The sequence below is a fragment of the Phocoena phocoena genome, chromosome 12 (assembly GCF_963924675.1).
Source record: "Phocoena phocoena chromosome 12, mPhoPho1.1, whole genome shotgun sequence".
Classification (NCBI taxonomy): Eukaryota; Metazoa; Chordata; class Mammalia; order Artiodactyla; family Phocoenidae; genus Phocoena; species Phocoena phocoena.
Window position 1 is genome coordinate 29,340,556 of NC_089230.1, and position 144,179 is coordinate 29,484,734.

The 144,179-nt window shown below is 37.4% G+C and overlaps 1 protein-coding gene, 1 non-coding gene and 1 pseudogene across 3 annotated transcripts; 1 reads left to right on the plus strand and 2 right to left on the minus strand.

Annotated features, from left to right (window-relative positions):
- Positions 1 to 16,103: 16,103 nt before the first annotated feature.
- On the minus strand, positions 16,104 to 75,469 carry EYA4 (EYA transcriptional coactivator and phosphatase 4). 2 transcript variants are annotated; one of them, XM_065888851.1, is made up of 15 exons: positions 75,397 to 75,469; positions 70,938 to 71,004; positions 69,567 to 69,709; positions 69,275 to 69,397; positions 67,479 to 67,558; positions 63,380 to 63,563; positions 55,371 to 55,504; positions 53,843 to 53,926; positions 34,979 to 35,068; positions 29,141 to 29,199; positions 28,873 to 29,033; positions 25,883 to 25,997; positions 21,663 to 21,784; positions 19,528 to 19,628; positions 16,104 to 16,184 (listed from the first exon to the last, which is right to left on the minus strand). In XM_065888851.1, exons 3-15 carry the CDS (start codon positions 69,667 to 69,669, stop codon positions 16,104 to 16,106), a joined length of 1,437 nt encoding a protein of 478 aa, XP_065744923.1. In that variant the 5' UTR covers positions 69,670 to 69,709; positions 70,938 to 71,004; positions 75,397 to 75,469. The 2 variants fall into 2 exon arrangements, with proteins under 2 accessions (XP_065744923.1, XP_065744922.1); XM_065888850.1 differs by having other exon boundaries at positions 69,567 to 69,733.
- LOC136132296 (10 kDa heat shock protein, mitochondrial pseudogene) lies at positions 29,330 to 31,191 on the plus strand (annotated as a pseudogene).
- A 65,828-nt stretch (positions 75,470 to 141,297) lies between the features above and the next one.
- LOC136132389 (U8 small nucleolar RNA) lies at positions 141,298 to 141,436 on the minus strand. The gene has a single exon (XR_010656466.1). It is a non-coding gene; the product is annotated as a U8 small nucleolar RNA (small nucleolar RNA).
- Between the last annotated feature and the right edge of the window lie 2,743 nt (positions 141,437 to 144,179).

A 144,179-nucleotide genomic window follows, 5' to 3' on the forward strand; every position in this document is an offset into this window, starting at 1 on the left:
TAGGGCTAGGGCCAGAGGCGTGAGGTGAGGACAGAGATTTAAAGAACATTTCAGAAATAGTATTGCTAAGCCTGGAGAGGGAAGAAAGAAGGAAGGGTCATTACTAAGTCCAAGGCTTACAGTTTGGAGAACGAGGTGGACAATTATGGCATAAAAAAAAGATAGGGAGTCCAAACTGTGTGTTGGACAGATTAAGGGCAGAATTTGTAAGTAAAGATAAACTTATAAAAGGCAGACAGATTTTACGTAGGGGTATGGGTCTGTACTTAGTATAGAATGTTTCCTAAATAAAGTATTTTAACATCATGGGTCATCTTGTAGAAAAACAAGTCTACGCAAAGTGTCAAGTAAAGTTAGAGTCATTTTATAATTTCAAATAATGTGTATATAGCGTCAAAAAAGGAAGAGATCAACACATTGGATCCCCAAAATACAAAGTTGAATTTATTGCTTGCTGAAGTAGGAAGAACTCGGCTAGTCACACTGAGCAAAGAGAGATCTTACAAAGGGTTTGGGGAAGAACTTGTTTTGGGTGGTGTTGGTTACAGAGGCAAGACGAGGTTGCCACAGTCTTGGAAGCAGGGTTTTGTGTTGGTGAGGGGCGAGGGTAGTCTGATTTCAGCCTTAAAGCATGTTCACTAGAGTGTGTGCTGCCCAATTGCTGTCTTTGAAAACGTAAGGCTGTCATTGATTGGTTGGTTTTCAGGGTTGCTTCATTGCAGCGAGTCCTCATTGATTGATTAGGTAAGTTTAAAATCAGCTCCGGTGTTTGCTTGTTACCACCACCCTTTAACTGAAATTTATTGATTAAACAGGTTTAAAAGAATTTCTAGGCTTTACTGATTAGCAAAGCTTTAGAATTTTCAGGCTTTCCTGGGAGCATGGGGGGAACTTTTGTTTTTCTTTAATTATTCTCAATAGATATGAGACTGATGCAGTAACGACCTAATAGTCCATTTTGCTGCATTACTACTCTGAAAGTCTAAAAATAAAAAGCTCCTTCATGTTCGAAACTTCTCATAAAAATAGCAGACTATCATGCAATCAAAGACTTCCAATATTGCCAAGTGTTTTAGATTTGTGGAATTTTACCTATTATTTATTAATTAATTAATAAGGAATGCATGAATTATTAATTGATCTTCCATTATTTGGCTAGCACCTAACATGTCTTTTCATTTGGCTTATATTCATGGTGTTATGCATTGTCTCATTCAATGGAGAAGATTCTAAATTCAGTACTGGAGTGAGACAGTTGAAATTCAGACTGTTCCTTACTGAACTTAGGGGCTACGTACATCTGTGTGCTGTAGGTTTCCTTTATAAATCATTGGTTGTGCCTGTCAAGCTGTTTAGATACTTTGAATTCTAAGGTAATTTTTGAGAAGACACCATTTGGTTCCCTTACAGCTGATGTCTGGGGCTATATGTGTTTCAGCTGGGGTGCTGGTCCTGACAGGCTGACAGAATGCTTGCTAAGTGGACGTCTAAACAGATGTCTCTGCGCACATATGCCATCTCTGCAGCAGATCAACAGAAGGCCTGCATTTTTTATATTGTGATGGAAGATGAGGAAGCCATTTTAGTTGGACACGGATGAAAAGTGGTTCCACTTCAAAAACTATTAAATTGGAAATTGTATTCAATTCCAAATACCATCCCATACAGCTCTCATTATAGCACTTATCCCAGGCATTGTAGTTGTCTGTGCTTCTAACTGTATCCCTCTCCGAACTCCAAACACCTCTTGGGGACAAGGCCTCCTTCCTTTGCTATTTTGGCCCAGTGCCTAATAGAGGGCTTGACACATAATAGGTGCTTAATAAGTTTTTGTTGAGTAAATGAGTAAGTTTTTATTGTCAGATGCCAAAATATTTCTTAAATGTAAACAGAAGTCACATACTCCTTTTATTGATATTATGTTCATTTCCAATTTTCAATCAACGATAAATGCTCAAATCCCCAAATAGGAAAGAATATTGGAAACAATAATTTCCATTCCCCTTATTTTACTTTATAAGTGTTCCTGAAAAACAGAGGGGAAAAGAAAAGAATTTTTTTGATGAACCTTGAGGGCACTATGCTAAGTGAAACAAGTCAGACAGAAAAAGACAAATACTGTATGATCTCATTTATATGTGAAATCTAAAGACAAAACAAACCCCCCCAAACTTATCGATGTAGAGAACAGATTAGTGGTTGTCAGAGGTGGGTGGGGTGGGGATGAGCACAATGGGTGAAGGTGTCAAAAGGTACAGACTTCCAGTTATAAAATAATTAAGTCCTGGAGGTGTAATATACAACATGGTTAATACAGCTATAGTTAATACTATATTGTATATTTGAAAGTCTCTAAGAGAGTAGATCTTAAAAGTTCTCATCACAAAAAAAAGTTTGTAACTGTGAGGTGATGGATGTTAACTAGTTGTACTGTGGTGATCATCTCACAATATACACAAATAACAAATTATTATGTTATACACCTGAAACTAATATTATATGTCAATTACATCTCAATTAAGGAAAAACAACCCTAAAAGTAAGATCAAGAAATAGGTTTTTTGCTTCTTAATCCTGTGCTTTTCCCATCATCCCAAATTGGTCTTTCTACACATTAAAAAATTTTTCCTATCAGTCCAAAACAGTTTCTAAGCATCATTTTTGTATCAACTTTATTGGACTATTTAAACTTAGAGTCCATATTTTCATTAAAATCAGATTCAGAGACCAGAGTTCTTGTGATGGGTTCTTTGCCACACTAAACCACTAAAACATCTCCTCAATGATTGTCTCTGCATACTTCAAGCTACTACTCTTAGCTTCTTCCTTTGTAGTCATCATGTTACCAAAAGTGGAGTCTGGCTGCTCGCCATTCTAAAGCCAATAAAGAGGCAAAGTTGGTGGAAAGGAAAGTTTGCTTTATTTCAGAGGCTGGCAACCAGAGGGAAGGGCAGAATCCTGTCCCAAGGCTGATTCCTCCCGACTGACAATCAGTGGGCAAGAGCTTTTTTGTATAGAAGGAGGGAGGGGCTGCGTGCAGAAACAGCACAGTTGGCTCTGACAGTCATCTTGAAATCGGTCATGAGGTGGTCTGATGAGCTTCATCTTGATTGTTTCAAGTACAATCAGTCTTCAGTGCCAGGGTCGATTTGTTCCCATTTCTCTGAGGCCAGTTCTCGGAATTGTGGAAGCTTATGTCATGGCTATAATCTGGTCATCATGTAGTTAAGTTCTTCCACCTGGTGGGGGTTTCGGTATCTACAAAACAGCTCAGAGGATACGGCTCAGAATATTATCTACAGCCCTTGAAGAGGAACTAAAGGTCCTTGACTTTGCTTAATGACCAAACTATTATTAGTTTGTCCTGTTTGACTGCTTTCCTTGGCTTCTCTATTTTCTCACTTCTCTGATTAAACTTATTCTTTGACTAAAGTTTTTCTACAGACAAAAGGCAGGTGGAAGATGGGGAGGAGTGTGAGGGGGAAGGAACACAGGATCATGTTCTGTTTCAGTCACATAAAATATATCTCTAAAGAAAGGAATTCTAATGGCAAAGAGAAGAAGGGGACAAATGATAAATCATATAATTTAAAGCAGATTTCAAGCTTGATTCAACATCAAAACATCTTGTAAACCCATAGTCAGATACGCTGAAGAGGCAATCTCTTGGTTTTCCTTGACTAGGTTTCAATCTGGCCTGTTCAAATCATTCATTCCTTCTTTCCTCAGGCATGAGCAAATATTACAATGCTTGACCTTAGAGACACTCTTGTTGACAGGCAAAAAGGGGAGCGTGACTTTAGTAAGAAGGAAGTAAGCTAGAATATTTTGGCATATACGGCTTTTCCAAGTTGTTCGTGAACTGAATCACACTTTATAGAAATTGAAGAGCATCTGCTGCTAAAGAATCTTGGGATAAATCTTTTGTAAGTGAAAAAAAACACAGTGAAAGTACACATATTAAAATGTCCTTAATGCCGCTCTGAGCTGCTGACATTTGGCTCCTGATATAAAACCAAGTAATAGGCTCATGGCCTCCCTTTTTGCCTTGAAGTGGAACACCCACTTGACTTGGAAAGATCTAGGGACATCCTTATTCCATTGCCCTAAGCAATACAAATAATGCAAAATTGGCAGTGGTAATTACTTGTAGACAGTAGAAGAAACCAACATGACTTTCAATTTTGCAGCTAAATTTTGGGGTAATTTGTTACACAGAAATGGCTAACTAATACATGGGGTAGACAAGTAAGTCTTTCTCCATCAGCTTTTCTGATATAGCTGGGTAGAGGAAACTAAGTCTCCAAAATCATACCATTTAACCTATTGTCTGCCTCAGCTCACATGAGGATGGATAAAGACTTCATCTCAGGCTAGAGCACTAGTGTCCAAACTTGCTTCTACTATATCAAATATGAAGAGAAAAGAGACTGATAACTCTCTTTTCCACAATTTAGCAATTGTGGTGCAAACATTCCCTCTCAAGCCCTTTACTCTTCTTAAGCCTCTGAGGAGTGGTTACTTGTAGACGATTCTAAGTTATTACTGAATAACATCCCTACAGGCAGTTTGCACAGTATTTACTGAGCAGCTTTTAATGATGAATAGAGTGAGAAATACCAGGCCAAGAATATGGTAATAACAGTACATAAATTTTATTTTCATTTAGCATGAAAACACCTGATTTCCTTCAACACTGTAAACATGTCACATTATTAGGCAGTGAAAGTCTGATGAATTTAAACATTTATTTAGACATTGTTTTGAATGGAAAAGGTACTTTAATTCGACTTGCCTCCACTACTCCAGATCATTTTATTTTTATTTGTTTTATTTCACTTTGGTTGGGTTTAATTAAGAACAAATATCCCAAGGAGAGAAAGCAACTGGAAATTTTTCTCAGGATGGGATTGGTTATTTTAAAGATATTTCTCTCCTTATTCTCTTAGAACAGAGAGAGAAACTCAAGATAGCATACTTTATGGTCAGATTTTGGCAAATAGCTCATGTTTTGTAGTTACTAAATATGATTCAAGCGAAGTGTTTAGAAGGAAACTCTACTAGACCACTTTCTTAAACAAAACATAAAAAATGCACTAATTAATTATGTACAATTTGGTTATTAGTTAAAGAAGGGAACTTCAGGCTAGGAAGGTGACTTATTCCTAGACATAATGCTAAAGAAATAAGTACCTACAAGGTTAAATTACTGCCCTGTAAAAAGACCAACAGACAACAGCCTCACAACTGTCAAGGTCATGAGTTGTTTCATTACTATGATGTGTTCTCCAGCATTAAGTTTCTGTCAGTTGTTGTAATAGATACTCTTACTTTTAGGGTTTAGCATTCAGCTGTTAAAAAAAAAGGTTCTGGTTGATCTAAAAACAAAGTAAATAAGCTCTCGCCTGTATGAGTGTTTTGGGTTACATGAAAATAGGGGAAAAGAGAAAACCTGTACAAGTCCTATCATGTTAGTTCTGATCAAACAGAATGTTGGGGACTTGCTGTGACTTGGCAGTTCCCTTTTTGCTGAACACATTGTGTGCCTATCAGAGGGACTGTCATGAGTCAGGGTGATAGGCTAAACATTTTTCCAAAGAAAGAAAAAGTAAAGAGTGGTCAGAGGATTTGGCATCCAGTTGACTAAGTTTGTTCTAAACTGCTTTTCACAGATGATAGGTGATGTGGTCACTGGATTTAGGGCAGGGAGGATGAGGGAAGCAGATGGAGCTCTGAGATTCCAGGCCTACATATCTGTGTTCTCAGGACGTACGGCCAATTTATAGGGTGACATAAAGTGAGGTGCCCGGATTGATCAAGGGCACTGTAATTTAGAGGGGGGAATATTTGAAAGTAACAATTTAAAACTATTCTAAGATATTTTAGGTCCCTTTTTTTTTTTTTAATTTATTTTTGGCTGCGTTGGGTCTTCATTGCTGTGCGCAGGCTTTCTCTAGTTGCAGCGAGCAGGGGCTACTTTTTGTTGCGGTGCACGGGCTTCTCATTGTGGTGGCTTCTCTTGTTATGGAGCACAGGCTCTAGGCACGCAGGCTTCCGTAGTTGCAGCACGTGGGCTCAGTAGCTGTGGCCCACAGGCTCTAGAGCTCAGGCTCAGTAGTTGTGGCACAAGGGCTTAGTTGCTCCGCAGCATGTGGGATCTTCCCGAACCAGGGCTCGAACCCCTGTCCCCTGCACTGGCAGGCGGATTCTTAATCACTCCATGAGGGGAGTCTTAGGTCCCTTTCTTTAAGATAAACAGTTCCCTCCCTTTTATTTTCCTGCCGATCCCATGTCTCTTGGCCGCAGTGTAACTGGAAAGAGCAGACCCAGAGAATCAGGAGTCCCAAACCACTTAACATACTTTGACCAATTCTAACCTCCTTTATTCTCTCAGATGTTGATTGGAGGGCATCCTTTGGGCTGTTTGCTCCAGGAATCACCATTTCCCATTGTTTATTAGTGCACACTTTCTTGACGACAAGGAAGGACGACAAAAGGAAATAAAAGGAAAGGAAAGGGAAGAAAAGGAAAGAAGCGCTCTTGGCTTACGAAACTAAAAAAATCCAGGCATGGTTGTTGAGTAGAAGTTCTGGCTCCTGACATGCTGAAACTAAATTCTCCAGTAATATCACCAGGCTCCATCTCTCAGCTCATGTACTGGCTTCATATTCAGGTTCTCTCTCAGCATGGTGGGAAGAACAGTCCTGGTGTTTTAGGCTGAAAAAGCCACCAGAGCTTATTATCCCAGAAGGACAGTGCATCTCCCACAACAGATTTGGAGAAAAGTCTTGGGGTGGGCTTCCATAAGCCAAGTTTTGGTCCTATACCTATCTTTGGGCAAATAGGATGGAATATGCGGATTGGCTAAGGCTGAGCCCAGAGGCATGGTCGTTCCCTAAAAAGGGAGATATTGAGTACACAAGAAAGCTCATGTTTACTATGGAAAAGGCAACCCATGGAACAGCAGAAAATATTTGCAAATCATATATCTGACAAGAAGTTAATATCCAGCCTATATAAAGAATTCCTACAATTCAACAACAACAGAAAACAACCCAATTTAAAAATAAGCAAAGGACTGAACAGACATTTCTCCAAACAAGGTATATAAATGGACAATAAGCACATAAAAAGATGTTCAACATCATGAATCATTCAGGAAATGCAAATCAAAACCACAATGAAATATCACCTCACTCAGGTTAGAATGGCTACAATCAAAAAACATAAAAGTTAACGATGATGTGGAGAAATTGGAACCCATGTGCATTAGTAATGAGAATGTAAAGTGGTGTAGTTACTATGGAAAAGTGTGGTGGTTCCTCAAAAATTTAAAACTGGAATTAGCATATGATCCAGCAATTTCCCTTCTGGGTATATACCCAACACATAAAGCAGGGACTCCGAGGGGTATTTGTACACCCATGTTGACAGCACCATTACTTGCAATAGCTCAAAGCTGGAAGCAACTCTAATGTTCATCACTGGAGGAGTGGATAAACAAAATGTGGTATATGTATACAATGACATATCATTCAGCCTTCAAAAGAAAGGAATTCTGACACACACTGGGACATGGATGAACCTTGAGGACACTACGCTAAGTGAAATAAGCCAGTCACCAAAGGATAAATACTGTACGACTATGTTTATATGAGGTACGTAGAGTAGTCAAATTCCAGGGGCTTGAGAGAGCGGAAAGGGTTTTATTTTTCAATGGGTGCAGAGTTTCAGTTTTGCAAGACATAGCGTTCTGTGGATGGATGGTTGGTGATGGTAACATAACAATGTGAATGTACTTCAAATCACTGACTGTACACTTAAAAATTGTAAAGATGGTGAATTTCATGTATATTTTACAACTTAAAAAAAAACCCATGTCCACTATAGAATTTTTAAAAAGATATGAAGTTGGCCAATCTGTTTCTAAAAAAATTTTCTCCATGTACCCTTTAGGGACTTTCTTCTGAACATCTTCCTTCTAGACACTGCTGAAATCATGCTGATTCTTCAGTGCTCCACCTTGGTTTGTTTCCCCTCATACCAGGTGGCTCTTGAAACTTCCTAATTCCCCACTCTGGTCAGACATCTGTTCAGAGCCCTCCGTAAGGTCAGGAAGCCTGTAAGTCAGTTGTGCTAAAAGCTGTTGATGTATGTGTTAATTCAAGAAAGGCATTTTGAAAAGGGGACATTGGAAAATGTGTTTTTAACTAAATGTCAATCAACTCAGCAGCTTTCATTGGATAGTTACCTCTTGGGTTTCCATATAGAACTGGATATAACTGTGATCACTAAGTCAAATCATCAGCTAAGGGTCCTTTTACCATTTATCTGCAAAAGTAACATTTTTATAGCACAAGAGCCATTTGTCACATAGGCAACATAGGATGTTACTTGGATGGCATTTATACCCATGTGGGGAGATAAGAGTTACAGTTAACTCCATTGCTTGCAATCTCACATGCTTTTTAAAAAACATTTATTTTATTGACGTATAGTTGATTTACAATGTTATGTTAATTTCTGCTGTACAGCAAAGTGATTCAGTATACATATATGTGTGTGTATGTGTATATATATATATATATATATACACACATATATATTCTTTTTCATATTCTTTTCCCTTATGGTTAATCACAGGATATTGAATACAGTTCCCTGTGCTATAAGTAGGACCTTGTTGTTATCCGTCCTATATATAATAGTTTGCATCTGCTAACTGCAAACTCCCAATCCATCCTTCGCCTCACCTGCTCTTGATTGCACTTTTCCTCAGGTCGTAATTCTACAAGTTCTGAGCAACTCAACTACAATAGTTGGACAGCCAGATACAGTGCAAGGAGCATAACTCTGCAGCCCAGATGGTCCACCTGATAGACCTACCTTCCAGTTCTATTTGTGCCACCCACCAGTCATGTGACCTCCAGAAGTCACTTAAACTATACAATAGGACTAATAATACCAGCTCTCAGGGATGTGATCATTAAATGAGGTCACATAGGGTAAGCTCCTGGCTCATTATATGTCTGCAAATGTTACTTTCCTTCCTCTTCCTCCTCTGGCATGCTCTCTCCCTTTAGAGCTGACTCCAAAGCTACCAATTAAATCAAAGCAAGACTGCAAGACATTCCCATTGCTCACCACACTTCAGTGGTACCCACTGTCTCCACCCAGCTGACACTGCTGAGGTCAGACGAGTGAAACTACGACAATAGAGGCTTCACACAGAGAGAAGGCGCATGAATGAATATTCACACTCTGCACAGACAGAAAGAAAATGTTCCCCTGTCTATTCTTAGAAACCGATTCTTGAGCCAAGCCTTGTAACAATGCATATTGCCGAAAGGGGTAATAGTATGTGGTAGTAGATTTTATTGAGAAGAGGGGTGGGTCCTCAAAACTTGGAAAATGCACTTGTCATTTGTAAAACTCTAAATGCAAATTTAAAAAATGATGTGTTAGACCACTTTTTTTTTCAGAGCCCTTTCTAGTGTCTCCCCTACCTCCACCCCCTGCTGTTCCCATAACTGATGTAATTTCATGAGCCAAATAGCATAGCTTTGCAGGTGTGTGTTTGGCATTAATTTTAATTTCTGTTCACATACATGTTATTACTGCCCACTCTCATGAAATAGCTTATTCAACCAAAACGTATATTCTAATGAAAGCCATATTTTGGGGGAATACATGAATCCATCTAAGAATAAGTGATTAAATCATCTGTCATTTACTGACGAAAACTTCACAGAGGCATTTGAATTTCTCCAGGGCTGTAAACCAGGGTTTATCTTTACTGGAAACTGGGGTAAGGCAGGATATGGGGAGCAGCATGTTAAATCAATTGGTCACCCCCAATAATCTTCCCTGTTGTGCACTGTGCCTACACATTCTACATTACCGCCATCTTTCCCAACTTTCACTTGTGCTGTCTCAAGTTTGCACCATGCTAAATGTTTCTTAAATGACTAACTGATACGATCAGATGAAATTATTTAGATTTTTGGACTGCTTTCACAGTAACTCAGTTATGATGCAGTAGGGTGTTTAAGAAACAGCCGGGAAGTTGCTGCAAATTCAGCTTTACACAGAACAATTCTTCCAAATGAACACTTTCAAACACTGGACTCAGTATCTTCCTTCAATAACAAGCACCACCACCAGCAATAAAAACAACAACCAGAAGCTTTTTTCCTTCTTTTGGGTTTCTGATCTCTGTGGACTGCACTGCATCTTCCAAATCTCCCAAACCAGAAACACAGAAGGCAGGCTGGATTTACCTGAGAAGCAGTAATGATTGCTAAGTCCTCATTCTTCTTAGCATCTTAATCTTTTTGAGTCTGTGTACGTCCATCTTCACGGCCATCCCCTAATTCAGGAATAGATCAATAACTCTCTGGGATCCTCTTAGATCCCTTACCTCGAATGGATTGCCAGAGAAACTGTTACAAGCATAAATCCAGACGCATAAATCCTTTGTTTATAAACGGTCATTGAATACTACTTATCCCAGGATAAAATCAAAATTGATTCACGGTGTATTGGAAAACTTCGTGATCTGGCCCTTGTTTATTTTCCAGCCTCATTTCTTACTATTTCCTATCTTTACTCTGTGCCTCAGAAACAGGAATTATTTGCAGCTCCTTGACCACATCATTCTACTTTTCTCTCTCTTACCTAGAGTCTCACATATATATTTTCCACTTTATCTGGGTGTTTCCCATCCCCTTTTCCCTGGCCTTCTCCATTTCGCCAGTGGAGTTCCAGCTTGGAAATCATCTTTTCAGGAATTCTCCCTTTGTGGGCTGGTCAGGTGCATGTGCAAGTTACTGGCCACGTACCATGTGTTTACCCATCGTGGCGCCTCTCACACACCGTCTTCACACCTTCCGCCACCGAACCGAGGGTCAGGAGTGCGCTGAGTTCACGGTCAGCCCTACCAGCTGTGGTAGGAGACTGACTTGATGGCTCTTCCACCGCCTCCGATATATGCTCTCATTCAAATCTTTGTATATCCTGGAAGGCTCCCCAGAGAACTAGATTGACATCATCATCGCAGCTCCCAGGCACAAAACTCCAAGACTTCATGACTACAAAGGACAATACAGTGCCCTTTAGCTGTAGAGACAGTGTCCGCGCAAGCCCCAATCAAAAAGTATTTCATGGGGAGGGAAAATGAGCATCTGGCTTGTATATATCTGCTTTGTCAGAGATTTCTTAGCACATTATGTCTCCACATTTTTCAAACTCTGTGCTAACACAATCCTGGAAGATCCTCTGGAGGAGAGTCAGGCATTTAAAGTCAGAGCTTGGAATTATTTTTGCTGTGTGCAAACATCTTTCTTGGCCAGAGTACATCCCCAGAATCGACTTTGGCCTGGTTAGATTTGAGAGGGCTTTGAGAAGTGACCAGTGAATGAGAATATATGTATCACTACATCCAATAACTGATTTTTTTATAAATAAATGCAAACCATGCACAGATATTAAACAATGGTTACCTTTTGCTACCTAAGGAAAATCATACACTTCTCTTTCTTTCATTTTTTTGTTTCTGGGATTCAGAATCATGAACCACAGAGTCTGCATAGATCTGATTTTTTACATAATATTTTGTGGCTTTAAGTAATTTAAATCAACTAAATCTACTGATGTTGCATATTATTTTTTTAAAGAAAAGAGTAAAAGGAAGAGGAAGAAATCATTGATTCATTATGAACTTATTTTTTTTCCTCATGTATAACTTTCCAGCTCATGTATAACTTTTTTCCAAATACACCTATGCTTATGGCTCTTTATTTTCATGAATTATTAGGTCAGTAAACACTCCAGCTAAGTTGTAAAAATTTACATTGGTCCCATCTAAACGTACCTGTATGTTTTCTTTTTCTTCTTTTTTAAAAAATCTAACTCTACCGTTTTAAATTTAAAACCATGATCATATAGATGTTTTCCTATGGTTTATGCATTCACTCAACAAATGTTTTTTGAGTACCTATTATATGCCAGACACTTTCTTAGACGCTGGTTATACAGAAGTTAAGAAAACAAAACAAAACAAATCCCTGCCTTCACAGAACATACATTCTATTAGGTGAGTCATCTAATACAAAAGATAAATAAAATATGTGTCATGTTGGATAACTATAAGTATAAGGACTAAGTATTATTTAACAGTAAAGCAGGGAAATGACAGAAGTGTTGGATGAACATGTGCAGTTTTAGAGCTAAGGACCTACTCATCAATTTGGAGGGTGATGTCTTAAAAAGTTGTGAAAGAGCTTGGTCTGAAATTTCCCTTTGGTTTGCATTTGAACAACAGACTTGCAAGTAAATCAATACTATACACAAGATAATAAAGGAGCTGTTATATCTGTTTCAGAAAAACATTCCTTTATCCCTCTTGGAAGCTACTTATAAACCATGTCCCATATTCATCTAAAGGGAACTTGCTTTAAATATTCCAAATGGTATTATTTTATCACTAATGATACATCCATCACTAATGTAGTCACTGTCACTAGTGACCGCATTATGCATTCTACTTTAATGTAACTACCTGTATGTAAAAAACTAGGTACTCACATCTTTTTCAGCACATCAGCCCACTTTTAGTCTTAATTAGTGACATTTTACTGTGTTGCAGCTCAGCTTGCCTTAACTGCAAACTTTGCAATTTAGGCACAAACAGGGGAAGGTAAGAAGACAGCAAGAAGCCTAAATACAAAGTTCACGTCATTTAGAATCAAGCTTAATACACACAACAGAAACTCTACGACACGGAGGGTGAAGAAAACGAAATCATTTCCAAAGGTATTTATTGAGAAATAGTAAAGATATACATATTTTTACAAGCTTTTAATATTAATTTACATTTCTTTAAATTATGTAGGCCCCAATAATCTATACTTTACTAATACGTAACAGAAACCCTTGACTTTGTTAGATTTCCATAATGCTACCATAGTTGGGAGTCGAAAATGCAACTTTGGCTCAAGACGCTTGTTTGTTTTCAAAAGAAATACTAAATGCCATATTCACTGAGAATGCAGGCTTGTCATAAACAAATGTGCATTAAAAAAAAAAAAACCCCAAAAACCTTCATACTGAGCATGCTGTTGACACTATTTTGAATCTTAGCTCACCAGAGACTAAGGGAAAAAACATTTTTAGAGTGTTATTATCCACTTTTTGTGCACAGATTGCATGATCCTAAAATATTTTTCTGCCTCTGAATTTGATTTACAAATCTTTGCAGGGTGTAATGACTTCATCTTGTCTGTGACACTATTGTAGCTGGGCCACCTGTTTTGCTATTCTTCAGGTGCAACACGAGGTGGTGACCTGTCCCGGCGATATCACAAGTTTGTACATATAGGAACCAAAAACCCATGTCTGTGACAAAACATTTTCAAATTGGTTTATAATAAGGCACGATATCCTATATGTCAACACAACATGGAAACTTCCAAAGGGGCTTTTTTGTTTGTTGGTTTATCTTTTGTTTTTAAGATCAGAGAGGAATAGGATCTTGGGTTCCTAAGCGGGGGAAGAGAAGCGTTCTAGCCTGAGCATGCTCAAAGTCACAGGACAAACTGTGATGTGGGCTCACTGGCCTGCACCACGGTGGTGCCAGACGAGCTGTTCTCCAACAACCTAGCATTTAGGTTTTAGGTTGGCAGCCTCTTCTGAACACATCATCATCGGAGAAGAGGTCTGTGGGAAATAGCACTGCTGATGTAATCAGTGACTCTTCTCTTTGCCCTGTAAAGGGGTGTTCCTTTCTGTACCTGCAGGTTTAGCAGCATAAGAAGCCTTGCCTGTTTGATATGAAAAAAAGAGTGAAAGATTTCGATGTAATGCCAAAATTCTATCATTTAAAGAACCTGGCTCTACAGTAAAGATAATTTTGTTTTGTTCACAGTAATAAATATTTAAGGTTTTAGTGCACAAAATAGAATTATGTACTGATAATCAATGCAGCTCTTTAATTTTTTAAAACTACTATTTTCAAGCTAAAGGCCAATAGAAATGTAAGATTTATTATTATTATTATTAAGTATTCCAACCTTAATCTATCTGCAAGAATACTTGGTGCAGAGGTAGCCAAAAGCTACAAAATTTAAAGATTAAGATTAAGGTCTACGTGTGATGAAACCACAATCTTAAAATCTGCAAAATAGGGTCTCAATCTCTTTCTGCCCAATGTAAACATGGCCTTAGCGTACAGTAAAGAAATACAGGTTTATAGCTTGGAAAATAAAATCACATTTCCATAGCAAATGTCGTGATCAGTGTACAAAGCACCAATCTTTTGGGAGCCACCGAAGCCTCAGATGATGGATTATCGTGGACCAGCCTCTGGTTAGGAGCACTGCTTAGTAGCTGGATGGCAAGTTCCGCATTGTGACATTTTAAACACAGAACTGCAGGTGTAGACACCATTAAAACACTCCTAGATCTTGAAGTCTTAAATTTCCACAAGGGAAATCATGTCATACGAAATGACAGGAGAACCTGTATCGTGTTCCTAACATGGGCTACACACCAAGAAAAAAAAAACATGCAAACACAATGATGACAGGCTCTCCTTGCAATGAATGAAGTCCATTGTGCAGTAAGTGGTACAGCCAGAAACTAAGGTACGCAGGTCTGTAATGGAGAGAAACTGGATGGATGTGTTAAGACAGAGAACCAGATACTATTTCACTGTTGTAACTTCAGTAACGCTGCCGAGATCTGGCTCACTTGTTCATTTATTTTATGATGATAGTCTAGGTAAAATTTTCATTGATTCACTTCTTTCCTTAGAAACCGTCTGGGGCATTCACCTTCCACTACTGATGACACTTCATTTTTGCAATGGCATTGGGAATAAATGCACTTAGCTTTATTTTAAGCCCTGTTCACCCAATGTGAATTTTAAGCCATGTTCATGCATATTCTAAGAAAGTTTGGGTGATATTTGCTTATGATTTTCATCAGAATATTTTCCTCTATACAACTTAGACGTATCAACGAGTCAGACTCCAAACAGTATAGGTCATCATGAATATGGCTCTTAGTTTTCTCCAGTAAAACTGTAGAAAGGATACTCGAGGTTTCAACATACACTTCACTTTCTAAGTAAAGGTCCCACAGTCTTTCCCAAACCTTCTGCTTCTGGTTGGATGCACCAATAGTTGCCTCATACAATTATTGGAATTATTAAGAACCCAAATAAAACACAAGCTTTCCTTTATTATTATTGTTTTCTTATTGCAACAAATACTCAGTTTCTTGCTGATGCATTATGAAGCTTTGATAGCTTGAATTTTAAATTTGGTCATCTTAAGAATGATCACAAAGGTTTTTGTTTTTCATTATCTACAGAGATTTTAACCAAAGTTACATTGTAACACACAAATGCTGTCTTGTCTTTAAGGCACAACACATCAGTATGAACATTCTGTTTGCCAAACTTAAAAAAGAGACATGATTAGATTCCCATTTCCCCTCCCACTACCCTCCCCGACAAATGAAAGAAAAATTGCATCCACTTTCAAAGTCAGCTGCTAATAAAGTCACAGTAAATTACTTTCATCAATAATTTACACAAATTACAGGTCTAGATAGGACTGTCCTTACACAGTCTGAGTGCATTCCAATTCAGATTTTCTGGTCTAGGTAGGCTAAAGTCAGATTCAAACCTCAGGGCTGAGAAGATCTCCCATTTTGAGGAATGTTGTTGAACCTTGTCAGACGGAGCCTGTGTTGGTGCTTTGCCAGGGTGAGAGCTCTTTGCTAAAGCTGTTACTTCCAGTTAGGACTCATTCGGTGTGTACCAGCAACCTCCACAGATTTTTTTTTAAAACCATTAATGTGTTGTAAATATAAGACCATAGAGCTTCCTTTCTGTAGCACTAAAGTTTAATTCCATTCAGCAATCTGAATTCTTCATTCTGGAATTCTCATTCCAAATATGATTTCATCCTTTAAGACAATTTATATGTGTAAAGCCAGAGGCATTGAATCACACATAAAAATTCAGTGTACTTGAAATATAAAAAAAAAACAAAAAACAAAAAACAAAAAAAAAACGGATCTCCAGCTAGAGAACACAGTTACAAATACTCTAATTCCAGTGCTTGATGTAGAGCCAAGAGGTCTGAATGACTTGATATCCTCCAAAAGGGCATATTGTGCTGTGTGGTTAAGAGAGGGAGGGATGGGAGAGAGAAGGGGAAGGGATGGAGAGAGAGCATAACTATTATCTCAGTGAAGCAGCGGTCCGCACAAGGAAGTGTAGTTCACCCAAGTTCAAGGGAGGGAGTTTAAGGGAGGGACGATCATATTTGAAGGTTTGGTAGCATCAATGTGGTATTGTCAAAATAATAGAGAAATAGATCTGAACTGGATTTTAATGATAATAAAAGAAAGTAATGAGATTTCTTAAGTAGCTTAATATTTATTTTGGAAAGTATCATTACTAATCTCAGCATCCGGGAAAGCAAGCTGAGCGTCAAAATCCTACGTGGCTGGAGGAAAACAAATTTTACTTACTACGTCACTCCTTAAGGTCCATCTCTCAGAAAAAATGATAAACTTCCTAAATCCAAGGCTTTTTGTCGATTTGAGAGGAAGAGGGTGCATTCCTTTCTACATTAAAATATAATTTGAAGCTGGACTATATAAGGTAGAAGAAAATGTGGGGATGATCAAGTTTCTTACTTGTCTGGGGGAAGTAATAATTTAAGCCAGCAGAGTTGACCTGATTTATTTCCTTGGGGTGGGATTGAGGGAAAGCACTCCAGCATGCATGCTCAAGGGGGAGATATCACCCCCTTAAGGGGACAAAAATGAGTTTTTGTGGGGAAAAGATTCTTAGATATTACAATGGTTTGTGGCTCTCCAAAGCTATACCAGTAATGGTACATGCGTGGTATTAAAATTTCATGAAGGGTTGTAATTAGGAAAAAAAATGTCTAAAAATACTTCATTGTGGACAATAATGAAAAAAAGGAAATAATGCACTGTAGCAATGAACAAAACCAAAGCTTTACGTGTAAGTTTGGGCTGATCACATCTCGTAGAATATATATTTGCATGTAAAATGGAAATATATGTATATTATACGTAACATGGAAAAGACACTTTATTATAAAAATGAATAATTAAAATAATAATCTCTATTGTTATATAGTTTTTTACTGCCCAATATGGGAGCCACTAGCCCAATATGGTTATTGAGCTCTCAAAATGTGGCAAGTCCAGTTCAAAATACACACTGAATTTCGAAGACTTAGAATTGTTTTAAAAATGTAAATATCACATGAATAGTTTTTATACTTATTAGGTGTTTAGACAATAATATTTTGAGTATATTGGTATATCATTAGAACTAATTCTACCTGTCTCTCTTTTTAATTTTTTTTAAACACAGCTTCCAAAAAATTTTAAATTACAAATATGGCTCACATCATATATTTCTATAGGAGAGTTCAGTTGTAAACTTTGAAATTTCTTCTTAGATTTACAAAACAAACCATGCTTTTGGGTCAAATTAAAGCACAAAATTCACCTAGAAGTAACTTTTTAAAAATTCAGCTCAGATCTATTTGTAATAGCAAAATAGTACTTTATATTTTTGCACATGCGATTACAGCTACATCCAAAGAAGAGCATGCATTCCGGATACTAGAGAAACCAACCACCTGTGTTTCAAAATAGAATTATAAGCCTTCACCATCACCAACACTGTACCTACATAAACAACCATTTGGAAATAGCATTCTAACCAAGGTTCTTATCCACTTGGAGTCATGCCTTTTTCTCCTGAAGTTTGGGTTTAAAGCCGAAGGTGTTAACAACTGGTATACCAAGTCTAGTTTTCACACCACGCATAAATGGGGTTGACTTTATAAATTTTAATTTTCAAAGGCATATACCATTTCTGGTTTGGAAAAGCGAATTTTATTAGTCCTGACCTAGATGTGTGTGAATTTCACATAGTCTAAAAGACATGTAAAATGCTTGCTATGGTGGCTGCACTGACTGCTCTTCGTTGCGTGTAATTATGGTGCCAATATGAAAAACTGAAACAACAAGGACTCAGGACACTGACAAACTCCAGAAGATATTTCAACTGTGTGCAACCGGAAGGATTTCAAGTGGTCGTCAGCTTGGGTCACTGACACTGCTAATTAAGACGGAGGGGCACTGTGGGAGGATGAGTCTGAAACAACTCTCTTAATGTTATGGAAAAGCATGGAATATTTCAAGTAAGGCTTCCAACGCGTCACCAAACCTTCTAAAGTGGAAGCTCCTTCTTTTTCTCCATTTTGCTTGATTTGAATTGACCACAAACATAAATCATATCTTTTACCTTTCTAGTATCACTATAAACTTTCCTAGGAAACTGTTTACGTTGTTTTTTTTCCGGGGGAGGGCGAGGGGGGACAGAAATCAGATAAACACTCCAGCACATGCAAGTGTTTAGTGAAGGCTTTATCAGATGATTATTTGAAATCTCCTCAGGATAATAAAGACAATATTCTTTCTTTGTAAAACAATATATGCTGACATGTCATTATTCAACAATACTTATTCATCATTTTGCTTTGTTTTATAAATTATATCACTTTAATCCTGGCTAGATGATATTTTGCTATCAATCAGTGAAGGAAGCAGTAGATCTCAGTGTTGTGTTGATCGATAGTCTGGTATCTGGGGCCAATCTTGATATCATTCTCCTTTTGATGCTGGACCAACCAGTTAATGGTTTTTTAATTGCCTTGATTTTTTCAGAAATATGGGCCAGATGAAAAGGCTGATTTAAATACCTAGGGCCTATGAGATCTTCTGAATATATTCAAAGCCAGCTGCTTGGCTTCAATCAAGTACCAATGACTCACCAAAACAAATAACACTCTTCTAGAAGATGTAAGGGACATTGCCTCTAAGTCTCTATAACAAGTTAGCACAAAAGGATTTGAATAATATACCCCACTCCAATAGTATTTATTAACTTCTCTAGTAAGTTTTCTTCTTCATCTATTAAAGCTACCCTCAGATTTATCCTCATGGGGCACAATTACTACTAGGCACTCGCAAGGACCATAAGGCATAGAGGATGGATGGGAAAAGGGTAAGAACTGAGCCACTCACACGGCTTTCTATGGAGCTCGTTAAGTGTCTTTAATCTTGTTGAACTTCATGTGCTCAAAAACGTTTTTTTCCCCCCATCTTTCTTATATCTGTGTGTATTACACACACACACACACACACACACACACAAACACACATAAGCACACACACACAAATAAATGTAACTAAATGTTCCTATATTTCCTATGAAGTTTCAGGCAAAAAAAATGCTAGACTCCAAATGGTTTATTTGAATGTAAGTACTGACCTTCTCATGCTCTTACTGCTTTGCATCTATAAATTTAAATCATTTGTCAAGCTGCCATTGGGCCAAACTACAGGAATGCAAACAAAAAAGCTTGCATTAGAAGTGTCACACCAACATTGTTTGAAACAGGTTACCTTTTTTGCTGCCTGTTCTTCTTCTACACCATCCCCAATTACAACATATACTACTTTTCTGCCAAACCTTTGCATTATTCGTTCAAAGCAACTTTCTTTTCCTGGAAGATAAACAAGATAAAAGTTCAGAGTGAAGTTACCTGGTTAGCGGCATGCTCCTCATCTCGGCCATCTCCAATCACAACATAAGTTATGTTAGTGCCAAATCTGGACACTATACGCTCAAAACAGCTTTCCTTGCCTGAAAAACAATGCACTGCTTATTCTTCCAGCCATTGCATTCATTAACCTAAAGATTCATAAAGTGTTAAGTTACTTTCTCTTGAACATCAATCACTTAAACTTGCTTGCAAACTCTGGGTTTATGAAATCAACAAATATGGTTGAATACTCTAAGTCTTTACTTAAGACAGATTATTAAATGAATGTATTTCACATTCCGAAAAAAGTCAGTAGGGCTAAGTATCTAATCGGAAAAAAGATTTATATCTCTTTTATATCTTTCAGTCCATCAAAAGGCTATAGGAACAACTTTACAAGCAACTATCAGTTTTTACATTTATTTGTGTAATTCTACATTTTATCTAGTTTGTTTTCATTAGTATAGACAAGTCAGCTAAAATTATTACTGTGAAAAACTGAAGGTCCACCTAGAACGAAAGAAGAAATACTAAGATATGGATTTATCTTGATAAACATTTCCTTTCTTCAAGTGGCTGGGAGCTAGTCTGCTCAGATTAATTGTACTAAGGGTGCTGTTTGCTTGGGCCACAGCACTGGTGACACTAGTATCCTCTGATCGCACTATGGGAATAACACCACAGAACTTTTACATGTTCTTTGTTTTTACAACATTGGCATTATTCTCTGAATTTCATTCCCAGCATGTTCATTCAGTCATGGCTTCTTTTTCACTTTTTCTTGCTCTGATAGTTCAGAACTCCAAAAAATACTAGCTTAAAGGGAAAAATAAAAATGATTTTTTTTTCAGATTAAAGATAAGGAACAATTTGGCCAATAAGAAAGAATGTTGTCCTTACTAGAGGAAATGTTTATGCTTGTGTAAAACTACTTGATTTGTCAAAAAGCAAAATCGGGTTCGATGTATTAATCCTGCTAGCATAAATATACTTACATAAAAAATGAATGGGATTGGTACCAGGGCTCTGAATGGCAGTGCTTAGGACAATGAGGAATTTACTTTATGAAAGCTTTTCTCTCTTTAACTATCCTCCCCAAACAGCTGTAGCTGGGGGCTCTTTTTGCCTGTGCCAATATCAGAACTCCGCAAGGCCCAGGGCAGGTTATTTCTGGTAGGGGATTTTAGGATTCTGAACTCTTGTCAAGCTGCCAGAGCCTGTTTGTTGACCTTCAGGGCACATTGTACAACCCATCTATTTCCCCAGGCATCTCCTTGACAGACAACAGAATACATGAGTTGTTTTCTTTTAACTCTTTCAAGATGGCGGAAGTTGATGAGCTTCGGTTTTTGAAAGTTTATTAGAAGTCTTAGAGCCTGCGAAAGGCACTTAAAGTCAAAGATGGCTTCACAGATAGCTATGATCTAAATAAACAAGGCTGTAGTTCTTTGATTGCTACTGAACGTTTCTGGAAATGTGGATTTCCAGCCATTCATATGTTATGAACGCTCCAATTATGTTTTCTGATTCATGAATTTGTTTTCCCCTGGAATTAAGGTTCAATCCATCTGACACTCCCTTATAATGCCAAAACAGTATTTTTATCTTAGATCTAGATTATTGCATATGCAAGGATGTAATACCATATACCATGTTAGGTAAAATATTAAATACTATGGCTAAAGGTACTGTATGTTATTTAGGTAACATGTGCCATAATGAAATATAGATATAATATAAATGTATATGTATATATAAAGAGTCAGAGCTACCCAGATACCGAGTTCAGAATTTCATAGGCAACAGTTTTCATAAAGTTTGCACACGCTCAAAGAGTTGCAGGGGACTTTGTTATTTGAGCTCTGTTCAAATTTGCTTGATAGTCTTACAGCAAAATTGATGAAAGAGGGAATCACGTGGAGACACACGTTAAGAAAATCCCCCAAAACACAGATACGAACGTATTTCACACGGAGTTAGAAATAATTTTCTTACCTATTTTAGTTGCACTGTAAATATTCTCAATGGGAAAAGCACCTCCTAAACTATAGAGTAGAACCTTCGCAAGTGCTGGGATCAGCTGGGTTGTTGTTACCAAGACATTTACGCAGTTACTCCTAAGACGAGGAGGAAACAGGCATTTTTGTTTTCTAATACTAGATAACGTCTAACAGTACAAATCTTAAATTATTCTGCAGTCTTTCAATTCCATAATGAACAGTCCCCGATAATCTACCCTTTCAATACTCAACAGTTGTTTATGGTACCTATCACCTCGTAGGTGCAAGGCCAGATGCCAGAAATACATCCCAAAATGAAGGAAGTGAAGGAAAATAAGTTTGCCCTCCTACCCAGATCACAAGCTAGACAGGGAGAGAGACAAGTAGATAGACCCCTGCGAATAAGAAATGTGTTCTGTAACCAAGATCTCCTCAGGTCCCTGTGGAACCTCACAGGATACCTACCTCGGCCAGCGGCAATCATGGAAAGATTATTAAAGGGTGCATGGCTTACCTTTGAGTTTTACAAGTATGCACATCAGCAGTTTTCATAAAATTTGCACATATACAAAGAGTCACAAGGGGCTTTGTTATTTGAGGCAGGTAAGGTATTTTTTAGGGTGATAGGACTCCATGTCCCAGAGTTTTTAGAGCCTGGGAAAGTAGAGGACACAGGAAGGGAGGAGGTGATGGGATGTGTAAGAGGAGTTTTTAGATTTTGTGCAAGAAACAGCCCAGAAAGTCCCAATCAAGGTACTGACAAAATGTGCATCCTGAAGAAGTAAAAATAGAGAGGATCCTTATTTAGAACAGGAGGGGTTGAGTTCCTGAATCTCCTTCTAACAACCACGGGCAAACTGCATTTAACGGGCCTTGTTTTAATCCATCTACTAAGGCCTTACCCTTTGAGAGTGAGAATCTCCCACTCTGCAACTTACATCTGTTTCTTTCACAGTAGACAGGATGGGGGGTGAGGGTGCAGCCGGGAAGGTGAGATAAAGGAAACACCAAGAGAGGGGAGACTGTTAGCCTGAGTCAGGGAAAAGAAGGGACTGTGGCCCTTCCTTCTGGATTACAGGGAAATTGAGCTGTCCCACCTGGAGGGGCTCAAACCACACAACTGAAACTGGGAATCAGAAGGCATATAGCTATGCACCTTTCTCTACTAGATATTTTGTATCATGAGCCTTTAATACATATTTGTAAGGGCTGATACAATATTCTCTAGAATTCTGCAGACTGATTTTCAGAAAACTGGTCTCAAGGGCAACTTAGAAGGACAAGTTGAGTGCTAAACTCTCGTAGGTATGTATATGCTTAGCCCCCAGTACTCTTCATATTATGCTTTCTATTCTTTAGATATATCATGTGTAAAGAAGACTACAATTTATTTAAAAACAATTATAAAACCTTTATAATGATAGCCTTTTAAAACATTTTCATTTCTAAATTATCTCCATAGACCAAATGATGAGGTTATCAATTTATATGGGACAAAGAAACAAAGACTTCTAGAGGCAGAAGTTTAATAAGTATCATGAATACAATATTAAATTTTACTAATAAAAAAATTAAAAGCTAGAAAGTGACTTGCCTTTGATCAGACAAAACTTCCCCAAATAATGGCAGACTACTAAGAATAATACACAAACACATTACTGTATTGTGACACAAGGTTCTACATCGTATTTCATCCAAATAAGATGTTATTCAATGTCATATATAGATGAGTGTTACAGAATGAAAACACGGTGGAATAAAAGCACAGGCTTTTAAAATTTATAGATGTGGTTTTGAAATCAAATAAATTACAAACATTGCATACATTTATAAATTGCATATATAGACTTGTAAAATGCAGACGAATATAAAGAAGAAAATGAAAAGCACCAATTATTTAACCATCCGGAGATGATAACTGCTGTCCCCATTTTGTGCATTTATTTTCAGATTTTCAGTTTGCATGTAGGTTGTTTTCCCATTAGGATCATACTGTATGTGTAATCTTACATCTTACTTTTTTCATTTGTTTTTATCATGAGCCTATTTATATATGTCATATTGTCCATCACTCTCCCCCTCCAACAAAACATAATGTATGCAAACTACTCTATCTTGTGGCCGCACCACCATTTTTTTTTTTTTTTTTTTTTTTTTTTTTTTTTGCGGTACGCGGGCCTCTCACCAATGTGGCCTCTCCCGCCGCGGAGCACAGGCTCCAGATGCGCAGGCTCAGCGGCCATGGCTCACGGGCCCAGCCGCTCCGCGGCATGTGGGATCTTCCCGGACCGGGGCACGAACCCGTGTCCCCTGCATCGGCAGGCGGACTCTCAACCACTGCGCCACCAGGGAAGCCCACCACCATTTTTTAAAGTTAAGCTTAATCACTTAGATGGTTTTGATTTCTCAGTATCATAAACAATGCTACCTTACATATAAATTTTTCCTATTCATATGATTATGTCCTTTGACTACATTCCTAGAAGAGGAATTAGAGTCACAGGGTACACACTTTGCTACAGGCTCTGATATATAATTCAGATGTTTGGTGTAAACATCTGCTTTTCTGACAGAGTTTGTGAAATTTACCAATAAGGTAATAGATGTGGATAACTTGGCAACTTTCATGGTACTTAAAACTTCAATGTGTAATGACTTATTTTTCCCCTTAATTTCCTTGTCATACATTTATTTATTTAGTTAGTTAGTTGTATCACATACCTGTGTGTTTAATAATAATCTATATATAATATACAATGGCTACACATAGATAATGTAATAATGTAACACAGACAATGTAATGTAATACCCTTTGGTGTTTAACTATCTAGGAGACCTCTTTAAAAATAATGAAAGCACCTTCTACATTTTACACACGATTTTAGGGGCTGTTGTCCTCACATCCAGCTTCCTTGCCCTTTGGTCTCCATGTCTCTGTGACTGCACAGAGCTCACAAGGCAGCAAGTCCCATTTTAAAACAGCTTTAATTGTTAGACAATTCTTCCCACATGGAGCCAGAACCTCCCTTCCCCAGCTTCCCACTCATTGGGACCAACTCTCTCCTTCATAGATGCAGAGAGAAATGTAATTTATTTCCAGCCCAGCATCTCAAGTAGTTGAAATTGGTAACCTTGTTCCATACACGGCTCTTCTTCAGATTAAACTCCTTGGTTCCTCCCTCTGACTGTTCCTTTTCTGTAGTTTCCACAGCCTAAACTCTTTTGGCCACTTTGCTGGACACAAGATGCTACAAATATGTCACAGCCCCTGCTGGAATGAGGTGCCCAGAACTGAGCAAAGTACTCCGTTCTGCTTCCCCAGCCTGACCCGGGAATCTACTGCCCCCTCCCCTCTCCATTTAGAGACTCTGCTATAAATGCAGTGGCTTGTCATGCCACATGGTTAAAAGCCATGTGAGGGATTTGGGACACACTCGTTTACTTCCATGTTCTGATTAGACTCTCCTTTTACCCTGCTAAGGTTTCTCTGTATCTTGATTCAGTCAGTCCAAATATTAGCTCTTCTCTGAATTTTGTGTTACCCACACATTTGCTAAAGCATGATTTTATTTATTCATCCAACACAGAAATAAAACTAAGGAATAGGATAGAACAAAGATTCATTCCCACCCTACTAGCTATCACGTTCCGGATTTATATTATTAATTAGCATTTATGGCACATGGTACACAACTAGTTATGTCAATTCAGTTCTATTATCTACACTAACAAGTCAGCATTTCACTGTCTGAACTAAACAACACAGAGGTTACAAGTTTTTCAGGAACTTTCTCTTGATGTGCTCAAATTACGTATATTCTCTATAATGGCACAAAAGACTTAAAAACACGCACTAATTGTATAAACAGTATTGTGTTTTTTGCCATCATCTTCTGTACTTTGTCACCAACAGAGTGCTTTTTTTAAATCTGAAAGTCAAATGACATTCCCATGGGGTTTATCAGGGGTCATGAGGAAAGAACAGTAAAGAGATGGATCTCCCAGTTATTCTGAGAAGCAGCAACCCCCATCTTCCATCCCAAAACACACACACACACACACACACACACACACACACACACACACACACGGTGAATTTTAGGTCCCTTCAAACTCTAAAACAAATCTGGGAATTAAAACATTTTGATATAAGCTATGCTATTAGAACTACATCTTCAATACAATAAATATAGAAACTGCAACAATACCACTTACCTAGTACTAATAATTGATAAAGATTTAAGTGCATTTGTTAGCCAGGAGTCCGTCAGACCTTCAATCTCAGCCCTCAACTGCAGCCACGCATCTCTCTTGGCAGGGCCAAGAAGTCCTGCAACACAGAAAAGTAGGGCAGTGTCAAGAGCTGAACATTTTTCTGGGATGCCTAGTTTGGTCTTCCTTCTGTCTACTCCAGATGATTTTTATTCCCACCTATATCAAAAAGAGAGAGATTGATATCAACCCTGATCTTCCATTTCAGAATGGATTATCCATTGATTCATTCATTCCACAAACATTTATTGAACAACTTCTGCACATCACATTCTGGGCTAAAAATTAGGGATATAACAGTGAAAGTGTGGGTCCCAGTCTCTGCCCTCACTGATCCTAGAATCTGGCATGGTGAACGCCAATCACCTGAGGAGCTTTGACAACTACTCCAGAAGACTGACAGGATAGGTCTGGAGAAGAAGTAGGGGTCTACCAGCCTAGGGATACAAACCTCAAATATTTTGGTTGTCTGAAAATGTTTAGTTTCTTAATAATCACAACCATTACCACTTGGAAACAGTAATAATGACATTATCACATACAGCTATAGAGTTTTCTAGAATTTGTTTCTAATACTAGTGCTAAAGCTGTCAGAAATACGTTGTTTTGTACAAAGGAATTAAGAATTTTGTTTAAAATCCTGAAGCCTATGATACAGCTATAGACGATGGCTGAAAACTACATCCATGTTAGGATAAGTAAAGAAGTAGGCATACTAATTTTATTGAAAAAGCTGTTGCTTTCATGAGGAAACAAGATCATGTAAATCTATTAAAAAATAAAGTTCCTTAGTTAAATCATATTTCAGAATATTAAGAGTTCATTTATATGTGGATAACTTTTTTAAAAAAATTAATTAATTAATTTTTGGCTCTGTTGGGTCTTCGTTGCTGTGCACGGGCTTTTCTCTAGTTGTGGCGAGTGGGGGCTACTGTTTATTGTGGTGAACGGGCTTCTCATTGCGGTGGCTTCTCTTGCTGTGGAGCATGGGATCTAGGAGCGAGGGCTTCAGTAGTTGTGGCACGCGGGCTTCAGCAGTTGTGGCATGCGAGCTTCAGTAGTTGTGACTTGCGGGCTCTAGAGTGTAGGCTCAGTAGTTGTGGCGCAGGGGCTTAGTTGCTCCACGGCATGTGGGATCTTCCCAGACCAGGGCTCGAAACCATGTCCCCTACATTGGCAGGCGGATTCTTAACCACTGAGCCACCAGGGGAGTCCTTGGTGGATAAATTTTTAAACCAAAATTTATAGTTTCTACTGAGCCTCATTTGTCATTATTTCAATAAAGAGATATTAACATATCACAAAAAATGGATTAATATCTCATTGTTTAAACTTTTTAAGCTATACGATTATTTACTAGTAATCTTGTTAATTTTAAAATAATTTTAATAATACCCTTTAAGAGGGAAATAATAACATGCCTGAATGATGAAAGTTAATTCAGACTTCCCAAAGGGATATTTGTCTTAAAGTTAAAGTTATTACCCTCAATTGCTTTTAAATAGAATACCTATTTATTTGATTTTACAGAAATGTCTTGTATAGAGTGTTAGAGTGAATTACAAAACCTAAGTTGCCTGCCTAAACGCATGGGCAGGTTAGTAGCCTGCAGGAGACTATTTCTCATTTGGAAATGAAGATCTTCCATATCTAAGCTCCGGTTTGGTTCTAACATTATTACTGTCTATGGTTCTACTACATGTTCTGGTTCTCTTGTAGTTACTGAACATCTATTGAGCATCTATTATGTGCTTCAAGCTAGCTGGATACAAGGCCAATAGACACACAGCCAACCTTAAGACGTGTATGGTGTAGTATATACCTTATAGATGAAAACTTTATTTACTATATTGTATTCTATGACATATATGTAAATATACACATGTATAGCATGCACAAATATATATTTAGCTGTCTTATTTCAATTTTAGATTCTGGTTTATACTCCTCAACCATCCCTCTTTTCTTTAAAAAGAGAAACAAACAAAAAGCCCTGAGAGAAGAATCTTAAGTGACCTCATAACTAATCCTACGATCTTGTTGCCCTAAAATTGATCCTAATAATAAAGACGATCAAGGTTTATTATACCAAGAAGCACATCCAAGATCTAAGTTTTGATGTCACAGGTTTTGATATCACCTGTAATATATGAATGAGTACAAAATGGTTTAGATACTACCTACAGAGTATTTGAATTTATAAAAACTATGATATAGTTAACACTATACATGGCAAAGATATACTGTCAGATAATATGCAGTTTTTGACAGGATAAAGTTAACTTGCTGAAGTCTTCAAAATGACATAAAGCACAGTTTGCATTTATTTTTGATAGCATTCCAGAAAGGTAATGATTGCTAACAATTCTGCTTCACTGACTAGGGCTCTTGTGTTTAGACAGATCTTCTTTCCACAGCCTGTATCAGTTCCTTTGTCTGGTTTTCACTGAGACCGTCCCATTTGAGGAAGGGCAAAATAAATGTCCTGCTATTAATCTTTTTTAAAAAATTTAATTCAATTTATTTTTTTATACAGCAGGTTCTTATTAGTCATCCATTTTATACACATCAGTGCATACATGTCAATCCCAATCTCCCAGTTCATCCCGCCCCCCCCCTTTCCCCCCTTGGTATCCATACGTTTGTTCTCTACATCTGTGTCTCTATTTCTGCCCTGCAATTAATCTTGACCAAACATCTGGGCACAAAGAATTCCCAATTCCTTTGACAGTGCTGCACGTTTTATTTTGCAGTTAGATTTTTCTTGCCCCACTAACTCTAAGAAATTAAAATTTCTGGCTCACTGTCGTCCAGCATGAGCTCTTGGTAATTTATCTTACAGAAGGATAGTCCCTAATATGAAACTTGAAACTACAGTTTAAATTGAACCTCTATCTGCAGTATCTTTATTAAATTGTGAAAGCCACACATACCTCCCACATTGTTCTTGTAGGTGTTGTATAATTCTTTTACTCTTCTGTAACGAAAAGCCAACTTCCTCATCCAGTCAACCCCTCCTCTTACACCTGTTGGCAAACAAAGGTTTGCACTACTTGCAGCTGCATGGAAGCCATCAGTTGCAAAACTGTAGGTACTGCAACACCCAAAATACATTAAAAAGAAATAAAAGAAATAATTACATGTGCAAAACTTCACAGCTGAATTTCTGTAGGAAAGAGCATACTGAAAGGCATGGCTTACCTTAAGTCTTGCCCATTATCATCAGAGGAAACATCATCTATGTGAACTTGATCACACTCCTGTTAAAAACATTGGAAGAGCCGTTTTTCAAATGATGCTTGTCACCATGTTTGAAGCTTTTTCCATCTTTCCACCTGATCAGCCCACGGCCAGAAGAGGGCAGCATTTGCCCACCCATCCCGCCCTCTCATGCTGGGAAATGGCACCGTTTCTACTCTGAAAGATCTAAATCCAGAAGAGGACCTTAAAAGGGGCCTGAAAACATACGGCATGTGAGTTTCTTTAGAGCAAATACAAAAATAATTTTAATCTTAAAATTATTGATAAGGAATTCTCTTGAATCTTTACAATAATCACTGGTGATCACTTTCCACCATTTCTGTTAAGCATACTTAAGTATGAAAGCAAAGCTAATCTGAAGATACTCAAAACTTGTTTGGGCTGAACACCTCAGTGGTTACTATTATTTATTATTTTTGGAGCAGCAACAGAGGGGCTTGATGATTATGGTGTTCTGTTAAATTTCTAGGACTTCCTTTTTGCTGGGCCAGTGACACCATGAAAAGAATTATGCTAATGTTGTTTTAAAAGTCCTGGTCTTTCAACCAGCAAAAAGCTAATAACTATAGAAGCTGACAATTTTTGTGGTTGTTTTAAGTCTTTCAACTGAAAAGAATACTGAAAGTAAAAGGGAGTAATGAAGATTTACCAACTCCAATGTGCTACAGATTCAAAGGAAAATAAACTTTAGGTACATACGCCCACATACTTGACCTAAGTTATAGTGTACTCAGAACAAATGGTAACTTTTCTGGAAAAGAATTCATTTCTTCTTTGCTGTTCTAAGAGTCCTCTTCTATCTTCAAATAATCTGCATAGTTCCAGTGAAATAGTACATGACGTGAAGGTGGAATTTCGGTAGGGCGTTTCAATAACTAGTTTACTAACCTCAGAGTAAGTATGGTTTAGCCTTTTGGGCCTCATTTTTTCCCCTCAGATAATTACAGTCAAACTCACAGAGTCTGATTATATATATATTAAGTGTTCATCATTCAAAATCAATTCTGAAAAATCATTAAGTTTGAAAATAAGATGCCATACTAAAGACTTTTCAGCTACTATTTATAATCATTATAGGACTTGGAAGTATCTGATGGTGAAATATTTAATATTTTATCTCTAGCTTTCCACACTGAGTATATTAGATCTTGTTGCAGTCTGAGGATGAATTAGTTGGCTCAGGTTTCTTTTAAAATATAAAACTTAGTGAGTAGCTCAGTCAATACAATTTTAGTACATAACTTGAAAATCCAGGTAAACTAATTTTAAAGGTTCATATTATGTACATAAATTATAGGTTTAGTAATTTTTGAATAAATATATTCATAAGTAAGGAAGATCCTCAAAAAGTTAATCTGACTGGAAGCTCCCTGAGGGGGGTGTTTGGGTCTCCCAGATATGCTATACCCACACTTAAGGCACTCTCTGGCAAGAAGTAACCACTCAACGCTTCTTTGTTTGAATGAATGGCAGAACTCTAAACAAATGTAGTTCATGACAGAATTACCACAATCATTTAAATTTTCTAACATAAAGTTAGGTGATAAAAATAATAATATTCTAGATGGTAAAGACTGTAAGAAGATATTTATATTAAGATTGGAGGGGAAGGCAAGAGAACAGAGTATGGGCTGAGGCTACAGGAGAGGCATTTAGAGAGGTTCTTCCCCATTTTGACTGTTTGTTGAAAGGAGCACAGCCCAAACTTTAACCAAAGAAGGTATTATGCTTCCAGAAAATTCTCAGGGAAAAGTATTGCAAGCAACCATAGTAGCTCTTGGATTGGGTTCTAAAGGAAAGGGTGAAGAGATTTAACTAGTTAGTATGAAAGTTGAAAATAAAAGTTCTTCCAGAACACTGAGGCAGCAAAGTAGTTCTCGATGACAAGGATTATTTCTTGAGTTGGTGACGTTCTTGGTAAGGATGAAGACCAAATTAAACCACTATTGAAACAGAACCATGCGAAGCTGCTGATTCCACTGAGGTTCTGAAATCTTTTATCATGTAAAACATTTCCATAATTTTATAATAAACTAATGATATTAAAAAAGGGGGATCTTATGAATTACAAGTAATTTCTGTATTTAATATCCTCCCATCTAATTTTTATAGAAATTCCTCTGACATTTCAAGTATTAACTCATATGATTAATTTGTACATTTTGCCCCCAAATTTACTTTTTACTCCTGAGGACATCAGTATATCAAACTTATTGGACCGTGAGTTCCATATTTGAAGCTATATTTGAGGCTTTTCCAAATGGAACTTCTCTTTAAATTTATGTCTAGTTAACTATGCTTGTTGACTCTGGACCATTGCCCAAGGATTACAGTCCAGTGAAAGAAACCTGAACTTCAATCACTTACATTTTTAGAAAAATCTAAATAATTGTTCTTCAATTAGTGTTCACTCAGAGGAACTTTATAAGAAACATTTTGACAAAACACAAAATAGTAAAAACAGTGTCATGCTTTGGCTTTAACAAACTTCAGTGAAAGAACTCAAACATTTGGAATAATTCTGACACTAATCTTAAATTCTTTAATTTTTGTCTTATAAGGTGACCGCAAAGTTGTCACTGATCTGTATCAGTTATAATCCATAGCAGTCTTCTTTCACTTTTGTTAGCCCAAACTCCCTGGTGCCTTCTCTTCTGGAAGTTACTTTAACTGAAATAAGCTTTTATTTAAACAGAGAGTATTCACTTCTTAGGGACAGCGGTGTGAGCATTTGCCTTCTCTGCAGTTGGACAGGATGTAGTGAAGTATCTATTAAGAGGATTTAAATTTGTATCTTTTAAGGAATTATGTGAGAGCAGCTGCTACTACATATGTTGCAGTATCTACTGAAGGATTTGAGTCTCAAATTAGATTTTTAGGTTAAGAAAAGAAACCCTGAGAGATTAAATACACAAGGGGAAATCACATAATAGGCTAACGAAGTTATTCTCTTGAGGAATTCTCTTTGTCAGTAGAAGCAGACATAGCTTAATACCAGTTATGAAGCTCATGACAATCTTTGCTTATAAGAGGTTTACTGAAATAAAAAACTGGGAGAAAGTAAAGTTTCAAAATCAGATACGGAAGTGTAGTGGATATGTATGTAACTGTACTGAATGATCTTGAAAGCTATTGCTTAGATTTTATTAGTTTTACTGTTTGTTTATCTCACCTAAGTTAGTATAAACCTCTGAGTTTCCTTGGGCACCTGGATGTGTGTGCACGTGGGTGTGTGCACATCTGAGAACTCAATCAATTTATATGCAGAGACTAAATCGTTTCATTGATCTAGTACATTATTGTTGGATACTAAATTTTAGTGTTTGAGTAAAATGGAATTTTTATCACATTCTAAGGCACAACTAAAAAGCTATAATCATAGACGAGAAAGTCAATACCAGTATTTTCTCAGTTACTATTTCTACCTGAGATCCTGTTGGGTATTTGAAAGATATATTTTATACAGTATCAAATCCAAAATAAAAATTCTTAAAGCACCATAGCTGACCACATGCTTCTGATATGCCAATATTCACATCAAACTTTCTAAAGGTATATTCAAATTCATCATCATCAATATAAAGTTATATTCAAATTCATCATATGTTCTCACTTTAGTGTTCTGTTAGAAGTTGGATGGTAAATTTATTCCATCTGGCTTCTAATGTGCCACTAAAACCTAGAGTCATTTATTTCATTTATTTCTAGTAAAAATAATAAATGAAATGAAATAAAACTGTAAAACTTGGATAAAACCATATCAAACTTCTTTTTTGTGTGTTTTACAGGCTTGAGAGGAGTAATAATCTTAGAATTCTTTTTAGAATGAGACTCGTCCATTTTACCCAACAGAAAAATCAACCTAAAAAATTATCACCATATATGTATAAAAAATTCAAGTTCTCAAAAGATTAAAGTGTGTTTCCTATTATTGTGTATATATAAAATCATTCTATACAGCAGACAGTAATAAGTAGTAAGATTAATTTAAATCAGGTTTTAGAGAGGTGATTATTACTTCTTATTATCTAAAACTGGAAGACTTGCCCAAGAATACTGATCTTTCATAGTGTCTCTTAAAGAAAAAAATAAAACCTCTTTAAACAGAATTTAAATTTTATTATCCAGTAAAAACAGTGACTCACTGCAGAGAGAACAAGAAAGAAAATGCTATTACACAGGTTTCCAACACATACGTTTATGGGATATACTGAACAACACATCTTTTACTCATGCCTCAGATGCAACTGAAACTGGGTTTAAGACCTCGTCAATTGAAAAAAAACTTATTCAAAGCACTAACTTGGCTTACTTTCCTTGCACATGTCTGTTAATTTCAGCATGGTATGGGGACAGGGTATGTGTTCTGGAGCCAGACAAACTCCAGAGTTTCAAATCCCAGTTCTATCACTTAGCAGGTAGCCTTAGACATGATTTTTATGCTGGTGAGCCCTACAGTTTCTTCTCTACAAAAATAATGTGATAAACATATTTATTCCAAAAGTTTGTTAATTAACTAATGGAAAGCCCAATATAAAATGTCAAACACAAGGAGCAGATTCAGTAATAATCATCCCCATCTTCACTCATAATGTGATTATAGATAAATACTTTAATTTCATTGTGAAATCATGGGATAAAAAAGCAATTTGAATGGGTCATTTAAAAAAAGAAAGAGAAATCTATTTCAGCATAGTTGTTCTTGACAGAGAAGAACTTCTGTCCAGTGCCCAAGTTACTCAGTTATTTCTGATTTTATCATCTGAATGCCTACTAACTCAGATCATTAGCACCCATATTATATACCTTATTACAGTACTTATTTAGCTATCCTGAGGCTATTTTTTCTTGGGTTCTTTTAGTTTGTTGTTTTTGCTTTTACTTTCTCTTCATTTGAGGTTGGAAATGGAAAGATGAATTAAGAAAATAAGTGCAATCAAACCAGTCAGAAGTGCTATGTAAATAGCTCTTGCATGGTTTTATCCAGAAGGGGAAGAAATAGGGAATGATAATGTCTAGAATTAGGTTTCAGATTATCTATAGTTACAAAACAGAAGTAGATTCACGGATGTAGAGAACAAACTTATGGTTACCAGAGGATAAGGGCGGGGAGGGATAAATTGGGAGATTGGGACTGACATATACACACTACTATGTATAAAATAGATAACTAATAAGGACCTGCTGTATAGCACAGGGAACTCTACTCAATGCTCTGTAATGACCTATATGGAAAAGAATCTAAAAAAGAGTGGCTATATGTATAAGTATAACTGACCACCTTGGTGTACACCTGAAACTAACACAACATTGTAAATCAACTATACTCCAATAAAAAATTTTTTTAATTACTGATCCACGCTAGAACCAGGAACAGTATCTGTGACTAAGTACTGTGCAGTGATTAACCTAAATTGCATCCTGGTTAGTAACCTGGAAAAGCTAATGCTGATACAAAGATGGAATGAATTGTGGCTGAGACACCAAAAGGACCAGGAGTAGTGGACAGGGGTGTATGGTATGAGACATCAAAGCAGACCTCCTTTTTGGAGACACTTTTTGTTCTAAATATGCACCAGTAAATATGTATCATTCATTAACACAATTTCACTTTTGTTTATATTTGCATATACAATGTCTCCCCTTGACAGGAACTTTACTGTTCTCTTGAGCTAAATTTCTACCTTTCTGGTTTTCTTGAGGTTATCTGCATATATAGAAACCATATAAGAGTTTTAATAGTTTGATACAACTATTCTTAGCTCTGTAAATTCTTACCTCTAAATCATTAAAAAATAAATGTGTATCAGCAAGATTAAAAATCATCTCCTCCATTCGGAGTCCAAGGGTTACAGCCATGGGGGGATCCTGAAAAGGAAATGCACATATAATGAAGTAAATTTTCAGTAACCACAGTTATTATTAAAATTATCTTAAGTGCATATGCCTGTAGGGGGTAAGGAGGTGGAGACTGTTTGGGTTTTTTTTTTTTTTTTTTTGCAGTACGCAGGCCTCTCACTGTTGTGGCCTCTCCCATTGTGGAGCACAGGCTCCGGACGCACAGGCTCTGTGGTCATGGCTCACGGGCCCAGCCGCTCCGCGGCATGCGGGATCTTCCCAGACCGGGGCACGAACCCGTGTCCCCTGCACCGGCAGGTGGACTCTCAACCACTGCATCACCAGGCAAGCCCTGTTTGGGTTTTTAACCTAAGATGCAAAAGATTTCCCAATTATCAGAAAAGGTGCCTTTCTAAAGGGTTATCTACAACATATTAAATATACTGCTACATCTGTGAATTTACAGGACTTTATATGCACAGAAAAATGACTTAGATACATTTTCACATAAAGCTATACATTCATGAGTGGAGGAGGAAGGAAGCAAGCTAGTTCACAGGACCCAGTTTACATATACTCCATGGAAAGTCCTTTGGAGAAAGGTACTTGGATGGGACACTGAAGAATGGAGCAGATCTGTTACCAAGAGAAAAGGACGTCCTTTTAAGAATGACAACAAATAAGTAGAAAAGAGAGAAAAGTAGGTCCATTGGATGTTTGTAGGACGAGAGCAGACGATATCGTCTGGAGGTGGGATAGAAAGAGCTGGCAGGGCAGCTCTAACTTCATTATTAATTGTATTTTGATCAACAGGCAATATTTATCTGAATATGTGTAGAGTCTGATCTAACCTGCATTTGATGGAGAGGGAAGGGTGGAGTATGGCTAAAGGAACATTAATTGAGTAAATATAATATAGAAATGTATAAAAATAAAATATATACATCTAGAAGTCTAATGAAAGTAAGGGGATTAGTAAAAAGTCAAAGTGACTTAATTTTTCTTTATAGAAACTAAGAGATTACACAGCAGCAAGGAGTTGAGAATGAAGACCAGAGTTGGTACTTTATCACAGTTAATTACAGTTGAAAGCCTGGAAGAGCGAGGTGTAAGACTTTATTTTTAAAAGTAAGACCTTTATTTTAGGGCTAGGGAAATAAGTCATGCACAAACCTTGTGTTTAAAATGATCAGAGTTGGAGTATCTCTAAAGGAGAACGGCTCTGGATGTGACTCTGGAGATGAGAAAAGAGGAAACCTGGAAGGGACAAATCCTCAGAATTTGAGACCAGAATGGGTGTTGGCAGGGAGGAGAAAATGGTTTCAAACAAGGCTGACAGATCTAGACGGATATTATTGGTTTTGGCTGAGAAGTTATTTTGGAAGACCTTAGAGGGTGATTTGGGTTGAGTGGCTGGGCCAGGAGCCAGACTGTAGGGATGTGAGGAGAGAGAACCAAACTTGTGTTTTCAATGTTCTAATAAATGGCATTTCAAGAAATGTATTTAAACTTGGGGAAATGTAATGCTGACGTTACTTCAATTTATGATAAGAATATGCAACCCAGGTCAGGTCAAGCAGTATTCATAAACACCCCCGAACTTCCTCGATTTTGCAAGAAGAAGACCCTCTTTATGCCACACCTATACGGCAACCACCAATTTTTTCCCTCTGTACTTCCATAATGCTTTGAGGGGGGAAACCTTAGAGTGTAACCATGTTTGAAGTGAATGTCAGCCTCATATTCTGTAGTGATGAAAACCTACAGAATAGGAACTGAGTGCTGAGAAGGAGAGAGAGGAGAAGGTCACAGAGATGTTGAGTGAGCAAAGCTAAGACTTGATGTGGGAGAAGATGAGAGGACAATCATAGTATGTTGGGTGTCAACATAATTTTCCAACTGTTTACGTCTCTTTCTTGGAGATTTCTGTGGATTTCATAGCTAGACATTCTCTCTTCTCAAAAACAGAGACTCATGGTTCACATATTTTTAAAATTTTTATTATTTATTTTTTTTTGCAGTATGCGGGCCTCTCACTGCTGTGGCCTCTCCCGCTGTGGAGCAGAGGCTCCGGATGCGCAGGCCCAGCGGCCATGACTCACGGGCCCAGCCACTCTGTGGCATGTGGGATCTTCCCGGACCGGGGCATGAACTCGTGTCCCCTGTATCGGCAGGCAGACTCTCAACCACTGTGCCACCAGGGAAGCCGTCGTTCACATATTTGATGGCATCTCGGTGTTACGTCCTCCGGTCAGTATGACTCTATGCTAGATTCATCTGTCTTCCAGTGACAGGATCATTTGGAGCAAGGCACCCAAAGATCAAATAAATTACATTTTATCCAACAAGTATTCATTCAAGAACGAAAACAAAAATATGAAGTGCCCATTTTGTGTCTCAAGGAGCTTCAAAACTCAGAGGGATCTCTTGTTCTGTTTTCTTCAAATATAAAATTCTTTTTTCTTATTTCTCTTTGTTGTTGTTTATGTTTTTGTTGCTGTTGCTGAAAGAAAATCTCTGGAGGTAAAAAAATTTAAAAATATACATGTGTCTTCTTCCTGTAAAAAATTCCTATTTCTAGACTCCCTCTCTCTTTGTTATGGGGGTGGGGGGTTTGAATAGGCTGAGGACACAGAAAACTTGTAAATATTCCATCTAGTCATGGAACCATGAACAAAAAGCCTACAGAAATATCAGGAAAAATCAAATGTAATTATAGCATGAAAACATATAATTCCATTAGTGATGCTCTATGCTTTTGAGGAATGTTCACTGATGCAAGACAATAAAACTGAGCTCCACAGGACTCTGTTATGTTTCTGATGATTACTGCCCTAAAGATATATATTTCAGATGGGGGTTCAGAAATGTCTTCTATAAAAGGTTTTCCTTCTTGAGACTAGATTGGTTAAAGTCTTATCATATGATATGCCAATTTTTCTTTTTCAAGTTTTAGATAAAATTCTTCAATTTCTTATGTTCATGCCTCACATTCTTTGCATTTACAGATCAGATTTACAGGGATGGGAGAAAACGTACTGTTTCTTTTTGATTGTTACTTTCACCGATGCCACGCTTCTGTAGCACGTAGCTCTCTATGCTACCTAAGCAGTGATAGGAAAAACCATGGAGAATGCATTTTGTGCATCTGAGAGGCACGCAAACAAACATAATTTTTAGAAAATCAACAAGAATTCTCTAACAAAGAAGCATAGCGTATGACATGATGAAAACTGTTTTTGAGCACCCCACTGGAATGCAACTCCACGGCAAAGGAAGGGGCAGTTATCTGTTTCTCGAGCTTGGCGATTCCACATCACACAGGCTCCTAGAGCCAGGACTTAGTAATTAATATAATTATTCCATTTTGGCAAAACTTCATTGGTTAACCGGGGACGTTTCAGTTTGAGGTTTGCCTGAGTGTGAACTGGCTGTATTTTGCTAAGGCCTGTTGAAAGGGAGGTGTTTTGTCACCTATGCCGAAGGCTTGACACAGACGGGCTAGGAAGAGCCATGCCACAAGCCAAGGAAAGCCGTGCTTGTAAGAGGTGCTGATCTTGTTTCTAAGAGAACATCAGGTGAGGGCTTACTTTCAAATATCTGGTTTTACTTTTTTTTTCTTTTTCCAGTTTACTAAGTCACTGGGATAGCTAATTCTAAGTAAGCAAGATTCCAGCACCCCATTTTCCAGCTAAAGAACCCCCAGATTTAAGAATCCAAGAAAGATGGGCAGGAAGTTGGTGGGTGTCGCTGTCATGTTGGACACCCTCTCCCTTGCAGAGCACCGGGCAGGAGCTGCCACAGCCTGCAATCCCACGGCTTTATCAGGCATTTGAGAATTAAACATACTTCTGGATTGAAGCCAACTTTTATACAGAGATGTTTGCTCGTTTTCATTAGATGTTTGTAGAATTATGGGCACCTTACGAATCAAGGGTTACTGCCTTTCCTCAGTTTAACTGTAGTGAGTGTTGAGTTTAGGGTCTGCAATGAAGTGACAGTGAAAACTTGGATAGAGGGGAGAAGTGGGATAATAAAGTGAGTAACAGGGTTTTGTGGTAGCTCTGATACATATTATACATGCATAACAGTTCCAATCGGTTCAAAGTGCCTACAGCAGAGTTTCATATGGGGCAAACTGAACCTCTGCCAATTTAAATTGACTCTGTGTAGCGTTCTATGAAAATACTGAAACTATTCCCAAGACATTTGTTGGGGAGAGAGAGAGACAGACAAGAGATACAGAGACAGAAACAGAGACAGAGGGGAGATGAAGAAAATGAGTAGCTCTTGGCCCTTAACTGTGTGCTTTTCAGCCGGATGTGATCAGTGTATAACCAAGTCAGGATCAAGGACAGCACTTCTCTATATCAAAATACTAATGCCTATTAGCCATGTAAGCGCAGAGCATAAATTGGAGCCAGACAGTCTGTCTATGGGCCTCTGCCCTGCACTGGGCCATCAGCTGGAATTCCTCCTCTAGGGACACACTGTAAAAATATTTCAGGAGAGGCAGCAATTATGTATTTTTAAAGAAATGGGGGACTTTTTTTTTAAGAACTCAAGCTCTTGGAACAGTTACTCCCTTGGGACCTGAATCATATTTGTGGACACGTGCACACAGAGGCAGAAGATGTGCAAATTCACTACAGGAAAAGAAAGACAAACTAGCTCCACGAACCAAGGTGGAAATAGCTAGTGGGTTTGTTAGAATACCTAAACTCTTTTAATCAGCGACAAGAAATGCCATGACATTCAGTCGTGAATCAGAAGGGAAATTTTACAATTGAGTTGTTTGTCTGTAATGGACAGGCAGTGGGCTTAAGCGCTCTCAGGGGGAATTGGAGAAGGGTTTTAGGAACTTTCATGTATTTATTGAGTGTCTACTATGTGTCAGACATGATCAAATTCTGGGCAGAGAGCAGAAAATTAAATAAGCAAACTCCCTGCCCTTGTGGGGTTTATACTATTACTGGATGAGCCCTCTGATGAATACATGGACAAAAAACAAAGAAATATGTAGTATTCTAGGTGGTGGGAAAAAAATCAGTCAGCAGACACAGAAGGCTATGGGGATGGGTGGTGATGGCTTATTGAAAGGAAGTGAAGGGAAAGCCTTATCTTAGGAGGTGACAGTGGAGGATAAGAGACCTGAGAAAAGGGAGGGGACTAGCCATGCACAGCCATGGCGATAGGGAACATACACAGAGGCGACAGTGAGAAAAATGTGTACGGGAGCGTGTGAGGCACAGTGACCCAGGTGAGAGACGTGAAATGGACCAAGGATTTTAAGAAAGAGGGAGTGATTAACTGGGTCAAATACAAGTGAGAGAGACCCCAGGAAGATAAACCATGAATTTGGCAAGAAGGTCATTTCTCAGACTTGAAGAGAGTTGTAGGACCGGCAAGTGAGAGAAGAGCAGAGAGAGAGAGCAGTGACTGGAAAACGGCTCAAGAGGCTTTTCTGGTGATGGGACTACCACGATATGTAAAAGAGTGATGGGAATAATCCGAAAAAGTGGGACACTGGGGATTCACGAATGAAAGCGGTCTTTTTGGGAGGAGATTCACTGGGTAAGTGAGAGGGCCTGGATCCAGGGCATGAATGGGGGTGCAGAGAGCAGGAAGAGAATACAGTTATGGTGCAAAGATAAAGTGATTCTTCCAGTTTGCTTTTTTTTTTCTTCTTTAAGTGATGGAGGAAGAGTTTTGTGCAGAATTGAGAGGGGGCTTTGAAGGGCTGAGGGGAGAGAAGGTTTGAAATAATCAGCTGGAAGAGTTAGCCCAGGTGTGCTGGGACCCACTTGAGATTTGTGGCCACGTTCAGCCGTTGAGGTACAGGTAGAGTGTTGGACAGGGTTTTTTTGATTTGTCTTGTTTTTTTCAAGGTGAGCCTGATGGAGAAAAAGAGGCATAAAGATGATGAGACTTTATGCAAAAGCGGGGTGACAGCGTCATCCAGGGTTGGGATGATGACGTCTGAGGCAGAGGCTCCTGAACTTGACCACATATGAGAAGCACCTGGGGAGCTTTGAAAAATCCTGCTGCCCAGGCCACACCCTGTACCAATTAAATCAGGTATTCTCTGAGGTGGGACTCATGCATCAGTAATTTCAAAGCTCTCCAGTGATTCTAATGTACACAAGACCGAGAATCAGTGATTAAGATCTTTCTACTCAAAGTGTGGCTCACAGACCAGCAGCACTGAGTTAGGAGCTTGTTAGAAAGGCAGATCACAGACCCTACCCCGGAGATCTACTGAAGCAGAAGATACAGTTTAACCAGATTGCCTGGTGACTCGTATGCATGTTAATATTTATAAAGCACTGGTCTAAGAGCTCTCCTGAAGGTCTGGGACGGTTAGGGAACACCAGAGCGGGCATGGCCTTCTGGTTTCCCAGGAGTTAAGCCTCTGAGACGCTTCCAAAAGACTCTTATGACCTGAATCAGTCTGATTACTGAGGAGCATGGTAACTCAGTATAATTTCTTGGGAATTAGGCTTCCCTGGAAATAGCTCACAGTTATGAGTAAGAGTGAATTGCCCCACCTTCACCTCCATAAAGATCATCTGTGGACTTAACTTCAAGGACCAGAGGACCCATGGTGCCTCTTTTCTTAGTCATGTAGCCAACGACCTTCTAGGGAGCAGGTAAAGGTGTAAAACTAGCTAATTTTTCCTCTGGATTAAAAGGATTTGTTCAAAATGCAAGTATTTGATGTATTTGCAACTGAACAGTAGTCAAATTAAGTAATCAGAAGTCATGAAGGGGACATCACACAGCTTACCTACCACTGCCAGCTTCTACTGTTTCGATCAGTATAGAATCCAATGAAATAATGCTCACCCACATTTATTAAACTAATAACAGATTAAATATACTTCAAGGGGAATTACAGCAATAGTAATATGCTACAACTGTAGTTGCTATGCTATACTACTGCTATCGTAGAGATTATGGATTGATGGAACTTGCTTCCAGCCCATAATATATCATAAATACTTTTAAAAATAAAAACTAGTAAAGTATCATATTTATATTATACAATATATAATAGTATAGCATAGCAAGCGGATGGAAAGGGAGAAGAAAAGAGAATGGTGAGAATGACCATGGAAGGATGAGCTAGAAAGCATAGGACTGAAAGAAAAGTGACAGAGATGGCAAATGAACCCACCCAATTGAGGCCTCAGGACTTGGAGAAAGGTGGGTGGTATATTAGAGGAAGACTGTAGAAAAGATAAGTGAGACATGAATTTCGAAAAAGACAAGTTAATGATGAGTTATGGAAATTTAAGGCAAGGTAATAATGTAATCTGCCTCCCTCCAACACCCAAGATGTGAGATGGAATGCTTTTTTAAAATTTATTTATTTTTTTGTTGTTGTTGAGGTATAGGTGTTTTACAATGTTGTGTTAGTTTCTACTGTACAGCAAAGTGAAGTAGAGTTCCCTGTGCTATACAGCAGGTTCTTATTAGTTATCTATTTTATGCACATCAGTGTATACATGTCAATCCCAATCGCCCAATTCATCCCACCACCACCACCACCCCCTACCACCCCTTGGTGTCCATACGTTTGTTCTCTAAATCTGTGTCTCTATTTCTGCCTTGCAAACTGGTTAATCTGTACCATTTTTCTAGATTCCACATGTATGTGGTAATATACGATATTTATTTTTCTCTTTCTGACTTACTAGAGACTGTCATACAGAGTGAGATTGAACGTTCATAAGTGAAGATCATAAATGGAGATTGAAACTTCAGGGAGGTTATAAAAGGTGCCTCCAGAAGTTTGTGCTTTTAAGAAATGAATAACCACTTATCTTTCTTGTACATTAATTTCAAGTTTCACTGTCTCTCAAACTCCCTATGAGAGTTTGAGAAGTGTCACTGTCTTTGATTTAGCTTTACTTTTACATACATATGTACAAGTGACCCTTGAACAACATAGGTTTGAACCTTGTTGGTCCATTTATATGCGGAATTTTTTTTCAATAAATATGCTGGAACATTTTTTGGAGATTTGCGATAATTTGAAAAAAACTCCCAGACCAACCACATAGCCTAGAAATATTGAAAAAAAAATTAAATTAGGTATATCATGAATGCATAAAATATATAGAGATACTAGTCTATTTTATCATTTAATACCATAAGATACACACAAATCTATTAAAAAGTTAAAACTGATCAAAACCTATGCACACACAGACTGTTCACGGCACTGTTCACAGTCAAGAGAAATGTATACAAACAGGATTAAATGCAGGATTAAATCATAACTGAAAAAATTAACTGTAGTCCATATTGTACTACTGTAGTAATTTCATAGCCACCTCCTGTTACTATTTCAGTGAGCTCAAGTGTTACAAGTATCCGCTTAAATGCCAAGTGAGGCTAATCAACTCCTCGTGAGCAGTTCATTTCTCCAGTTCATTACTGCACTTTGCAGTTCATTTCTCCAGTTCATTACTGCACTTTGCAGTAAAAAGTGATCTCTTGCAGCTCTCGCGCATTTTGCGTTGTTTACTGCAATACCATAAACCTGAAATAACACCAGGGGACCCATACGAGTGCCCCTAGTGATGCTAGAAGTGCTCCCAAGAAGCAGAGAAAATCCTGACATGACAAAAAAAAAAAAAGTTTAAGTACTTGATATGTACCATAGCTTAAGTTCTTCAGCTGTGGTTGCCCTCCATCTCAAGATAAGTAAATCCAGCGTAAAGACCATTGTAAAGAAGAAAAGGAGATTCATGAAGCCATCGCTGCAGTTACACCAGCAGCCTCGAAACCTTGCTCTTTTTCAGAAATACCTTTTTATCTCACGTGGAAAATCCAGCTTTGATGTGGGTTCAGGATTACTACAAGAAAGGCATACGTGTAGATTCTAATATGATTTGAGAAAAAGTGAAGTCATTAAATGACAACTTAAAGCAAAAGGAAGGTGAAGGAGCTAAAGCTGGAGAAATTAACGTCAGCAAAGATGGTCTGATAATTTAAGAAAGAGGTCTGGCTTAAAAAATGTCATGATAACAGGAGAAGCAGCTTCACACACCAAGAGGCAGCAGATGTGTTCCCAGACACCATTAAGAAAATCATTGGGGAGAAAGAATATCTGCTGAACAGGTTTTTACTGCAGACGAAACTGCCCTATTCTGGAAAAACAAATGTCACCAAGGAAGAGAAGCTAGCAGCAGGATTTAAGGCAGGAAGGGACAGTCTAATACTACCGTTTTGTGCAAATGCAGTCAGGTTTATGATCCGGATCGCCCTTATATATAAAGCTGCTAACCCCAAGCCTTGAAGGGAAAGGATAAACACCAGCTGCCAGTCTTCTGATTGTACAAAAAGAAGGCCTGACAATGAGAACACTTTTTCTGGATTGGTTCTACTGAGGCTTTGTCCCTGAAGTCAGGAAGTACCTTGTTAGTAAGGGAATGCCTTTTAAAGTCCTTCTGATATTGGACTACGACCCTGGCTACCCAGAACCCCATGAGTTCAACACTGAAGGCACTGTAAAGTGGTCTACTTGCCCCCAAACACAACATCTCTAATTCAGTCTCCAGAACGGGGAGCGGGGGGGTCATACGGCCCTTTAAGGCTCATAATATATGGTACTCTATGGAAAGGATTGTCAATGCTATGGAAGAGAACCTCAATAGAGAACATCATGAATGTCTGAAAGGATTATGCCATTGAAAATGCCATCACTGGTATAGAAAAAACCCTGAAAGCCATCAAGCCAGAAACAATAAATGCCTGCTGGGGAAACTTGTGTCCAGATGTTGTGCATGACGTCACAGGATTTACGACAGAGCCAATCAAGAAAATCATGAAAGAGATGGTGGATATGGCAAAGAGAGGTGAGGGCGAAGGGTTTCAAGATAGAGATCTTGGAGAAATTCAAGAGCTAACGGACACCACATCAGAAAGATTAACAGGGGACAAACTGATGGAGATGAGTGCATCTGAACCAGTGCCAGACAACGAGGAAGAAGACATAGAAGAAGCAGCGCCAGGAAACAAAATGACATTAGGCAGTCTGGCAGAAGGTTCTGATTATTCAAAACTGCTTTTGATCTCTTTTAAGACATGGACCCTTCTATGATATAGGCGCTGAAACTAAAGCAAACGATGGAAAGATTGGTACCATATAGAAACATTTTTAGAAAAACAAAAAAGCAAAAAAAGTCAGACAGAAATTGTGCTGTCTTTCCGTAACGTTACACTGAGTGTGCCTGCCTCTCCTGCTTCCCCTTCCACCTCCACCATCGCTTCCACCTCTGCCGCCTGGTGAGACAGCAAGACCAACCCCTCCTCTTCTCCCTCGTCCTCAGCCTACTCATTGTAAAGAGGCCGAGGATGAAGAATTTTATGACGATCCACTTCCACTAAATGAAGAGTAATCATCATGACAGACAGTTAATAACCTTAGCTGTTGTGTCTGTGTGTTGAATGTCTTCGTGTGAAAATCTAATAACTGTACGGCAAGAACTGTATGACACATTTCTGTCCCATAATCACCATCGCCTACGTTTTTGTCTTGTAGAACATCGTGTGCAAAGACTTGTATTGAAGTGAACAGCTTATCCTTACGTGTGCATAAGGTGAGCGATATATCATATAAAATTAACAATGTGTTAGTTTTCTTACTGTTTTATAACTTTGCTTTCAAAGAATTACATTACTGTACAGCACGCCCCTCTCTATTAACTGGAGAAACTGCATATCAGCCTATCATCACAGGTAAGTGTTTGTTTGTTTGTTTGTTTTAATGTGACTGTGTCTCCAATACTGTATTAAGAATATGACTGTAGTACTGTGTGTCATAAAAATTTTACAATGACTCATTCATCAGTGTATAGGTTAGGCTACTGTGAAGCAACCATATCGATGACACTTAGGCTACCATAAAGCAATCACATCGCTGCTTTGTTATCAGTGCATGAATCGTTATGTCTGTAAATAAATATGAATTTATTTTTCACATTATCTTTTCATTTTTGATGTCTAGTGTTAGTAACGTGTATCACATCTACAGTGTTTTATACCATGTACGACAATACTGACATAGGTACTGACAGACAATTCACCTTATAAACAGATGACAAACTTATGGTATTGATAAATACAGTACCGTACTGTAAATGTACTTCCTCTTACTTATGACTTTCATAATAACATTTTCTTTTCTCTAGCTTACTTTACTGTAAGAATACGGTATATAATACATCAACATGCAAAATTCGTGGTAACCATTTACGTTATCAGTAAGGCTCCCAGTCAACAGCAGCCTATTGGCAGTTAAGTTTTTAAGGTGTCAAAAGTTACTCAGATTTTTGACTTCATGGGGGGTCGGCACCCCTGACCCCCCGCACTGTTCAAGGGTCAACTATACTATGTTTACATGCACACGCATGTGTGCCCTTAAACACATATACTATGAGCAACCATGAAAAACACTAACATTTTTTTCACTTTATTTTTCTTTTCCATTATGGTTTATTACAGGATATTGAATATAGATCCCTGTGCTATACAGTAGGATCTTGTTGTTTAACCATACTATATATAATAGTTTGCATCTGCTAGTCCCAAACTCGAAATCCATCCCTCCCCGCCCCCTCTCCCCCTTGGCAACCACAAGTCTGTTCTCTATCACTAAAGTTTTTGAGACTTGTAAATTCCTCATTCATTCAATTTATATGTGCCATGATCCCTCTCTAGTCACGCTCTTCTCTACAACATTGAGCTGAGTATCTCACATTATGAGATGAAACAACACATACATTTTTGGATAAAACACCCAGTTTCCCCCCAATTCAGTTTCTCAACATTCAGATTTCCTTGGAACCAAATAAAACGGGTTACACTCATTGAATGTTTGCTCTGTGGTAGGTAATGTGCCGAGTTTTAATGCACTGACTCATTTAACCCTTCTAATCAAATTATGAAGTTATTATTCTCCCCATTTTATATAAAAGGTAACTGAGGCTCACAAAGACTAAATAAACTACCCCAGGTCACATGCATAGTAGGAAGTGGAGATAGAACTTAAGCTCAGGTCCCTTCTCCCTCCAAATTCAGAATGCTCTAGCCATTATGCCCAGAGGGGTGGTCACCTGCATGCTGCCATCAGAGTGGCCTCCAATCCATGGTTCCAACACTTGATTCATTCTAACCACATTCTAGCAAATCATGTTGCTTCTCCTTAGGTGACATACACATAAGTCAGTACTTATCTTCATGACAATCTCATCATTTAAAATATAGCTTGTGCTGTTTCAGAAGCCTGTGTATAGATTGTTTAATATAAAAGTAACCAGTGGATTTATCCTGATGAACATATCATTTCTCCAGTGCTCCTTTTATATAAGATGTTGTCTAAAATGAGCAAGTAGTTTTGGGAGCTTGGATTTCAGTTTCGCAATATAACTGTTCACTTTTCCTTCAGTCTTTTACCTGACTTGGGCTATTTCCTTTGCATCCTTCCTGTGGAATGACTTTTAGAGAATCATGGCCTCATAGCACATGACACATTAATGCTTCAAAATAAACCAGATCCCTAAAGCACAATTTATTTAGCTTCTTTCACTCCTCCTTCTAACAAAGAGGAATTACTGCAACTTATCAGGTAAAATACTATATACAATTAATCAGGGAATAGAGATAATCTTCATAAACTCTAACAGATGATGGATGATTCCTGGTCTGCGTCCTGCCAAATTTATAAACTCCTGCTTTAGAGCTGTGCAGTGCTGAAAGGTGTACATGCCAGCTGGTGCTCAGCTGCAAAGCCCGTCACCAGCTCCACAGGCAGCAGAACTCAAATACTGACATCCCTCATTTGCCATCACGGTAAATATCCAGGAATAGTTCTGCTTGGGAAAAGAACATGTTGTGTTGACAACTGAACAGGGTCCAAAGTGATCACATATTAGGAAGATCCTTGGAAAATTCATAATATTATTTATTTATAAACTGAAGCAGGATTTTTCTAAAGGTTTCTTTTAATTAAAACACAAAAGTTAGTTACGCAGAGCAATTTATGAGTAAAAATGGCATTCCTAAATTATTATGTTCCATGAATTTTATTTTGGTAGGTGGTGGGGAAAGACATGAGGCCAAAAGAGTGCAGAGATCCTGAGCAGGTGGAAGAGACGTGGGTTCCGGCTGGCCAAACCACTTGCGAGCTGTGTGACGTGGTACCAATCACATAGGGTGGTGGTGAAAGCAAAGGAGATAGTAATGCATTTAACAGGCCACTCAGAAAAGTGCCAGGCACATAGCAAGAGCTCAAAAATGGTACTTACTTACTTATTTGTTTGTTTGTTTGTTTTTACCAGGGTTGGAGGTGGGGAAGAGAGAGAAAAATAGGTAGATAGGTAGGTAGGTGTGGTCATGGCAGGTCATGATTTTACACCACTGGCGCTTATATTTCCAGTTCTCAGCTCACTATGTTTCAGGCCACTGCAGTACCACTTTGTGCAAACACTGACCTTCTGCATGTCTGGAAATTTCTGCCTTTGTCATTTCCCCTTTTGGGGGAAATAGTGCATTAAATTTCTCCGCTACAGGACATGGATGATAGTTTTCAGAGCTAAGTGCTACTTTTATATATATTTTTTTACATTATATCATTTAATCCATCCGGTAACTCCAGGAAGGAAATGGATTATAACCATGTTTAGATGTGAAAAGAGGCTCAGAGGTTAAATGAGTAGCTTAAGGTACATCTAGGCACAGGACTTCCTCCTAACCTCTAGTTTGGTGCTCCTTCAGCTGGATTACTGCCCTACAGAACGTGTTCTGAGCAACCCTCAGGACTCAGGAAACCTTTCTGGGGTGACTGAGAACCATGGGGGAAGGGATTGTCTACGTGAGGGAAATGGGATGTCTCCAGTCCCCCAACTTCTACATTTCACCTAGAGCAGATCTGCCCTTATATGTTTTATATAAAGATACTCAGCGTGATATACTACGAACACAAAAGATCCTCTGGTTAAAAGAACAGAAAAATCACTATGTTATACAAAACTTTTACACTCTGAAAGTGCACATGGTGGAAACAAGACTGATCCGAGAAATTAAAAGGACTGAAGACATTAAGAATTTCAAGATTAGATAAATTTTACGTAGTACAGGGGTCTTTTTTTTCCTCAGCAGAAATAATGGCCCTGGTCACTTTCGCTATTGGCAAAGTCCTTCTGAATTGTCAACTGATCACCAGAAAGACCTCATTTCAGTCGGTCCTCAAGGTCATTACTTAGACACTTGGGAATGGAGGAATTAAACATGGTTGCAAAGGATTCTTAACTGTAAAACATCTCAGGACCTTTAAGATGATAACATATACTGAATGGCCATAAAATTCAAGTATTCCTCAAATTTATTTGGCCACGGTTCTTTTTTTTTTTCCACAAAGACTATCAATTAACATACTTTGGAACTCGCTTTCCCAAGAAAAATGTTGGGGAAATGCTCTTTTCTAGCGGTTCCCAAAGCATGGTCCATCAGCTTTATTGAAAATTTATTCCAAAGGTGAAATCTCAGGCCCTGCCTCAGACCTACAGAATCAGAAACTCTGGGTTTTACAATCCCTGAGGGTCAGGGACTCACATTCAAGCTCAAGAAGCCTTTCTCCAGGCAGCAGTCTCCTAAACGGTCTTCTTCCTCTAAACTCCTTTCTCCACGCAGCAGCCGATCTTAAACCACCAGGTCCCAATTCAACCTAAACCCTACAACAACTTCCACTGCACCTAGAATAAATTCCAAATGCCTTACGGCAGACACTGGACCTGATGCGGCCCCCTGCCTGTCTCTCTGTTTTTACCTTGTGTTACCTTGCGTTACTCTCCTTTGTTTACAACCTTCCAGCCACACTGCTCCTTTATATTCCCGGAACACTGGACGATTGCTCCTGCCCAGAGCCCTTCTATGTCCTCTGCCTGGAACGGTCCCCTCCACACTCCTCTCCCCCCTAATCTGCACAGCTAGCTCCTTCTTGTAATTCAGGTGTCAGCATCAATGTCATCTCTCCCCAGTCACCCACCCAGTCACTCTGCGTCTGACCTAGTTTTATTGTCTTCAGAGCAGTTACCATAATCTGAAGTTACCTTGTTTGCCTGTAAGCTCCATGAGAGCAGGAAGCATGTGTACCTGTGCTAAGTAAATATCTGTTGGATGAACACAGTTGTCCTTGGAGCTCTAGTTTATTTATGGTGTGTGGTGAAGCTGCAACTACCCAATACCCTCTCTGTCCCCTTCAAATGACCCCTGAGCTACATGTGGTCCCCAGCTTCGCAAGATGGGCCTCATATAACAACATCCTTTATTTAGTCACTTCTTAACATGCCAAAATATTAATGTCTTACTAGCTAAAAGGCAACACCAATTTCCTTATTGACATTAAGAAAAAAGTCAATGATCAAATTACTTTAAAAAATAAATAATAATTCAATAAACATGGTCATCTAAATTGTTTTTCATGCAACTCAATAAAGGAATTTTCATTTTGATTAGAAAAAAATAGAGCTTAAAAACATTTTCCCTTTAATTTCTTTTAATTTCCTGGAGGAAACCATTATTCAACATGGTCAACTCCAGCAGGCCCCCTTCCGGTAGCAGAGAATAGTATTAAGGACAAAGCTTTGTTATGAGAATGACCTGGTTTCCAATACTCGTACCAGCATTTATCACTTTTCAACCTTGGTCAAGTTTCTTAAACTCCAATAACCCAGGTTTCCTCATCCACAGAACGTGGATCACAATACGTTACAGTAGAGTAATTATAAGAGTTAAGTTGGATAACATTTGTGAAAGTGACTAATCACAGTTACAATTTTTGTGAGCGTTAGTTCACACCAAGTGTTCTGCTAAGCTATTAAACATGGTAGTCTCTTTACTTCTCCTTCACTATAGATAGTATTATTCCCATGTTACAGAAATGGAGACGGAAGAATTAAGTAATTTGCCCAAGGTCAGAAGACTGTAAGCATCCGCACTGGGTTTTCAAAGTTAGGTTTCTCTGACTCAAAGGCTCTTGTCCTTCTCCCCCATCCCTACTGCTTGTGAAATGCCAAACACGGGTGCTACCACATGGTAGGTGTTCTAGAAATGTAGGCTTATCTTCCCCACACCCTGCCAACAGTGCCTCTGATCCTATTCCGATTCTGCACCACCATGAGGTACTGGTATCTGTCTACCACACTCTATTTCACTGAACATTTCTTAAGTTTTCCCTTTTGATGGAAAACTATCCCACTTGTCTACAAGAAGATACTTAGAATCATTCCAACTTAAAGGAGAACTCACACAACTGCCTTCACAGTACCTCAGTAATTGTCCTTATTCCTTTCAGGAAATGTCACTTGTATATTGTGTTCATGTTAGCTTAATCGTCTACGCCATGTGATGTTCTATAAGCAGAAACGACATGGGCTTTGAGGTCAAAGAGTCCAGGGCCCCAAGAGTCATCACTACCACTGACTAGCTGTGTGACTGCACACATCTTATTCCCTCTCTGAGCACGTTTCCTCACGTACAGATTGGGGAGAAGAACCCACCCCTTAAAATTGTTGTGATGCCTAATGCTGGCACATCGTGGGCATTAAATAAACATTAGTTTCCTTCTTCCCCTCACTTTTCCCACCGTTTCTGCAAGCTCAGCTGTGTTAAGCCTCTGTAGGCATAGAGAATGTCTCTCTTTTCTATGCGAACAAAGCTTTTTGACAGTACTTGAAAATAACGGAACTTGTTTGTGAGATGAATGCTGCATGACCAGGTGGCCATCCTGGGAGGTGATGGGTTATTTCAGTGATGCACCACTGCTGAGGGAAGTAGGAGACCTTTGCTTTTGGAATTGCTCTTAGAGCCAGTTTATCAGTCACTCAAGAAAAGCAGCTTCATTATTTGATGTTGTTTTTCGATGGTTTACCACCCCTCTGCTTCTTTACTGGTACCCCTTCATATCCCAAATAGAAGGCCGCGCTCAGTTCTGGGATGGTAGAAACTTTAAGATATTTTTGACGAAAAGGGAAAAAAAAATGTGTGTATATATATATATATATATATATATATATATATATATATATATATAGTGACATTTTGACCATGCTCTTTATTTATCGTCTCGGGTTCAAATCATCCTTTTACTTCTAAATATCCCAATTACCACAAAAGGATGAAGATTTGAAGTCAGGAAATATTTTAAAAATCTAAAGGTAATTCCGAAAGATGAGTCCCACCACTGATCTGGCATCATGGAAGCAACATGGATACTTAGGTATAGCCTCCAATGGTGACTATTTTGAAGGGAACTTTTATTTGGATTTGTGTGTTCAAGTTAGGCTGTTTATTTTAAACATTTATCTAATATGAAAATTTGCACAAAAATACTGTAATCAGTTCAATAGGATTACTGTGTATTCCACATAAGCCAAAATTATTTCAGAAGAAAATGCTTTAGATTATTATCTGGAAACTTTTTAGACTGTATGCTCTATCAGTAATAGAATTTTGAGTGTGTGCCACCAATTTATGTACAGTTAATTTATTTATAAATTACATACATATTCTTTAAGTTATAATCATTTACATGTACTGAAACAGATAAGGATAGAAATTGCAGGGTATAAACGTGTTATTTTCTCTCCTTATCTCAGTGAAGCACCTTGTGTATATCTGGCACATACGCATACATCCTGCTTTGGAGATCACTGTTTTAGATGATGATGATTGTGATAAAGGAGCTAAGACTCCTTTTTCTGAATGGTCACTAAATAAAATTGTTACCTTTCATATGTTTAGCAACTTTCATTACTTATACTAAGAATCACATGCAATGCAAATTCACCAAGAGCGCAACTTAGGAGGAAATGCTTGAGTGCAATTAGCTCATCACAACTAGTCTAGAAGATGTTAAAAACTGCATGTTGAGCTAACATGAGGCCCTATGAAATAATGTGACACTATAAAGATGAAGGGAGACACTTCTGTAAGTGTCACATGAAAAGGAACCAAAGTCAGATACAACTTTGAATACAGTAATTGAAGGCAGGCCAACATGTTGTGAATTGACTCTGGTTAGACTGTGAGTCCTACAGAATCAAAGACTCAAATGGCCTCTACAACTGTGTTTCTAGCTGAAAAACCTGTTGCAGGTGCATCACTCTTTGAAACAGACTCACACACGTGTATAACAACACTGTTACAAGAAGCAAACTGACTATGAAAATAATGGCAAGAGACAAAGGAAAGTAATGAGAACATCTGCCTCTGGATTTGTACGTGTGACGGGGTATTAGTCCCAGTCTCTATAATATGCTTCCTCAAAGTTACCCAAAAATACTTATATTTATAAATGCAAAGGATCTGTCAGACAAAAGATTACTTCCTTATTTCAAATGGCATTCTATAGCAACATTTGGTGCAACAAATTAATCCAAACAATTTCTTAAGGTTCCCCTATTAGACAATAATATATGTATTATAATGTTTAAAGTCCATTTCAATTTACAAAAACATTTTCTAAAATAATTATGTGAGGGTAATAAGCTTGGTTTTTCATGTAGAAAATTCAAAGTTATTATGAAGAAAGGAAAAAGAATATGATTTCTAATTAAGTTCTGTAAAATTTGCCAGTTCACATTAAAGAACAATGAGCCACTGGAAATAAATAATTAAGAGCAGACTTGACAGACTGCAATAAAAACACTACAAGGTATTTTTAAATGGCTTTTGATTTTATTTAAAATAAAATTCTAACAAGGTGTCTTGGGGTAAAATTTCTTGATTTCTTACCTTGCCATACTTCTGGGCATAAGATCCCGTGAGCAGTGAGTGGAAAACAATGATGGTTTCATCCAAGTCCCACACAAACACACGCTGGAGAAAAAAGATAAATATCGAAGAATCATCAAGTTCTAAGGAAACAGAAATCTCTTTACAAGTAGAAGACCTCTCACTTTATTTTTGGATATAATCTTGATACTATTATATGGAAATCTATGCTACTCCATTAATTTTTCCTCCAAATCTGTCAAATCTAACCCCTGTAAAACCTGAGGAACAAGAGTGACAAAAATAATGCTTAAAAATGTGATGTCCTAATCTGAATGCATTCATTCAAATATGTACTTGCAGTTAATACCCAAAAGACACGTTTGGACTTTATCATAGAAGTGTGCTCTTATAAAATTTTATGTCTCATGAATTCATGAAGTTTTGTAATCCATGCAAAGAATTATATTTTAAAAAATATTTTAAAGAATCAATGAACAATCCCTAAATAGAAATTGTGACGTGTGGACCCTTGGGTCAGATTAAGTCATAAGATGGGTTGTTTGGCCTGCACAGTGTTTTGAACGGTTTCAAATTACTGAAATTAGAAGATTTCACACAAAGTTCAGGGTTTTGACTGCAGTAGACAAACTTCCAGTTTGTGGCAATGGTGGCTGACAGTCCATGTGGCTGGCAATGACGCAGGGGTCCCTTTAGACTGGGCCAGTGCTCCCCACTCTTCCCAGTCTGTTGGCCTCCTAGCCCAGTTCACTCATTCATATCACCTGCTGGGTTCTTGAAGGCATTTGAATCTACTACTGTTGTTCGCATCAAGGAAATGATCTCTTATGAAGAGATAACAAGGGCTATTACTTGACTTTACTAAATCTGGAGATTTAGCTTTTTTTCACAGTTAAAATATGCAGCTGTGTAAGAAGTAACACATTACGGTTAAGAATAGTTTCTTCTGATGTTTCATAATAAAAACAACCTGCTTAGTATGGAGATATCTCAAAAGATCTGTCCCAACTGGAAACAATGACACACGGAAATATTTACAGGTATACAAATTTTAACATATGTATCAAATGATTGGAAGTTTTCTTATTTTCTGATGACACCTTTTTTTCTCCATACAGATTAATTTTACCTTTTAATATTTATTGACTCATGTAAACATCTTTCATGACCCTAGTACTCCCAGAAAGAGTGCTTCTCAGATAAATACTCCACAAACAATGGCTTTATTTTTCAAATTTCTGCTTGTGCCTTCTGTTTGTGTCTTTTGGATCAAAAGATGCAACCATCTCAGGCCTAGAATTTATAGAGCATTATGATTTTTAAGTTGTTATTGTTTTTAGTTTTGCCATTATAATGGACGAAATCTCCAATTTCAGAGCTGTGAAATGCCTACTTCATAGTAGGTCCACTCATTTCATGATATATCTTTTTCTTTTAAGTCTGAAACTTTACAGAACTGTACGGTATAGAATATATCATTCAATAAATGAAACATCACATTACACCTTTTAAGGAGAAGTCAGCATACCTCCAGGTCACTGTCCGGAGGCGGGGAAGGATTACTTTTCCGGCCTCTTCCTCGGGACTTTGACCCAGAACTCCTGCACGTTCTCTCATCAAGATCTTTGATGGGTGTGGAGGGGCTCTGCACAGTATCAAACTCTCCTGTAAATAACATGAATACTGTCAAGGACAGCACTTCATTTTTAGATCAGGTATGAGTCTTCATGATTAATGATTTTAACAAATCCTACAACAGAAAATTCCTTATGACAAGAAAGATTTATAATCACAAATATACAAAATTCGAATTCAGTCAAAATTTTGCAGGTCACACAGCTTTCTCCTAGTTTCGATCTATGTGATCTATTAAACCTGAAGACGTTTTGTACTCCAGATGCCCTCAACTTCCCATCTCTATCCCCACCTATGTATTTATCTAAATTTAGATCTGTTGTCACCTCCTTATGTCTGAGGATGAGATCCCATCCCTCCCCCTGCAAATATGACTTCCGTGCCTCACCTATTAGAGAATAATCACGCTCCACTTCTCAAACTCTCTCTTACCTTCCCTTCAACCTCTCCCATTTCTGGGGGCGGGGGGCACACAGACAAGTTGAGAAGTCCTTCCCTTTGACCTTGCATTTCTATCTAGAAGCTATCTGTTTGCTACGTTTTCTTTTTAAAGGACCCATCTTAAAAGAACAGCGTGTACCAGTGCTGTCCAACAGAAATACGAAGTGAGCCACGAATGTAACCACGCATACATATAATTTTAAATGTTCTAGAAGCTGCATTAAAAAAGGTAAAAAGAAACATGTAAAATTAATTTCATTCCTATATGCTAATTGCTCTAATATATCCAAAACATTATCATTTCAGCATATAATAAATATAAAAATGACATGTTTTACATAATCTCGTTTTCATGCTAAGTCTTCAAAATCCTGTGTGTATATGACACTTAGAGCTGACTTCAATCTGTACTAGCCACACGTGCCTATTAAGCCCTTGTAATGGGGCTAGTACAGACTGAAGTCAGCAGCTACAGTACTGGACGGCACATTTGTCTCCTTTGATCATTTTCCCCACTCCACACCATGTGGGCAATCTAACCCTCTCATAGGTCAGTCACTTTCTACGTGATGACCCATACATCATACCAAGTCAAATCATAAGTTTCAGACTTTATGTTTAATTGGGTTCTGCATGTCCCACAGATACCCAAAAGTCCGACACGTCTAAAGCTAGTGATGCAGGATCTTATGAGGTGGAGAGTACAGAGCAGTGGCAAGTCTGTAGGAGAGGGTGTTAAGATAAATCCACCAAGGCGACAGTGAGGTGCAGTAACACTTCACAAGTAACAAGAGTTGGACTTACTATATGACCTCAAGCATTTTACTCAGTCTCTCTGAATCTCAGTTTCTTTGTATACTAAAGCCTGGTTAATAGCAGCTATCTTTTTGTATTACTGAGATAAATCTGATTCATGTTTAATTGAAATCATATGCATAATGTTAAAATGTCTAGGAGAGTCCAATGGCAAACTATATTAAAGTTACACAATTTTTAAAAGTAAAGATGTTATGACTCTCATGCTTTATCATAAAAATTAAAGTAAAATAATTATGAGGACAGCCAAGCAGTTATTAATCTAAATAAACACATCTGAACAAACTAGATCACACTTAGGTAACATTTTTTCTGAGATGTTTTAGGTAAACAGTGTTTACATAGCTAACCTCTAATAATTTCTAACGGTCAAATGTTTTCTTTGGGAAACATCTGTGCATGTCAGGACAGCATCAAAAAAATGTCTGTGTTCCAAATATTATTTGCTCTTAAAACATTGCTAGCACAGTTCATTGCATGGGTTTCTGCTATCGAATGCATGAGAGTAGAAAGCATAATAAAAGGATCTTTAGTTACGATGCTGAATATAGCCCTATGTCATAGTAAATCAGGTTTCAGCTTACGTGTATAGGCGTTAGATGGGGATTTGGGTATTTAAACACACATCTACTTTTTAAAAATATCACACAAAATGTTTTCTGTTTTCAATTATTTTTATAAAACAGAATTTTTCTAAGGTTACTAGGTCCTGCCAATCAAATGTTCTTTTTCAGATAAAAGATTGATTCAAATTAACACACATTTATTAAGCTTATAAGATTTTTTTGGTCGACATTCCCTAAGACCTATCTTTCTATCCATGATAGATCAATTTTCAGGAGTTAACTTTCATCAGGCAGCTTTGTTCTTGCCACAGTGCAAGAGGTGAATAGACAAAATCTTGCAAAATCCCAAAGTTACTGTGCTCAGTAATGGGTGGTTGACTGTTGACTGCATCCATAAAGACGGGGTTTGGCAGGAACAACTCAGCTACTCGAATGAATTGGAAGTCAGCAGCTATCACAACGAGGGAGTGAAAAGAGTAGAAGGAGGAAGGGAAAAGACTGGTCATAGGAAGTGTCTGGGTCTCAATAAGCTTATTGGAATATGTGTTTGGCTAGAGTCACTGCTCATTATGTCTGAGATCCACCCACATTGTAGCTTGGAGCAGTTGTTAGTTTTTTCCTTGATATGGCTGGAACTTCATGACATATGTATACTATGCTTTATACATTCTGTTGATGAACATTTGGATTATTTGTAGTTTTAGGCAACTATGAATAAAGCTGTTATAAACATTCTTGTTTATATCTGTGGGCATAAGCTCTCCTTCCTAGCATATCCCTATATGTATATACTAAGCATATGCCTATATGTATACACCTGGCAGAGGGAGTGCTGGGTCAAATGGAAGGCATATGTTTACCTTCAGTAGACACTGAACACTCTTTTCCAAAGCTGTTGTATTAATTTACTCTCTTACTAGCAATGAGAGTTCTAGTTGCTCTACATCCTCACCAATACTTGGTATTGCTAGTCTTTTTTATATTAGCGATTGTAGGGGTTGGTAGTATCTTATTGTAGTTTTAATTAGCATTTTCTTGATGAGTAATGATGTAGAATACTTTGTTTCTTACTCACTTGGTATCTACTTTTTATGAAGTAACTTTAAATCTTTGACTAATTTTAAAAAATTGGGTTATCTTTTTCTTAATGATTTGTCAGAGCTCTTTACTGTGAAACGTTCTTTACACACACACACACACACACACACACACACACACACACACACACATATATATATGACTTAAACTTCACTTCTACCCAGTGAATTTGTTCCTTTATTAGCCTCTTTTAATAATGGGAGAACTGGAGACATGGGGGACTCAATTAACTAACCAAGATGAAATAGCCTGTATGTGAAATGTTGATATGGTTCCAGAACTCCCACTTTAACCACTAGGTAATACTTCCTCTGCCAAATAGCACCAGTCTGTCCAGGTTACAAAAAGGTCAAATGTATATCTGTTTCTACTAATCAAAAGAGTTACACAGACTTTACACAATTTCTGTGAGAGTGAGGGCCAAGGAATTCATCTGAAGAACATCAGAGTAAAAGAGCAGGTCCTTAAGAGGCCATGTGCTGTATTTGGGCTCCTACAGCCACCACCCAGATGGAAATGAACTGACCTCCATATCTTGTGAAGGTTCTAGCCTTTCTTCTGATAAAGGGCAAAATCAGGAACTTGAGCTCAACTGGTCATTAAACATTTGTTGACATTTGTTTCTAAAAGGAGAAAGCTGTTAATTCCAGTGCCTCTGTCAATTTCACTCAGGTAACTGCACTAGGGTACAGTAATGGTGCAGGTAGGGAAAATGCAAATTGGCAGAGAAGTTAAATGTGGTCAGTCCTTTCCGTTTAAGTCCTCTTGTTCCTTCAATGAAATGAATTAGTACTTTGCTTTCCTTCCTGTCCTTATGTGAAATGCCATGAGGCCTAGAAAGTCTACTGAGTTCTGCCTAAGAAACTGGCTTCTTTTCAAAGAGTGATCTTACCATATCCTTTACTTTTCTGCAACACTTGTAAAGTTTAATTAGCTAATGTATCTGAGATGTTTGCCAAGGTCTCAGACTACAGAATGCTGTTACAAATTGCTAGTTATATTTAATTTTAAAGATGTTTAAAATTTTAAAAAGGAGCTATAAAAATATCACTAAGCTTAATGTGCTATCAGTCATCAAACACTCGGAATGCGAATCAAAAATATAATATACCTAAGATAACCTTTATGTTAAAGGCAAAGAAAGATCTTTTCAAAGATAATGAACTAAAATATCTGTTGTTAATCAGCATGGTGATGTTTCTTTAAATACATTGTCAAATTACCTAATAAGGTAAAATAAATGACTGAATGCTATTTGTAATTTCCAAATAACATCAGTCATTACCCATTGCCCTAGGCTTTTTCCTGGGCTAACACTATACATGACTGAATAATTATCTTTTAATCAGTACCGTAATGAATAACTGCACCTTCTAAGTTTTGGATATTTAGAATCAACTTTATTTCATTAGGTTTATCGCTAAATCAGAGCAACCAGCTGTCTCTTATAGAACATAAAGTATGTTTCCATTTTAAACACGGGAGAAGTCAACAGTGAATGATTTATGACAAACTGTGGATTTAACTGTTAGGTCTCTGCTTTAAGTCCAAACGCAGAGCCAGTCAGTGGAAAATACTCTTTATACCCTTAAACAAAATACCTCAAATTTCATCAATAATAAAGAAAAATCCCGTAGTTATGAACTTGTTTACTTTTTGGATGCATGCCAGACCTGCAAAGGCAAAATCAAACTTAAAACTATCTTGACTGAAGGTCTGAGGTCACAGAGTTCCTTAAAGATCTAGACACGTGTATCGTTATGATTTTGGTTGAGAGAACGATATGGGTACAAGTAGAAATAATTTCTTCTTTAAATTCAATGGAAAGTCTCGTAAGATCTGACAATTATGTCAAACTGTATTCGTTGGTATTAGCAACCAGTGGAAAGCTGAAGAAATTGCAGCATTCTGATACTGAATATGAGAATGTCACATATGAATGTGTTACATTCAAAGTCACATACTCAGAATATCTACATGTCTGCGTTTAGTATTTTTAATGTAAATAAAATAGCTATTCTGAAAGTTATTGTTCTTTAGCTAATAGAGAGTACCCATCTGTGTCTTTCGTGCATAGAAACTCTCGTGGTCATACTGAAATTAGATTAAAACCAATCTTCCACCCAAAGTTCTATGCAGCATAAACCATTTTGGGGTATTTGAATGGTTTTCATTCCTGGTAGCTCAATTCTAGTAAATTCCAAAACACTTTGCCAGTCCTGTCACTCGGTCTCTGATATCTCGATGATCAAATATTTAGTCTGTGGTTTTGCTTCTGAACACAGTCATTCTACTTTGTTTTCCCCGTGCATTCACCAGTGAGAAACACCTTTCGCAGTGTGACGAGAACATCAAATATCTCCCCACCTAAAGTGCTTCCACCACTTGTAAGCAAGGATTCTGAAATCACTCATTCTTTAAATTAAGATTCTTAATGAAATGTAAGTGTTTACTCAAAGAGGATCAGGACAGAATTGGAACATGGGATTTAGGCTGGGCGGAAGTTAAGGCAGGTAGTGTGCCAAGGGGTGTAAAATTTAAGGGCTGTGAGAATGAACGCCCCCTTACATTCTGCACCCCAGGCAACTCTTGCCTTCCCTTCATCCTGGCCCTACATAAGATATGGCTGCTAAGAGACGGGGAGGTTAGGTGGAACGACTAAAAAGAGGAAATGAGGACTAGAGGTTCAAAGGGGCTGTGTGTTTACAGGAGGGAGGGTCTAAAAGGAAGATAAGGGGAAAGAAACTGGTAGTAGGGGCATCAAAGTCTAGTACACCTATTAACAATTTTCCCTTCGGTCCATAGTTAGATTAGAGACAATATTTTGAGATTCTTTTTTTTAAATATTCTCTTCCATTATGGTTTATCACAGGATATTGAATATAGTTCCCTGTGCTATACAGTAGGACCTTGTTGTTTATTCACCCCATATATAACAGTGAACCAAAAAGAAAGAATGTTGCCATTTCATGAATATAATTGCATTTTCTCTGTCGCTTAAAGTATGTTTCATTGTCGGGCTTCCCTGGTGGCGCAGTGGTTGAGAGTCCGCCTGCCGATGTCGGGGACGCAGGTTCGTGCCCCGGTCCGGGAGGATCCCACGTGCCGCAGAGCAGCTGGACCCGTGAGCCATGGCCGCTGAGCCTGCGCGTCTGGAGTCTGTGCTCCGCAACAGGAGAGGCCACAACAGTGAGGGGCCCGTGTATCGCAAAAGTATGTTTCATTGCCACTTCTTCATGTTCAAATTAGTTTTCTCGTTAATATTCCCCACGTTATCTAGCATTTTCCTTTTCTCAACATTCATACTATTTTAATTATTTGCTTGATCTTGTCTTGCTTGTTAAATGGAAGCTAAATGAAGCTAAATGTATGCAGAGAGCATATTCACTGCTGAAATACCAGCAGCGCCTGGTACCTAACAGGCACTCAATGAATAATTGTTTAATGGGCTTTTTGTCTTCTTGGAACCACTGGTCCAGTTAGAAAGAATTTACAGTATTGTGACCATGTGTCCCTATTTTCTTGCCCTTCCAAAGCAGGACAAAAAAGAAGCAGAGATGAGTTTGGATCTTGCAAATAACTGGAAGTCAGAAAAATATTCTTGAACATACTAAATGGTATTTACAAAAATACCACTCTTAACTTTGATTTTCTTATTGAGTTTTGATAGTTCTTTATATATTCTGGATACAAGTGCTTTATCAGATATGTGTTTTGCAAGTATTTTTTCCCAATCTGCGGCGTGTCTTTCTACTCTTGTGATGGTGTCTTTTGAAGAGCAGAAGTTCTTTGTTTTATGAAGTCTAATTTAGCTTTTCTTTTCTTTTATGGATTGTGTTTTTAGCGTGATATCTATTAAATTTTTATGTAACCCAAGGCCACAAAGAGTTTCTCCATGTTTTCTTCTAGAAGTTTTAGTTTTAACATGTTTTGTATATGGTATGAGTTACAAGTCAAGGTTCTGTTTTATGTTTTGTTTTGTTTTGTTTTGCATATGGGTGTCAGTGTTCCAGCACCATTTTCTGAAAAACTATTCATTCTCTCTAATTGCCTTTGCACCTTTGTCAAAAACCAAACTTTTAGTATATGTTGTATCATTGTATATGTTGTATATATTATATACAACATATACAAAATATATCCAGAAATATATATACTTCTGGACTCTTTATTCTATTCCATTGCTCTATGTATCTAATATTTTTTCCAATACCAAACATTCTTGATTATTATATCTTATAAATTTTGAAATCAGGCAATGTGAGTCCTCAAACTTTTTTCTTATTTTTCAAAATTATTCGGCTATTCTAGTTCCTTTGTCTTTCCTTGTAATTTTAGAATCATCTTGATAATTCCTCCGAAAGATCCTGCTGGAATTTTGATTGGGGTTACAATGAATCTCTATTAAACTTGCTTTTCACTTCAAGTTCTTCAGCTGTGTTAAATATGTGTCAGCAAATACAATTCTAATAAGAATACAGACAAGCTTCTGGCAATGAAGACTATGATGGATTTTAAATATGTGTTGATCAGACAAAGATATTAAACTACCTACCAATGATTCTAAAAATCCTAGGAATGTGGGAAATGTTCACTGGCTGGGGCTACTGATGACTCGTAAGGTGAAAAAGTTATACAGTTTCTCAAGCATAAAGGAAATATTATCAGTTTTACCCAAAGAAGATAATATTACAACTTTTCTATGTTGTCAAGATCTCCATGAAATAATTAGTCTGGTAAAAGATCCACTTACCTTTTATCTCCATATTCATATGTATTCTGTCATTTGATATTAAAATCTCCTAACTATCCCACACCTAAAAGAAAGGTTTCTGGAATGCCAGAAAAGCCTCACCTAAATCAGTGGTACTAGCACAGATTAAACATCAGCATAATTATCTGGAAGCTTTCAGCCTTGTTTTTAAAATGCCCATTTTCTCCATATTATTAGATACAGCAAAACATATAAAAAGTATTTCACCTGGATGAAGATCTGTACCTGGTTGGCTAGTCAGTCCTGTGAGAGATTCCTGCAACTGGTAGGTTGAGGTCGAGGAGGACGTGCCATCAGCTGTGTTATTTGATGTCATATATGCTCCATATGTTGACGCAGAGTAATACTGTGCATACTGGTTTTGGCCAAAGGCTGTGTAGGATGGATAATCCTGAAATAATAATTGACATGTGTGTGTGTGTTTGAAAGACAGATTACCCTCTAGTATACTCCAAAGAAAAGCAATCACAATGGCAATGGAAAGATTAGTATCTGGCTCCACTGGTTCTGGAGTCCCCAGCTTTGAGGTGATCCTAATAAGCAGAGACCATTCTGTGGGCATCTCCTACACGCACATAGTAATGAAATACCTTGCGGGTCTTGCAAACCAGGTCCAGTACACAAATTTTAATCTGTTTAAAGGTTGTATATGCATCACTTTCCCCCCAGAATTACATTTCCAGGGATGGACATCCTCGGGTCTCATGCACTTGAAGAGGAGAGAAGGAGGTGTTCGTATTCACAGCATTCATTCTCATCTTCTAATATCACCAGCAAGGAGGAGGTGTGCCCCTCTCCCCGCTTCCATACAGACCTTGGGCTGCATTATTGTGATTTTTGTTCCCTTTTTAGGCTACTCTTGATAATTTTGTTTTCTTGGCAGGAGGTAAACAGTAGAGAAAAGAAAATGAATAAAAGATATTCTTACCCAGTTTCTCACAGGCTACATGCCACCTGAGGCCTTGACCTAAAGTCCTTCGTGAGGCTTTCATATATTTAGTTTGCATCATTTGTTAGAGAAAAAAGAAAGCCATTGGGTCAATTCCTTTCACCTGCTTTTTATTTAAAAATTTTAAAATAATCTTAAAATGATGTAAATAATCCTTCAAAATCCTTTTACATATTAAGATAAGGAATAAGTATTTGTTGCAATAGTTGGTGTTTAATATATCTGACATGTTTTAGCCCAAATTGTTATCAGTGATGACAAATCCTTGGTCAGGATGAAGATTCCCTAATGCACGTTTCCAAGGGAAACAAAGATCCATGGTTGATGTGGTTTCCAAAAGAGGAAATTCTCTGCGTTCGTAAATATATGTATAATCATCAGAAAGGGTTAAGCAGTATGGCAGAAAATGAAAATTCTATTTGTCTGTTAATTTCAGGATCTGATGTTCCCCACTATTACCTGAGAGTCAAAAACAAAACAAACAAACAAACAAAAAAACAGAAAACTCTTGGCAGTATTTGGACAAAATTCCTAGTAACGTATTTTTCTCAGAGTAAAACATGGATCACAAATATTAACACAGTGCTTACTTTGTGTCACGCACTCCTCTAGGGCCTTTAGTAGATTTACTCATTGAAATCTCACAACGTCCTATGCAGTATTATTACTATCTCTATTTTACACTGAAGTAAAGGGATAAAGGCACAGAATGTTTAAAGTGATTTGCCCAAAGTCAGACAGCAAGTTTCAGGGCTCAAACTGGAAGCCAGAGAGACTGACTCCAGCATCTATCTGTGTGGGAAGCTCTCCACTGGGCTGCCAGTGCCCGGAGAGGAAGATGAAGTTACTCACTGGAAAGGTCCAGTCTACCAGCTTCCAGTGATTATAGTGTCCTTTTGCACTCAAGTATATCTCAAAGATTCCCCCTACTCTTCATCTCCACTCTTATCACCTTGTCCAAGCTACCTTCACTGCCTGCTGTAGCCAATGTACCAGTTTCCTAACTGCTCTCCTCATTTCCATTTTTGTCTTTTTCCAAAGTCTCTGAAGCCAGAGTAATATTTTTCAAAAACAAATTACATGATGTTATTCTCCTGCTAAAAAATTCTTTAATAGCTTCCCTTTGGGCTTGGAATAGAATTGAAGTTCCTTATTATAAGCCACAGGGCCCTACATTAGCAGGCCGCATAATGGATTAGCAGGCCTCCATAAATGGATGTTTCCCCACATGCCCCTCAGGTGCAAACTAAGCTCCAGCCTTCTTTGAGTTCACTGACACCCCAAGATTTTCACCCCTCAGGGATGTGATACATGCTGCTTTCTATGCCTGAACACCCTTGCCCTCAGTCTTCACCTAACTTTTGGAAGACTTGGCCTAAATGTCATTTCCATGGAGAAGCCTTCCACAAAATCCCCCTTACTCAAAATTAGCCTTCTCATGATATTTTTTTTTTTTTTTTTTTTTGTGGTACGTGGGCCTCTCACTGCTGTGGCCTCTCCCGTTGCGGAGCACAGGCTCTGGACGCACAGGCTCAGCGGCCATGGCTCACGGGCCCAGCTGCTCCGCAGTATGTGGGATCTTCCCGGACCGGGTCATGAACCCGTGTCCCCTGCATCGGCAGGCGGACTCTCAACCACTGCGCCACCAGGGAAGCCCCTCATGATATTTTTAATAGGACCCTGTTCTCTCCCTTCATGCTTTCCAATTCTATATTTACTCAGGTGTTTACTGGTTTATTGTCTGCTTTTCTCAGTAGACAGAAAGCTCCCTAAAGCAAGAAACAGGTTCCATTCACGCTGCTCCTACCTTCAGCTCCCCAGGATACAGACCAGTTCCTAATATCTAACAGGCACTCAGTGAGTATTTGCTAAAAGAATCAATTAGTCTTCAGACCATGGTCCAAAATACAGATTACATATTATATTGAGGCCACTGAATTAAATATACTGCTAGTACTGGATGTATTTTGTGATATAAAACTGTTTGTCAATAAATTGTCTTCTCCTTATTAATCATTTTTTTTAATCCTCCCAACAAAGAACAAAGCAGTCTTCCCCTTATGCTACCACTCTGACTAGTGTATATTTCTATTATTATATTCCAAACATTCCACTCCCTGTCCATACTATTTTCATGTCTGTGTCTTCAGGAGGATTGTATCCTTCCAGAGAGCAGGGAACACCGACTTCGAATCTCCAATGCACAGTCGAAAAATCTAATGGGTAACAGGTGCTCAATAAATGTTTGGTGTATTAATAAATGAGCAAGTGAAATTAAGCTACCTGGATTATCAAAATTTCTCAATTTTTTATAATAAAATATGCATACTGACTTTGATGTTTACTGTTTTAAGAAACCATTTTTCAAACTAATGCCAAACTATACAGTTTAATCCTGTCAAAAATATCATTATTCCAGTGTTTAATCATCAGATTTTCCTCTTTGCCTCTTGTTACCTTAAGAAAAATTGACAGGAGAAGGCAATTCATATAATTCCTTCAGTAAATCCAAAGAGCAAACACTTATGCAGTAACATATTTTAGAATGTACAGAAGTCCAGCGATTATGTTAGTGTATTGCTTACCCATGAAATCAGCTACCCTTCTACCTCAGCTACTCTGAACATGACTGAGAAGCAGGAAATAGGGACAAAACTTTCTGAATATATCACAAATTCATGTCGTTCCATGTTAACTCACTCATTCAGGCACATCCACGCTTGTTCCACACATAATTCTAACACGATTCTAAAAACAATCGCAGGTTTCAAAACACACAAAAATATTAAGCAAACATCACTATGAGGACTAAGGAATTCTAGGAACAAGTGTAGTGGGTGACAAAAGCAAAAAATTACAGCTGTCAGGGCAGTAGGAATTTAACAGTTATCAAAAAAAAAATCGTAGAACTAAAAAATAAAAGCCAATAGTAGTTTGAGAGGCATTTTGTTTAGGAACAAATGATTTGGCTTTGGACCAAGAGTGTTTTATAGTCTACATTATAATCTGATTATTGATTATAGTTCAACCTATGAATTTTCATAATAACTGTTTTATCAAGAAAAAATAAAATTATGTTTAGTATAGCTTAAAATAATAGGAAAATATGCAATAGATTCTGTAATTTCCTGTCAAATGACTAAAACAATCATGGCTTAAATGTTTAAAGGGCAAAACTTTAGCAATCAGGAAAACTGAAACATCCAGAATTACACAAATCCAAAGAATTCCAGACGGCTCATTTTTACTACCCTGAAATGCCATCTTAATTTTAAATACATAAACCTTACTAACCTGATACTATTCTTCAAAAATCTGAAATATATATAAAAGCATACACATAAAAAGCTACTATACCTGTTGTGAACCACTGAAATTCGTTGAATTGGAAACTGAATTATTTGCATAAATAGTAGATGACGGTGCAAAGCTAGAACCTAGAGGTAAAGAACAAATTGCATTTAAAAAATATTTCTTGAAAAATATTAAAAATATTTCACAGAATTCAATGAAATATATATTAAATTTTGTTGTTGAGGCAGTGAGATTGAAAATTGAGAGATTTCTAAGGAAAATGTCCTTAGCTGTGTCTTGTGACAACAGGTAAAGTGTTTTCTTTAGAAGTCTATAGAGGTAAACAGGAGCTTGTGGGAACAGTCTTACCAAGGACTTGGCTAACCTTCAAGGGTCAATGCCTACACATACAGAAGTACCCAAAGAATAAGATATTATCCATACTGAGACTACTTCCAGGAAACTACTGGAACTTTCCAGTGGTCATATCAACTGCATATACATACAAAAACTACTCAAGTTCAAACATTTGGCTGGGGCTAGCTTAGGAAATAAACACATGGAATCCATTTAGAGTTCATGCTTCCAGCTCCCCATCTTTCTGTTCCTCTATGTCCTTTCTTTAGAACAAAAAAAGCTGTGAGCTAGGGCTCAGACCCAAGGCAGAACTGTTTATACTGCAATCACCTAAGGTTTGACGACCTTCTAAAATTTTACGACAAGGTCTGAAAGTTATTTAATTATTTTTAAAATTAGAGCAAAAACAAGTGAACTATCAATTTACAGATTCCAAAAAAAAATGTTCTCATGGAATGTACTTGTTAAGGAATAAAATAAAAGACTACTGAGGCAGCTGATTACTTGTTTTATCAGTGTGTCTTGAATAGCAATAGTATTAGGTAATCGACACAAACTGACATGGCCTGGAATATCCGATATGAAAGTATTCTGGGGAATAAATGGATACGTCTCTATGGCATTTCCCACAGTGGCTTACTGTGGTTGAGGCATGTATGCATAGATATATCTACCGACGTTATAAGGAAAAAAGAGACCTGTCGTTTCAGCCAAAAAGGTCTAAGTGATTATTTCACTTTAGTCAGTCAACTAAAATGGCAATATCAGTTGGTTCAAATAATGTTAATATAGCCCCCAAACTATGACTAACCATATAGAAAAAAATGACAGATAGGAAATAACCTTTTAATGTTTTTAGTATGTCACTAAAATATTTTCTGCAACTACTACACAATGTTCAAAAATAATTTTTAATTGGAGACAAAAACAAAAAGAAAAATTAAATAATGATTGTACATGGAGAAAAAATTTTTAAGGTGGAGGTACAAATTATCTAATTATTCCTCTTCAAGAAATATAGTATTAACAGGGGAGAGATTTTAGAAATGAACAAAAAAAATCTTCAATTATTCAACAATAAATGGGACTTAGAGAAGTGCTAATTCAATTTTAAATTTAATCAAAAAAGCATTACGTATGTAAGGAATCCTGACAAGAAAATACTGGGTTTTGTCGTGAATCTTTGAAATCACTTAAATAGATGGCAAACACGTGACTGGTGTGGCGACTGGCCTGGAGGTTGCTTTGCTTAGACTTAGTTTCCTGCCAATTTTATGCAACTTAAACTTAAATATTTAACTTTGATATGGGTCATGTTTCTTGATGTATACTGAACTCTTTTCATCATGTTTCTTCCTAGTTACTTGTCTTTTCTGATGACGTCGTGTGAGCAGTGGTAAGATTTAAAACTGTCCTCCTGACTTCATATTCCTAGTCTGAAGCCAAGGAGTCTCATTCAAAGAATTCTTTCTCACATAACATGTTTCCTGTGTGGTACTTACCTGGCATCTGGTAAGAATAAGGTGTCTGGCCTGGCTGCGGGGTAGAAAACCCTGGGCTGTAACTGAGGCACCCACTCTGTAACGGTGACTGAGTTTGTGAGAGTCCGCCCTCTGTCTTGATGCCTGGTAACATCACGCCCAGATCTGTTTGGAAAACGCATGTGCAACCCATTTCATTAGTAAAGTGATCTTACTTCTGAGTTGTAACATATCAATATATTAGACTATACAACTACTAGCCAGCAGGATTACGTGCTTATAACCAAAGAAGAAGAGAGAAGATGTGAAATACCGTAAGTGGGCAGGCTATAGGGCTGTCCTGTCTGTGAGTACGCTGTGTAGACGGCTGGCTGCTGCATCCCCGAATACTGAGTCTGGCCTGCATAGGCAGACATTGTTTGAGCTGCTGGTGTAGAAAGAATGTGTGGATAGGGCCTAAATATCAGAAAAATAGCATTACTGTGGCAACAAAGACTGCATATTAATTCAGACAGCTTAGATCAGTGAAACCTGATAATAGCCCGGAAGTAATCCTCTTCTTTATCCATAATATCATTTTAACAATGTGGAAAAGGACAAGAGTCTGAATGTCAGGAGCCCAGGCTCTGCTACAAACCAGTCTAGTTACCTTGGACAAATAATTTAAACTTGCTAAGTCTACACCTCACCTGTGAAAAGAAAACTTTGGTTTAGATATCACACCTAAAGTCTCTTCCAGGTCTATACTGCTTACATTCGAAATAGTATTCCAACTGATATGTAGATGAGGAAAGTAAAGCCCAGGCCAGTTAATTAGTACACTCACGAGTATATTTCCTGTTACCATGCATGACCCAATGCTATGTAATGACTACAAAAGTCATTAAAGGCCCTACCAAAAATTCTCTACAGAGAACTAAAAATCTTAAAAAATAAATAAAATTTTAAAAAAATGAAAAAGTAGGCAGCTTCCCGAAAAGAAATGGAATGCCATTCCCTTCATCGTGCCACATCTTATGGAATGTTCCCAAAATGGATATCCAATCTCTAGCCTATACTTAAGGATAAACACTCTAGCTGCTGTGGAAAATAACTTTTAAATGTACATGATCAGGAGGAATCCAAAATCTTGACACATCTGGCTGATGGCAACCAAATTCAGATACACCCAATGTAGTTAAACTTGAAATTTCTACCACTGTGCTCAGAAAGTTGACTATATTAGTCATAAAAGCAATAGTGTATATTTTTCAAAAATGTTTATTAGAACTTGAAATCCAATAAAAATATTGCAGTGATGGAGCAAATTATGAAGTGTTGATGTTTGAATAAAATGTAATCTTTTTAGATTTTCTTTAAACTAGTCAGCATTTTTGAATTTTCATTAAAAAATCTGTGTATTCCGGTTTGAGCTTGATGCTTTCCTCAAAGTATATAAATATCCAGAATTAAAGCAATTGTCTAGATATAAGTGAGGGTATTCCTAGACTTGTGAAGGGTATTTACCTAATGTCTAATCTATCCAATGAATCTATCCAAGTATCTATCAATTCAACTGCCTATCTATAACATTTATATACATAAATATATCCTGATTTAAAGTTGTTATATTGTATAAACATGATTAATCAAGATAATGCTGGAAAATCATTCTAACAAATCTGAAAGACTACTGACCACTTACTTGGAAGGATACAGCTGTGGGGAATATTGATGCGCTGATCTGGGGCTATAGCCACTACTTGTTATTACTGTAAGACACAAAAACCAGTGCAAAAAAAGGTTGCTTTATAAATATATTTCACTGGAGTGTGCAAAACTTATTTCAAGAAATGACTATGTTAGAGATATGTTTCCAAAAATTCATTCATTTTCTAAACAGAAAATTCATTCATTTTCTAGACAGAAACAGATGCCTAAACATTTTCTTCTAATTAAACTGTTTCACATATGTGTTAGGAGCATGACACAAACTTTTTTCACAAATCATTCCCCTTCATCATTCCTCCATTTCCTTAAATCCGTAGCATGCTCTGACGTATTAATATGCTATGAATAGATATCCTTGACTATAGGTAATTAAGCTTTCATGATTAAAGGTAAATTTTTTAATTTGCAGACTTTATGTTTAAATTCCAAATATATTGCTCTTCCTGTGTATTTATTCTATTAGAAATATAATAAAAATTAAGAAAAATATGATGCTTCAACCTTCATTTTCAAGTTGTAAAATGATATCGTTTTCTCTTTCCTTTCATTTTGCCAATCCAATGAGTAGTTAAAAATGCAGGGTCCAAATAATTCTAATAATAATTGGAATATACACAGAAAGCATGGGTGATAATGCAACATTAAAAAAAAAACACCTAACTGCAAGAAGCAGCAGCAATCATATTTATAAATATATTTTGAACTATCAGAGATTGTACTTTTTTGAGAAGAACTTAAAGGTGAAAATCAGGTCCTATTAACATTTCAGCCAAACATGCAGTCCCAAACTGGAATGTATCCAAAAGTTTGGAAGTTTCTCTTTCCTTTAACCATCTGCCTTGACTAAGACAGATGTACTGCAAATATATGGACCCTAAAGTGTTAAGGCAGTCCCTTCAGAGCCAATCCATACTGGGCAAGCACACAGAGTGTCTTTATTAGGCCATCTGCTGTTCATTCACTTTTCAAAAAGATTAAAGTAGTATACAATGCAGTGCTGGAATTAGTTTAGTCTAATCAATCATAGTTATACTTCAAAGTACTATGTCTTTTCTAAGTTGTTCATAATAATTCTGGAGCTAAACTTTTAGAATTGTAAAAGTGACAAATAGGCTTAGGTTGCTAACTATTTTATGAAACATGATATATTTCTATATCCAAATGCTATTAAGTACCCTTGTGATCTATTGCTTCATAAACACATAGAATTTAATGTATTTAAAATGTTATTTAGACTGTAAGCTCTGAGTACGGAGAGTATATTATAGTTTTCATAGCAATAATACAGAGAGTATATTTTCAAGAATATTATGAATCAATTTTGACAATCACTGAATATGATTAGAGGTGTTATGTTCTAAATATTTTCAGCAACCAAATTTAAGTGAATTTGCTATGTATATTTGAAAACACATGGACCACTGAACCATTAATTTTCTACTTATTTATTAAAAACATAAAGAATGTTTAAAACTTTCAAATCAATTCAATGAGAACAGGCCTTTTCTCTCACACTATGGGCTACATAATAGCAACAGTGTACTGCACAGGAAATTCAGTCTGATTCATTGATTCACAATAATTATACTCTATTTAGCAGAAATATACTTAAGCAAGGCTCAGTTCCACATTTTTTGTTTCATTTGTAAAACTTCATCGTGGTACACTCAAGACTCAGACTACACTAATCAGTTATTCTCAAGACTGTGAAACACAAGGCTTTTCTAAAGAAACATCAAATAATAAAAAGAAACTGCAGCTTTTATTGAATTAGCCAAAGAACAAAATTATTTCAGAAAAAAAGCTTCACATATATGAACACAAATCTGAATATATAGGATGCTTCTTCCCTCTAATGAATGAATCTAGATACCATTAGAATAATGTACCCATAACAGTATAAAGGCTCAACCTTTAAAATTTCATATTAATGTCCATATGTTCATTTTCTAGGTAGAAAACAAAACCTTTGACTCAGAAAACTATGTTTACATAAAACGTAGAAAGTTTATGCTTCTTAACGAAGCTGTATATATTTTATTCTAACTAATAAATCTGCAGACAATTGAAAACAACAACAAAATTGGATTAAAGTGAGCTGAGATTACGCTGATCAAAGTAAAGACTGTTCCTACACAGAGCAGCCTAATCTTTCCAGTATGATTTCTGGAATCCCATGTACAAATTTAGGAGACCTTCCTTTTATTCCCCATTGTCATTTAATTAATCAAGAGATGTATGCAAAGCACTCAACTCATTATACTCCATCATTTCTGCATACAAAAGTTAGCAAAAGTGCTTGTCTTCAAAATGTCCTGAAAATTAATTAAAACACATTTTAATGAATATTATCAGATTCTCATAGGGTGGTGTCAAGCAGTTTTAAGGTTTTACCGGTATTACTGTAACACCTTAGATTAGTGACTCTCAATGGGATGAGAGGTGGGAGACGAAGTTGGGGGATGGGTGGAAATTTTGCCTGCCAGGGAACAGTTAAAATGCTAGAAGACTTCTTTGGTTGGCACAACTTAGGAAAGCTACTGTTAACTTGGGATAGATGCCAGGAATGCTGCTAAACACCTTACAGTGCAGAGGACAGCTCTCCCACACTAAAAAAATTAGCCAAGTTTTTAATAGTGGTGCTGTTGAGAATCCCTGACCTAAAGCACTCTGTCTAATTGAACTTGGTCCATGGCGTCGGAAATGTTCTATATCTGAGTTGTCCATTATGGTAGCCACTAAAAAAACCCACATACAACTATTAAACACTTAAAATGTAATTAATGTGACTAGATAAAAAATTTTTGCTTTACCAAATAGTGTTTAATTTACACTTAAATAGCCACATATGGCCAGTGGCTACTTTTCTGGACAGCATAGCCCTAGATAATTCTTAAAAGAAAACTGGGAAACTATTTGTAAATATAATATGAGTAAATTCCAGACAGCTTGACAGTTCACACCTGTTTCTTTTTCCATCTTTATATTTTCCAGTGGGGTATTAAAGAAAAGATTGTTGGACTGACCAGGACATTATTCTAGAATCATTTTTACCAGTGACCACCTGTGAGGCCTTGACTGTATGGCCTTAACCACCTTTAACTTCTCTGTGCCTCCATATTCTTGCCTATAAAACGGATCATCACAGATCTCTGAAATTCCTTCTGGAGCTAACATCCCATAATTTTTTCATTCATCTTTCATTGACTTGTAGTGTACTATTTAAGTATATCAGCAATCACTTAATTTCATTCCTATCCTTAAAAACTGTGTTCATATATGCATTTACTTTGCAGAAAGTTTACAACAGTTATGGTAAGTAATATAAATGCTAGGGTAAGTTGGTGTCTATTTATCTGCTAAGAGGCAAGAGAATTGCTAGAAAGGATGTGAATTAGGACACATGCTTCTCTATACAAAGTGTATAAATTATTATATCTTTCTGTTTGGAGTACTAATATTTAAGTGAATACATGGCAGCTGTTTCCAATCAGTGTGAACCAATGAAACGGGATCATCTGTATCTATAAAAATCAAATATATGCTATAATGACATTATAGTCAAGGATTTACCTCAGCTCTTTTTACATGAGAAGCATACCCACACAAAATCCTTGTATATGAGAACATGAATAAGTATAAAATATATTAGAGTAGAATAACAGAACCAAGATTTAATTATCACAAATACTTTTCTAGGTTTAATGTTCATCTTTCTGCTATACAAATTCCTCCTCAGGTTAAAAAAAAGAAACGTCCTTTCACCAGATAATCAACCAAACGAAATATAGTAACGAAAAAAAATCTTTAAGTCAACTTATTGCCCGTCCTTTTGTCCACCTGGGAGTTATCAGGTATTTATATTTAAAGAGGATTGATGTTTAAAGACACGCTATTGTTCTCTTTGAAGCATTTGAGCGAAAGTCGAGGCTGGGTTCTAATGCGACCAGCATGTGCTCTCCTGCAGCCCATTAACCTTTAATACCTGTCACTCAGCTGCTTACACAGGAAGGTTTTTTTTTTTTAAAACCCAGAGAGGAAACAAGGTTATTTAGAAAGAATCAAATGGATAGTTTTACATCTCGAATGTTGGAGAGAAGGCAGTTTTTATGTCATTTAAATGGGTAAGTTGAAGGAACAAAGTTAACAATTACAGCCTAATAATTAAATTAAGCACTGTATAAAATAATTATGAAAGAAGTCAGTTCTGCTAATTTCTAATAAGAAAGTCAGGGGATTGCTTTGCTGTCAACTGCAGATTCAGCAAAACTATTCTAAACATCATTTCTAAAAAAAGCATAATTTTATGACAATGAGTTTTCCAAAAAGTGAATTTATTGCTGAATTTATAAAAATCCAATTCTCGCTTATTCACCAGGAGGGTGAGGTGGACCCCAATGCGTACAGAACAACACACGAGCTTAAGGCTTTACCTGACCCAGTAAAAGTGTCAAGCGCTCCATCTCCAGTCGTGGTTGTGGTTTCACTGCTGTTCAAAGGCTCTGTTTTGACTGCAAGGAGAGACACTACGTAGAAGAATAAGTACATGTGAGTTTTATTTCTAACTTTATATCAAAGATGCTGACTGTACGACTAGTGGCTTTTCTAGCTACCATGGCATGCAAGAGAAAACTTGGGAAGTCGATGAGGAGAGTTTTGTTAATTTAGCTTCTAAATGGACATGCATTTATAGAGGATTTAATCTAAAAATCTTCTGCCTAAGCTGGTTTTCTCGAACCTGGCTTATAAAGGCAGTCAACCTTACACAGTGAAACAGCAGTACGTGTATTTGCATTTTTAAATCACCTAAGCACACTCTGGTATTATAGTCGAAAGGCAGAAGAAAGGAATCGTCAGTCAGTCTTTAGCACATTTAATCCAAATCGTAACAAAGAGATTTACTGCTTATACTTTATTCTTCCCAAGATGACATTAAAAAAAAAAGATTGCTTAAGAATACAACGAGGCATATGCAAATACAGAAACCAGGGGTTTATGCATATGGTGGTTGAAAAATGAAGCACTCAGTAAATTTCTGCTCTACAAAAGCCAAAAGAGCCATAAGGTATTGGGCTTTTTATTCTAATGGTATAACAATTTTTAATACATTATAGACATAAGCATAGAATAAGAGATGGTTTCTACAACACTACTTGTATCTTTTGAAAACTCTTTCATATATTATTTCTCCTTTGAGGTGGTATATTTTGGCAAAATCCTCACTTGGCAATGATGTAGCCACTGAGGTATACATCACTGTCATTATTAGATGCAACGAGTTTGGCAGGGGCAAGCCTCTACCCATTTTGTCACACCATATTTTCCCTTTGTGGCCAGAGCTCCATGTATCACAGCAGCAAAGGGAATAAACTAAATTATTTTCTGCTTAACACCTCTTATGTTTCCTGGTCATAAATGGAATGACACAGTTCAAAACCTCAGAAGCAAGCAGAAAACTATAAAGAAGAAAGCTGAAGACTAGCCAACCACGGACAAATATGGCCAAAAGAATAGTGGGCTCAGAGCGTACCCACCAAGCAAGCAAGTCAGCGACGTTACTCTGTTAGAAAAGCAATTAATGATGGAGAAACATGCAGTAATGATTATGTCCCCTTTCCACATGAAGAGAATTGGCTGGACCCTCCCTCAGTGAGCTCTGGGGTTAATTTAGCATCCGGGATTTAACTATGTCATGAAGATTTGCTGGAAGATTCAGAGTCGAACTGTAAAGGTTGGAAAGAATCCAAACTCTAAACCACACTGCCTCACAGGCAGCACTAACTAACCAAGAATTCCTTTCATCTGTATAGAGATGATCCAGAGTAGGGTTTAGAAAGGTGTAAAAGCTACTCTCTATGATGCAATGTCCCCATCTGACTTCTGACATATGACAAAAAGGAATCGTCCAAAGCCTCCAGCAAAAGTAAGATAAGAGACTTCCAAATTCTAATCATGGCTAAATTCCTATTTAAACATGTCTAATTCTATAACAATATTTTTAAAATAGATGTATTAATACTAATGGTTAAATATATTTCACTTGTGAAGTGGGGAGAGGGGAAGCAGAGTATCTAAAAAACTAACCAAGCTAGACATGAGGTTTAGTTTTGTTACTTTGGATCCCAACTTTGAGGTTTGATTTCAAAAACTTAGTATTGGTGTTGATTATAATCTCCTCAATTTGAAAGTTTCAGGTGGTCAAAAGGAGAAGGAAGAAAAGCCAGAGAGTTTGAAAGGAGAACGAAGAAAAGCCAGAGAGTTTGTGGTTGCATTCATTATCCTGGAATCATCTCTCATTAAAATTTTAAAGGTTTGCTTTTAGTCAAAGACAAAGGAGGCTCATTTAGCTGAGAAGAGGCATCACTACAAAGTATATAAAGAGAAGCATACACATCAAGATGTGTTCAGTGGACTAAAACACATGGATTTAAAAGTAATAGTTAAATGGATGCTAACATTTGGGGGAAAACATTACACATTAATCCAAACTTATTTTTCATATGTGGGTAAGAGTTGAATAATAGGGAAAAGGGGGAAAATTAATCATGCTGCTACAGAAAATAATATATGTTCACAGGAGGGCAGCATCAGCAAATATCTCTTGAGTAAGATGCAAAGTTATTTTGATTTGATTTTTATAGAGAAAGTAATATTAAGTAATAATAAGTTTTTTTCAGGAACAGAAAACTTAGAGAAGTGAAATGGGCATCCTTTATATGATTAGCTGATTTATTAAAAAGATGTTAAAATACAAAGAAGTATCTTAATATTTAGAAACAGGTAATGACTATAAAGTAAACATTATGATAATTATAAAGTTTGAAAAATGGAAGTCGTTTTCACTACAGGTCTGAATATATTTGAAATGTATTCCATTTTCTTTTGTCTTGCTTTTGTTTCCACACATTTAATATGTGCAAGACACTATTGGAAAGATGTTCATCAATGAAACAAATCTAGTTTTATGCATCTGTTTTCTAAAACTTATAAAAATACTCATTCCAAAAGTTTATGAATGTACATTCACTGTCATGTTCAAATGTTTTTTTTTTTTTACCGTATTCTATTTTTCTTAAGTTAACACAGAAGTTAAACAGGGCTTTTAATTTATTTTAAGGACTGTGTCCGATATCATTACAGTTCATGCTATCAAATGGAAAGAATAACCTTCTATAGAAGAAAAGCATCATCTTTATGAGCAAAATTCAAACTTACAACATAAACATTTTGATTTCAAAAGCCGCAATCATTTTTTGATTCTTAGGTTAGAGAATTTTGTGGTTTTATTCTTCTACATGCTCGAAATAAGTGATTCAAGGTTCATTTCCCAAAAGGTGGGATGGAAAATCTACATACATATAACACTTTGTACAGAACCATTACTTCAAGAAATAATTATATTGCCAGGCCCCCTCCACACTAGTCATCCACTTGCAACTTAGATGTTTTTCATAAAGCCAAATAGTAAAAAAAAAGTCAAAGTCATTTTATTATATTGACATGATTGGGTTTTATTTTTAACCTTCAAAAATAATTGATCTCTGTGGACTAAATCAAGATTGCGTGAGATTACTGTCAGCTATGGCTACTAAATCATTGATTTTCTCTCTTTACATCCCAACCTTCTTGCATACCCTCGTACAAGTATTTTCAAAGCAAATTGAATCTTGTGCCCTCAGATTATCTTTAGAACTCAAGTACAACATTAATATATATTAATTATTTTTAGAGGAAGTCTATGTTATTATCATAACTTAATGCTCATGTTCATTTTTTGCAATATTAGGCTTAATTAACCCTTGAAAGAGAGGTAACCCAAGTACTTTACATTTTACATTTCAGCTTCAGAGATCTGTGTTTAGACTGGTGTCCACTTAAAAGACTATATATGTAATTCCAAATATACTCCTTCCTGAACCACAAAATCTCACATAGCCACCTCTGACAACTTAGGTTCTACAAAGAATTTCAGGAGGAGTTAGATCAGGAAGGATACAATTTACAACACTGCAGGGGAGGAAAGAGGTATTGCCTACTAGTTTTATGATTTATGTTTTTCTAAATCAATTTTTTCACTCAAAAACCTATGAGCACCAAGTGTCTTTCATTTCTAAATATCCATGAAGTATTTAGTTTTGTAAAATAATTTGATGATGCTTCCAATTTACGGCTTTCATTCCAGAAAGAAAATCTAAAAAGAGGAGAGCCACAGTAGTAGCTGGTTCTACTGCACAGACACCTAATACTCAGAAACAAATCCATCCCATGTGAATTAATCATCTATATATTAAAAACTCTGGGAGATTCTTTTCTATGCTCTACAGATTTCAAATATAGAAAACACCATAAACCCAATCAGAATGTCTGATCTTGGTTCCCCCAAATCACAATGTCTGATCTTGGTTCCCCCAAATCTTCTCTTTGAAGTATTTTCTTAATCTCCATGTAGAATCAAATATTCCCTCCCTCTGCTGTGCACCCACCTTGAACACATTATTCACTCATTATTTTCTTTTCTGTTTCCCTCTGCTAGACTTTTGGTCCCTTGATGGCTAGTATCATGTTCTATAGGTCATTGGGTTCCCATTTCCTAGCACAGAACCTGGCATATAATAGGAACCTGATACATTTTAAGTTAGAAAGTGAAAATTCACATTTAGACCCTATCCTAAGCACTTCCAATAAATCTAAGTATTTTGTATATAAAGTATAGTTAATCATGTATCTTGACACCATTAGGGAAATTAGAATCTTACTTATATATGGAAGTAACTTTTCACATGATTAGCATGCATTTACATGCATGTATATACATATACATGAAGTAGCATACATGAATCTATATCTGGGTTGGCAAACTACATCTCAAGTGCCAAGTCTACCCCACGGCCTGTTTTTGTATATAGCCCGTGAGCTAAGAATGACTCTTACATTTTTAAATAGTTGAAAAATATCAAAGAAGAATAAAATTTTGTGACATAAAAATTTTACGAAATTCGAATTTCAGTGTTCATAGATTAAGTTTTATTTGAATATGGTCAAGCTCATTTGTTTAAATATTGTCTGTGGCTCCATTTGTGCAATGAAAGCACAGTTGAATAGTTACAACAGAGACCATATGGCCTGCAAAGCTGAAAATATTTACTATCTGACCTTTTACAAAAAAAGTTTGTTGACCACTGATCTGTATGCTAAGATATAATTATATTTATTATATTTTTATTGACAGTTCTTCATTTTAACAATTTCACAAGTGACAAAAATTTGAAAGGAAAATCTAGGTTCTAATATAAATCTGCAGATGTAATTACAGAATTAGGATTAAGGTGATGAACCCCTTTAAAAATTACTTTAAGGAGTAATGTAATATATTTAAACAGCACCAAGGCAGTAGGGTAGGATATTAAGGTGATACTGTTGACTCATTCATATCAGTAAAAACTATCAAAATTATCTTTTTGAAAATCTAAGTTAATGGAAAGATCTTGAAAAGCCACTAAATTAGCTTTTGCTTTTGTCTTTTGTTTTATTATAATAATAATAAACTGTGGCCAGTTTACATGTTCTAAATGCAGAAAAATTTATTATCTGACCAAACACTGGAGAGTCTTTTAACACACTGACTGCATGTTTCCATTTTCCTTAAAAAGCTGTTGCCTAATTATTATTGAATTATTAATTAAGGAAAATATATTGGTTTATATTGCCCCAAATTTACATACATTATATGATTTAAAACAAAAGCTTTGCCAGTAAAGTATTATTATCCTTCTTTTGTAGAAGAGAATGAAAGCTCAGAGAGGTTAAGTAACTTGTCCAAGATGACACAGCTAGTAAATGTAGTGCCAGGTTTCAGATCCATGGTCTTCCTGACACAGAAGTCCTTTTTTTTCCCACATGGTCACACAACTCCTAAACATTTATACTAAGAACAAAGAAAACTTGATGTTTTACACTTAAAAAAATTTTTCTGTTGGATATTAGACGTAAATTACTAAATATTGATTGTACATATTCACTATTGTAAAGTTGCCTATGTTACATTAATATGTCCGAATAGAACAACAGCCAGTGAGCTAAGAATGTTTTTTACATCTTAAATGTTTTAAAAAAAAATCAAAATTAGAATATTTTGTGACATGTGATAATTATATGAAATTTAAATTTCAGGGTCCATAAATCAAGTTTTATTGGAACCTGACCACTCTCATTCATTTACGTATTGCCTATGGCTGCATCTGAGCTACAGTGACAGAGCTGCATAGATGAGACAGAGAGAGACAGCATAGCCTACAAAGCCTAAAACATTTCCTGTCTGGTTCTTTGCAAAAAAAGACCCTTGAGTGAGAATTAAGAGGAACTAAATTCTAGCAACATATTTTTTAAGTATGAAAAGTATATTTTAAGTGTGGAGTTAAAAAAAAAAGAAACTAAAATGATAAAAATTTAAATAACGGGCATAATGGAGTACTCTTCATCCACTGGTCATATATTCTAATTTAATCTACATACAGCAAGGTCCAGGCAAACTGTGCCTATTCTAACTGCTTGCTTGTAATGCACATTTCTAACAGGTCGTGAGCTCTTCTTTTTAATGATAGAATTGGGTGGTTCTACAGAAGTTTTATGTGGTTTTGTTTTAATTTTTAAATTTTGATAGCATATTAACTTTTGGTTTGGGAAAAAGTTTATTTATATTATATATATATATAAATATAGGAATGTAGTTAATATATATAGTTCAAAACATTTTAAGAGATTTAATATTAATTTATAATTTTAATGTATAGCTTTCATCACTGGTAATTTTTTAAATGATGGATTTTTAAATGTTAATACTACTTTAGGTATTTTAATTGGAATATTTATTAAAGTCTGTAAAATAGGAAATATCATTTTGCCATGTTATGAATTTAATTTAATTTATGAAAGCCTATAGGCTATGGAGATTGAGTTTGTACATAGGCGCAATATGCTTCAACTGCTCATTGACGTGACAGTTGTGTTGAATTATCACTTAATAAACTGATAGAAAAATAGTAGATGCACCCGTTTGTGCAAAATTATGAAAAAGCTAAGAAAAGAATACTACTGACCTAAGATTAGAATACTAGTTGATAAGAAAAACATAGCCAACTGTTATCAATAAACAACTAAAAGGTGTGTTCATGTCTCCTTTTTTTTTTTTTTTTTATAACAAGTACTGAACACAGAAAAGAGAATGCAAACAGAAATAGCAACAGAAAGCAAACCAGAAGGGCAAATCCACACACCCAAACACATGCAGTGTACCATCATCTCTCATACTTGTTGCGGAGGAGGGGGTGTTGCAACTCAGCAACCAGTCTGCAGTGTTTAAAACAGTCATGTTGTCCCCTGAGAACAGGAACAGCATATGGGTTCATTGTCTGAATGCCTGCTCAGTGTACGAGAATAGTCTTCAGTGCTTGTACTGGTTTCTGACCCTTTTGCCAAAATTATAACTGCATGGTATTACTTTTACATTTTAGTTTATCAGGTATGTTTTAGTTCAGTTAAATATACATACATGGTGATTAGTGACCTTCAAAGTCTGATTTCAGAGTGCATGTTTTTTTTTTTAAATCTTATTATTTGCACCCAAGTTAAGGTTTAAATATAAACGTTCTTACTCCACAAGTTATCACTAAACAATCTTATAAATTTGCAATCCTATAATTAATTAGGCAAAATTATAGATGCATGTTTAGAGACAAACACTATAAACAAGGAAAATGTTAATTTACAAAGGGTTTTATGTAAAACATTATTAAATACAGGCAAGTTGCAATCCACACAACTTTACAAAGAAAATTTTAGATTTCACAGTTACTCTAAAATAAGTGGAAAGAGGTGTATCGATTTAATAAATATTTACTGAAAATTTAAAAGAAAATATGATGTGGCAAATGCTGATATCTAATAATATGAATAGATTACAAATTAAAGCAATTTTCAAGTAATTTTTCACTCGACAAAAACAACTAAATCTACAAAACTTCAAAATAATTGTGAGAAATTTAAAATGCAGCTTATATATGTGTATATATGTATATATATATATGTATAGGCTTTCTACGTATACATATTCTGATGCAAAAATCAGATCGTATTTTCTGACAGGTTGAATGCATCTTATTAAAACAATAGGGTGAAATATTTGAAATAGTTATTATTGTTGCCATATGTTGTGGCATAATTATGAGTTAATCATATGAAAAGGTATCTAGAAAAAAATTCAATTCCTATTTTAAATACATGTTAGATATTTCTCTCTTTGAAAAGAAAATGCAGCAGATATGGACATTTTTCCATTCCCAAAACCATTTTTAAGAAAAACCATTTTTAAGAAAAATTTTGGAGTAGGCTTTCTCTTAAAATTCAAAATAAAACCAAAAACTAATAGAATTTCTTTTCCGTTTTCTATTTTTGTTGTTGTTAAGTAAGATCAGAGAGTAAATCCTTGGGCCACATTTTTTACATTTTGAAAAATATGTACGGGGCAAATACAAAAAGGAAGCCTTGCTAAAGGCCTTCAAAATGTTGCTCGGGGCTATCTGTTCTTTCTGAATGCTTCCAGCTATAGAGGAGGAGCAAAAATTTCAAGAAAATCAACAGAACAATAAATAATCCATTAACTATATATTACTTGAGTATAATGCTGTGATGTTATTGCTTATGAGATATAATATTTATTTACTAGCAGATCCCTAACATGTAAAGCCACAACAAAGTTTGAAACGTGATGCTGGGTGTCTTCAGGGTTGTACACTTACCTCCTGTCCCATTTGTGGTGACCGATGTGCTGCTGAGATTAGCTTTCTCCAGTTTGGAGCTACCAGGAGTATCGCCACCTCCAACGAGAGGATGAGGACTCGCTAGGTCCTGCATTTCCATAGACCTGTTGGAGCAGGAAGCAACAGAGAAAAAGTTGAAATTTCAGAAATGCTTTCTTAATAAACTCTGTATATCACTCTACTGAGCATGCAGGTGATCTCACAATAATAGGAATTGAAACCCACAGCCAAGACTTTTTGGTTAATCAGGTGAACGTGATGGTCCATTAAAAATTAATAAATAAGTAAAGCTTCCATGATAGTTAAGCTTCCTCATTTGTTTGTTATTTGTAATAACCATACAAAAACTCAGATCTACAGGAAGGAATGAAGAGTGACAGAAAGGTAAATTTGTAGGTAAATACAAAAGATTATCTTATTTTTCTCTTAATTCATGAAAGACAGTGAACTGTGTAATTTATGATATATAGGATAAAAGTATATGTGACAACAACAGCACAAAGAATAGTTGCCAGGGGTGGGATTGGGGTGGAGATGAATAGGCAGAGCACAGAGAATTTTTAGGAGAGTGAAAATACTCTGTATGATATTGTAGTGAAAGATGTATGTCATTATACATCATGCAAACTCACAGAATGTACAGCACCAAGAATTAACACTAAGGTAAACTATGTACTTTCAGTGTAGGTTCATCCTTGGTAACAAATGCAGCATTCCGGTGAGGGATGCTGATAATAGGGGAGGCTATGCATGTGCAGGGCAGGGGGTAGATGGAAAATCTCTGTACCTACTGTTCAACTTTGCTGTAAGTGTTAAACTACCCTGAAAAATAAAATCTTAGGAAAAATCAAATCAAAATTGGTCATATGCAAATAAAGCAGTGGTTAGTGAGAAATTTATATCTTTAAACGGTTACATAAGAAAAGAAGGGTTTAGAATCTGTGATCTAAGTTTCTACCTTAAGAAACCAGTGACAGAAAGGCAACTGAACCCAAAGTAAGTAAAAGACAGGAAACAATAAAAAGCAGAAATCACTGAAATAGAAAATCTATGAACAACAGAGACAATTTACAAATCCAGAAGATGATCATTAGAGATACTGAAGATATTAAAAAGGATGATAAGAGAATATTATGAACAATATTATGCCAAATAATTCAATAATTTAGATAAAATCAGACTTTCTTGAAAGACACAAACTATAAAAACTTATAACAACTTTTAAAAACTGTCCTATACCAATTAAAGAAATTGAGTTCATTATTAAACATTTAAAAAACTCCATGGCCATATGGTCACATTAGTGAATGCTAGCAAACATTTAAGGAAAAATAACAGCCATCTTTTATAAATTCTTTTAGAAAAAAATAGCAGGTAACACTTTTCACTCCACTGTAAGAGACCAGAATTACCCTGATCCGAAGTCTGCCAAAGGCAATTCCAAGAAAAAAAAAATTATGGATTTATATTTCTCATGAAAATAGATGAAACAATATTTCAAAAACTATTATCAAATAAAATCCAGCAATGAAAAGGGTAATATATGATGACCAGGTGTGTTTTATTCCAAGAATTCAAGTTGAGTTAACACGTAAAAATCAATAAATGTAATTCAATATATTAACAGAATATACTTTCAATGGGTGTAAAATGCATTTGACAATATTCATTATCCATTCATGATACAACTCTCAGAAAACTAGGAAAAGAAGCATTTGCCTCCCATATGATAAAGACCATTCTTGAAAAATCTACATCTTATTGCATGATGAAATACTGAATGATTTCTCATTAAGGAAAGATCAGAACTAAGGCAAGAGTATCTCTTTTTCCCACTTCAATACAACATTTTATTGGCACTCTTAGTCAGTGGGAGAAAACAAAAATGAATAAGTAAAAGGGGTAAAGCTTAGAAAGAAAAATTGTTAATTCAATAAAATAGTTAACTGATAAGGACCTGCTGTATAAAAAAAAACCTGTTAATTCACAGGTAACATAATTGTTTATGTAAAATATTCTGAGAAATCCATTAAGAAAAACCCTACGAGAACTAATGAGTGGATTTACCAAAGTTACAGGTACAAGGGCCTTAATAAATAAAAACAAGAATCAAAAATATCTGAAACATCAGTCAATGCCTTCCTAGTTCAAACATTGAACTACCAAAACAGTGGCTGTTCAGGAGGTTGGAAGTTGGGTTATTCACAGTCCCGCTCCAGCTCAACTCAACTCCAAAGGAATCTGAATGCTCAGACCCTTGTTTTCACAGCCAGCCAGAACAAGTGACTTAGACACTTTGGGAAATAAAACAAAACAAATACCATGCTTCAGTCTCTACTGAGTTTCTGTAGATAATCTTCAGAAAACTATAAATACATGATTTTCAGAATACTATAAATTATTTTGTACATAATGTTCAGAATGACATCTTGAGTCATAACAAGAAGCAGGAATATATGACCCATAGTAGAGAGAAAACATAGTAAATAGAAGCAGACCTGTAGATGACTCAGGATTTGGAATTAGCAGACAAGGATTTAAAAAACTATTGTGTATATGTGAATAATTTATAGGAAAAGATACGTACACAAGGTATAAACATATAAATATGCCACGTATATGGATATATATATATGGCATATATACATATGTGCCATATATATTTTATATGTATGTGTAATTATGAATATAACGTGTATGTATTACATCTAAATATCGCATATAGAAAAAAATGAAAACTGCAAAATAGAGCCAAATGAAGATTCTAGAATGATAATTATAATATATTAAATAAAAAAATAGTCTTTGGATGGACTTCAAGGCACTGCAAAAGAAAGAAAAAAATTCAGTAAATCTGAAACTGGGCCAGTAGAAGTTATTCAAACTGAAGCAGACAGACAAAATATTGGGGAAAATATTGAATAAAGTAAAAGTAACCTGTGGAATATTATTAGAAAGCAAGAAAGGGAAAGAGACAGAATAATTTCAGAATAAATAATGGCCAAATTTGATAATAAACAGCCACCCATAAAGCCCTGAAACATAATAATTGAGAAAAAGAAAAAGAAAACCAAACCTTCAGCACATTACAGTCAAATTCTTAAAATAAGATAAAGAGAAATCTTTATAGCAATCGGATAAAAAAGACACAGAGGAGAGGAGAATAGTAGGAACCCCCAAAAGTATTATCGGTAGCACAGTCCTGATAACAGGCTTAATTACGGTAAACAACGAATGCTCATGATTCTATCTTCTCCTACCGAACCCACCCAACATAAATATTTTTAGTTTAATTGAACTAATAAATGAATAATTGCTTATTACATGCAAAGTACTGTCACAGGTGTTAGGCTTGCTAAATGGAGAAACCATGGTCCTACCCTCAAAGAAATTTATGATCTAAATGAGAAAGCAGATCCTGTGCATAGAAAACTACAGTACATTAAGTATCCAGACAGAGCCTGGGGGCACATCCTGGAGAAGGTCATTGAGAGCTGCGTTCCCTCCCTCTGACCAGCGTGTGGGGCTTGGGAGACATATGAATAGGTTTTTCCAGCTTTACCACACGTCCACTACTGGGTTACGCCTGAAGGAGTTGCACAGAAATTCTTTAAGTGGTTGGGATAAATGCTGCGTAGAAGGTAAGAGGCTCCATAAGAGTTAGGAGGTGGATGGGGCCCTCAGAGGGGAGCATTCAGGAGCAGAGGCCAAAGCAAGACAGAAACCTTTGGCCAGAGAGGTTTCATCACATTCAGTTCATTTTAGGGTGCCAGGGGAATGTGCTGTCAAACTTGAGGAGTTTATCCCTCTTTTTTTGTTTTTCTGACCATGCCATGCGGCATGTGGGATCTTAGTTCCCCAACCAGGGATCAAACCAGCGCCCCCTGCAGTGAAAGCGCAGAGTCTTAACCACTGGAACGCCAGGGAGTTTATTCTTGACCCATAGGCAATGAGGAGGCATCGAGGGTGGTTGATCTGGGGAGTCATGAAAAAAATCAGTTGGAGGATTGATGTTAGCAGTGGTTGTTGGCGCGCAGGGTGCCTGCGCCACAGGACTACTAAACCCAAGATGGGTTGATGGGAGATTATAGAGGCGAGTTTTCCAAGGAGTGGGGCAGGGGCTGTTGTTACTATTAATACTGTGAACTCACTTAAAGAGTCTAGAAAATTTTCTCAGAAATTGTTAGCTGGGTTTTGATGAATTCAAAGAAGGGGTTCTAGGGGAAGCATCTGGCTGATAGTGTTACTGAAACTGCAAGGTAGTGTAGGGGCTCACAGCCAATCCGAACCACATGCAACGTGAAGAAGCAAGGAAAATCAGTCAGGAATGAAAGGATGGAGCCCACACTACAGAGAGGAGCAGGAATATGTCACTCCTGGAAAACAAAAGAAAGATAGCCTTTGTAGCTTACATTCCAGTTTCCAGGAAGCCAAAATGCAATTATCTGCCTCTTTACAGTAAGTCTCCTTTGCTTGAATTTATTTTAATGGGTTGATATTTCTTACAATTAATAGAGCCTTTAGAGAATAGGCATGCATTATTGCTATAAACTATACAGTAAGAATATTCCTGTACTTTCTTTTGTATGTTAAACTTCAGATTCTTTTTAAGTCTAGTTCATACAATATGTAACATATAAAATATAAAGTTTACCTTAGAGTTCAACAGCAGAAAATGTTTAACAGCTACCAGTTTTTACTGAGTACATATTGTAAGACACAGCCTACGCCTGGTACTTCAAATATATCCTCTCTGTTAATCTTTACATTAACACACTGATGTGCATATTATTTTCCATATTTTATAGATAAAGAAATTGAGACTCAGAGAGGATATACAGCATGCCCAAGACCTCATAGGTTGAAAGTAGCAGCACCAAGAATTGAACTCAAGTCTGTTTGATGCCGGAGCCCAGGTTCTTTCTGTCACATTATATGTTTCCCATTTTTAAAAGTGGCTTTAATTTTTTCACACTGTGAAACCACAATCAGGAACGCATATTCTTGCAATAACACATTTTGAATGGTTTTCAAAAAATACTCAACTCAATATAAGCTTCTACTCTGACAAATCTACATTACTATATTTAAAGGAGACCCCTTTCTAAATAGCAGAGAATTATATTCAATATTCTGTGATAAACCACATTGGAAAAGAATTTTTAAAAGAATGTATATATATGTATAAAGGTGCCCCTTTTTATCTTCCGAGATGTCACTTTCAACCCATGTCATAAGGCCATGTGAATACTAGCATCTTTCTGGACAATATAAAAAACAAACTTATCCATAAACACAAAAACTCTTAAAAAAAAAAAAGAAGAGAAAGAAGACTTGCAGGTCACGTGCAGCTGTTTTCTTCTTGTCTGCATTCTTCTGCAGCACAGGTGGAATTTATTTCTAGCAGACTTAAATATCCTCTTCAAACCCAAGGAAGAGCATGCTTTATACTTGTGCATTTAGAGTCTCCTGTAACTCAGAAACCATGATTCCTTCTGCACAGAGCCTGGTAATGAGTCATAGACTGTTTATTTACAGGCTAAGATTCCACCAATTCTTCATGACCCAAGAAATGCAAAAACATCCTAGACTTTCAAAGGCATTCACTCCTATGCCAGCTTTTCTCTTTGCATAAAGTGGACAGTGTGTATGCAGGGCTCTGTGTCCCAAGCTCTCAGAGTCTACCTAACTAGCCAATTTTCATTTGGACCATCAGAATGCATTTAAGGGCAAGAGTTCAGGTATTTGCTTTACTCATAACTTCCTTTTTTATGTAATATAAGCCTTTTCATCCTCCTTAGCTGAAAAATTGGAATAACAAAATCAGCTTTTACTTAAATAATGAGAGTATAGGTTGCATTAGGGCAGGGATTATTTTCTATTCATTGCTTTTTTCCTCTACACTCAGAATTGTGTGGGGTACTTAGTGAGTGCTAAGGATAAATAATAAAATAGGAATAGGAAAAATGCTGATGAAGCGATTTGAATAACTTGGAGTCAAGAGTACTCTGGTTCAGCAAACACTGCTTGAGCATCCAGGAAGTTCAGGGACATTTCTAGGAATCCAGAAAGTATCTTCTGAGAGCTTGGAGGCTAGTAGGAGAGCAAAGGGATGGGTGGAGGGAGACGGGGATTAGCACTGTGATGTCAATGTGTATGGAAGGTTTCATATCTGCATGTGCAATGTTAGAACTCCCAAATGAGTGAGGTGTGTGTGTGTGTGTGTGTGTGTGCACCCATGAGCGTGCAAGAGGGCGGGGAGGAAGATGCCCTGCATGGATACAGAAAACCACTGTGCGAGAAAAAATATAATAAAGCCATTTAGTCAACTTAGATTGGATGAAAGTCATAGGCATGTCACTACTGGGTGCCAATTCCCACTCTCTGGAAAAAGCACATCCGTCCACCTTAAACGAACACATTTCAGATTAGGAGCCAAGAAACCCTTGTCCCAGCTGCAGTCCTGAGCCAGTTTCTCCCCTGGCTCAGTTAGGCTGGGAGATGTGGATGCTCTCTGCCGCACGGTGTCTATGTCACTGATCAGGTGGCCAGACAGTCCCAGAAGGAGGCCCTCACTAGCCCATTTCAGCAGACATCATCAGAACTGGGCTCTGCTGCAGAGAAAAGGAAATGTTGGAGGAAGAAAACCCCTATCAACAAGGATCGGGGAAGTGGGCCATGAATAATGGGAGCTATTCTTGCAATTTGTCAGTGACCTCATGCCTGTCCCTGAGGCCAGCCCGAATGCTTGCAGTGCAAGTGACCCGTCTGCCAGAGTGACCTCAGGCCCTGGAGTAACAGCAAATAAAGCCATGGACACACTGTTCTCTGGACACTTTTACAGTCCTTCCTTTCCAGGGCTTCCTTACAGATCTAGACGAGTCCTACAGCTCTGGCCCTTTCTTCACTACGACTCTTAACAGATTATTTAGATAAAACATGGTCTCCCCACCCAAGAAATGTGAGTAAATTTTTAAAAAGTGTATCTCTAAAGCATTTCTCTAAATTTAGGTTTTCAAAGCCCCCCCCCTTTACTTTGAAAACAAAGGAAAAAAAAGCCCAATGAATTCTCCAACCGTTATTTGAATAGTACAGGACTCAAGTTTCTGTTAGATCAGTTACAAACCATGGTTAATGAAGCAGGAAATTATTTCCCTCCAGTAAGCAGAAGAAGAAAGGCATACCGCCACAATAAAAACATCTAATACCATTAATTATACCAAGAAATATATAGACTCTTTTTCTAAGGAAAAAACTCTACCAGTAAGGATCAAACATTTTACTGGATGATTGAATGAGGGTTTTTCAATGCTAGAATGTTGAATTGAAAAGAGCAAAGCATTAGCATAATGTACACAATAAAGATAGCTCCCTATGAAAATGATGGAATTTCGGAGTCTTGAGGGACATTCAATGTCCTCGAATGCAAAAATACCATTTTATGCGCAAGGCTGTGAGTACTATGTTAAAGGCCTGTCCTATAGGCTGAAACCTGGGTTTTAAACTCCATCTCTATCACTTACCAGTCAATGGACTTTAGGCTCAAAAATGGAGTTAATGATACCCACTGGAGGGTTACTGAGTGAATGAAATAAGATCACGCACGCAAATTACACAGAATTTGGCACACAGTGTATCTTTATGAATGTTAGCTATTACTAAAGTCACTTCTACAATGCTGTCAATAAATGTCTGATTTGTCTGTTTGAAAACCTGTAGTATCAAGAAAATTGTTTTCTTAAGAGGCAGCCCATTTCATTTTCCACTCACTTATTAATCAGAAAGTCTTCCATACATGGTTTCCATGCAACTTTGGTCCTAGAAGAAATTTAACCCATTGACATGGGGTAAGTCTAAACTTTCTTTCCCATAACTTCCCTTCAAACCTCAAAGAGGAATGTCCCAACTCAGAGCCTTAAAGGTGCAAAACATGGTAGGAATATTAAAAGGATCACTCTGGACCCATCAGTATAGTCTGAAGAGTACACTAGCTTTGCTATCAGACACTTTACAGTATGAACATACACTGAAACCCAGCCAACCAAACCCCTATGATTTGTCCCATGTGATGCTTTAGAGCCCTGTTTTCTCTCAGCCACAACACATGCCGTTGGCATTTGGAACCTAAGTGAACAGCTTTTCATATGTTCCTCTTAAATGCTATCTTGTTGGATTGAGTCCACTGTTTTATCTTGTCCTGTCAGATTCTGATTCTGCTGTTCCAAGTATTCTTTCCCTGTGCCATGACACCCATAAACTTTCCTAGCACGCGCTCGTTGCCAAATCACAATAAACATGTTGAACAGGCCAATGTCAAGGACAGGTCTTGAAGAAGGCACTAGAGTTATATCTTTAGATCTATATCACTGGGAGATAGTTATTGAGCTAATAGCAGTACTATCTTTCAGTCTCTATTTTTCTGTATTTTCCTCATAAATATATCAAGAACCTTTGAGACACACGCTGTTGAATGCCACATGTGCTGAGTATAATGTGGGCCTTTGTTCCTCTTTTCTGGTATTGCTGTCAGGCTATTCTGGCACAGCTTTTGCTTAGAGAACTTATGCTGGATTCTCATGATCACAGCCCTCTTTCTAATTATTTATATTTAGTTATCTAAGAAGGTAATTTTATTTTTTTGAGATTGATTTCGAACATTTTATTTTAATTTTTAAAATTTTTATTGAAGTATAGTTGATTGACAAAGTGGTGTTAGTTTCAGGTGTACAGCGAAGTGATTGAGATATACATATATATGTATATACACACCTATATATGTGTGTACAGTGACGTGATTCAGATATATATATATATATATGCTTTTTCAGGTTATTACAAAATATTGAGTGTAGTTTCCTGTGCTCTACAGTAGTGGATCCTTACTGTTTATCTATTTTATACATAAAATATATAAAATATTTATTTTATATATAGTAGTGTATATATGCTACTCCCAAATTCCTAATTTATCCTCCCCACCACCTTTCCCCTTTGGTACCCTTAAGTTTGTTTTCTATGTCTGTTTCTGTTTTGTAAATAAGTTCATTTTTTATCACTGGTCTAAAGTTTATTGTGTCACATAATGAAACAATGAAAAAATGATTTCTCTTTAGAAATCTGATCCTAAAATACACATATGGCATGTGCTTTATTAGATAACAATATGGATGGGGAAGGAGGAACAGGAATCTAAGTCTATGATCTACTACTTAGGAAAAGTTAATGGGTGGGTGTGTAGATGGTTTTCCTAATATCTTCTCAGGTTTACACGGCTATCGAAATAACACAGTGAGTCCTCCACAGACAGGCATTCTGCACTCTCCCTTTCTATGCCAAGACATTCTGTATCTTTATGAGCTTACTCAACCCATTCACTTTGAACGCAAGGAAGTTAGCACCTGCCACGGGGGATCAGAATGTGAAATGTGAGGAGGGAGCCCTGTGATAAGTACCTGACCTTTTACCAAACAAACAAAAAAAACCTCTAAGAAAACAATGAAGAAAATGCAGTAATATACTAATATACCAACCAGAGTGATGTGCGCTCTTAATACAAGCAATTAAAGTTCCACTCCACAGGAAGCAATGGTTGCTTCCTGTGTGTAATTCACAGAACAGCCAGCAATGCCAGGAGACATCAGGGAACTCCCCCACTGCCCCACCCTTATGACCCCATAACACGATAGTCTCCACTAAAAAAAAAGCCAAACAAGCCATCTTAGTGATAGGAACTTGGGGCCCATTGCTCATCTGACGTAATACTTCACGGAGCAGGTCCAAACACAATGCAGGGCCCTTGAAATCAGCAGGAGCTCGGCACTCTGATCCATGCCAAAGAGCAAGATGAGAAATGGGGCTGGTATAAATATTCATTGGGAAGTTACGGCCAACCTCCTTGTGCTGTGTGTTTAATGCAACTCAAAACTGCTCCACCTGGTCCCTTCTGGCTCCCTCATGTCTACCAGGGGCTGGCAGCTGGAAGGCAGGCTGAGCTTAGAGATCTTTTAATTTGCTGTAGCACCAGAGGGACAGGCAGGAGGGATGACAATGCATATGCTGGGATTCAATTACAGGGCTGTCTTTTTCCCAGGTGGGAGGTAACACTGACTGCAGAGAATTCAATGCTTCATCTGTTAAGGTCCCTTAGGAAAAGATGGGTGGTTTGCAAAAGCTGGGGGTGTGGAATAATGCTCTATGGTCAGCCCTCAAGACAAAAAATCTTGGCAAAAATTATCAGGCAAATTGAATGGTATTTTGTTAGGCTCACATGCAATCTTTACTTTTCTCATTTTCCAAAGCAAAATCATTCTGTAAATTCTGCCTAGAAAATACAGATGGCTGCTCCTAAATTCTGAAATCAGTTGATGTGTAGCCTATAAAATGTAGGATGAGAGAAGCTTTGAGATCACTGTCCCATGAGTCTCACTGCCAAAAAGGTGTTTAAATATTGCATAGAGTTAGATGTGTTCCAACCATGAACATTTAAGGGGAACACACACTGTTCTGAATTTAAAGCACTGAACAGTTCCTAAGAGCTTGACAAAAATACCCACAATGTAATTTTTTCTTTATAATAAAATGGCATAATGGCATTACTCTTTAGGACCTTAAACTCAATAATCTGTTGTAGTCTGTTGGGGCTAAAGGTGGAGGGTGTGCTTCTTATTCTAACTGCTACAAAGCAAGGTTCACCAAATACATAAGTGAGGTTGACTAGTGTCTGCTGGATTATTTCTCTATGAATAGTTACTGTGCTACTAATTACAAACCAATACTATCTATTTCTTAGAGTAGATCTATCTGTGCTATTACTTGGACAAACTTCCTAGGTGGATGGCTTCATTTTTATTCTGTATTTAAAAGGAAAAAAGAAAGCTGCATTTGTTTTTATCTCTCAATTTCATGCTTGCCCTAGGACAGCCTTTTCTCCCCATGGTAGTTAGAGTGGAGCTTTGCAATAACCAACTCAAACCAAGTTCATCTTCTGCTCAAAACCTTCTAACGCTTTCCCATCGCTCCTAGAGAAATTCTCCAGTTGCTCACCTGGCCTCTCAGGTCACTTCCTTATGTGATACACCGATACACCATTTCCCTGACCTTGGCTCCCAAGTGATTCCCTCACTCATGGAGCTCCTCCAGCCCATGGCACACCATCCCCCCAACCCTGACCTGCCCATCTTCAAACATACCCGACAGGCTCCTAGAACAGGCTCTTGGCACTTGATGTTTCCTTTCCCTGGAGTACCATTCCCTCAGCCATCCTCCTTGTCCTGTTCCTCTGCTCAGACCCCCCCCATTCAGAGAGCCTTTCTCTGCCCTCCTTATAAAACAGCAACAACCTCACCCAATAATTACCCACTATCCAATTTATATTATAATTGTACCATTTATACTGCTTTATTCTTCTTCAAGGCAATTATCTCCCCTGACATAGTATATATTAATTTATTAGTTAATTGTCTCTCCCTCTAGAATGTATGCTCATGACAGGAGGGGAGTTTTTATTCATGGCTGTATCTATAGTGCCTAGGACTGTGCCTGGCATATATAAGTGTTCAATGTGTGAATAGATTTTCCAGTGATTTCAACTGACTGACCTAGTTAGTCCTAGTTACCTAGGCTTGATCACACACCTCAATATCACTAGTTTTCTGTGGCATAGTTTTATTGTTTCTTAAGATCAACTCTCTGATAAAAAAAAATACAGTTCAAATATAAAGAATTTTACAATGTGATTGACAGAATCTCTAGCATTTTTTCGTCTTTAAATTTGAAGAATAGAGTAAATTAATAATTATTTAATGAGTCCCTAGCATGTAATCAGGTACTACGTTTTCTATATTTTTAGTAAAAACATAGTTTTACCTGAAATTAAACATTTTCTTATATTCTTTGCAAAATCCAAATTTTAGCTTAAGATCGAGTATCTTAGTATGTTTAGGATGCTATAACAAAATACCACAGGCTGGGTAGCTTATAAACTACAGAAATTTATTGCTCACAGTCTGGATGCTAGGAAGCCCAAGATCAAGGTGCAGCAGGGTTGAGTTCCCTGGTGAGGGCCCTGTTCCTGATTCACGTTTTCTGCTTTCCCACTGTGTCCTCACATGGTGGAAGTGGCAAAGGAACTCTCTGGAGCCTCTTTTATAAGGGCACTAATCCCATCCATGAGGGCTCCACCCTCATGGTCTAAGCACCTCTCAAAATTATTTCCTGATACTATCATTTTGAGGGGTTAGGATTTCAACATATGAATTTTGAGGAGATACAAATATTTAGACCATAGCACCAAGCAATGAGGTTGAAAGTAAAACTGTTCTATTTTCAGTACCCAAATATTTTTTGAAGCCTCAGTAGAGTATAACATTTAAAATCTCTCCTAAACACACATATACACAGACACCTAAAATTAAAAATAATATTATTTTCTTCTTTAAAATATTTATGAAATTTAACAACTCTGTGAGATTAAAAACAAAAACAAAACAAACAAACAAAAAACCCACAGCTTTGTTTTTCTGCCTTTAAAGTGATTGGGAACTCAAGAGGGCTTGACAAGTTGACTAAGTTCATACAACTGGTGACTGGAAGAGCTTCAACAGAACCTAATCAGCAGCCATGGACCAGACTTTAACACAGGAATAGGTGGTAGCAAAAGAACACTCCTCTTTCTATTTCCCCCCTCTAGTTGCTATATAAACATTGTTCTTCCTTTCAAAACCCAGAATTTTCAAATTAGAGTCAACGCTTCGTATTTTCTTTCTCACCTCGCAGCAATCTTCTTTCCACTTCAATCAGTTTCCAGAGTCTACCTAGATTCACCTCCTCCCAATTCCTAATATAATGGGCTTTTTCTTTAACTCTTAGTTTGGCCCCTCTTTGGCATTTCGTATTGTTAATGCCTTCTCCTCAAAATTTCTTCCTCTTAGGCTTATCTAATAATTTTGTAGTGGTCCTGTTGCCTGGCTATGGGTTTGCCATTTTTAATTCATTCCCTTTTACCTAAAAGAATCTTAATTTTTGTTTAGGTATTTATTTCCCACCAAAAAAGCTCAGCGTCTTAGAGAAAGCGAAGTCTACCCTCATTTCCAGGAGATGGCAGCCTAATTCATCTTCCCAGTTAATGACTGTTTCAGGAATCCTAAGGTAACCATATTTGTGCCAACGAGACCCAAGGAATACTTTGCTGGAGACTTGTGGGTAAGTTCCTCTTCATACTTCTCAGAGAGCTTCCAGATCCAAACTGAATCTTCAGCTGGATGTGAACGAGGGAGCAGCGTGGAGTGTTGATTTCTACCCCCAGTCATTTTATCCCCAGTGGAGAAATAGCCTTAGGGCACATCCAAAACTGTGGAGGGCAGAGCAAAAGGAGACAAAGGAAAGTGATTTCTCCATGAAGTTATTGAGCTCCTGGATCAACCACTCAGAGGCCTTTCTACCTCCGGAATTCCAGTTATGTGAACCAATAAATTACCTTATTGTTTAAAGCTCCATGAGTCAGCTTCTCTATTACCTGCACTTGAAACCATCTTAACTGATACAACTACTCTTTCCTGGTTTCTTGACGTCACATCTGGCCATCAATTTTCAGACTTCTTCGTGGGTCATTCTTTGTCCTCTTAACCTTTTGATGCCCGTAATCTTGCAGCCTCAGCCCTCATCTCATGTCACTCAGGGAAACACCCTTCTGGGGAATTTCCACACATATTTATGTCTTTAACAACTATTGTTTGTTAATCAATTCAAAATCCCTCCCTCCTCAGTCCTCAAATCTCTTTTAAGTACTGGATCTTATCTACAATGCTATACTTGTCATCTGCACCAGGATCTCTCACAGACTCTTTTAACATTCTCTGCCCACAGCTAAACTCCTCATCATCGCTTTCACACCTATTCATGCTCTTATCTCTAACTGTACTATTAAATTGGTCACTCAAATCAGAATCCTAGGCGATCTCCTCAAGCCTTCAGTCTTTAGCAGGTTCATCAAATATTCTCAGTGCTTCTGCCTAAATAGATTCCAAATTAGGAATCTATTTAGTACTTAAATTAGGTCTTCATAATTCTTCACCTAATCTTTGCTACAGGCTCTACATATCACACAGAATCTTAGCAGTTCATTCATTCTTAAGTGTATATCAAAGAGGAGGGGCTCTGACCATACCTTGATGAAGGAACAAATAGTTTCCTGGTGTTTCTATCTTCTCTCCGAATCATCCTCCAGACAATCATCAGAATTATTTTTCTCAAATACAACTATAACCATGTGACTTCCCTTCTTAAATTCCCTTCCCTCCCCACTACCCCTTGGGGGAAAAAAAAGTTCTCTAGTGGCTTAAGTTCAAATATTTTAACAAATATGTACTACACTTAAGATTCTGGGTTAAGAGCTTTAAAAGAGTGCGTTATGATTTTCTTCTTTTAACAATTGCATAATTTAGGAAAAAATATAAGTATCGTCATTCTACTCTGAATCCAAGAAACTGCATCAATTTACTCTGAGCTAGAATATTCTCATATCATTTTTTATGCTCTATCTATCTAGACCTAGAATGATCTTGATCTTTCATCTTATAGTAATGTACAAGAATTCCAGAAAACACATGATTGACTAAGTGACACTGTCAGGTACAGAAATCGCTACTTTTCGGAAGCTGTATCACATTCTTTACAATTCAGCGATTACTCAAATTTGTTCATATTTCCTTCCAAGTTGCTCTTCTGAAGAAAGGACTATTGTTTATTATCCCCACCATATAGTTGACAATTTTGTACCTTTATTTATTATTTGACAACTATTTGGATGCCCAGGTGCCCTCAGTTTTCCTTTATGAAAAAAAAAACAAATTCTGTGCTTTTGTGGAGCTTACTTTCTAGAGTGGGGTAGGAGAAGAATATACATCCCCTTATATTATAACCATCATTCACTTTGAAATGTTGCAGTGGGTTATTTCACCTATTTATAAGATTGGCTACAATGCAGTTAGATTATGAGTGCTATAGATCAGAAACACCAAAGGTGTCCATGGGAGATGTGGCTCAGCCACACAGGTGTAGCTTTAACAAGACATAAATTATTAGCAGAATTCAGATACATGGAGGCGAGAAGAGAGGGTATTCTGGTGAGAGGATAAACTTGAGCCCTGGAACACAGCTGGAGTGAACACACCTTGGCATGGGGAAGTGGGAAGAACAGGCCAGCTAAAATGGAGAATGTGTGTTGGAGAAGAGAAAAATGTTTGATTACTAGCATAGCTAGAGCTTTTAAAAGCCAAGCAGTGCAATCTGACCAGGGCGGGGTACTGTAATTAAAGCAGTCATTGTAGGGGCTTAGTCTGGCTAATCTGCATTAATATGGCTTAGAAAAGAGGGAGAAGTTATTGACACAGGCAGGTTTGGACGCCCATGCAACAATTCAGGCAGGAGGTTAAATGGATTTTGACTAAGTTGGCGATGACAGGATTGAAAACAAGTGAAAGGCATTAAGCATATTTTGGTTGGAAAATTACAACTTGATGATCAGACATCTAAGTCAAACATTCATTTATTCATATGTACTGAGCATCGCAATTTGAGTTATTAATATTTCTTGAGTATCCAACATATTTACTGAACACCTGCTAAGTAACTACCATTCTACCTGTTAGTAGACTCAAAAGAAAAAAAAGGCATGGTCCCCACACTCTGTGACTGTGGTCACAGTCTAGTAAGGCAGCTGGAACAAGAGCACAGAACAAGGGCAGCGCTGTGAACACTGGCAGCAGAGATGAGAAGTGACTAACTTTGCTGGGGTTTTGTAACTGCACGTGCATCTGTGTGCAGAGATAAAAGAAGGCTTCAAGACTGAGTTCTGAGTGATTCCTCTGGTATCCGGGGGACACGGGTTGGTGTTGGTGGGGGAGTTCAGAAGATGGGAAAACAGGTTTATTCAAAGGCCCGGAGACAGGAAATGGACTAGCGTGTTGAGATACTGCGAGTAGTGAAATATTTCTGCATCCTAGAGATTAGGGAGCAGGTGATGAAGAGCACACAGAACTCCTTCACCTCCGTGATGAGGACGTGAGTTGTAGTCTGCTGGCAGGGAAGAGCAAGTGGAGAGCTGGTAGTAATAGTGTGGTGTGGTCAAAACTACCTTTTAGAAAAATATGCGATGACCACGTCGAGGCTGAATTAGAGAGGGGAAAACTGGAGGCAAGGGGGGCCCAAGATGAGAGACTATTGACCTGCTGAGGCAGGAGGTGAGAAGAGACTAAACTTGAGCATCATAGGGGCAATGCAATGAAGGTCACGCAAGACGCTAGATTACCAGAACCTGGAACCTAATTAGACGTGAAGAGAGGGAAATTTCAGAGATCACTCAGGCTTTGAACTCACTGGTTGGAGGAAGGATGGAACAAAAGAGGAAAAAAGAATTGAGGTTGTTTTCAGTGAAAGTGAGTTGATGTGTTGCTTTGAAGAAAAGATTTCCAGGTAAGCAGTGCAGGACCTCCTGACCTCGGGGTAAAGGAAAAATACCTCTGATTTCAATTCTTCAACTGTCCCATGATCTTCTACTTAGGCTTGCCTGCTTTGTTTTCCTCATTAGCTTTTAGATTTGCCAACAGATATCTAGTTCTCGCACCACATAATTACTGAACACCTATACATGCCAGATACTGTCCCAGGCTCTGATTAATAACAGGTATTATTTCATGTTTAATGTTTTGCTTATGAGAAAGTTTATGGATATATATTTTTTTTCTCTAAAAAGGTCAATCAATTCAATAACTGGAAACAACACAAATGTCTGTCAAGAAGTGAATGGCCAAACACCAACCAATACAATACAGCAACACAAAGGAATGACCCACTGATAGATGCTCACAGCGTGGAGGAAAGTGAAAATAAATAGAAAGGAGATACGTGCTTGCAGGAAAATGAAGGTGGGGGAAGTGGAAGGGAGATAGGAAAAATTATTGAGAGGCAGGAGCAAATTTTGGGGGTGATGGATAAGCTGACAGATAATTGTGGTGATGGCGACACTGGCGTACACATACGTCAAATCATCAGATTGAACACTTTAAATATGCATGTTAAGTATACCTCAATAAAGCTGTTTTTAAATAATAAAAATCATGAGTATCTTTATGTGTGGATTATGCATTTATTTTTTTTCTCACTTCTCCTTTCAACTTTTTAACAATGTCTGTATCCATACAGCAATATTAAAAATTCAGTAGCTATATCAGTGAATCTTTCTGTTTTGTATCTCTTTAAAGACCTTCTTTACTAAATACATATATATATGTTCAATATATATCTACTGAATCACTTCACCGTACACCTGAAACTAGCACAACTTGTAAATCAACTATATTTCAATAAAAAATAAGTTAAAAATAAATAAATAAATAAATGCCTCTGAGGAAAGTTTTCTGTATCCTCACAAGTGGACAGTCGCTGTCACAAAAGAAGTTGACTTTAATTTTCTTCTTTTGCTTTCTTACATTTTAAATGTGATGCTATAAAACCATATCATCTCTGTAATAAAATTCATTTTAAAAATTGTAAAAATTATAAAAAAGCACACTGGCCAGGCACACAATTACTCTCCAAATAATCAGGGAACAGCAACTTTAAACAACAATGAAATACTGTATCAAACCCGTCAGACTGTCAAATACTACAAATCAGATAAGGTCAAATGTTGGCTAGAGTGTGGTAAAATGGGTAAGTCTCATGCTTCTGGTGGAAATGTAAATTGGTACAGCATATTTGGAAAGAAATATTGCAATATCTAATAAAGTTGAAAATGTGTTTATACCATTCATGGTTGCAGAATTATTTTTCAATTTTCCATTATTCTAGCTACTGGTGCCCTTTTTTTTTTTTTTTTTTTTTTTTGCGGTACGTGGGCCTCTCACTGTTGTGGCCTCTCCTGTTGCGGAGCACAAGCTCCGGACGCATACGCTCAGCGGCCACGGCTCACAGGCCCAGCCGCTCCGCGGCATGTGGGATCTTCCCAGACCAGGGCATGAACCCGTGTCCCCTGCATCGGCAGGCGGACTCTCAACCACTGTGCCACCAGGGAAGCCCCTGGTGCCATTTGTAAAATACTGGAATACTTTTTTGGTGTATTTTGTGTAAATATTCCACAGCTTAGTTCATCCCTCCTAGATTTCTCTGGAATCCCCTCCTGCCCCTGTCCTTCCTCTTTCTCCTCTCTGACAGCCTCACAAACCCTCCAGTCACTTTACCATTCCTGGAGACCCCTTGCCTCATAACAGCTCCCTTTCTCTTCCCCATCCCAACCTCCCCATTCCAAGCCCACATTTACCCCCCAAAAAAGGCTGAGCAGGGATCAGAAGTGCCACCTGAAGAAGACACATCTCTCTGCTGGGATGGAGACAGTCCATCAGTGGGCAAGGTGGACACAGCAGGCAGGTACTGAAGCCCATATAGCATGTCAGAAGAGGCTATTCCAAGGGCATCTGGCTGAGGTAACAACACCCAGGAATCAGCAAAGCCAACAGCAACAACAGAGATAGGTTCTAATTTTATAATTCGTAGCTATTAATTTTTAGTGATATATTTTAGATATTTAGTGTCATAAAATGCTTTTATTGATGCACACACTCTGACACTTTAAAGTGCTGTTATTAATACTTGTATTACAAGATAAATGCTGAGGTGCTGGCTGTCATTTGCTCTGATACAGCAAACACCATGCACTCAAATTTCTCTTTTCTGTTTCAACTCCCCAAAAAAGTATCCCATAACATTGTTTGTAAGAGTAAACACTTAGAAACTATTTAAAGGTCCATCTAGAAACGAACGCATAGATTATTAGGGTTATGTAAATACAATAGAATACTATACAATGTTTACAATAAATGAGCTACACCTACGTATGTTAATATAAATAAAGAATGTAACGTTAGAGGAAAAAAGTCACAAAACAATGCATATTGTTTTATAGTCACATGGCGTTTAAAAATTGGCAAATGCATATTATATACTGCTTTTGAATTCATAAATATGTAGTAACATATAATACACTCATGGTAATGATAATTTCCAAATTCAGGATAGTACTTTCTCAAGGAGAGAGGGGATAGGTAGCTCAGTACACAAGGATCTTCAGCAGTGTCTGTAGTGTGTATTTTTTGATCCAAAGTGAACATAAATTGATGTTAAGATCTCATATAGAGTGTGGGTACAAATATTTATAAGTGAATAAAAATTAAACAATAGTTTTATTCCCTTTTAAACCAAAAAGATTGGTACCAAAACTATTTCATATTTTCTATTATAGTGTAAAAAGAAAAACACAGTCTTGTAGACATATGCTACCTTTAAAACCCCTTTATAATAGAAAATAGTGAACTACTAAGATGTAACAGAGGTGGGCTTCCCTGGTGGCGCAGTGGTTGAGAGTCCGCCTGCCGATGCAGGGGACACGGGTTCGTGCCCCGGTCAGGGAAGATCCCACATGCCGCGGAGCGGCTGGGCCCGTGAGCCATGGCTGCTGAGCCTGCGCGTCCGGAGCCTGTGCTCCGCAACAGGAGAGGCCACAACAGCGAGAGGCCCACGTACGGCGAAAAAAAAAAAAAGATGTAACAGAGGTGATGAAGGCTGACTTGGTTTCAATTCCAAATTCACACCCCAGCTATGAATTTATGAACATGAGGAAAATGTCCTGGTTAAGCTGATCCTGTAAACAGTTCAGCTTCTGATGATGGAATGTTCTTCTAGGAAAACATCTTCTAAAGCTGAGCTGCTCTTGTGCAAATTTAGCCTTAAGCAAAATAATAAACATGGTTTCAATCCTTTCCCATTATGTGATGGCCAATTTCAGAAAACTCTGGATTTTGCAATTCAATTAGTATCACCTCAAAGTGAGGTAGAGCTTCGGGAACACCCACGGAAATATCTCCTAAATCCAAAAACATTTAAATGAAGACTGTCTAGGCCACTCTTGAGAACCATGTTAAACGAAACCTATTGTAACCAAATTTCAGGCATGTGGAATACATTCCAAACATTGTGGCTTGCCACAAGCTCAGTATATTAAGCCTTAACCTAAATGAGATGTGCCTTGATTTATTTAGACTCCTTGGCATGTCTGGATTCATGGGCTGGCAGTTTGAGTAGCTCTTCTTCCTGGGTTCTTACAAGAATTCTTGGAGAGAAGAGCTAAGCTAATTTGAATGACATTTATATGGAACCCGACTCCAGGTGCAATTATAATCAACATGTGGGGGAGGGGAGTGGGCGGGGGGGGGGGTCGGGGGGGATGAGCTGCTAAGCGCATCTTGTGGGAGGGTTGGGGGAAGCAGATAGCTCACTCTGACCTGCCTGTTGCACGGCCACATCTAGCCTCGTCTTCCCTGGAGAGGAGGTACGTCTAAGAATGAGCCAAATGGGAGAAAGAAGGAGGGAAGGGTTATTTTTTCTTAGGTGTCTCCATCTCCTATCTGCAGAGAAACTTGACTTAGAGGGCAGCATGTACTAACAGTAGGGAGAAGAAAAGTGAACCAGATAAAAGGCTGTGAAATAGTGTCCTCTTCTGTACCAAGGATGCAGTGACTTCCTGAACGACTGTGGAGCCTGCTCAGTTTGCATTAAACTGAGTGTCAGAGTTTACAGAGCTGCTTGTTGGATTCCTCCGGCTCAGTCACCAACATTAACTCTAGCAGTCTGGCAGCAGCTCAAAATGCAGTCATGACTCAGGGCGGGCCCTTCCACTTCCAGCCACTGATGGGCACACCGCAGATCGGACCTGGAGCCAGCAGAGGAGATTTGGCCCGTGCCCACACAAGTGTTAGAGCCCTCAATGTCATCAAGGTCACCTCTCCTTCGAACATTATTTAGCAAAAGGTAAACTCATGAAGCCGCTTTCGGAGTTCTATTTTAGAAGTCCAACTGGTCTGGATGGAAGGATGGCATGTTTACAAGGCCTGGGCTCTAGTCTCCGTTCTTTTCCCGGGGAGTGTCATTACTTAGATTCTACTGCACCTCTGTTTTCTCATGGAGAGAACCAGGAAAACAGCACTTGTCCTGCCCAACAAGGTAGATGGTATTAAGACGATAGAATATGTTTGGGAAGATGCTTTTAAAACTCTAAGTCGTATGCAAATGCAATTTGCAATGTAATTATCGCAAAAATAATCAGGAGAGACCTTATATTTACAAAGTTCCCCTTCTTTCCATAGTCTTATAGTGTTAGGTAAACACTGGATGTTTATCAATAGGCTATCAGCTCTGCCCCCCAAGGGATGCTGAATAAATGTTCATGGACTTCATAATAAATACGAAAGCAAGCATGAAGATATGATTTTCCCCTAAAAGAATGCCTCTCAAATTATGAGAAATTCCTACATGCTAAGTTGTGGGTGATTTTTGATGATGTTCCATAGACTAAAACTACAGAGCTCATTAGAGCTTTCCTGTGCGGTCCCTTGCCTAAATACATTCCTGTAGCTTCTCCACTATAGCAGGTCACCTCAGAATGCTTTCCATGTTTACACTGGCACTATTTCCCCCAAAACACACTAAACAGGACCCCTGAGCAGCAGTATTAACATGAAACATCTCTTCTGATTTTTCAGACGTGAGGCATTTCATTCATTCATTCATTCATTCATTCACAAAGGTCTTTCTTTGATGCCCCCTGTGTGCTGGGTATTGAGCTAGGCACTCCATACACAAGATGAAGATGGACTGTTTGTTCTGCATGAGATCACACCTACTCAGACTGTCATGGCTGATACATTCTTGGACTGTATTGTACTCCTTTTTAAATGCACAGAAACCTTTTTTGTTTGGGTAGTATGATGTTTTGGTTTGTTTGAGAATGTGCACATAGAAGAAGCATAGTATTTATGGAGTTTTTGCATGCTGTCTTCCATTTCAGAATTATTTTCATATAGGATGAAGTTATCTCATTCACTCACAAATATTTATCTGAAATCTACTGAGGTTTGTAAGTAATAATTCATTTCCTACAAGACTTTAGAGTTTAGTTAGAAAGACAAGCCATAACAATCATAAATGAAAAGCCAATACCAGGCAGGGTATCACAAAGGGGCAGTGATGACACACAGGTAAGATGTGCGCTGAGGGGTCCCAACACATAAGACCACTGTCATCTTGTGAAGGACAGGGATATATCTCAAAGAAGGAATTCTGATGAATCACAAATGAACTGCAAGGGATATTATATCTGCATGCAAACGAAATATTTCCATTTTGATCTAGGACTAACAACATCTGGGCAAGCACTGCCCTGTCACACAGTGTAAAGCTGACTGACACACTGGTTCATGGATTTGTATAAGTGGAGATGATGCTCCTGGCCATTTTTTCCCAAACTCTGTCCTGTCTCCTTTATCTGTAAGGCTAGGCAAATTCTGCACTTATTGAAATCACATCAGAAATTAAAGAATTTGAGGAATTTCTGGAATGAATATTGAAATACCATTGCATAATTCCACCCTCTATAATGAGAGGAAAAGACCATCCCATGTCCTGTGAGTGGATATGACTAGACATAATCTAACAGTGGCCCAGAAACAAGAGAGAGACAAACTCACAGACACAGAGAACAGACTTGTGGTTGCCAAGGGGGAGAGGGGGGTGGGGAAGGATGGATTGGGAGTCTGGGTTTAGTAGGTGCAAACTATTATGTATGGAAAGGGTAAACAACAAGGTCCTACTGTATAACACAGGGAACTATATTCAATATTCTCTGATAAACCATATGGGAAAGAATATGAAAAAGAATATTTATGTTTAACTGAATCACTTTGCTGTACAGTAGAAATTAATACAACACTGTAAATCAACTGTACTTCAATAAAATAAATTTTAAAAAAGAAACAAGAGAAAGAAAGCACGGAATTATATCACTCTATTTATGCTTCTCAACCACGGGAACAGAATAGAATGCCATGGCAGTAAGTCTTCATCAATTTAGAAATTATTGCTCATGGCTTAGCTATTTTCTCTATTTTCAAGTATATATCAAAAAAATAAATATACAGTTTTCTAACCTGGAAATGCCCAAATTGTAAACTTTATAAAAGCATAATTTTTCTTTCGATCCCTGATTATATCTGTTTGGTTAATCTGTATGTCGGGTTATGCTGAGCTACTGTACTACCATTTCCCCAGCTAATCTGTCTAAAATATAAAGTACTCAGGTTGAATAAAACCTTAAGTTCATGTATCAGACTTCATACAATTTATCTGTGTACTGTCTTAACAATTATGTGTATTTGAAATATATTGAGAATAAATACAGATAGTTTATATTTGTGTGTGTGTGTGTGTATATATAAAGGCTTATAATGCATGTGTGTATATGTATATATGTATACATTTCAATGTTAAATGTCACAGTCAGGAAAAAAGTCCAGAGTTAATGACAGCAATAACTTTCATTAATCATGCATTCAACAAAGATTTTTGAGCAATTAGTATATGCAAGGTGCTGTGCTGGGCAGGGTGGGGAGAAGAGATTTACAAGACGTCTAACAGTCTAGCATATACATAACAAAGCCCGAAGCTCAGCCACAGCTGTCACATCCACTTTGTGAAAAATGTGGGCTGTTACTCAGTCACCACCCCTGAGAGGCAGGCTGTTATGAAAAACACTCCTAGCATACAGTCAACCACGACATAGACGTTACACATTTTTACTAGGTAGTACATAGGTTCACAATGTATATTGCTTTCCCCCAACTGGTGAAGGATGAAAACCTAAAGTGGGAATACTGAAGGCCACAGGCAAAACTAATGCCACAATGCAGCACATCATGGGGTGAGCCGTCAAACACAGGGAAAAGCAGTAAAGACAAAACAAATCTGGAAAACCAGAGAAGAGGGTGTGGGGTGTACTTCCAAAGCAGGAAGACCATGCAGTGCATACAATAAAGGAATAAAATGACATACCTGGTTTGAAAACCAGCCATGGCAGAAAAAAACAGAATATCCCCTACATATTTAGGGTAATTAAAAAGGTTCCTGTAGAAAGATTCAGGTTTTCACTCAAGAAATGTGTCTTCAAGTCTCAACTCAGCTCCTCACAGAACTTTGTGATTTTAGGCAAACATTTAACCTCTCGGAGACTTATTTCTATCTATATATTGGGAACAATATCTATTAGTGTTATTGTAAAGACTAAAGGAACATTACTTTTGATTGTTGTTTTGTTTTTTTACTAATATGAATGAAATATCCAATTTAGAGTGTATTCATGATATGTATGAGGGCTGTGTATACACACACGTTTATACAAAGATAGATAATTATTCACTCAACATTCTACAACATATATATTCTGACTGTCTACCACGTGCAAATACTGTGCATTAACCAACTCATCACAAGTCCCATGAGTTTATCTTGAAAACAGGCCCCATATTCACCTTTTATTTCTTATTCCCATTTACTTCACCCTAATCCTGACCCTCTCTCTGCTTCAGGTGTGAATCACAATACTGTCCAGACCTTACTGCTTCAACCGTAATTCCCGACCTATCAATAGGTCCACCTTCCTAAAAGATGGCTTTCCTTCCCCTGTTTAGGTACCACGTAGCTTACAAAGTGTAGTGGAAAGAGAACTGAAGTAGGAGCCCAGAGGTTAATATCTAGTCTTGGTTCTTCCTCAAATTCCCCAAATATTGAGCAAATCCCTTCACCTCTCTGGGTTTCAGTTTCCCCCTCTATAAACTGAACAGATTTCAGCTAAATGATTTATGGGTCCCTTCCAACTCTAATATTCTTAATTTTAAATTTAATATTCAAATGACACATCAAAAGCATCATTGTAAAAACCTATAGTCAAGAAAACTGTTCCACTGTACACCTGTCAGAATGGCTATTAATAAAAAGACAAGAAATAACAAGTGTTGGAGACGATGAGGAGAAAAGGGAACTCACCTGCACTGTTGGTAGGACTAAGCTGGTGTAGCCACTAAGGAAAACAAGTATGGAGGGTCCTCAAAAAACTAAAAATAGAACTACCATATGACTCAGCAATTCCACTTCTGGGTATTTATCCAAAGAAAATGAAAACACTAATTCAAAAAGATATATGCACCCCTGTGTTCACTGCAGCATTAGATACAATAGCCAAGACATGGAAGCAACCTAAGTATCCACTGATGAATGAACGGATAAAGAAGATATGGTATTATGTGTGTGTGTGTGTGTGTGTGTGTGTGTGTATGTGTGTGTGTATACAAATATATATATATACATACATACACAATGGAATACTACTCAGCCATAAAAATGAATGAAATCTTGCCATTTGCAACACCACAGGTGGATCTTGAGGGTATTAATCTAAGTGAAATAAGTCAGACAGAAAAGACAAATACCATAAAATTTCACTTTCATGTGGAGTATAAAAAGCAAAACAAATGAACACACAAAATAAAACATAACTAGACTCATAGATACAGAGACCAGATTGGTGTTTACCAGAGGGAAAAGGGGTTGGAGGGCTGGTGTAATGGGTGAAGGGGATCAAGAGGTTCAAACTTTCAGTTATAAAATAAGTAATAAGGAATGTAATGTACAGAATGGGAATTATACAGCTGACCCACGAATAACTCAGGTGTTAGGGGTGCTGACCCTTTACACAGTGGAAAATATGAGTATTACTTATAGTCAGCCCTCCATACATGCAGTTCCTCCATACCTACAGTTCCATATTTGCAGATTTAACCAACCTCCCATCATGTAGTACTATAGTAATTACTACTCAAAAAAAATCTACATATAGATGGACCAGAGCAGTTCAAACGCATGTTGCTCAAGGGTCAACTGTAGTCAAAAATGTATTATTAATTTTGTATGGTGACAAATGATAGCTGGACTTGTTGTGGTGACCATTTCACAATGTATATAAATGTTGAATCCCTATGCTGCATACCTGAAACTAATATGACACTGTATGTCAACTATACTTCAATTTAAAAAAAGACAACTGCCCCAAATTAAATAATGATCAGGACAGGATGTCCTTTATCAGCATATTGCTTTACCCTGATCCATGTAGGCAGCAGGTGTTCAACATGCTCCCACAGCCGCCACTGCACCCACAGCGGAATAACTATAGAGGTCAGCTGGCCCCACCATCTCTACTCATTTCTGTGAAACTAGAATGGATGCTATGAGGGAGATGGTGTTCTGCCCTACCCTTCCATTCATGTGTGAGTCCCGCTATTTAAAGAGTAGAGGGACATAAAGGGAATATGCAATTTCACCTCAAGGAACGTGGGTCTACTGCTTTTTGCTAAGCAAGCTGGAGTACTCAGATTTGGTGCCTTTATTCTAAATGCAAAAGTCTGATTGCTCTGAATGCAAAAACATAGGTGTGTAAATTCTCGTGCATGTATAATTTTGTTTATCTATGATATCAACATACTATAAGGTATACATATTGCTTTATCTTTCCTATATGATGTTGAAATACTCTCTGAAGCCCCATCTCCTAACGTACAGATCCCTCATTCATATTCCCCTCATAATCTTCCTCAAATACGTAAAAACGCGTGACTGCGTTTCAGCCAAGATAGAGTAACATGAAGCTGACTTACCCTCCCACCTGAAAACAAGCAAACACAAAACATAGAACAATGGTTTTCAAGACAGTGAACATCAGGCAACATAGAACAGTGATCCCTGAGAGATGGGGGACAAATCAGATGAGACCTCCAGCCTAGTCTCTGGAGAAAAGTTTCAGGTCATGGTGAAGAAAGGAAAAACCCAGGTGGAGCCCAATGAGTTGATGAGCTAGCACCTGGCACAGCAGGGGGCCTGGCCGCCTTCTTATCGGACCTGTGCAGATGCTATATCTGGTGTTAACTATTTTGAATATCATCTATAGATTCAGAGAGGAATAAGACAGAGTTTCTGCCCTCAAGAAGCTCAAAGGCCCACTATGGAGAACAGTATGGAGGTTCCTTAAAAAACTAAAAATAGAGCAACCATATGACCCTGCAATCCCACTCCTGGTATAACTCCAGAGAAAACCATAATTCGAAAAGATACATGCACCCCAATGTTCATAGCAGCACTATTTACAATAGCCAAGACATGGAAGTAACCTAATTGTCCATCAACAGATGAATGGGTAAAGGTGTGGTATATATACACAATGGAATATTACTGAGCCATAAAAAAGAATGAAATAATGCCATTTGCAGCAACATGGATGGACCTAGAGATTATCATTGTAAGTGAAGTAAGTCAGTCAGAGAAAGACAAATATCATGTGATGTTGCTTATGTGTAGAATCTAAAAAAATGATACAAATGAACTTATTTACAAGACAGAAATAGACTCACAGACATAGAACACAACTTATGGTTAACAAAGGGGAAAGGGAGGGGAGGGATAAATTAGGAGTTTGGGATTAAAATATACATACTTCTATGTATAAAGTAGATAACCAACAAGGATGTACTGTATAGCACACGGAACTATACTCAATATCTTGTAATAACCTATAATGGAAGAGAATGTAAATATATATATATATATATTTATATATATGTATAACTGAATCATTTTGCTGTACACCTAAAACTAACACATTGTAAATCAACTATATTTCAATTAAAAATTTTTAAGAATAAAGGGGCTGGGGGACCTCCCTGGTGGTCTGGTGGTTGAGACTCTGTGTTCCCAATTCAGGGGGCCTGGGTTTGATCCCTGGTCAGGGAACTAGATCTCACATGCTGTAACTAAGAGTTTGCATGCCACAACTAAGGATCCCACATGCTGCAATGAAGATCCCGTGTGCCACAACATACATACATACATACATAAATATTTTTTTTAAAATAAAGGGGCTGGAAAAAAAAAAAAACAAGTTCAAAGGCTAGTGGGGATGCAGACACATAAAACAGAAAATTACAATACGGTTTTCTAGGTTCTCTACAATAAGAGCAAACACACAATCGTTTGGTAATATACAAGAGGGATCCTTCACCAGACCTTGGAGGGAGCAGATCTGAGAAAGGTTTCTAGCAGAGGAAACCATACGCTATGTTCTAAAACCTAAACAGGAGCTGAGCTAAACCAGGGAGGGTAGGGCAATCCAGCAAGACTGGAGAACCCACTTAAAAGCCCAGATATGGGAAGGAGCATGAAGGCAAGGAAAATAAAAGGGGCAAAGAAAGAGAGAAAGTAGTGGAGAGGTCAGTAGGCACTAGAGCATGAAGAGCCTTCCATGTCTGGCTAAGAAAAGTGGACTAATACTGCAGGCGATGGGGAGCCACCTACCGTTTAAGGAGGGAATAATTAAACTTGTATTTTGTATAAATCATTCTGCTTAATGTGGAAAGTAGATTGAAAGAGAAAACCAGATGCAGAGAAATTATTAGGAGACTGCTATTTAGGTGATAGATTATGGGTATGACCTAGAGCAGTAATAGTAGAGATCAGTAAAAGGCAATAGATTCTAGAAACTCTAGGGGGATAAATTTTATCATTGATCAACTATGCGGGGAAAGCATGAGAAAAGAATCAAGGGTGGATATGTAGATTTCTGTGATAGGGAAGGCACTATTCATTGAGATAGGAAGCAAAGAAAAAGGAGAAAATTTGAAGACACATGAGTTCAATTTTGGACATGTTGAGATTAAAGTGCCCAAGGGACATGCAAGTAGAGACACCCAGCAGTTAACAGGGAGCTTGGAGGAGAGATCTGTGCTGGAAACAGATATGAGATTCATCAGCCTAAATATTTATCAGCCCTGCTTAAGGAAAAAGTCACCCAATAAACAGTGGTAAATGAGAAGATAAAGGGGTAGAATCTTGGGAAGCACCACTGCTTAAGGGATGGGCCACGAAAGAGGAACACAAAACAGACATCAGAAAAGGAAGAGATGGCAGGAAAGCTAGGAGGGTATGGTCTCAGGATAGTTAAAAAAAATTCATTGGATTAATACTAGAAGTTATTAGTAAACTCTGAAATTGTAGGGGACCCAGAACATATATGGGGAGAATTGGCCTTTGACAGCATAAGAGACAAAGAAAGATGAGATAAGATACAGAGAACAGATAGGAGAGGAAGCAAAGGAAATTCCTGGCCTGCAGTTTTTAGTTTATCTGTGAAGTAGGAGGTAATATCTTCAAACTTGGGAAGATGAAGTGGAATAAGGTTAAGGAGAGTGGAGAAAGTTTTGAATAAATACTACCAGAAATGAGAAAAGGAGTTGTTTGTGAGACAGAATAATTGCCAGGAAGGATTAAAATCCTAGTTGGAGAAAGAAGGATGAATTCGTAGTTTTCTGGCATACTTGTAGTTATTCCCCAATATTTTGTGATTCCCTTCTACCTTTGTAATAAACAGGATTTAGTTATGGTCATGGCCACCCAACCATACTTCTGCATTTCACAACCTCTCTTATGCACACATGGTTGCATTCTATCCAATAGGACTGAGTGTAAGAGATGTGTCATTTCCATTTGGGTTGATTTTCCCTATTCTTAGCCCTTTCAGCTGCTGTGAGATGTAAGAACTAGAACTACCACTTTGGACCCACCAAGGGAAGTCAAGTGAAGAGGAAACCAACCACCAGTTCTTGATCACCTACCAACCTCTGGAATGTTATGTGAGAAAGAACATCTATCTTGTTTAATTTGGGTGCTCCCAGATTTCTTTGTTAGTCTAACTAATACATAGGGTAAGTCTTAAAACACTCGGAAGCCATGAGTATATGAGCAGAGAGGGTGGACAGTTTTGATTTTGCTAAAGGGTATGATAAAGAGAAAAAGAGATAGGAAACTAAGACTCCAGGCAGGTGAGTCATTGAAAAGGTGAGCCATGAGATCTCAGACAGACAAGAAGTGATGATCATTCAGAGCTGACAGACTGGGTCAAGAGAATGGGTGCCTTAATGAGGTCTCACACACTAGAGTCACTTAACAGGAATCAATGGAGACTAAAGCAAACATAGAACCACACATAGCAATACAGATGAATTTTTTAAAGTACAAAGTTAAGCAAAAGAAGCCAGACACAAAAAAGTATATATAGCACATAGATCATTCCACTAATACAAAGTAAAAAACAGGTAACATCAAACTATGATGTTAAAGGTAAGAAGGGAGGATTGTGGCTGGGAAGGGATCATGAGGTAGGCTGCTGGGAGCTGGCCGTGCTCCTTGTCTTCTTTGGTGCTGAATACACGGTGTGTCCAGTTCTACGAAAATTCACAAAACTGAACATTTATAAATGTGCACATTTCTGTGTATATATTACACTTCAAAAACTAAATTTTAAGACTACCCAACTGAGAAAAAATACACGCCTTTTTTATTTATCCAAATAGTAAAAGTTATAGTTAAAAAAACCAACAACACAGTAATTCTCATTGCTGGCAGGCATGAGACAAAAACTCTTATGCCTCCTGGTTAGACTTTCAAATGGCACAAGCTTGTGGAAAGCTATCTGGCAAGATGTTTCGAGAGCTTTAAAATATGCATGGCCCTTGACCTAGAATTCCATTTCTAGAAGTTCATTCTAAGAAAATTAGAAATATGAGGAGACTTACGCATAAATATATTCAATGAATTATTTATAAGAGGGGAAACTTTGAAAGGAACACAAATGTCCCCAAATGGGAAAATGATTACATAAACTCTTATATCCTGTGATGTGATAATTATGCAAATAATTTTCAATTACATGGTGAAATGATTATAATGGAGAGTTTTTAAAAACGCAAGATAGAAAAAGTGAATATACAGCATTACAATTCCCAATACACATAAAAAATATGTACCAAAGTGTGGTTATCTCTGGGTAAAGTGATTTTGGTTTTCTTTTAATAAATTTTGTATTTCCTAGATTTTCTAAGAAGAGTTTACAATATTCTGATTACAGATTTAAAAATAATCATGCTGGTATTGCATTTTTATTTGCTTTTCTCATGGAGTTTCACATTTTTATAACAACCGGGTTCTGTTCCATAAGAAATGTATTAACTATTTGACTCTGAGCTGCTTGAGGGCAGGGTGTATTTTATTCACTTAAACTTTCCTCCACAGTACTTTGGAAAACAGTCTATATGCTCAAAAAATACTGAATCAAACCCATATTAAGACCGCATCTGTTACCTTCTATTTATATGGTTGTACTCTACAATTAAACAAACATCATGAAGCATTAAACCTTTCGTTGCTTGTATTCAAAAGTAAAAATAAAATACTTCCAACTGCACGATTTCTGGTTTAGCCACACACCCCACTGCCTTCTGATTAGGCTCAGGAGGGCAGAAGGTCCAGAATTGGTGTGGGTAGGGTACAGAGGAGCAGAAGACAGGACCAGGGCTCAAGCCCACCTCAAATGCTCCCACTAGAGCACCACTACTTTGATCTTCTAACTAAGTCCCTTCCCCTTCCCCCAGGATTCGTGGCTGAAGGAGGTAAAACCCAGAAATGCCAAGGGTGAATTAACACCTGGGGGTAATCATTTAACTGGCCCAATGGGGAACCAGAGCTCTGTTTGAAGTGGACTGCAGGGAGCCTCTGGAGGGGAGGAAAGCCAGGTCAACAGGAGAGACTGCCCCGGCCACAGGAGAGTAGGGAGCCTTCAAGGGGAAAGGGAAGACTCATGATTGATAGAAGAAATTAAGATCTCAGTTCAGTGAAAAACTACGGAGAATATTTTTTTTTTTTTTTTTTTGCGGTACACAGGCCTCTCACTGCTGTGGCCTCTCCGGTTGCGGGGCACAGGCTCCGGACGCGCAGGCTCAGCGGCCACGGTTCACAGGCCCAGCCGCTCCACGGCATGTGGGATCTTCCCGGACCAGGGCACGAACCCGTGTTCCCTGCATCGGCAGGCGGACTCTCAACCACTGCACCACCGGGGAAGCGCCGGAGAACATTTTTTTGAAGGGTGTCCTTCACAGTCAAACTGTAATCTTTACTTTTGGAAGAAGTTGCTCATTTTTATACTAGGTGATAATTTTTTGAAAATTGATGACCTGAATATTAATTACCGAATGCCATTAATTAAGCTGGATTTACACCAACTGAATACTTTCTCAAAATGTGTTTTCTCTCTTCTAAGTCTTCAGACACTGCTGTTCACTGTAAAGTTTAGATCGAATTTGGAGGAAAAGCAGCATGTAATTTATATTTAAGAAACACCAATAACATTCTTATTTTTTAAAAATAGATTTTTACATGAGCATTTTACTCATATCACATTCCATAGGAAGCTTTCTAGGAGGCTAACTTTTCCATTCACTTAGGCAAGTTCTAGTATATACCACTATTATCTCATTAAATCAATGAAAGAGGTTTAATCAACAGATGTTGGTAGCACATAGGATGCTAAGGTCATGACCTGGCTTTACAAATATTAGTAAATTTGAAAGGTTAAACTTTTAATAGACATGCTTTGGTTGTAGCTGTATTTGAGGTGTTTCAAAAGCTTAATAGCCCTCTACTTCTTTTTTTTAAGTCCACTCAAACAATCCTGAAAGAAATGAATATAAATTTTAATACTTTAATTTTGGTTGGGAGAGTAGATGTTTCCAAGTTATCTTGCCAATCCAGCCTCAAATGTCATCTCTGACAGAACTCAAGCCTTTTCTGTGTTCAACAGCAGCTAAGGACCCAGGACCTTAGGACCACTAACTCACCAACTACGTTTCACTTATAATGAAATCCAGATTGAAACGGGTTTTGCAAGATCAAAGTCTAGTTAGTGGAAGGTGAACTCTTTTTTCACTACTCAAAAAGGAACTGAAGTTGCTCTCCACTAAATATGACCACACATCTCCATGAGTTCTACCAAAAATTTAAAAAATAGCCTTAAATCATTTCACAGTTAAAGCCAATTTTAATCTTAAATCACATAAAATCGAGAGCACACTCTACTCGGATGAATACCATGGACACACGTCACATCATAACGAACACTCACGGAGTATCCTGTATACGCCAGGCACTGTCCTAAAAGCTTTGAGGGGTAATCTCATTTACCCCTCACAGAAGCATCTGAGGTAGGCACTGTCTGGATGGGGAAACTGAGGCACTAACAGGCTAAGGAAGTTATCCAAGGCCTCACAACTAACAAGTGGTAAATCCAGGGTTCAAATTAAGTCAGTCTGGCTCCAGAGTCTACATTCTCTACCAGTATACTAGATTACTGTAAAAACAACTTTTTTGGGTTTTTTTTTTCCTGCCGAGATTCATTCAATCTTATGCATAGATTCCAGAAATCAGACAAAGGTGTGTTTTTTTTTTTTTTTTTTTTTTAAACCTCTACACAAATCGTTCAGGAGGACAAGACTATGCAGACAGTCCATCTGCAATGTAACCACATGAAAGACTTCCGGGCGAAGTAGAGCCCATTAACTGAAGTGCGCATAGGGATCTGCCCAGGAGCCAGATGCCACCCTCGGAGGAGGGATCTCTTCCCTAGCTCACCATCCAAGACTTTAGCTGGGCAGTCACCAAGAAGAGATGAAGGCGGAATGGACTTTTCATCGTGTAAAGCGTCCAAATAATGTCTTTTGTAAGAACCATTAAATCCTTAGTAATAACACTCTTTAGCAAAATCCAAACTGCAGCACCCACAGTAAAAGAAACTCTACAAAGGTATGCATTATAATTCTGAGAATGTTTGCATAATTAAGTTAAAGCTCGTCCTAATCCCCTTTTCATGTTGAGCTCTATAATATAGGTCAGTTTTTTTGTTTTTTGTTTTTTGTTTTTTTGTTTTTTACCCCCTACTTTAAATCCTCCAAAGAATGCTAGAGAAAATCAGGCAACCAAAGCAAGCAGCTTTTGATTTTCTGGAACTCTACCATTTGGAAAATAGCCTTGAAGTGCATGATAGATAGTGGTCTAGGAATTTAAGAACTATGAGTTTGGTTTCAATAAGAAATACCTTTACAAGGAAGCTGAGAAATGGAAAACAGCAGCAATGCTTTTTTTTTTTTTTTCTTCTTTCCCGAAAAAGAAAATCAGTAACAAACACAGGAGCCCTAAGCTGGATTTGAATCTACATAGAGTTCACTATTTGATTTACAAATTCCTACTAAGCTCAACTTAATTGAATTGAGGAGACTAAAATCACTGGAGCTAAGAAGATTTATTATTGCATTTTATCTGTGGCACAAGGGGTCTTCAGATTATTCAAGAGTCAGGGGAGCTGGCACCCTATGAACTGCCTCTGTTAAGCTGGCTGTAATGTGACGCCGCTGGGGGGGGGAGAAAGCAGTCTTCCAGGGCAAGGAAGGAAGTAAGCAAGAACAAAAGTTCTGGTGATTTGGGAGAGTCTGATACTATAGGGTCTGTCTCCTTTCATCCCCATCCCCATTCCATCCCCATTCAACATCTAGTACAATCGTCTTCCAATTTAAGAAGTGCTAACAAATTCCCAAGATGAAATAGAATGATCTAAATAAACCTCTTATGATGAATCCTTCCTTCAATTAAAAAAATGCTTCGACTAAGTTATTTAATGATGTTGGTTGATAAAACCACGTGATAACGCGATTGATAAAACTGAATTAGCATTTAAACCTTTAACTTAAACAGCTCAATTAGAGTTTTAATTAACCCTTTCCCTAATAAAAAAGTGGTAACAAAGTTTTATTTTTCTTTCTAAATTCAAACACACAGTGTATCATGCATTGTTCTGAGATTTGACACCTGTAGGCTAAAGTGAAATTTTAAAAACTGCATATATTTCATTTTATTTTTGATGAAAAAAATTCCAGAATTAAAAAAAATCATAGTAGCATCCTGGAAATTATATATTTGGTTATAACATAAAAACAGGTTTTATAAAACTTGTTAATAGCTTTCAACTTGAAAACGTATACAGGCTATGCAATCTAACTGATATATATTGGCATTTAGCTGAGGACAACAGAGGATTTTGAAGACCAAGGTACTCAACGTCATGATAAATCTTAGCATATTTTTAATGAAGAGAACCCCAAAACTACATATACTCATTCAAAAAGCTTTCTGCCTCACTTCACCCCCCACCATATCACCTACCATTCTCTCATCTTCACTGTTCTCCAGCTGGCCCCAATGTCCCTAAAACACAACAAACATGCTCTACCCCAGGACCTTTGTACATGCTGTTCTTGCTGCCTAGAACTCTTTTCCCAGATACGGCCCACACCATCATTGCCCCTGTCTGATGCTCTCACTGAGGCTTCACGCAATGCAAAATTATCACCCTCTGTCCCCACACAATCCCTCTTTTCTTTTCCAGCTTTGTTTTTCTCCAAAGCATTTATCGTCACCTAATACACTATTCTATATTTTACATTAATCTTGCTTATTTTTTACCTTCCTCCAGTAGAATGTAAATCCCAAAGAGGAAACTCTTGTCTGTTTTATACCCTGTTGGACCCCCACCTAAAGTAGTGCCTGGCATATTATTGGAATTCAATAAATATTTGTTGAATTAATGAACCAAGAGTATTTGTATTCCTTAGACAGGTAGTAGAATATAAAATATCGAGAACAATTTTTTAATGAGACCTGTGGAAATTAGTAACCTCACTCTGACAAATGCAAGAAAAATAAGAAAAAGTTACTAGACAGCTTTGAGTTTTTCACAACAACAGTGCTTTCTACCACCAAGATAATCATTACTTTCATTCAGAACCATTAGTCTATAAGAAGCATATTCCATTCTGGTTTTTATTGGTAAAAAGACATTGCCAAAATGATGCTGATCCATTCATTCATTCACATATCCAGTAGATATTTTATGACACCCACTTCCACGTCCCAGCAGGTGGCTAAGTCCCTTGAATACAAATAAAAGGTATGGTCCCAACCAACCCAAAGACCAGTTAGGGTGGCAGGGTGTCAGACAATATTCTAGCACAGTATGGTAAGGCCATGGCTGTGGTGAGCATAGGAGGTGGATGGGAAAGGCGCCTCAAACACATACACTGAGAAATGATTTTCAGAAAGTGGGTTCCTAAGTGAGAAAGAAAAAGTAAGAGTTATTTACAAGGAGAACGAAGGGAGTGTGTTCAAGCAGAAAGAACAGCACGTTGAAAGGCAGCTAAGAATGAGTGAACAAGTACTGTTAGGGGAGAGCCCGAAAACAGAATGTAATCATAGATGTTGAATCAAGTGAACAAGGAATTAGGGTTTCTCATTTCTCCCTCTTCACATGAAGAGCAAGGAGACTATAAGCTGAATATAAGCAAACTGCTTTGAGGTGGCCGATGAAACAGGGACACAGGTAGACCAGAAGTCCATCCCAAAACAAAATGAAAATGCTGTTACTCATAGATTTATATTACCTGATAATTAAATGTATAGAAAATTATTAGTCTCAAGTATTTTATATTAGGAAAAGGCTTTAGCAGTTAAGCCAGTAACTGGAAGAAGACGTTGAAGAAGATCACTACAGGATGGTGGGAGCTGGAAATATAGATGATTTTTATTTTATTTAGTATGACTGAATGTATTTCCAATCTAAAGGATCTACAGTGTATTATATTTGTAATATGAAAAAATCAGTTCTGAATGTTTTAGGAAAAATATTGAACTAGGAACCACTACTTGTCAAACCCATTAAGAGTCTGTACTGTCTTTTCAGAAGGAGCTCAGTGACCGGGACAAACATAGGTCATCAATAAATACTGGTTAAATGGATGTAAATGAATTAATGGAATAAAGTTACTCATTGCTTCAGTAACTAGGGACCTTATCTGTTCTGCCTTCATTACTGAATAATATCAGAATTAGGAAATAGACAATGTGCTTTGTATTTTTAAATCTAATCTATCTCTTTTTGGCGACACTCACTTTGAATTTTAAAAAGTGAACAAAGGAAGCAGCCCAAAGAAATCAAGAGTTTAAATTCCCAAGACATTTTTATTAAGAATATATGATAGGGAAAGATATCTACCTCCCAGTTCTGAAGTATTAGTTATGGAGCAGCTTCCTTTCTTTTATAAGACAGTATAAATTATGAATGTGCAAATAGAAGGTTATTATCACTAAGATTTGAAAAGATTATTTTAAGGAGATGAGTTCAATCATAACCAATAAATAGTTCTTGATATAAAGGAAACTCCTTGACGTTAAATGCAATCTTTCTTAATAAACACTTTCATCAAATTGTCGTTTTAATACGGAACTAACATTGTACACTATACTACCCTGACTTAAACATACCAGAACAAAGTAGTATTTATTTTTCCACTTCAGTTAAAGAAGGCATTTTGGGGAAAATTGAAAGATTATTTATTTTATATCACTATATGCTCTATGAAACACTATTGTTTAGGCTAAGTCTTTAGGACTTAAAGCCTATGGAAAACATCAATAAAGCAAGGCAGTTAGCTGTTTCATAGTTTTCATTCTCTATCAGGCCGATTTCTGTTTTTCTTTATAAACAAATTACGATGGTCTGAAAGGACTTTTATATTTTTTTAACTTTTCTGCTTTCAGAATCCCAGAATCATACTTACCTTCAGGTACACTAAAAGCACACGAATTCTAATTTAGCAAAACACTTTTTTTCACTCTTTGGCCTGCACGATACTAATGCTTCCTTTTACATAAACACATGCACACAATGGAAGTAACAGAAATAATAAAAAAGGCATTTGATGCTGTTCTAAGTGCTTAAATTCATTACCTAATTTCATCCTCACAGGACCTCAGTAAGGAAGGCATTGTTATTATCCCCATGATAAAAGTGATGACGCAGAGTCATGAGAGGTTAAGAGAAGGGCTTCCCAGGTGGACTTGCAAATGCCAAGGAGCTGGGCTCCACCTCAGACTGTCTGTCTCCAGGGCCTATGCCCTTCACCACTGTACAATGCCACTTCTCAAATATTCAATAAGAATTATTTTTTAGCATTGTCTTCTCAATTAAAGGAAGCATCAAATAATTCACCATTCTATAAACCATGCTCCTCCCTAATTCTTACTGGTCCTTGTTACCCTCTCTCTTATTTCTCTACAAACATGAGATTTTATTATATTTTCAAATGGATTCATTCGATTATTCTTTTGGGCTTAAAGTCTAGTCTTTCTGGCTTCATATGTATGATCCTAATTATTATTGACAAGCTAACATATAAAGACCATACTTAGTGATGGCTCAGGATTTTCACACAAGGGATTAATAGGGAGCAACAGCTCGTACTGGTCAAACCTCAACAGCAACTTCATATTGCAGTGCTCCCTGAATCACTAGACTAAACAGAGGCCAGCACACAATTCCTAATTACAGTCAGAAATTCTCACAGCGCTTCATCAAAATGAATTTGCTCAGGGAAAATTTGACTAAACTGTTCTAGTACACATTTCAACATCTGTGTTGCTAAGTAGTCTGAAGTAAGCTTCTAGATACTTAACTACATTTTCACTTTGGAATGCTTTTTATAATACTGTTTTATTTTATGAATGCTACCTTTTTAGAAATCTGACAGGGAATTAAAAGGGCAGGTATTGTATTTAGAGAGCTATTTACTAAATAATGAGCAGCTAATTAAATAATAAAGATAACACAGTAAGAGCCTGCCACTCTACAGCTTAACAAAGGCGCCAACGTACTTCTCCCTAATAAGGGGAAGTTTTAAGAGTTATCATTAGACATCCTTCTGTGTTATTATGCTGTCTGTGGTAGGTGTGCATTCTGGATCCACAAAACTACAATGATAGAAACAAGATGTATGTGTGTGTGTGTGTGTGTGTGTGTGTGTGTGTGTGTGTGTGTGTGTATACACATACACACATGTAAATCCCCCCTCCCAAGAATACTATAAATACTTTTGAAAAAAAATATGTTTTGGCTGAAATTATCTAGACATCACTTGGAGCAGGAAGGTCAAGGAAAGGCCTCCCATACACAGTGGAGATGGCTGGTCATAACGGGGTGGTGGGCAACTCCCCAGCTCTCCTCCCTTTTCCTCTTAGTTCACTATGGTTACTGCTCAAAGGATAGAAAAAGCAGTACATTCTCCTGTGGCACTGCTGCTGTCTGTCATCTTTTCACTGGGTCTGCTAAAATACTGTGTTTCTGGTATAAGAGAAAGTTATGTAGAAAAAGACCCTCAATCCAAGGCTCCTTATTTCTAGGAAAGCTGAGTCCTGGATTCTGCCACATTTAAAACAGGCCAAGTCATAAGTCCCCAGGGTCATCTGTGTACACATCTTTGGAAGATAACTACCTTTCACTGAGTGTTTACTATGTGTCATACATTAAACATGAAATCATCTAATTTAGTCTTCATGAAAATGAAAGAGGAAGGCACCAGATTTCTGGGGTAAAAGAGGAGAGGAAACTTAAATGTTAGTAAGTAGGATGATGACACTTGAACTCAGATCTTTTTGTGTCTAAAGTCTATGCTTATTTGATACTATTTTTTAAGAAGAGAGTGATAGAACAAAGTAGAAACACTTGAGCTGTGCCCCTCAGTTTAATTCCAAAAGCAAAACTGCCCATATGAGTCACTTCAAACTCTTTTTCTACATTCTTACAAAGAGGTTAGAATTGATTAGAATGTATGCCAAGTGAGTAAGAAAAAGTGTACAGTTTAACATAAAAGGAGCAGATGCTAACTGAAGTTGGTTGGAAACCAAATCATAATTTAGAACACCTCAAAGGTATATAGAAAAATAACACTGTTAAAAGAGAAAGTAACCAGTAATAATTTGTGTGCTATATTACTATCCTTGACTTAAGTGTGATACCTTTGAACGATGTCCAAGGGCAAAAATGCAAAGTCGATTTTCATGAATCTTGCTAAATAAAGTCCTTATATTGGTGCAGACTGTTTACACAAGGGGGCTTGCGTGTAATTTTCTCACTTTTATCTGGATCGATTTTGGTAATGATGTTGTTTTGCACATAATACGTAGGTGTGTTTCATTTTTATATTAAACTTTTAAATAGAGAATATATAATCACAAAAAAACCTAGAAATAAGTAGATAAATGCACTGCTCTTCTGATGTGCAGATTCAGAAACGTAAAAAACTAAGCAATGCCAGAGAATGCGGCAAGGAATCCTTACGGATATTACAAAATTTGGAAACCCACGTTGCCATTTTTTCAGATCTAACTGCCTAATTGTTCCTTCCATCTATGTTTTTCCAGTAATTATACAAACGCCCTCTTTGTATTTTCTCTCATTTAATTTTGTTTAAACTGTGGCAGAACTTTATACACTGTCATTAAACAATTATCTTCCCATCAAAATTATTTTAAGAAACCTACTCTGGAAATCAAACGGGCATGTTGCCAATTTATCCATATAATGTGGAGGAGAAAAAAAAGGCTGTGAACATTTTTAAAAGTCAGAAAACTACTTTTAAAGCCAGAAAAATAAAAAGTATTGTCATTTAATGGGAACTTTGTTTCATGTCACAGTATAAACTCCTGCCAGAATTCAATGCTATGTAACTACTTATATTTTGATTTTCAGCAGATGTAGTCAAAGTTGACAACATTCTTCTGTGAATCATTAGAAAATATTTTCACTGAAAACATATTCTTGATTTAAAACATAAGTGGTCTCATTTGATTTTTTTTTTTCTCAACAGCTTGTATCAACCTGTTTTTAACTCCCTAACTTTTGCCATCTTTCTACACTACACACGGACATCTTGATCTAGTGAACCAACCAGATAATGAACAATATTGAATACCGGTTTTTCACAGGAATCCTCTACTTGAAAGAGGGGGAAAATATACCAAAGTACTTGTTTAACAAAAGTAATTTCCTTCTGTCCCTAATGCTTCATTAGGAATAATTTATATTTGCTCCAAATTAAATGAAGAATAAACTATAACATAAATACGCTTGGTCTGACACTGAAAAAAAAATTTGAGCATGTGTAAATTATGCCCAGAAAATCCACTAGCAAAGCAAGCTGATTCCCTTCAGATTCTGACCTGGATTTAGCATGACCTGAGCTGGCACTCCTCTAAACAGAAGCCTGAAAGACTGCAGACCTTGGAAGGCACACATTTAGTCAGAAGATAAATAACCATGTAGTGACGCTATACCTTATTCTTATTTAATTAACTTTCATCCACATGCTTTATGATTAATCTGTAAACAAATCAATCGTCCCACATCACGTACCAAATGTATCAGCTATAATAACCCTGTGCAGGTTTCTTGTTTATATACACATTTTACAAGTTAACAGTTGGGGGGCAAGATTTTACTAAACACAATTTTAACCTGCAAATTGGCCTCTTTTCAGAGAAGTCATTCCAGGACTTTCTTTGGGAAACCGCCCTCCCATTCTGCAGTATGGACAATTTACCCAAGAAAATGTCCACAGTTTCATCGAAATTTTGGACTGTGCTGAAACCAAAGTTTTCAAATAAACCTATAGCATGCATGCAAAAAGAGCAATTTTAGGAGAGAACTTTGAAATAAGAAACACATGTCAAACTCAGAAGTTTAACTCTTACTACTGACGATATCAACAGAAAAGCCCGCTGGGTAAAAGTAACATGAAAATATGAAGAAAAAAAAATAGCAGTTGGATAAATCTGACTCCCTAAATAAGAAGAAATGGAAACCTGCCCTGATAGTCATTCAGTTAGTGAGAGTTCAACCAACTGATATGCAGCTTCACTTTGGAGGTGAAAATTCAATTTAATGAAAGTCTATTGCATAAAATTCCTTCCCGTAAAAAAGAGGTAACATTATTTAAAAAGTAAAAAACTCAAAATATTTCAAATAAACTAGTTTAAACAACCTCCTTGCCCTTCCCAAGACACATAGAATCAATTCACATGGTTTGTAAAACCAGTTTGGTTACTCTCGGGAATTGCAGGGATGGAAAACAAGCATTCCTTTGCTATTCATCGGATTCTTGACCTGAAGATAAGCCTCCGTTTTGCCTGTCTTCTCTTTTTCCCAATTTTATTCAGAAGCCACTCGACTGCTTTAATTAAAAAGGACTCTCAATGCATGACCATAGGGGAAAGGATGCACAAAAGAATGCAATGTAAAGAATGTGGGAGCATATCGCACATGGAAATAAGATAAATTAATTCCAAAGACTTTCCAATCCCTTTTTAGAGCACTCATACATGAGAAACCAAGGAGAGGTTATCAATACCTATAAGCCAACTATTCCTAATATTCCTCAAAGATCACTAATTCCCCTTGCATGAAGAAAAGCATTTCCATAGAGTAAAATGAAATTTTATAAAAATTCATATGCCCTAATACCAAGAATTTGTCAGGAGAAATTCAATAGATTGGAAATGGAATGGAAAGAGTAAAAGGCACTGAACATATAGAAATTTGGAAAATAATTCTGAAACCTTACATTGCTCTTTCCCGTTGTCAGGAAAAGGCCTTGAATTCCGACTCTGGAGCTTATTGACTGTCTAAGTAGCACCTACAGTCAAATGATGTTATTGGGACACCGACCTTCAGTTTTTTTGCTAAGTTATTGATGAGCCGTGTTTTGTTGTCTATACTCTCACTGGATGCCCTTGTTCCAATGTCAAGTGTCTGTGAGAGCCACAGCTGGGGTTAACTGTCAGAGGCTATAGAAGAGAAGAGAGCGCTTTTTCCAACAAAGTTGAGTGACTCATTCTGGGCTTCTGGAAGGCTCGCTTCCCTAGCATCATTTTCTAAACCTTGTATTTCTCAAATCTTTAAAAAAAAACCTCCACGAGACACATATGAATTTTTTAAGATACATAGTAGCCTCCTCTGATTACAATCAGCCATCTATTGGGTACTTGGGGAGCGTGTGAAAACACACCAGGGAGTTTGGGGTTCTCACAGTGACGGGGCTGCTATTGAGATTTGGAAGAAGCCAGGTTCCGACGGTCCAGCAATGTGCTGGACAGTCCTGCATAGCAAAGAATCGACTCTTAAAATCCCCTTTGGAGAAACACTGGTGGGTAATCCACACAGTGGGTCATCTAGTCATGTACACACACACCTCATTTTTTCTCTCCACCATGGTTATCAGCATTGCTTCTCTTTTTTTTTTTTTTTTGCGGTACCCGGGCCTCTCACTGCTGTGGCCTCTCCCGCTGCGGAGCACAGGCTCCGGATGAGCAGGCTCAGCGGCCATGGCTCACGGGCCTAGCCGCTCCGCGGCATGTGGGATCTTCCCGGTCCGGGGCACGAACCCGTGTCCCCTGCATCGGCAGGCGGACACTCAACCACTGCGCCACCAGGGAAGCCCAGCATTGCTTCTCTTTTTGAAAGAAACAACAATACATAATGAGAAACTTACAACAATAACTACCCCAAGAGCGCCTCTGCAACGTTATGATTAAGACTATGTAAAAATCCATGTCTGAGCGACAGCAGCCGGTTTTGTTTCCTGCTGGATGCCAGGCACGATGCTCCCACAGCAGCTGCTGCGGGAGGGTGTGCTGCTCCCTTGGCATTTTGCCAAACCACATTAGTCATCTTTTTCCCAAGCATGATACGTAACATCCCCATTAGTTGGGACTCTGGATCTTCCATCAGAAGAATAGTAGAAAATGAAAAAATGGGTAACACGGGGGAGGATAAATAATACAGGATTATACCACGTCATGTAATAAGACTGGGTGTGTTCTTGAAAAGATGGTATTATTCTTGAGAAGCATGGAATTTCTACAAATTAGTCACATGACAGAATGCAACAGACAAGCTCCTATTTAAGTCAAGCCTATAGAACAGAACAATCATTTCCTATGTGGTCTTTTGTTTCAAGGAGCATTTTCACATAGTGTTACTTTAAAGATAAAAGTGCAATGTCCCATGATAAAAGTCACCCCTAAGACAGGAAAGAGAAGAAGACACAGAGGAAGGGGAAGAAAGAGGGAAGGAGGGAGGGATGGAGAAAGAGAGATGGATTGTCACATTTTCTATCTCGAAAAGTTTGGTAAGGGCATGATGGTCTGAATTAGAGTGATCATACTATTTATCAGGCAAACTGGGATTGTTTTTGCAAGTCAAGTGTCTCTAAGCAGAGGGGACCCTGGGACAGCCGAAGTAAACTGGGATTGTACTTGGGGCAAGCTGGGATGTAGAGTCACCCTCCTTGCTACAGCAAACAGAGGCCTCTCTTGGATTTGCCCTTGTTTACAAATGACATTTAAGCCTTATCAGCTATAATGCAGCATATCATGGTGAGAATAGTGTAAAGGCATGAAGAATTTCTCACCAAAAAAGAAACAAAAAAGTAAAAACTGGCTGCTCATTCATTCATTCATTCATATAATAAATGTTTACTGCTTTCCTACTATGCGGCAGGTACTGTGCTAGGTACCAGAACTGGACTGAGAAAGAAAATCTCTAAATGATCCAGACACTTGAGTTGCTCCTATTAGTGGAAAAAAGGAATCATTCTACAAAATCTCAGCTATCAAGAACCTTCAAAGAATGCTCGTTAGGGTTTAGTCAAAATTCTCGCCGTCGCTAAGATGTACACCATTTTAAGCAACAGCACATTTAAAAGGAAATCACTTTATATAGAAGTAATCCTAAAATGTGTTATGATGGTAAACACTGTTTAACTCTTACTTACAGAATCAAGGTGATCAACACTAAAGAGCATCAGTACACTGTACTAAGGGCTGCCCTCAGGGGTTACTAAAGCACACAGGGCTTCTAGCATTACTAGCCAAAACGTCCCACATGATTAAGCATTTTGCTTTCTTACATTTATGTTTCATTATTTTCCTGTCTCTTTTTATTGTTACACCGTCACTTATCAATACCATCACTATGCGTACTTGTAATAAGAGCCGTCATTTAAATTCACCTAATATGTAGCAGATACGTCTCTAAGTGTTTTCCCTATGTTGCTTCATTTAGTTTTTAAAATAACCCCATGGGAGAATACGGTATTAATCCCATTTTTCAGGTGAGGATATGTGAGGCACAGAGAAGTAAAGTAGTTTGCAACAAGGCCAAACAGCTGGAATCTGAACTCAGGCAGTTTACCACATTCGCCTATTATACCGTGTAAGCGTGCTCACATCCACTTTATTACGGTATGAGCTCGAAAATTAGAGATATACATAAGGTAAGAGAACATACACTCCAAGACAGCGTCAGAGAGAAGCGAACATGTGATTTTGGGGGAATCGACTCTATGACACCTAGATTTGTCATCAGGCTTTTTTCTCTCTCTTTAGTTCACAGATATGCTCGCATGTGTCAAATCTGCTGGATAACTGAGTTTGCCAAGTTTGCTGAGCCTTGGAAATTAATTACAGTTACAACAACAACATTTTATAGTATAAACTTATTTATGTTTATCTGAGGTTGGATAGTTTCCCATTAGAAATTTAGTTTTTTAGGAAAAACAGAGTTTAATTTTGGTTACATGAATTTTAAGAAAATAGAGACAGTTATCTGGCACAGTAAGCATGCCAGAAAGACATCAAGTATCAGGTGATAGAAATTCATAAACTCATGAACAAAGAATCCATTCATCCCTTGGCTTATTGAAAAGCAAATGAGAACATTGTGTAGGTTGCTAAGACAACTGAGATGTGATGATTAAATGTGAGATAATGGCAGAATCCCTGCACCTTTAGGAATCGAATGTTTAGAATCTTTACTAAGCCCTCATCTATATTTACAGCTGAAACTTTAAGAACATTACTTAAAAAAAAAGAAACAAACAAAACAGGCTTCAGGCTTTTGAGCTCTGCTGATGAAGACGCTTGAAGCCTCCTGATCAGGAGAGAGCCCTGGTCTTGGAGAATGTGTGTGGTGTGGCAAAGAGAGGTGTTCCTGGCTGTGGATCAGTCCCATCTGGTAGCAGTGATGGATGAGATGCCTGCCGGAGACTGCTACCAATGAGTCAAGAACAAATATTTGCAACTGATTTATTTAAATTCCAAGTAAATATTTTCAAACTATGGGAAAGACTAGAAATAGTAGCTTTTTTTAGAATGCTGCTATTTCAAATTTGAAACTCTGGGCTCTCTCCATTTTGGCCACACCGTTCTTCCCGCTGTTGCTAGAACATGCCAGGCAGGCGTCCACCGAAGGGCCTGTGCATCGCTCAACCTGAACTGAATGCACTTCCCCCAGCCTTCTTCTCGACTTACTCTCTCATTTCCTTCAAGCCTTTACTTAAATATCATCTGATTTAAAATCACAATCTACTCTCCCCAATACTCCTGATCTTCCCTTTTATCCCTAGAATTGATCACTTTCTAACATACTCCACGATGCTCCTATTTTGTTCACTGAAGTATCTCAAGCTTTCAGACCACTGCCTGACACATGGCCGATACACAATAAATGGTAACTTTAAGGGCAAGAATAAATGTTCCTATAACTGAACTGCTGAAAAGAAAACTAAGCTCCTCCAGTTTGCTCTCATGTTAAGTCGGCCCCACATAAAATGGGACCCCCAATGCTTCTACTCACATTGAATAACAATTTTAATTATTACTGTGATGCAAAGTAGAGTCTTATCTTAGCTCCTCTGATCCTCTGGATAAAAATCACTAAACAAATGCTACTTTATGTGATGTGTTACTCTGATCAAATTAATTCAAAGCAGCTAAGAGTCTCCGGAAAGACTGTTTTAGATCATTAACCATAAAGACTTCAGAGGAACTCAGTTTAGTACAGAAGAGGCTGACCAGGAACATGGCCATTCTCTGGAATTCATCACTAATACATGTGAGGAAATCAGGAGTTTTCTCATTTTTGGAGGATAATGCAGGTTGTCGGAAAGAAGAATCCAGGTCCTTCCACTGCCCATGCCGATTTCAAGCCAAATCCATTATTTCACATTCTTAAGACAAAAAAAATAAATAAATACGTGATGTAGAAAAATTAGAAAATATGTTTAAACCATGAAAAAAATGGTGTATAAGATCTTCTCCAAAAAATAACCACAATTTGCTAAATGTCTCTCAGGCCTTTTAAGTAAGTCTCACTGTTGCTTTCCTTGCCTCCATGGCACCTGTGCCATGGCTGATCTGTCATCGCAAGTACAATTTTCATAATATTATTATCTGATCAGAAATTCAGTGGTGACCTCCTAATACCTGAAAGGGAGGTGGCCAAAATTTCAAGTTTGGACAACAAGTGATTGACGGCTGATTGTATTTCTTTAGGTAGGTCTGAGAACTGGTTTCAAAAGAAAGAAAGTCCAGAACTAGATACTCATTTTGGCAAATTTACCTTCAGAAAAGTAAATAATTTAAACTGCAGTATGAAGAACATTCATCAATTATCTAACAACTGGATTAACCACAGGAAATGGAGAAAACAATTTCTATTTGGATTGGTTTTTGAGAGCAGAAAAGGAGATTGGGTTCATTGAATAGTAACTGGTCAGTTTGAGGATGGGGACAGGAAGGTCAAAAATTGGTAGAAGGGTTTACAAAAAGAGGTGAATGCAGCTCCTCTTACTTGGAAGTCTGGCTGCCACTCCACTTAATGCTCTCGCAAGAGATCTCTACTTTGCAGATCATAGTTTGTAGACACCTGACCTAAAATCGAGCTCCAAATCTCCATACTAGTGAAACAGATAACCAGTGAGTTATATATAATCAGGGAAGGAGCGAGTGATATATGCTGGATTACATAAAATGAAGGGCTTGGGGAAGGGGTGTTGGATGAAATAGGTGGGTTGTATACTCTGGGTAGGGAAGAGGTAGAAAGTAGACGGCACCTGATGGGTTAGCTGCTAAGCATCGCTTTTCTTGGAATTTGTTCTCACCACTGATACATATGTTCCTAAAGGTGGCTCCTGAAAGCCACTCTGATACCATTCCCTTCCATGGAAATTTGGAACTGAGATAAAGAGAAAGAGAGAGATTCTCTTATCTTGGTGTCTGAAGAGGTAAAAATTACAAAATCGGAGCAGTGTCACATGGATATTTTCCTCCTATTGTGGGTCCTGCAGAAAAAAATAAGACTGAGCAGCCAGCCAACCATCATAAAGAGAGATAAAGACACTGAAGCAGCCAAGCAGTGAGGACACAGGTGGGTAACAGATGAACAGGAAATCCAAGCCAACCACAATCTATGCGAATTTACCTATTTTCCAATCTCATCGACTATTTCTCCATATGAATCAAATGAGACTACTCACCAACCATCCATAAAAGCTACCTTTCAATTTCAGTTTCTAGTCCTTTTTCCCCCCTTAACCTCATTGTGGATTCTCTTTCTCCCATTTCTTCAAGTCTTATCTCTCCTTTGATACCCAGCTGTAGCCCTAAATCTTCCATGCAACTCCTCCTAACCACTCTGGCCCACCGTGTTCAGAATTCAGGCTACACTCTGGTGTATCATTCTTGACTGTTCCTCAGTGAAATGAGCTCATCTGTAGATGAGCAGGGAAGTACCCTCCTAAACAGATGCTCTCAGCTAACGAACTACACAGTACACAAATATCGTATTTCACTCAAATGTCTATGTAGGTAATGGTGACAGGAAAAGGGAATGAAAATCAAGGTACCTGTGTGACTGGTATATTTTTTTTCTGGAATTTACTTTCTAGGGACCATGTTAAATTCAAGAACTCTTCTGTCAGTCTAGAGCTAAAGGAAGAAAATGAAATGGGACTCAATGAACATCTAACACACCAGAATAAGGGCAATAAGAGAGTGGATAACAGGTAGCCCAAGTAATCCTTGACCTCTTACGGACAGCAATTAGACATGAATAGTACATGTCCTTATTTTTACTTCTTGCACACACTTTCACTTTTAAAGTTATTTGTTCATGCTTCCATGTATACTCTAAATGTCTACTAAATACTGTGTGTCTAATAACGAACAATCCCATATGGAAAGTGTATCATTTAAGAAAGGCTCGTCCCACAACCCGGCAGACTAGAAAGGCAAGGTCTATATCCAAGGAAGCCATAGGGGATTTGTTGTATTAGCTCAGAGGTGAGGTGACAAGAGCCTGAACTTCCATAGTGGCAGTGGGAAGGGGTAGGATAGAGAGATTCAAAACACAACAGAGGAAAATTAAATACAATTTGATGACCAACGGGATTTGGGGAAGGAAAGAGAGAAATAAGTGAAGGATTATTCTGAAGTTCTGAGGCAGGACAACCGAGAGAATTATCACTGGAAAGAAAAGATCCTGGGGGATGGAAAGTAATCATTCTATACAAAGGGAGTTTGAGATGGCCAAGAAAAATCCCTAATAAAATTACATTAGGACTTTGTGGTTACAAGAGAAGTTCCAGGAGAGACTGCAAGCTGGATTTTTGTATTTGGAAGTTACTCATTCACTTAACGGGTATGTACTGAGGACCTGCTTTGTGCCAGGCCCTGTGCTATATCCTAACGTTACAATGGGGAGCAAAAGAAAGCAGAGATGATCCCTCACTCTGTGGAGTTTATAGTGTAGTGCATGAGTCAGGCATTAATTAAACGAGGCAACTGTGAAGGAGAAGGCCATGAGGCCCTGACGATGGTGGGACCAGAAGCAGCAAAGGCTGCTCTGAGGAAGATGTACTGAGCAGAGATCTGAAAGATGAGTTGAAATTCAGCAGGTGAGCAAAGTTGGGAGGGGGAGGGTAGTGCAAGAGGGGAAGGAGCAGTCCAGCCTCTGTGGAGGGAGGAGCATGGCATCTGTAAATGCAGATCTTCTTACAGGGGAAGGCTGATTGACACTGAGGCTAGAGTAATAGGAAGTGGCCAAAGCATTCTAGACATGGTGGGCTCCGTCAAGAGTTGTGAACAGAGATTATATGTGAAAAAAAAAAAAAAATGAAATGGAAGGAAAGCTAAAAATGATCAAGAATAAAATCTTGGGATCTGAAGATAGTCAATGATGTATTACTGAGTCAAAGAAATGGTTAAATAATTCCATGGACTATACAGTTAGGTTGTGTTACTGAAAGAATCTAAGTTCATTGGAACTACATCTTGACATTTTCAGGTTTGAGGAAATGCAACCTGGTATTAATAATTTTTGATGCTTCTTGGAGACAGAATTTTGGGCTAAATGGACCTCTAATTTGACACAGTGAAATACAATGTGTGTTTTCACCAAGGGGCCCTCAGCTTTCACTGCTATGAAAACAATATAGCATTTAATTTTTTGACAGGCAATTATATACAGATAAACATTTCAGGCTTCTGGAATTATTGCAATAATTATTTTGCTAGAAAATAATCATGTATAACTTAATACTTTAAATATAACACTGTCATATCATAACTATTTACATAAGATGAATTAGTTGCATTTTTAAGCTTTTACACATAAACATTGAATAGATAAACTTCCTGAGGCTCACTTAAATATTATGATATTAAACTGAGATTAATTCCAATGCTTCCTTAAAAGCTGGAGATTTGTTCTGTCTTTCTCTTGATGGTTGTAGTTAGTATAGACTAGGGCACCCTCATCATTACCCACAGAATCTTTTTTATTCTCCATGTGTAAAAACTATCATCTTAGCTCATACGTACCATAAGTACTTCCTATATATATACTTTCATATTCTCCTTTAGATCTCTTTACTGTAACCTTCTGGCAATACTGTAGCCACAATGAGACAGAGCAATAATAGGAAAAGAACTGGTATAATTCCCAGAAGTCACTTCATAGCTCAATTTCACCAAAATTTTTATTTCCATTTACTCCTTAATTAACAAAACAAGTATATAACAAAACTGGCTGACTTGAGTTTTGTCTCCTTTCTAAGTTCTTGATCTCTTCTTGGTGAAAATGCTCTACCAGTTAGTGGCCCAAAAAGGAAAAAATAAAGAGAAACAGAAGTTTACCAGAGAAATCATTCGGGTATTATGGGGACTATTTTAACATAGGGGCACTCTAAGATATTTGCCAAGAATGCAATTAAAGAATTAGATAAATTATTTCCTCACCTCAAAAATGAAAAGTAGAAGAGTTAAAAAAAAAAAGGGAGACTCATAGAAACTTCTAATTTCACTCCAGGAGATATGTATTATTTTAAATTTTAAAAAAAACATGTATTTTCAGGGATGGCACATGTTAGACACAAATAAAGTCACCAAGAATATAGAAAAAAATCAACATAAAAATGATAATTCAGATTTTGTTTTAAGATGGTCTGTCTAGTAATAGACTTAATTTTAGGGAAAGGTAAAGCATGAGATATAAATTTTAGTTTTCTCATGTACCCATTTGAAGGTTAACGTAGGTTTTAGGAACAAAGGCCAACAACACTACATTCTCAACATGGTTACAACACAGAGGAAAGTAAAACAACAAAAAAAGTACATGTAAGGAATGTCAGTTTTTCCATGAAGCACATTCTATCCCTTTCCATATGACATCAAGTTCAATACAGTCTTATGAAACTGAGAGAATACTGTCCCTAACGTCTGACTTTCAGTATATACACATAATATTATTTCTAAGAAGACATTTTACCTTCCTTATATTGTATGGGTTTGTAAATTCTCTTTTTTCTAATCTACCAGTCACATCTGCGGGCCAAGCATCTCTTTCCAAAAGAGGAATTAAGGCCAAGCAAGACAAAGAATTTGCTGATACACATATGTCACTCCAAAAATTTCCCTGGCAAAGTTTCCACGCCCAATTTAATTACTTCCCTACTGTAAAAACACTTTCCATCTGCATTTATTCTAATCTTTTCAAATCCAAAACCAACATACTATAAAGCTAGCTAAATAAATGAATGATATTAGCTTTAGGTTCCAAGTGAGGGAGCATTTTATAAGGCAGTGGGTCTCCAGCTCCCATGCATTTTATGCTGATACCTTATTTCATTTTGAGCTCAGTTCTTTACTATAGATTTGTTTAGAATAGAATTACCTAGCCCCAGGCCTTAACTCTCTTTCTCTTTCTCTCTCTCCCCACCCCACCCCCCCCACATATACACACACACAGAGGGGAGGGAAGGAGGGAGGCATGGGGGAGAGAGAGAGAATATATGAATATTTGTGGTTCTTAATGAGCAAAAAAGAATGTACCCATGCATGTATATACTAAAGGAATGCTGTCCATTATCTATAATAAAGGCATCTTCATGTTTTTTCTGATTGTTTATAAAAACTGAACCTCAGTACATGCATATAATAATTATTAATTTTGGCAACCCTTGATTCGTTGACTATTCAGTAAGTTATTGCATCCTTTTTGTGCAAGATGTTCTATAGCGTATCTTTATTCTTTTCTTGGTGTTCCATCACTGCACTGACTTAATGCCATTTTGCCACTCCCAGACCTAATATCTGTGAATAAACAGAGAATCCAAGAATATCCACCTCTTTTTGTTATTGACACTATGAGGGTGTGGAGGTTGTCATTTGCACCATAAGCTAGGAGAAGGGACCAGACACTATCAAAATGTCTGGGCAACACTGAATCAATAAATGATTCTAAGTTTTCTTGAAGGCCTTTCCATCTCGGGTTTTTATAAACAAGGGTGCTTTATGTGTTTGTTTGTTTGTGGTACGCGGGTCTCTCACTGTTGTGGCCTCTCCTGTTGCAGAGCACAGGCTCCGGACGCACAGGCTCAGCGGCCATGACTCACGGGCCCAGCCGCTGCGCGGCACGTGGGATCTTCCCTGACCGGGGCACGAACCCGTGGTCCCCTGCATCGGCAGGCGGACTCTCAACCACTGCGCCACCAGGGAAGCCCCTATGTGTTTGCTTTTTATATCACAAAGCTTTAGAATCCTTAGAAATTGATTTGCCTAATTTTACCCATATATTGCAGATTAGGAAACTTTTAGAAGCAGCTAATCCATGGCAACCAACTAGTAGTTTCCAAGAGGTCAAGACACTTTTCAATTAGTTTCTATTATATAATAATAATAATATATAACAAAATATATTTAAAACAATCTTTTAAAAACAACTGTTATTGATCTTAAAAATAAAATTGCACTTTTAAGGCCATATGGGTTGGGATTTGCTAGATAAATGAGAATGATCTAGTTCCAGGTTTAAATACATTGAGATCTGAATTCTCTCTTTCTTTTCTAACTTACTGATATAAATTGAAAACACTGAATCACTTTGGTGCATTTCTGCTTGTTTAAAATTTGTTCAAGCACTAACACTATCTGTCCAAAAATCCCGAGCGGCCTAAAGAGTAAAACATTTTGATATACAATATTAATAAAAAGAATATAATTATATGTTCTGTTTTCCCTACTAACCCTCAAGACCAGCTACTTGCAAAGATTATCTAATTAGTTAAACTATAAGTCATAGGTGGGTTTCTCATAGAGGTCAGCAAAATGGTCAGGAAGGAAATATCCACAAGGAATAGAGCTTGAGTCTCCCCTCTCCATGCATCCTGGAATTCCTTTGCTTTGTCGGAAAAATTTAATGGTTCATCCATTTCCTAAAGCTCCAATAAGTTAAAAGTATTTGGTTCTATTTTGATGTCTAATCGTAAAAGACAAAGATCTTATGTCAAAAATCCTATATCATATTATATACTCTTGATGATTCAAAAGAAAAGACCACACACAATCATTTCACTATAATATATATAGGAATTAATTATAAGAATATCATATTACATAAAACAAAGGAAGATTTACTCAAACTGTGAATGGACTGGATATAATATATACTTGCTTTCCAAAAGGAAAATATGGTGGTCATTAACATTTTACCTAGCTCTGTATTGTTTTACTAGACCAAGAGAATCACTACATACCTCATAAGCTGGAGCAAGTAGGACAAAATAAACTAACACCCATCTCACCGTTAAACAAATTTCTTAATGCAAGAAGTTAAATTATATCATTTATATCATATGAAGGATATGCGTTTACTATTGTTATGATATTTAAAATACTTTTATTTACCCATTTAAAATTTTGAAATAAAAACAATGAAAACGTATAGACCTAAAAATGTCTGTTAGGCATCTGGTCCAACCAGAAACAACTAAATGGGGCTAACTCCTGTATGTAGTGGTCTGACCACTTTAATTCATCATTTCTTCAAGCTCTATATGACCATAAAGAGAATGCCAAGTTAATTTTTATCTTTTCTCTTTGATGGCATTCTCAAAATCTAGCAATGTTTGATTGAAAAAAAAAAAGGTAGATTTTTGGTAAACACAGATTTAAGAGGCATTCAGTTTCTGGCAAAATTTCAAATGTGAATACGTTATAAGAAGAGATTAGAAAGAAAAATGAGGGTGAACTTAAAATAATGAATGCTAAGGGAATATATTTTCAAGTGTTCCTAGAGATGTTCCCACTATTGTTCTTTAAAGTTGACTTCAATCAGTGCCCTTTTTATTAATATTATGATTAATGGCATCCTAGCCAGTCTAATGTGTAATTTCCATACAGATAAGTTCTTAAACTCAATGTTTTAAAACACAGTTGTATCTGGAGTCTAATGTCTTATTAGTTCTCAAAAATTGCAATTTTTCTTAGTGAAGTCTTGGCCTCTATTTTACTGTACCTGGAATTCTGGGGTTCTGGAACATCTGATTCTGTGCACGTTTTCTTTACCTGTAAGAAAAGAGTACTAGTTAGTCTCATATGAAAATACAACTTCCTCATTCAGGTTCACACACTTGTTAAACTTAAAGTGGCTACAGCTCTGCTCACCAAGATCTCTATAAAATACTCCCCACATTTTACAGCGGTAGCATGCAGTATTAAATAGTGTATTTCACTATTATCCTATGAACAGCTGCCAAAGGCACTTCCCTAGACTCCATTAGTATGTAAAATGTTCAGCTAAAATAGCTTGGGACTAGCTTAACTAGGAACAAAGAAACCAAAGAACCAGGTTTCCCACTTAGGAACTGGAAAGTCATACTGCTCTCAATTCACTAAGAAATGTTTTTCCAGTTGATACTGCTTCTGTCTCCTACTAAAGCACACAATAATAAACACCAGCTTCTGGGGGCAAAGCACAGTGTTAGCTAAAACATTCATATATTAATTTTCATTTTCTCAATCCAGTGGCTGTATGTTTTATATATTTCTCAGCATATCAATTAAGTTTCGGCATTGCTCACAGACATCTCATATATATTTAGAGTATACTTTGCAGACTGTATTTCAACTTTGTGGTTTTTAACCCACAAAAGGTAAAGAATGAAAATAACTTTTACTTTAGGACACACTATCCATTTCTGGACAAAAGTGTGTGGTACATCCTCTAAAATAAGGTAAAGCACACATCCATTGCCTTTCACAATTTAACTTCAAGCACAGATAACTATGTCTGATTATTGTGGTCTTAATGGTACATTATATGCAAAGTAAATTCCGTTTCAAAAATTCCTTAGTTAATATGCATCATAAACAGTATACATTAACAAGTCCATTGTCATACACTCTGGGTGTTTACATTGCCATGGTCTATTTATGCAACCTACAGAATCCAAGGCACTTTAACTTCTAATATGTAGCTTGGAAGTGAAAATAAGTCTACTGTATTTACACCGTGAGTATACTACATAAGTGTGAACTGTGATACAAACGGCATCACTTAAGAGTAAGTTTTAAATGTTAAAGATACAGCATTGTCTTTCCAGCTCACAAAGTAACTCTTTCCTCTTCTGACTTAAAAATACAAATACAAAAAAAAAGATCCTTACACTCAAAAATCCATGTTTTTGCTTTCAGTTCTAAGCCTAGACGTTTTATAATTGGGGAAATCAAGTATTTGGCTTAACTATACTCTTTTTTGCATCCTGTGTATACATTCATACAGTATGAAAATAAAACTGGTTAGCAAAGAAACTATTATCTCTGTCCTATTATGCAACGTATTCTATGCTCTTAATATGAAACTTAGCACCAAGAGATGGAAGGGTGAAGAAATATTTCTGAGTAATTAGTTTTAAAAAAAAGGGAAAAAGCAAAACTTTTCTTAAAATGTAAGCATAAAATTCACTATGAAACCCACAAAATTCCATTAAAAACTCCAAGAAAAATAAGAACTAAAAGGGAAGGACACGATAATAAAACCCTTTCCCACTGGTTCTTCCCTATGATTCATCACCAGAAACTATATGAACTGCCCAATGAATATGTAGAAATCACCTCAAAGTGAATGTCACTTTCTGAAACACTATGATAGCTTGACTTTGGGACTGACTAAAGGAGCTCCAGATCACACAAGCAAACTAGACAGATACTTCCAAGCAAAAGTCAGAATGAGACAAGCTTCCTATGGCTTAAAAAACAAAGATTTAAAAAAATCTTTAATACCAATAGTTTTACATAACATCTTTCTCCAAATAACTAACCAGAAAGTTCTTATTATTTTAATTTATTCTTAAAGTAGTAATTGTAATGCCAGAGAACACATCTATTGATTACTTACTATCTAGTTTGCACAGTCCCAGATTCATAGCTTATGCTTAATAAGAATACGATGAAAGATTGAAGTAGATATAGATATTCTTTTAGATATTGTTAGAACTTTGCATTCTTCAAAGTAATTCTTTTTAGGGGTTTTATTCATTTGTTCATGGTCGAATGAGGGAAGAATAATATTTAGGATACCATGACTACTATAGGAGAGGTCTATGCAGTGAGGTCGATGTTCAGAGGACAATCTACTTGTTCAGAGGCAAGTGACTTCTGAACTAAGTCTTAAAGGACATAGGCTTCAAAGACAAAATCTGGAAAAAGTAGGTACTTCATGGGGTTTGTCAGAGGAACCATATTATGAAGACCTTATAAATGGTAAAGAATTTGGAATTTAATCTTTGGACAATGAAGATCAATGAAGGATTTTAAGAAACAGACTGGGTAGAGATGTGCAAGAGTTGGTGTGGAAGGGGACAGGCTGAGGACTGAGAGACAGATAAGAGCCTAATGCAGCAAGAGAGAAAGTATACATTCCATGAAAGCAGACATGGCATTGATCTTGTATATCACTAATCCCTAGCCTTGAATAGACGCTCCTTGCTATGGTATGAATGTTTGTACCCCTTCAGAATTCATATGTATAATCCTCACTCCCCAGAATTAGGGAGTGGGGCCTTTGGGAGGTGCTTAGATCATGAAAATGAAGGCTCTACAAATGGGATTAATGCTCTTACAAATGAGACCCCACAGAGCTCCCTAGCCCTTCTACCATGTGAGGACACAGTGAGAAAAAGTCACTGGCTCTAAACCAGGAGGTGGGCTGTCACCACATACAACCATGCTGGAGCCTCCATCTTGCATTTCCCAGCCTCCAGAATGGTGAGAAATAAATTTCTGTTGTTTATAAACTACCTGCAGTATTTTGTTATAGCAGCCCCAATGGATTAAGAGAGTCCCCAAATACTAGTTCGCTAAGTGAATCATTCAATCCATCAGTGAGAGATGGTGAAGGCCTGAATTAAGATAGGAGCCATGGGGAGAGTTGAGAGGATGTTTTTGATAGATACTTTGATAGATACTTCTAAGACAGAATTGACAGATTATTGTTATTGATTGAAACAAAGTATAAAGTAGAATATGATCTGACCTTTTAATCTGTCCTTGAAAAAAATTTGGTAATACCAAAGATCAAAAAAAAAGTTAACTTATGCCTTCTTTAAAATACTTCAAAACCCCATCTTTCCTCTGAATTGATGGAGAAAAGTTAGATGATCATTAAGAAACTTGTTTTGCAAGTCCTGATTATGCAGAGACGTTAATCACGAGTCATGCAAGCTCCAATCATCATGTTCTATTCTGACTTCCAAAAAGAAGAACAGGTAAGAATTAACCTACCTAATGAAAAGACAACCTACAGAATGGGAGAAAATATTTGCAAATGATGCGAGAGACAAGGGCTTAATCTCCAAAATATACAAACAGCTCATACAACTCAACAACAAAAAACCAAACAACCCAATCGAAAAATGGGCAGAAGACCTAAATAGACATTTCTCCAAAGAAGACATACAGATGGCCAATAGGCACCTGAAAAGATGCTCAACATCACTAATTATTAGAGAAATGCAAATCAAAGCTACAATGAGGTACTACCTTACACCAGTCAGAATGGCCATCATTAAAAAAGTCTACAAATAACAAATGCTGGAGAGGGTGTGGAGAAAAGGGAACCCTTTTATACGGTTGGTGGGAATGTAAGTTGGTACAGCCACTACGGAAAACAGTATGGAGGTTCTGCAGAAAACTAAAAATAGAATTACCATATGATCCAGCAATCCCACTCCTGGGAATATACCCAGACGGAACTATAATTCAGAAAGATACACGCACCCCTATGTTCATAGTAACACTGTTTCACAATAGCCAAAACATGGAAACAACTTATCCCACTGACAGGTGAATGGATAAGGAAGATGTGGTGTGTGTGTACACACACACACACACACACACACACGCACACGCACACGCACACACACACAATGGAATACTACTCAGCCATAAAACAGAAGGAAATAATGCCATTTGCAGCAACATAGATGCAGCTAGAGATTATCATACTTAGTGAAGTAAGTCAGAAAGACAAATACCATATGATATCACTTATATCATAAAATATGGCACAAATGAACCTATCTACAAAACAGAAACAAACTCATAGGTATAGAGAACAGACATGTGGTTGCCAAGGGGGTGGGGGGAGGGAATGGGATGGAGTGGGAGTTTGGGGTTGGTAGATGCAAACTATTACATTTAGAATGGATAACCAACAAGGTCCTACTGTATAGCACAGGAAATATATTCAATACCGTGTGATAAACCATAATGGACGAGAATATAAAAAATATGTGTATGTGTATAACTGAGTCACTTTGCTGTATGGCAGAGATCGGCACACCATTGTAAATCAACTCTACTACAATAAAAAATAATAAATAAAAATTTTAAATAAAGAAACTTGTATGTTCACAGTGTCTTGATCACAGAATTAGAAGCCAAATGGACAGTTTTACCTAAATTTAAACACACTGTCCCATTTGAGAGATCAATACTTCATTAAACAGTGACTGCTGAAATATACACACTATTAAAGGAACACTATTCTTACAAAATATGTAGAATTTTGTCTTTAATGACCACTAATTTAGTTTTGAATTTGTTTTGAATAAAGCTGAAACAAGCAGGCCAAGAAACGAGGCAGAATTTCATGCCCATAATTTAAATCCAAATCTTAGTTTTCATAAGACACACAAGGAAATGAGCCAAAAATTTGCCAAGAGAAAAAAGACAAATAATGTTAAATGCATTTAATTGGTGGCAAAAATGTGAATTTTAACCCTTAATGTTATAAAAGTACATGAAAAAATCAAAGGAAGATGAAAAAGAATTAAGAGTTTATTTCAAGAAAATAACTATTAGTATGTAATGAAGATACAAACATCAAACACTGAATTTTTTTTGTTTGTTTGCTTTTTGTGTGTGTGGTACGTGGGCCTCTCACTGTTGTGGCCTCTCCCGTTGCGGAGCGCAGTTTCCAGATGCGCAGGCCCAGAGGCCATGGCTCACGGGCCTAGCCGCTCCGTGGCATGTGGTATCTTCCCGGACCGGGGCACGAACCGGTGTTCCCTGCATCGGCAGGCGGACTCTCAACCACTGCGCCACCAGGGAAGCCCTACTGAAATTTTTGAATGAATGAACAACAGCTAAAATATTGGAGTGTTTATCATATGCCAGGCACATGCTTAGGTAGATACTTTTTTTTTTTTTTTTTTTGCGGTACGCGGGCCTCTCACTGCTGTGGCCTCTCCCGCTGCGGGGCGCAGGCTCCGGACGCGCAAGCTCAGCGGCCATGGCTCACGGGCCCAGCCGCTCCGCAGCATGCGGGATCTTCCCAGACCAGGGCACGAACCTGCGTCCCCTGCATCGGCAGGCGGACCCTCAACCACTACGCCACCAGGGAAGCCCGATACTACTTTTTATCCCAATTCACAGATGATGATGCTGAGAACTAGAAAGATTAATCTGCAGCAATTATGTAGTAAATTTTAAATCCTGATCTCTGAGGGCATTTTAACAAGTAAATGTTAAAAAACTAAAATTCATAAACATATAAACTAATCTTTTTAAAATGAAGATCAAAACACCTTAATATTTAAAAGTTCAATTTTTAATATATCATAATAATGATAATTGCTGCCATTTATTAAGTATTCTTTTCCACTCATTGTACTGGACTATATATATGTAATATCACTTAATCTATGAAGACGGGAGTGATGGATGAAATCCTCCTTCTATAAATGAGAAACAACTTGGCAATGTCACACAGCTAGCACTAACAGGGACAGAATTAGAACTGAATGCTCCACAGCAAGCCTTTCTCTCCGATGCTAGATTTGCCAGTTGCTTTTATCAGGTTGTTTTAAAATTAAGAGTTGAAACTAACATTCTGTGGAACAATTTTTGACACCACTAGTTACTTCTTGCAATATATTAACCATCTAATAAATCTTTTAAATTAGACTACTGAAGTAACCTTTTTTTAACCAAGCACTAGTAACATGTACCAACACCCTAACAAGTGCAAA

What these genes read in the sequence shown, in the direction of transcription:
- EYA4 (XM_065888851.1), bottom strand. Translation starts at nt 69,669, where the DNA reads ATGTCTGCCTATGCAGGCCAGACTCAGTATTCGGGGATGCAGCAGCCA. An exon ending in TTATTCTTACCAGATGCCAG is followed by an intron (nt 67,559 to 69,274) that starts GTAAGTACCACA and finishes CTTTACCTCTAG; the next exon opens with GTTCTAGCTTTGCACCGTCA. An exon ending in CTACAAGAACAATGTGGGAG is followed by an intron (nt 25,998 to 28,872) that starts GTATGTGTGGCT and finishes TCTGTGTTGCAG; the next exon opens with GACTTCTTGGCCCTGCCAAG.